We start from the raw sequence: 144,179 nt of genomic DNA on the forward strand, positions 1-144,179 counted from the left end.
CTGTGATGTCATCATGGCAGAGTGGAAGAGGACTCCAGTGGCAAGCTATGAAGCTCTGGTTAACTCCATGCCCAAGAGGGTTAAGGCAATGCTGGAAAATAATGGTGGCCACACAAAATATTGACACTTTGGGCTCAATTTGGACATTTTCACTTGGGGTGTACTCACTTTTGTTGCCAGTTTAGACATTAATGGCTGTGTGTTGAGTTATTTTGAGGGGACAGCAAATTTACTCTGTAAGGCTTCATGCACACGAGACGCAGATGCAAACGCTGCTGGACACATGTTGAAACCGGCATTTAGAAACGCGCGTTTTGCCGCGATTTTTACCGCGATTTAGCGGCGTTTTACCGCGTTTGCGTCTAGAAGCGTTTAGTTAAGCTAACATTATAGACCCTCCCCAGCTCAAAAATTAACTATTTCAGCAATTTTGTGAGACCAGAGTGAGTAGCAGCAGCTGTGAGAGCTGCAGTGTACTTGTATTTAGCGTGTCACTTGCCACGGCACCTGCCACAAGTTGTGGATTGCCCACTTGCCACGTGACTTGCCACATCACCTGCCACGTCACTTGCCATGTCATCTGCCACAAGTTGTGGATTGTCCAACTGCCACGTCACCTGCCACAAGTTGTGGATTGTCCACTTGCCACGTGACTTGCCACATCACCTGCCACGTCACTTGCCACGTCACCTGCCACAAGTTTTGGATTGTCCACTTGCCACGTCACTTGCCACGTCACTTGCCACGTCACTTGCCACGTCACTTGCCACAAGTTGGGGATTGTCCACTTGCCACATCACCTGCCACGTCACCTGTCACAAGTTGTGGATTGTCCACTTGCCACCTGCCATGTCACTTGCCACAAGCTGTGGATTGTCCACTTGCCACGTCACTTGCCACGTCACCTGCCACGTCACTTGCCACGTCACCTGCCACAAGTTTTGGATTGTCCACTTGCCACATCACTTGCCACGTCAGCTGCCACGTCACTTGCCACAAGATGTGGATTGTCCACTTGTCACATCACCTGCCACATCACTTGCCACATCACCTGCCACGTCACCTGCCACAAGTTGTGGATTGTCCACTTGCCACGTCACTTGCCACATCACCTGCCACGTCACTTGCCACGAGATGTGGATTGTCCACTTGCCACATCACTTGCCACGTCACCTGCCACGTCACTTGCCACGTCACCTGCCACAAGTTTTGGATTGTCCACTTGCCACGTCACTTGCCACGTCAGCTGCCACGTCACTTGCCACAAGATGTGGATTGTCCACTTGTCACATCACCTGCCACATCACCTGCCACGTCACCTGCCACAAGTTGTGGATTGTCCACTTGCCACGTCACTTGCCACATCACCTGCCACTTCACTTGCCACGAGATGTGGATTGTCCACTTGCCACGTCACCTGCCACGTCACTTGCCACGTCACCTGCCACACGTCACCTGCCACAAGTTTTGGATTGTCCACTTGCCACGTCACTTGCCACGTCAGCTGCCACGTCACTTGCCACAAGATGTGGATTGTCCACTTGTCACATCACCTGCCACATCACTTGCCACATCACCTGCCACGTCACCTGCCACAAGTTGTGGATTATCCACTTGCCACGTCACTTGCCACATCACCTGCCACGTCACTTGCCACGAGATGTGGATTGTCCACTTGCCACGTCACTTGCCACGTCACCTGCCACATCACTTGCCACGTCACCTGCCACAAGTTTTGGATTGTCCACTTGCCACGTCACTTGCCACGTCAGCTGCCACGTCACTTGCCACAAGATGTAGATTGTCCACTTGTCACATCACCTGCCACATCACTTGCCACATCACCTGCCACGTCACCTGCCACAAGTTGTGGATTGTCCACTTGCCACGTCACTTGCCACATCACCTGCCACGTCACTTGCCACAAGATGTGGATTGTCCACTTTCCACGTCACCTGCCATGCCACCTGCCACAAGTTGTGGATTGTCCACTTGCCACGTCACCAGCCACATCACCTGCCACAAGTTGTGGATTGTCCACTTGCCACACCACTTTCCACGTCACCTGCCACGTCACCTGCCACAAGATGTGGATTGTCCACTTGCCACGTCACCAGCCACATCACCTGCCACAAGTTGTGGATTGTCCACTTGCCACATCACTTTCCACGTCACCTGCCACGTCACCTGCCACAAGTTGTGGATTGTCCACTTGCCACGTCCCCTGCCACGTCACCTGCCACAAGTGGATTGTCCACTTGCCACATCACTTGCCACATCACCTGCCACAAGTTGTGGATTGTCCACTTGCCACGTCACCTGACACAAGTTGTGGATTGTCCACTCGCCACGTCACTTGCCACATCCCCTGCCACAAGTGGATTGTCCACTTGCCACGTCACTTGCCACGTCCCCTGCCACAAGTGGATTGTCCACTTGCCACGTCACCTGCCACGTCACCTGCCACAAGTTATGAATTGTCCACTTGCCACGTCACATGCCAGTCACCTGCCACAAGTTGTTGATTTTCCACTTGCCACGTCACCTGCCAGGTCACTTGCCGCGTCACCTGCCAGGTCACATGCCACATCACCTGCCACAAGTTGTGGATTGTCCACTTTCCACGTCACTTGCCACTTCACCTGCCACGTCACTTGCCACAAGTTGTGGATTGTCCACTTGCCACATCACTTGCCACCTGCCATGTCACTTGCCACAAGTTGTGGATTGTCCACTTGCCACGTCACTTGCCACAAGTTGTGGATTGTCCACTTGCAATTGCAATTGTTTAAAATATTTTTCTAATGGTTTTTCATCATTTGCAATCATTTTTGAGATTTTTAATGTAAAAAAAAAGGTCACCTTTAAAAATGCATATAAACGCAAACGCGGCTAAACGCGGTAGCAGCGTTTTGCGTCTGAAACGTGGAAATTTTTGCTTCTGAACGCATTTTTTTGCTTCTGGAAAAACGAGACTAAACGCAACTGCATAAAAACGGGAAAAAACCGAGACTGTGTGCATGGACACATAGGATAACATTGAATGAGTTCAGGGGCAGTTGAAAAAACTGTCCAACTGCATCTGAACGCGCGTTTAACTGCGTCTCGTGTGCATGAGGCCTTATACAAGCTGTACACTCACTACTTTACATTGTAGCAAAGTGTCATCACATGAAAAGATGTAATAAAATATTTACAAAAATGTGAGGGGTGTACTCACTTTTGTGAGACACTGTATGTGTCCATGCACACATGAACATTTTTGGATGTTTATCAGCGGTGGAGTTTATGGGCTATTTTCTGAACGCCATAAAATCGCATTCAGGAGTAATTTTTCTGACCACAAAAAACGCCAAACACTCATAAACGCTCACAAACGTGGCTCACCAGCATTTTTGAACGCTTTTGATCCATTGAAAAAAAAAAAATGCTAAAAATGCTAAAAAATACTAACGCAGATAAAAGCTAAAAAACGCTATTGCAAAAATGTTAAAAATGTTGAAAGACTCACTGTAAATCTATTGGCCTTTTTATAACGGTATTTTAACGTCCAGTGTGCATGGAGCCTAAAGTACACTGGAGCTCATAAACTGACGTTTTTTGGAGTTTGGGTGTTTTTTTTTAACAGCCCATAAACTCCCCTCTATGTTATTCTATGTGTCCATACACACATGGATGTTTTTTAGTGCTCATGCACACGGACGTTTTAAAAAACTGGCTGCAAAGCTAGCTCCGATGCCTGGAAAAATTGTTGTTAAAAACGTGATTTTTACCGCGTTTTGCATTGGCGTTTTTGCACGTTTTTTAGCGTTAGCGTTAAGTAGCGTTTTTTAAGAAACACATCTCTTGGCTATAGCACTCAGAAAACAAAGAAAATATGTGCGCGTTTATGTGCGTTTTTGCGCGTTTTCCCACGATTCGCGTTTTTACAGCTCTAGCTCCACGCCACGGAAGGCACTGGTCCTGGGTTTTTTTTACAGCTTAAAAACGCCTATGCCATTTGCAGCTCAAAAACGCCTAGGTGGGCATGAAGCCATAGACTAACATGGACAGCCGTTTTTAGGCCTCATGCACACGGACGTTTTTACAGCCACTTTTTTGAGCTTTTTTTGCAGCTTAAAAACGGCTGTCCATGTTAGTCTATGGCTTCATGCCCACCTAGGCGTTTTTGAGCTGCAAATGGCATAGGCGTTTTTAAGCTGTAAAAAAAACCCAGGACCAGTGCCTTCCGTGGCGTGGAGCTAGAGCTGTAAAAACGCGAATCGCGGTAAAACGCGCAAAAACGCGCATAAACGGGCAACATATTTTCTTTGTTTTCTGAGTGCTATAGCCAAGAGATGTGTTTCTTAAAAAACGCTACTTAACGCTAACGCTAAAAAACGCGCAAAAACGCGCAAAAACGCCAATGCAAAACGCGGTAAAAATCACGTTTTTAACAACAATTTTTCCAGGCATCGGAGCTAGCTTTGCAGCCAGTTTTTTAAAACGTCCGTGTGCATGAGCACTTAAGCTGCAAAAAAAGCTCAAAAAAGTGGCTGTAAAAACGTCTGTGTGCATGAGGCCTTAGCTTTTATCAGCAGTGGAGTTTATGGGCTGTTCTCTGAACGCCATAAAATTGCATTCAATGTGCTATTTTTCTTACCACAAAAAACGCCAAAAAATTACGATAAACGCGCATAAGCAGCGTTCTATTTTTTCAATGCATTGTGGGAGTTTGGGAATGCGTTGTGGGATTTTTGGAGTGTTCTCTGTGTATTTTTATTAAAAACTCTAAAAACGTGCATAAACGCTAGTACAAAAAGCTGCTAAAAGCGCGTTTTTCAACCAGCTTTTTTTGCCAGCAATCTGGCGTCCAGAAAAAGCTTCTTTTTTTTTTTTTAGATCCAGTGGGCATGGAGCCTTATACTTTACCAAAAAATTGGGTATATTATTGATTGCACTAAAATCCATTTTGATAAATAACTGTGCAAATATCTTGCGATGCAAAAATTGCAACAACCACTGTTTTATTCTCCAGGGTCTCTGCTTTTAGAAAATGGATACTTTTGAAAGTTTACATTAATTTGTAGCAAAAAAATAAAAAAATATATAAAATTGCAGATTTTTAACTCCTGTGCAAAATAAATAAAGCCATTTCCCCAGACAGTATGTGAAATCCGAGGCAGTGATTGGCTCCCCCAGTTCCCGCTGTGTGGGGTGGATTTGGCTGTGTTTGGGTAACTATGGGACCGGGGACCCGCTCCTTTCACCCGCTCAGGGTGGCGGCAATGGAAGCGCCTCGGACAACGGCAGCGTCTTCCCGTTACATGTCACAACATCAACGATAGCGTGACGTCACCGTATACACAGCATGGAACGCGAGGAAATCCTCAGCCCGGACAGCCAATCACAAACAGGAGGGCGGGGTCTTCCCGCCGCACCAGGCGCCCCTTTCCATGTGCAAGAACAACGCAGCCTGATGAGAGGGATTCCCTCTAGTGACGTCACCGATCCAACCTTTCCTCCGCCAATCAGGGCGCGGGACAGGTGATTCCCGCTGCTGCAGCCGCTTGCTCTCCACCTTTATATAGAAGAATGGGACCCAAGGGAGCATCGCAGGGATCGGACAAAGACAAATCTACATCCAGCATAGGGAGAGAAGAAGGATGGAGTGGAAGCTGGAGAGGTTGTCTGTCCCTAAAGTCAGGAGAGAGGAACAGGTGATGTGGGTAAGTGTGATCTATGGACCTACCTGGGATGGTCCTCATCCTTCTGATCAATAATCAATACTATGACGTCATCTCTCCTATAGGAAAGTATTCGGAAAACTTTTGGAAAAGATTACAAGAGGAGAAGAAAATCGGATTTACAGAGGATAAGTAAGGTAAGTGATTCTATTTATTTATTATATTATTCCTGTATAATAATAATAATAATAATAATAATAATAATAATAATAATTTGGGAGTTTATGGAAGTGATCACTGGGATTGATTGGGTGAAATGGATGTTTATATTTATAGATCAACTTTTCTACTTTAGTATTACCAGGGGGTTCAAAAAATACCGTATGTCAGATCTGTCATATGTGTTCTTCTAGTTCCTAATTTTATATATATATATATATATATATATATATATATATATATATATATATATATATATATATATATATATATATAGATATAGATATATATATCTATATATATATAGATATATAGTACTTTTTTTTTAACGTTCGATCTTTATTCAGTTTTTTACATTTAGGACAAACCATACAATACTGTACAAAAAGATATGTAATAACAAAGGAAAAAATGAAAGAGTAGACTGTATATATACACTTTTATCTTTGCTCTTCTACCTTACATCACTTTTCTCAATTATATTGTTTATCTAATTAACCCTTCTATACAATATTTAGAACCCACCATCCCCACCTCATCCAAACAATAAACAATACATAAAAAAATGTAATATAACGCAGCTCACCACATGAGATGTCTGCATTCATTTTCTTTTTTAGGCTTTTTTCACCTTTATTTTCTCCTGGCGATCCAGCCAAGTAACACATTTCCTGCATTAGGGTGGCTCCACTCTGGACAGCAGCAATATAAATCTAGAGAGAAGGAAGTTTTATATTTAATAGAAGATTAAAGCTGGCTATACACTCGTAGGATTTCATTTGGCATTTTTAATTTTAACATTCATTCTGTTTTCCAACCATTAGTGGGTCAAATTGATGTTCATTTGCATCACAGGATGCAAACTGTTTCTCGAATGATCACATTTCTAAGACCCCTTTCACACTGAGGCATTTTTCAGGCGCTTTATGGCTAGAAATCGCTTGTAAAGTGCCTGAAAACTGCCCCCCCCCCATTCCGGCTAAATGTGAGAGCCGAGTGCTTCCTTTACACTGGAGCCGTGCGTTTTCGGAATGTTAGAAAAAGTCCTGCAAGCAGCATCTTTGGGGCGGTTTAGGAGCGCTCCCAAAATATCCTGGCCATTGAAATGAATGGCCAGCCTGAAAATCGCTTCGGAAGCACTGCGACACGGGTGGTTTTAAGCCCTTCGGCCGCTAGCAGGGGTTAAAAGTGCCCCACTAGCAGCCGAAAAGCACCACTTAAACAGCGCACGGGCGGCCCCAATGTTGAAAGGGGTCTTACAGTGAATGTTGTCCTTCAGGAAATTACATTCATGCCAAAATAGAACCGTTCATGTCGACTGTACACAAATATGCGTTCTCGGCTTGAAGGGGTTGTACCGAGGTGATGCCTGCAGCTGTAGTCATCAAACCAGTATTGTTTTTTAGAAACCACCCGCCCGAGCGACCAGCAAACATGTCCGCCGGCCGGCCGGCCTAAGACACGAATAAAGCCAGAATCAGTCTCGGCTCTATTAGCCACGCAGCGATGTCATGACATCACTTCTGGTTTACTCACCTGCCAATGGTGCTGATTTAAAAAAAAATTCCTAGTACTCTATACGCAGATTTGGGCGTTTTGAATACTTTTAAGTGCAAAGGAGGGATTTGAGGTCCCCAGATCCCTCCACAAAGAGTACCTGTCACTGACGATTACTGTTACACGGGATGTTTAAATTCCTTGTGACAGCAATAAAAATGATCAGATTTACTTTTTTTTAAAGAGGCCGTGTAAAAAATAAATAAAATAAAATGAATAACAAAAAAAATAATTTCAAGCGCCCCGTCCCTCTGTGCTTGCGTGTAGAAGCGAACGCATATGTAAGTCGGGCCCGAAAATGTAAACGGTGTCATACCACACATGTGAGGCATCGCTGCGATCGTTAGAGCGAGAGCGATAATTCTAGCACAGGAACTCCTCTGTAACTCTAAACTGGTAACTTGCAGAACATTTTAAAGCATTGCCTATGGAGATTTTTAAGTACCTTCGTTTGTCACCCTTCCACGAGCACATGCAGTTTCAAAGCATGACATATTAGGTATCTATTTACTTGGCATAACATAATCTTTCATATTATATTAAAAAAAAAAATTGGGCTAACTTAACAGTTTTATTTTTTTATTTTTTATTAAAGTGTCTTTTATAAAAAAAAATGCATTTGAAAGACCACTCCGCCAATACCGCGTGACATAAAATATTGCAACAATCGTCATTTTATTTTCTAGGGTCTCTGCTAAAAAATATATACTTAATGTTTGGGGGTTCTAAGTACGGTAATTTTCTAGCAAAAAATATGGATTTTAACTTGTAAGCAACAAATGTCAGAAAAAGGCTTAGGCATGAAAGGGTTAAAATCAAACAACATTTACCCAGCCTTCAAATGTACAATGTATTTCTGTTTGAACATTCATTCATTGAACTCATTTGACTAACAAATTAAAAGCTGAACTCTGGCTAAAGCCTGATACACACAAGGTTTTTTTGTTTTTTTTCAACCGAGAGGGCTGAATGAAGAAAAAACTGATAGAGTGCCGCACCAACACAAGAAGTGTTAGTGCGGCAATCACCCCCCAGCTGTTCTTCTGTATTGTGACACGGAGACTCCCCCCATCAGAACACACTGATTATTATTATTATATATCTGGCCAGATCACCAGGTAAAAATAAGAGAAGAAAAATTCTATAAAAAAAAAAAAGAAAAAAAAAAAGAAAACAAATGCAACCACCACATCTAAGAATCAGTAAGCCGCAATATATTACATTTTTGTATTTAGGTTTAATACCATTTAAGCTCACCAGAGCAGTTCTGTAAAAATGGTTTCTAAAATGAACAATGACATAAAATGTTTTGACGAAGGGGAAGATTCATTACAAATTCTGTACCCAAGAAAAGTCTTTAGTATGGTATACTTGTGAGTTGGGATGCTGCATGATGGACCAGTGAGGCAGTGCTTTGCTAGCTGGCTGTTGTAAGCTTAGAACTGACAGTTGCTAGATGCACTCCACACTGTTCTACTTCCAAGCTGCAATTGAAGGAGCTCTTGCGCCATCTTGTGGAATGTGTTATATTTGCAACAAATGCAACAGTGGTGCTTCATATTGTCACCATGTAAACTACTGCTAAATATACTTTCATGAAGAAATATGTGCCCACCGAGATCCACTTTCAGGTAGGCAGTGTATTTTAGCTGGCTGCTTGTTATTTAGTACAGCAGTCGCTGATACCTTGCCATCTGCATTTGAGAAGTGACGTCGCTGAACAGCTTACAGTACACCGGAGTACAGTATGTGAGAAGAAGGCAGTGTAATGTTAGCTGGTCGGTAGATAAAATACACCAGTTAACTCGCATTTGCCATCTTTCTGCATGCACTTTCATCGAATACATCCGATTCTCCTAAATACTTGTTTAGAATTTATCAGTTTTCCTATATATAGTATCTCACTAAAGTAAGTAAATATTTTATTATATCTTTTCATGTGACAACACTGAAGAAATGACACTTTTCTACAATGTAAAGTAATGAGTGTACAGCTTGTATAACAGTGTAAATTTGCTGTCCCCTCAAAATAACTCAACACACAGTCATTAATCTCTAAACCGCTGGCAACAAAAGTGAGTACACCCCTAAGTGAAAATGTCCAAACTGGTCCCAAAGTCTCAATATTTTGTGTGGCCACCATTATTTTCCAGCACTGCCTTAACCCTCTTGGGTATGGAGTTCACCGGAACTTCACAGGTTGTCACTGGAGTCCTCTTCCACTCCTCCATGATGACATCACAGAGCTGGTGGATGTTAGAGACCTCGCGCTCCCCCACTTTCTGTTTGAGGATGCCCCACAATCGGGTTTAGGTCTGGAGACATGCTTGGACAGTCCATCACCTTTACCCTCTGCTTCTTTAGCAAGGCAGCGGTCATCTTGGAGGTGTGTTCTTGGTCTCATCAGACCACAGGACATGGTTCCAGTAATCCATGTCCTTAGTCTGCTTGTCTTCAGCAAACTGCAGGCTTTCTTGTGCATCATCTTTAGAAAAGTCTTCCTTCTGGGACAACAGCCATGCAGACCATTTTGATGCAGTGTGCGGCGTATGGTCTGAGGACTGACAGGCTAACACAACTTCTCCCCATTCACATCTGAGACCTTGTAACACTAACGAGTCACATGATACCGCAGAGGAAAAAGGCTAATTGGGCCCAATTTGGAAAATTGGGCCCAATTGCACTCACTTTTATTTCTAGTGGTTTAGACATTAATGGCTGTATTGAATTATTTTGAGGAGACAGCAAATGTACACTGTTATACAAGGTGTACAGCTCCACAATGAAGGAGATTTTCTGGCTAGAACTCCAAAAATGGGACCTTTTACATATCACTACTGGACATTCTCATTTTATTTTACCAACAGCTATGTGGTGCCCACCTTAATGTTCCATTCAATTTACATATCCAATCAGATAGTCCATCTCATCACATATGTGTCAATATATATATATATATATATATATATATATATATATATATATATATATATATATATGTGTGTGTACACACACACTATATTACCAAAAGTATTGGGGCACCTGTGTTTAAATGCACATGAACTTTAATGGCATCCCAGTCTTAGTCTGTAGGGTTCAATATTGAGTTGGCCCACCTTCAGCTTCAACTCTTCTGTGAAGGCTATCCACAAGGTTTAGGAGTGTGTCTATGGGAATGTTTGATCGTTCTTCTAGAAGCGCATTTGTGAGGTTAGGCACTGATGTTGGACAAGAAGGCCTGGCTCGCAGTCTCCACCCAAATTCCTCCCAAAGGTGTTCTATCGGGTTGAGTTCAGGACTCTGTGCAGGCCCATCATGTTCCTTCATCCCAAACTCGCTCATCCATGTCTTTATGGACTTAATGCAGTGGTGCAGTCATGTTGGAACAGGAAGGGGCCATCCCCAAACTGTTCCCACAAAGTTAGGAGCATGAAATTGAAGTTCCCTTCACTGGAACTAAGGGGCCAAGCCCAACCCCTGAAATACAACCCCACACCACAATCCCCCCTCCATCAAATGATTTGGACCAATGCACAATATTGAACCCTATGGACTGATAATATATTGTATATGACAATACAATCAGATTGCATTGTGTATGGCCAGCTTTATTCATTGGGGCCACTGCTGAGACTACTTTTGCCTAATCCAGCATTTGTAAGCAAATTCAGACTCTTAGCACTGCAACCCAAAGCCCTCCCAGAGCAATCATTACAGGTCTTCCTCCCTTAGTTCTAGAGCATATTATTAAATGAAAAGTGGTTGGTTGCTAGGGGCAGCATAAGTGTTTGTTTTTGTCAGACACTTACAGTTGTGTGGTCTTCTATTGCATGAAAATATCACGTTTGAGTTTTTCTTTTTTAACCTCTTACTTATAATATTAGTTTACAGTATATTATGTTATATCTGAAGTCAGTGCTTTCTGCGTGCTGTCACTGTGATTGTTAATTCTTTGGGACTTGATCAGTAAAGCAGTGCAAAAAAAATAAAATAAAGTGATAGTGATGTGCAGAGTGTAGTGACAAGTGGTATTCATTTTTAATTTCATTTTCTGTAGTAATACTTGTCAAGCATTGATTTCTCATTCATTGCCGTTGGTTATTGCATTCTGCACATCGGCGCTGCATTATTTGGGTTGATTTACTAAAGGCAAATAGGGTATTCATTGTTCAAGGGAAGCTGCGCTTTGCAAAGGAATTTTCTCCAGAGCTTAATGAATGTGATGACATTTCACTTTGCAAAGATTACCCAATCACGTGCAAGGGAAAAAAAAAACAGTATTTGGCTTGCACATGATTGGGAGATGGAAGTCAGCACAGCTCCACTTCATTTACTAAGCTCTAAGGGAAAAGTCCTTTGCAAAATGAGCTGTTTGCCTTTAGTAAATCCACCCTAATGAATCAAGTCTTGTAACTTCACACACAGCCAAGGAAGCACTGTATAGTTTACCATGTGTGGTGATTAGGCAGTGTATTGTTAGTTAGCTGTGGTATGAAAGTCAGCTACTACATACACTACCACATCAGCACACGTTATGTCTTCTGGAGATAGGGGCATAGATACGATTAAAAAGAATTGTGATGTTGTCATTGACTAGTCATTTTTAAAAACTGTCATAACTATTACAGAAGAGTTTTAAAGAAGTACAATGGATAAGCTGATTTATGCATAATTACGTTTGTTCACTTTTATATAAACCGGAATTTTGTTTCTTCACAAAATAACAGGCTCAACTGCAAGGATATGCACATTTGTAATTGTTTCTGAAAATATCTGAAATAAGAACTGTCTGTGTTACTCCAGTAATCACTAATTTCCTAGTAATCTATGTCTAGCCGTGCTGCAGGCTGAACAAGAGAACTCAATTAATAGTGGTCGTTAAGCCACTCTAACCTGTATACACCATCAGCACCGCCTCCTATTGCAGTGCCCCCCTGTGTGTATGATTTATAAATATAAATGCTGCAAATACCTCATTTCACAGCTGAGGTTGCGATCACATGACCAGCCAGCTAAAATGACGGTTGTTGCAATACTTTCTGTCACACCATATTTGCGCAGCGGTCTTACAATCGCATAATTTTTTTTTTAAATACACTTTCATGAATTCAAAAATATGACAACAGTAAAGTTAGCCCAATCTTCTTTTATATTGTGAAAGATAATGTTACGCCGAGTAAATTGATACCCAACATACCGATCACATTGATACCTCACATGTATGATTTGAACACCGTTTTCATATGTGGGTGCTACTCACGTATGCGTTCACTTCTGCACGCGAGTTCAGCGGGATGGGGCGTGTTTTATTTTTTTCTTATTTATTTTACCTTTTATTTTTACACAGTTTTTTATTTTTTAAATGATTTCACTTTTATACCTATTACAAGGAATGTAAACATCCCTTGTAATAGAAAAAAACATGACCTCCTATATATGAGATCTGGGGTCAAAAAGACCTCAGATCTCATATTTACACAAAAATGCAATAAAAAAAAAAGAAATTGTCATTTAAAAAAAGAATTTAAAGAAAAAATCATCCTTTAAGAGCTAAGGGTGGAAGTGAGGTTTTGACGTTGCCTCCACCCTGCAATGTCATGGAGACGGGTGGGGGCCATCTTCTCCTCACTCATCTCCATGCCCAGCTAGTGAAAGCATCCGTATGTCCACTTGGATGGTGGGGCTTGAACCTGGACTCAGTGCGCAGGTTTTTCATCTTTGGAGACTTTCGGAGTCCCCTTTTCCTCCGTACTGCGCAATCGCTGCATATGCGCAATACGGGGCGGCCACTATCCAATAGGGGGACATTTGGCAAAACACACTGGTCGAACAAGAGGATACCGGGGGTTATGGCAGCTAGCTGCTGCCATAACAACAACATCCTCCTTTAAAGTCAGGACGTATATCGGCGTGCGGCGGTCTGGAAGTGGTTAACAGATGTGGTAAAGAAGTACCGGAATTTTTTGAACTTTGTGCATTTTTTTTTGCCTTACATTTTGTTGCTTTTTCTGCGTCTTTTTTGCCAGTGGACTTGCAGACTAAAATAAAACAGTCTTTTTAACAGTCCTATTTAACTTAAAAATTAATTTTGACTAGAGTTATATTTAAAGTCTTTAGCCAAACTGTTTTTATTTTTTTTATTTGACAGAGGTTAAATTACTACTGTTCTATCTACTATGGTAAACAAAAAAAATTAGACATGTGCAGAACAGGAAAATGTGTTTAGTTTCAAATAGATTCATTATGTTACTAATTTCATTATGGAATTAGTTTAGTTTTCGTAAAATTGTGTTTCATTTATTAATTTTCCAATTTATTAAAATTCCAACTTTTCAGAACGATTAGAATTCGGGTCGGTCAATCGTTGTAGTAATTGAGCAGCAATTGCACTGAGCGAGCAACCTCTGGTGGCAGGGGGAAAGCCACTAAGCAGGACCTAACGTGATTGCACCAATGTAGTAGCACCAAATACTACAGTGATTTTCAGCTATAAAATATGCAAAGTTACATTAGTTCAGCTTGGACCAATGTACCTATGTATACACTATTCCTGGCTGATGGGAAAACCCTGAAGTAGACACCGCTACTCCAGTGATCTCTACTTGCTTCTAGGTCCTGTGCTGAGCATCTAGCCTGCTGCATTCTGAACACAGGAGGTCCACTGCTCAGCACCGGCACCATTCAATTCTGAATGAATGCAAAGTGTTCTCTGATTGGACCGGGTGGAGAGGCAGGGCGGTGACATCACACTCTCCACCCCATCCAATCACAGAAGTTGCCACCCATTCTCTGAATAGCGCTCAGTGGCCGACCTCCTGTGCTCAGAATGCAGCAAGGCAGGTGCACAGCACGGGACACAGAAGCAAGCGAAAATCACTGGAGTAGTGGGGTCTACTTCAGTGATTTCCAGCTTCGCCCAGATGTGGCGTTTGCATATTTATATTGGTCCAAGCTGGATCAATGTCACTATAAAATATCCATACCTGAAATTCCTCTATAAGGATATACCAGGGGTAGGCAACCTTTTGAGCGCATTGTGATGAAAATAGTTTTCAAAGAAATTGAGTGTGCCGATTTTATAACAAAAAAATAAATAAAAAATTTCACACTCTCAGTCACGAAAATTATTTTTTATAAAGTAAATGCTGTAAACTACTTTAGTAGTGAGAAATTAACATCCTGCACTCTCACGCCTCAGATCAGCCCCAATTCCTGCACCTTAACACCTCAGATCACTGTCCCCCCTGCTCATCTGCCCCACCACTGTACCCCCCTGCTCATCTGCCCCACCACTGTTCCCACCTGCTCATATGCCCCACCACTGTTCCCCCCCTGCTCATCTGCACCACCACTGTACCCCCCTGCTCATCTTGCCCACCATTGTACCCCCCTACTCATCTGCCCCACCTCTGTACTACCCTACACATCTTCCCCACCACTGTAGTATGGTGCACATCTGCCCCACCACTGTACTACCCTGCACATCTGCCCCACCACTGTACCCTCTTCTCACCTGTCCCACCACTCAACCCCCTTCTCATCTGCCCCAACACTAAACCCCCCTGCCCAACACTGTACTCCCCTGCTCAACTGCTCGAACATTGAACTCCCCTGCTCATCTGGCCCAACACTGAACCCCCCTGCTCTTCTGTCCCACTGCTGAACCCCCTTTCCACCACTGTACCTCCCTGCTCATCTGTCCCTCCTCTGAACCCCTCCTGCTCATTTTCCCCACCGCTGTACCCTCCTGTTCATCTACTCCACCGCTGTACCCTCTTCTCATCTATGATATGTGTGATATACAGCGTTGTAAAGGAAAGAAGAGATGAGACACATCTACCTGTCCTGGCACACTCATCCCTGTTGATCCACCTCGCACATTCAGCCCACGTGCTTGTATGGGATGTATGGGATGTCACATACAAGCATCTGGAATGGATGCACAATAATGAGCTCAGGTCAGTTGGCATTTTCTGAAAGCAGTGGGCCTGTGCGCAGGATCATAAGTTGGGCCCCCGCAGCTGAGAAAAAGTGCAGACGCTCTGCTCCACAGGAAAAGTTTGGTGTGATTTTCATTGTGGTCAATCCTGGCTGTGGCTTAAAGGGACACAGAGTGCAGACGGGTTCTGTAGTAAGTGACGCTTTTTTTCGCTCAGCCCTGCTGGGTTGAATGAAAAAAAAAAAAAAATAGTACTGTGTACTAGGCTTATCTCAACAATTGTTAAACAGATGACAGCGTGGTTCCATTAAGTCAATGAATGCTCCACCCCATGGCTAACCTACAAATCCTTATATTCAATCCAATACCCAAGTTATTGTAGAACAAGCACTGACATATAAACCCCATATCTATGATCAATGAAAATGAAATATACAGTACTTTTCATTTAACTATTTTATGATTTTATTGTGAAATTTGGCAGAAAGAAGGAATTAATGAGATAGGTCACCTTTTCAGAAAAAATGAAAAGATGAACAAATGCCCTACACCCTCCCCACCCACCTGTTCCCCACAGTACTTACCTCTGTGGATGATCAGTTGTCAGTTCCCACACTGCCTATGCAGCAGTCCAGAGATTAGAATCCTTGTTCTTCTCTCTTTTCTTTCTGTGGGGCTTCTGGGATAGATCAGAGTGATGTTTTGTGCCGGTTCTGACCAATCAGAATCACTCTGATCTGTCCTGGAAGCCCTGCAGAAAAAAAGGGGGAGAAGAACAGAGATTTCAATTGCCTGGACTGCTGCACCGACTGTGTAGCCACTGACAGGCCATCATCCATGTAGGCAAGTACAACAGGGATGGGATGTGGGGAGGGCGGGGTCTGTGGGCCATTAGTTCACCTTTTTAATTTTTTTTTCTAAAAAGGTGAATTTACACTTTAATGTTTTTAAAAGAGAATCATCAGTTTGCCAGACAACAGTAATGATGGCAATTCTTTACAGTTCCTGGCTTGACCTCTTCAGTAATTGTGCACTATAGGGCAGTAAGTGGTGGGTGACTTTTGGAATCCATCCTCTTCTTGCGGATTGTCATTACAAAGTGAGTTTTTGTAAATGGAAAGAGTTCTCCTGTATACAACATCACAGATTCCCCCTTCACAGTCCACACTGCTCATAAATTCAAAGGTCCTCCCTTTTCTTCTTGATAATTTCTCTGACCATTGCGACCACATCTCCCTTTATACTGTCAAAATGCTCCTCCGGTCTCCAGGTTTTTACTACTTGACCCTGAGGATTAACCAGGTACTTCCAAAAATTCCATCGTGGCTCTTTCTTTGTAGAATCTAAATTGAAAAGTAATAATAGCGGGTTATACATTCATCAGCTACAATTTATAAGTCAGGAATATAATAAGTGAAAACAAACTGATATTATAAACCATGTAACTAATTTCCTCTGGTCTAGTGCTCTTTCTTCCAACCCAGACCTATATTGGAAGAATATAAAAGAAGTAAATCTGTCTATACACAGCTAGAATTCTCCCATTCAGCAGATTGATTGAAAGAAATAAAATCAGTTGATTTCCCCATCCGTACTAAACAGGCTGGATGAAGGAATCTCCATGGCCAGCTTTTGTGTTTAGGAAGTTGTTCCAATAATCACCTAGCTCAGTGAATTTTTAAATCGACTTTTGTTAAGCTGGGTGGTACTTGAAGAGCCATCTGTGTCTCAGATTTCTTTACTTTAGACCACTGATGGCTCAAATTTCTTAACTTTAGAAAATTGATATAAACAATATACAAAAAATTGTAACTTTTTAAAGAAGTCCACTTTTTCATATATAGCAGCGCTTATACACTTTTAAAAGATTTTTTATATATAAAGTGAGTTCATTGAAATTTTGATCCGTGTCCAGGATAGAAGGTGCTTATTTTATCTGTTCACTGTTGTGATTAAATTGTAGCTTCCACCATAAAATTCACCACTTGTGGGGCACACACGATCCCCCTTTGGGGATGCACTCACCGAACAGCAAGATCAAAAACGCCTTTAAACTGCCAATCAACAATGCTTCTTATGGCCACTAGATGTCTCTCTTGTTGGAATCCAGTTTTCTCATATAAAAAAGCAAAGATGCCCAAACATAGTGTGATATTGTTTAACACTATTTATTTAGACAAAACGAAACCCAACATATATATGCGTACCAAATAAACAAAGTATTTAAGCATTGAAAAAGTACTGTGCCTTATCCCATTGGTTCAGCTATGATCGAGGAGGAACGAACGTTTTCGCTGTCTCGTGCCTTACTACCGCTCGCTGAAACGCAGGGATTGAGGCGCACTCGTCACTTCCGGTATAGTTACGCCCTGACGCGTTTCGTCATATCCGACTTCATCGAAAATGTTCGTTCCTCCTCGATGATAGCTGAACCAATGGGATAAGGCACAGTACTTTTTCAATGCTTAAATACTTTGTTTATTTGGTACGCATATATATGTTGCGTTTCGTTTTGTCTAAATAAATAGTGTTAAACAATATCACACTATGTTTGGGCATCTTTGCTTTTTTATATGAGAAAACTGGATTCCAACAAGAGAGACATCTAGTGGCCATAAGAAGCATTGTTGATTGGCAGTTTAAAGGCGTTTTTGATCTTGCTGTTCGGTGAGTGCATCCCCAAAGGGGGATCGTGTGTGCCCCACAAGTGGTGAATTTTATGGTGTAAGCTACAATTTAATCACAACAGTGAACAGATAAAATAAGCACCTTCTATCCTGGACACGGATCAAAATTTCAATGAACTCACTTTATATATAAAAAATCTTTTAAAAGTGTATAAGCGCTGCTATATATGAAAAAGTGGACTTCTTTAAAAAGTTACAATTTTTTGTATATTGTTTATATTTCTGTGTTTTAAAGCAGCAGCTAAAGAAAGGAGATTTTACGCCAATAGAGTATATTTTTAAAGGAGTATTTTAAAAAAAGTATTTTTTTAAAAAAAAAATTACAATCTGTATATCATTTTATTCTTTTATCTTGCATATTGGTTTCCTAAAGCGCAGTGTGGTGTACTAATTAGGCAGGCATTTATAGGAATTTTTTAGTACACTCTTGTATATTGTTTTAGAAAATTGATAGCTTCAGTTTAATCCGATTCCTGCTAAATTGGCTGAAATTCAAGTCATGGTCTAAAGTAGCGGTAACCTTAAAGATGTGGAGATCTATCTGAACAACATGGGAGAAGTCAAAGATCACCGGGCACAGTGTGGCCTTCTCACACTTGATTTAAACTATCAATTGCTGTACTGCAGTGCTGCAATCGCATGCATTGCACGGTAATTATTAGGTGGTGAGGACGAAGGCAACATATCGCTGGAATAAGAGGTGGAGCTGGTATCACTCTGCATGGGACAGGAGCCAGCACTACAGAGAAGGCATCAGCTTATGGGACTCTTGCTCCATACCGCAGCTCCAACTTTAGGCCTCACGCACACTGGGTGCTTTTGGACATTTTTCCAGCAGCTGTTTTTGGCTTCAGATGTTTTATTCTATGGTCAATAAACTCTCCATCATAGCACCCTTTGAAAAAGTTACGTTCTGTAACGCAACGCGTCAGGGAAGGAATTTGGTGTCGGACCCATCACTTCCGGTTTTCGGCCGAAACCGGAAGTCCGCGTCTGCTGCACACTCTGCTGTTATCTTAAATGTAAGTGTGGATTTTACTGTTGTTTTCAATAAAATAGCGAAGTTACTGCACATGAGAGCCCTCTGTGTTCTTTTACCCTTTATGGTCTGGATACCCTGGAGCTATTGGGAGGGCAAGTAATATATAGCCTCACAGTGAAAACTTAATCAGCGGTGAAGCAGTGTGAACGAAATAGAAGCCAGCAGTTACCCTTTTATACAGTGCCTGTATACCAGTTATTGGAGGTGAGAGGCTGGGGGAAATAGTTGGTGCACCCATTAAGCACTGAAGTTTGCAGTGATTTGTCACTTGTGGGAATCGTCTGATCACATCTTTTTGCATGAACTTTATCCATTTATTTTGCAATGGCATCAGTCACTAATGCACTTTAATCATGGACTAATTATTTATTAATTTTTCACGTTTATCTCACTATTGTTTTTTATATTTTCATATGGATATTCTATTATGTTTGTTTGCATCTGGATTGTCTATGTGGATTATTTAGGTGTCTGAATATTTTTTTACGGATTTCTATTCACTATCTTTGCACATTTATTGCATTCACGTATATTTGTTGAATTTTGAATTTAATCCATTACCTATTGCATTTATATTTAGTGGATAATATTTTATTCACATTTATTTTGAGATTATTACACACGGATTTTATTTAGAAATGTTTTGGTAGCGCCGCATTTTTACTAATTCAAACTCTCCATCATGTTATCCTATTTGTCCATGCACATATATGCTGTTATCAGCAGTTTTTGGCTGGCGCATTTTTTGGTTTTAAAAGAAACCCCAAAACAAGTGGGTTCTGAGAGGAGTTTTTCAGCTCTTTTCAGCTGTAAAAAAGCTCTGACGTCAAAAAATGCTGATAAAAGCCAATAAATGCTAAAAAAAACATGGCTCACCAGCGTTTGACATTTTTTAGCCATTGAAAAAAAATATATATATATACATATATATTTAAAAAACAAACAAAATGCTAATAAGCGCTATTGCAAAAAGGTTGAAAAACTCACTGCAAATGTACTGGCGTTTTTATAACGTTATTTTAACGTCCAGTATTCCCTCTGCATTGCACTCTGTTTGATGGTCTGGAATGGTGGGTCAGCAAGCCCATGCCGTGATCTACCAGTCAGCTGGTTGCGATCTACTGGTAGATCACGATCTACGGGTTGATGACCCCTGGTATAAAGCCATCCATTAGTCTAAAGTAAACCTGTCCTTTAACTTAGCAGTTGGATGCCAGTGTGTTCACCTACATAAGGATATTATTGGTCTCACTCCTGAAGGATGGACCTTTCTTTGTTACAGGAGCCTGTAAACAGTCTAAACTTTACATATAAATACAAAGGTAAGTAGAAATATATTAAACAACTCAGCACATCAGAAAAGGAGGATAGCATTTGGCAATGGTTATCCATGTAGTCTGAGAAAATCAAGCCCCTTATAATAAAGTGAAACTAAATCAGCGTGAAGCACAGAAATGGTTTTCTAGCTAATACAAGTAATAGCAGACATCTTCAAGTATCCTCTGTTAGATAAGACATTTATTATTATACAGGATTTATATATAGCCAACAGTTTGCGCATCGCTTTACAACATTGCTTTACAACATTGGGGAAGACAGTACAATTACAATACAATTCAATACAGGAGGGATTAGAACATGTGTCTTGCTGTCTGTGCCCCCAGTGGGGACATTCAACCTTTCTATTTATCCTGTTTAGCGTTATTACCAAATGTGAAAGTAAAAGAAAATCCCTAAATGATCAGTGCCCCGATTACATACTTAGATGTCCCCCTATGAGGAGATGCTACTGATCGGCTCTCCTCTCCTCACACTCTGTCAGTGTGAGGTGAGGAGCGCCTATTGCCGACATCTCCGTGTTTACATGTGACAGGCTGTGATTGGACAAAGCCAAATATGAATGGTTAAAGAGCCGCGGCTATTCACAGAGATCTGGGCCGCGATCGCCACACTGTGCGCCCCCACAGGCGTGCAAGAGTGGTCGTTCGGGGAGACGGTGGGCAGGCAGCAAGTGGTTAAAGTGGTTCTAAAGACTGACGTTTTTTTTACCTTCATGCAGTGTATGCATGAAGGTAAAAAACCTTATCTATGCAGCAACCCCCCCCCCCATACTCACCGGAGCCCGATCATCCTCCAGCACCGTGCATGAGAGCCTCGGCTCTCTGGGGACTCTCCCTCTTCATTGGCTGAGACAGCAGTGCAAACCATTGGCCAGTGAGCAAATGAGAAGATAGGGGAGTGGCTTCATCACAGCTCTGTGTGCGAATGAAAATGCAGAGCAGCAGCTCGGAAGCAAGCTTGCCTGGGTGCCCCCATATATATATATATATATATATATATATATATATATATATATATATATATATACAGAAATGTTGTAATATTTTATGGTGAATGGAAACATGAAACAAATATAAAGCAGTGTTATCCCGATTTGTGTGCAAAATAAAAATAAGAAGAAAATATACTTTAAATTAAAATATTACTGTATAAAATAGCTTTTAATAGCAAACAAATTCACTTCTCTTCTGATAATCTGAAACTCATATGTACTCACCCATGACTGTTGTTGAAACCTCTTTCCTAAACGAATTTATCATTTTAAAAGCCCTCTAAATTACAATGAGTGAGAGGCTCATTCACTTACCCACAAGGAAGCGGAAGGCAGGTTCAGCTTCACTCCCTAGAATCTTGATTTTGCTGAATATTGGGAATGACACTCCATAGTTCAATTTGGCAAAGGCTTCTATTTCCCGGTTTGAGTCGGGCTCAGATTCTCCGAATTGGTTGCAGGGGAAGGCCAGGACAGTGAAGTGGGAAGGCCCAAACTCTCTGTGCAGATCCTGCAGAGCTCTGTAGTTTGCATCTGTGTGCTGGCAGCCACTCGCCACGTTTACAACAAGAGACGCCTGCAGAGCAAAGACAACCAAAAGTAGTTTGTTTAACCCTCTGCGACATATTGATGATGGTGCTACAGTGCAAGGACTGCACACTTCTCAGTGATTTCTACAAATGTTTGGCTGTTACAGAATTTTGGCCAACAGGATTCTAATGAATTCTAGTGTTCACATGTCTGTGCATGGCCTGGAATTGTCACTTGTAAATGCCCCAGGCCACCTAGCTATGAACTCACAAATTCTTAGTACTCACTGCAGCTTTGAAAAACCTGAGATCAGTCAGTATGATAAGAAGGGTCAAAGATTTCTTATAGGATCTAGTTTGTAATGCATCATTATTATTACAAGTCCTAGCAAGCAATACATAGTGGGTGTGAATGTGATCATATCCCTCCTTTACCTGGTACGTACACCCACCAACCATCACTAACCCATATATTCATAAAGGACACATTAAGTGTTGAGAAACACATAAACGTAATATCAGAACTCTGTACTTTTACACACTGGATATAAAGTCAATTATATAGTATATGGAATTAAAGCGTAGATATAATGATGATGAGTATTATATAGGGTTTATATAACACCAACAGTTTGTGCAATGCTTTACAAAATAATGGCAGACAGTACAGCTCATGAGTACCAATACTTTTTTTTTTAGTACTCGCCGATACCAATTACCGATACCTATACCACAACTGTTTTGCTTTCACTTCAGCTGTCAGAAATGGTTCAAAGCATTGAAAAGTTATTTAAAAATAAAATAAATAGATTTTTGTTTTTCATTTTGCGCTTTTTCAATGTGAAATGTGTAAATATATGTTAATATATATGTGCAAAAATATTCACTAACAAAGCAGACAAAAAAAAAGTTTTAAGTGTTCATCGTTTAGAAAATATATGTGAAAAAAAATGCAGGAAAATAATAATTAAATGGAGGAGAATAGGCAGTTAATTAAGGCCGATTAGAGTAAATTAAGGGTTAATAAGGGGTTAAACAGAGGAACATTTGTTCATCCCAGTTGTTGATCTGCAGATGAAGAAACAGAAAGATACAAAAAGAAATAATGTTTCTTTTTATTTTAGTGTTTCAGTGGTTGAGCAATGTTGTAAATAAACATTGCTAGCTGCTTTTTTTTTCCACAGCTCCAATTACCAGACTTCTTTAACACTTTAGCTGTCGACAGGGGAGACCCACTGACAGCTCAAAGAACCGAGCCTGCAAGTATCAGTTTCAGGTATCGGTGCATTTGCATGAGTACTGATACTTGTGCAAATACTCGGTATCAGCACCGATACTGATACTGGTATCGGGGCAACCCTACTATGCACAGCTACACCAGATTTGGCAATTTCCATTTTTATTAAATCAATATATATACTTTTTTTTTACATATATGTTATATGACTTACTTATCAACCATTACTCCCTGTGAGGATATTTCTATTTATTATGGATTATCAGCAGAGATGGATGTGAGGTACAACCTTCCACCTGTTGGATCCCTTGCAATTCTCACACTGGTCTCCCAATTTTATTTATTACAGGTATTTATATAGTGCCAACCATTTACATACTGTACCCCATATCAGTTACTGACCTCAAGAGCTTAAAATATAAGGTCCCTATATCACATGCACACATACAAGGGCTAATTTAAACAGCTACTAATGAACCTATCAGCATGTTTTTGAAGTGTAGGAGGGAACTGGAGATACCCAGGGAAAACCTATGCATGAAAATCCATGCAGATAGTACCTTGACCAGGGCTCGAACCAGGACCCCCAGTGCAGCAAAGCACTATCCACAAAGGGCCGGTTCACACTGCGACGCGAGGCGAGGCGACACGGCTCGCCTCGCCTCGCTCCCGCAAGTCGCCCCCATTCAATGCTATGGAACCGTTCTGAGAGGAGCGACTCGAGTCGCTCCGACTCAGAAAAAAGGTTCCTGTACTACTTCGGGGCGACTTCGGGGGCGACTTGCATTGACTTCTATGCAGAAGTCCTCTGCAAGTCGCCGCTGAGGTCCGTGCAGGTCGCGGCGAGGCAAGTCGGAGACGCCTCGCCGCGCATCGCTGTGTGAACCGGCCCTAAGCCATTGTTCTAATTCCCAATCTATAAATATTATCTTTCACAATCCATGCATACTTCCATAATCACACAACTACACCTTAACCTCCCTGGGGTAGGATTCGTTCTGGTTTTAGGTGCTGAAAGCGGTACAATTATTTTGCATGGAAATTTGGCGTTTTATATTGTAGTCCTGTAATTCTTAGGAATAACTCTCTTAAATCTGTTCAAACCAGAGTCTAGCAGACATCCCTGGTATGATAAAGTTTATAATATAATAAATAATAATAAAAATTATTCAATAATGTAATCAAATCCCAAAACACTGAAAAATGGACACTTTCTGGTTGCTATGGACAATCTCCAAATTCCAGCCATAAAAAAACTGTATTTATAATATAAAAGTGCATGCAGGGCATTGCGCAGACCACTAGGGACAAAGGGGGTGTGTATTTTTTTATACAGTACTGTAATCTGTAAGATTACAGTACTGTGTGTGTTTTGTGTACTTTTACTTTTTTGAATTTGGCGCCGATCTCCGCTCCCGTGCGCCGTAACATCGCAGGTAACGGAGCTTGGCGGCATTTGGGCACTATGTGAATCGAGCGGAGGACATCGCTGGATCCAGGGGACAAGGTAAGTAACTTCTCCGTGTCCTCCCTGTATCCAGCGATGCGATCCCGAGTCTGGCTCGGGGTTACCGCTTGTGGAACTAAAATCCCAACCCGAGCCAGACTCGGGATCACCGCTAGGGAGGTTAAACATTGATGCTATGGGACAATCTCAGCCCACATATGGCTAACTAGCACTAGGTGGTCAGTGGCTGTTCTGGATGTGAGTTGTAGTTCATACCACATCTGACTTATCTGCTTCAACACTAAAAAAAACGCATGTCACACACATAGGAACGTTTTGCGTATATATGGCTGAATATTTTGATGGCTGTGTATGAAAATTGTAAAGTGTATGGAGGTTATTTACTAAAACCAAAGCATGCAAAATCTGGTACAACTCTACATAGAAACCAATCAGCTTCCAGGTTTTATTGTCAAATCTTAATTGAACAAGCTGAAGTTAGAAGCTGATTGGCTACCATGAGCAGCTGCACTAGATTCTGAGTGCACAGCTTTAGTAAATCCACCCAACGTGTCATGTATAAAAATATGATCTCTGTTGTCAAATTCCCATCCAGGCCCATGTTGTAAGGAGCCGACAAGCCTGCACAATAATTGTTTGTTACTTGTATAAAATATGCAATGACAATGTCTCTGACCAGAAGACAAAAACTATAAAAACATCAACACAAGAAGGCCATTGGGCCCATCTTTCCTCCTGCACTGCTGGCAAATAGTCACTTCTCTTTGTTCTGTAACAGTGATCCACATTCATCACAACATTTTCCTTATCAGAAAACAGAATACATAGAAAATATTACATCATACTGGGGAAGATTTATCATACAAACAAGCAAGATCACTTGCCGCACATACATACAACAGCAAACTACAGCCTCAGTTACATTGATAGCACATTATCTCAATTAAATATATCTGTCCCAAAGAGCTTGCAATCTGCAATCTTCTGATGAGAAAGAAGCTGCTTCTTTCAGTTTGTTCAGCTGCTCAGTAAAAACATGCAGGCTCTTGTAATGTACTTACTTTTCCTCTGTACTTGTTCAGAGCAACCGGTCTTCCCTTGGAATCGTTCACTTCAAAGGAATAGAAGTCTTTTAGCCTGGGTTTAAAAAACTTTAACTGCAGAATAAATAAGGCCGCTGTACATAGTACCATAGAAAAGAACACGAGGAAGACTTTAGCTTTTGGTGAGGAGGACTTCAAGGGGAAAGGAGAAGGCAGAGTCTCCATTTTGGAGATTTTGCAGGGAAGTTTGTGGAATGTAGCAGGGGAGGAGCAGAAGACGTAACTGGAAGCCAGATGCTTTCACAGCAAGACACAGCAAGAAAGATCTAAGGATTCGTCACCAGTCAGCTGGAGCTTCATTGTATTATGGGAGATAAAGAGGAATGGAGAAAAGGTGGGGCATTGCATGTGTCCATTCACCCTACACATTAAAGACAACAAGAGTACTCTATACATCCAATTGTGAATTATTATTATGTAACTACATAGTTAGTCAGGTTGAAAAAACACACAAGTCCGTCTAGTTCAACCAAAAAAAAAAATACAATCCTATATACACAACCCTTCACCCACAATTGATCTAAAGGAAGGAAAAAAACCCCAGCAAAGCATAATCCAATTTGCTACATCAGGGGAAAAAAATTCCTTCCTGATCCCCCGAGAGGCAATCGGATTTTCCCCGGATCAACTTTTTTTTTTTAAATCAGAAAAGTTTTTATTAGAAAACAGAATATTACAAGTCACCCGTAACACTGAAAGTGCAGCGCACTGAGTTACATAGCATTGAACCCGTATATCGTATAGAGTCTCCACAGCGATAACATAACATAGGGGTACATTTATCGTGACAATGTAAAGCAAATGCAGTAGTAACGCGAAAAAAAGAAATTAGCTATCCAAACAGGAAAACCTAACAGAAAAAAAAAAAAAAGAGGGGGGGGGGGGGGGGGTAAAAAGAATCAGAAACCCCTGACAGTTATAGAGTGCAGAGATAAAAGTTAACACAATAGTAGTGACCGTCACCACTCCCCAAGCAATGGTTTACATAAACTCTAAATAGGTACTTTACACACTATGGTGTTGGTCAGGGTGGGTCAACCTTGTAGCAGCCTATGTTGGATCAACAGGTGCGGCACTAGGCCTGGGACTTCAAGCCAATCCTGCCAGAGATTATAACATTTTTGGGGAGCATTTCTGTGTTGGTATGTCAGCTTCTCACGTATCAGCATTTTGTTAACCTGATCAATCCACTGTTGCCTGCTGGATACCCTGGGCATGATCCACAATTGCGCTATCAACTTCCGGCTACATAGAGCAGCCAGAGTATCGCTGTGTGCACGGCTGGGGTTAGGGTTTCTTCGTCCAGGGCCCCCAGCAGGCAGATCACAGGATTTTTGGGAATGGTAACTCTGAATACCTGAGTAATAGTCTCCAGAATCCCAGTCCAGTACCTAACCAGTTTGGGGCACCTCCAGAACATATGGAGAAGGTCTCCATGGTCTCTTTTAAATTTAGGGCACAGGGGTGAGTCACGCAGGCCCCAACCATAGAGCCTGGCTGGCGTTCTGTAAGCTCTATGTAGCAAATAAAGATGTGATAGTTTTTGGGAGGCCGACACTGAGACCAAGGGGGCAGAGGCGAGGCAAAGATTCCAAGTCTCTCCATCCATCGGTCCCAGATCTTCCTCCCATTTGCGCCTACTTGGCAACGTGGTCAAATCCTGAAGTACACCAAGAATAATGCCATACCCCTTTGAGATCATACCCTTCTTACCATCTGCCATTATTATCGATTGGTCGACGGTATGGTCGGTCAGGCAAAGCCGTGTGGTTCTGGATTGTACCTGTGGAGCGTGCCTCAATTGAAGGTACCTAAAGAAGTAATTTCGTGGTATTTCAAACTCCCCCTGTAACTCTAAAAAAGACTTGAGAACCGGACCATTGTATAGTTGAGACAAATATTCAATGCCCTTCACTTTCCAGCCGTTAAAACCCTTGAGCTTCATTAGCTGGTGGTAATGAGCATTATCCCAAATAGAAGTAAGAGAGAGAAAACCCCTCACCTTCAACAACCGTTTAACGTATGTCCAATGTGTGTTCAGCATGGCTACGGTTGGTGCACCCCTATGTAGGTGAGGGAAACCTGCTTCCAAGTTTGAGAATGCTATACGGTGGTGAACCGGGGAGCCTAACAATCTCCGTATGGGGTCCAGTAAATCCTCCAGACCCCAGCCACCGAGATGCTGCAATTGTGAGGCTAAAAAATAGGCCCTGGCATTTGGAACTGCCAGGCCCCCCTCCTCCTTATTATATTGCAGTGTGCTCAAACCAATTATGGCAGTCTTTTTATGCCAAATTAATTCTCTGTACTGGGAGTCTATTTTGTCAAACCATCGCTTAGGGATCCATACCGGGGAATTATGGCAGATGTATAGCAGCTGGGGAGCCAACACCTTTTTTATAAGATTAGTCCGTCCCACCACAGATAGTGGTAGTTTGCACCAAGCCTTGCACTTCTCCCTAAATTTAGCCAGCAGAGGCACCAGGTTAAGGGGGATATATTGGGAAACCTCCCGGGAGTCCTGTATCCCCAAATATCTAAAAGTGGACACTATCTGAATCATGGCTGCACAGTCAGGTAGGGGGGCCGGTAAGGGATCCAGGGGCAGTAATACCGATTTGTTCCAGTTTATAGAAAAACCAAACAGCACTCCAAAGTCATCAATTAAGTTCATGGTTGTCGTCAAAGAGCCCTTCGTGTCACCTAGGTACAGTAAAGTGTCATCCGCGTATAGCGACACCACGTCCACTCCCGTAGACCGGTTAAAGCCCACGATGTGGTCATCCCCTCTTATCCTGGCTGCAAGAGGCTCCATTGCTAGAGCAAACAGTAAGGGAGACAATGGGCAGCCCCCCGGATCAACTTTACCTATAAGGCTGTATTCACACCTGGTCAATATTCCTACCGCACACGTTCCTGGCAAATCTGTCTCATAAAATAGTGGGTTACCAGTGGGGTCCTGGAAACATCAAGCAAGTGTACATATTTGCTAGCACACCATGGATCGACAACATCCGTCCAAAGGTTTTAACGAAGGAGATCACATCACAGGGATAAGTGCAACGTTTCAGAGCCACGCAGGGCCCCTTTGTCAGGCACGTGATAAAGTGCAACAGTATCAAATCAGAATATAAATACATTAGCCACCAATCAGAACATGTCAAAAATGAAAAAAAAAATTGTAACAGCCCCACCCTGTGATGTCAATATGATGTCAGAATCCCGCCAGAAAATATTAAAAACGAACAGGCATCAAAGTAACCTAAAACAGGCAGGTCAAAAAGTCACCAATGAAAAAAGCAGAAAATGCCTGTAATCTGCCAAAAAGGAATCTCCTGTACTTTTTTGAACATCATACATTTTGCTTCAGATGACAAAACACTCAGATGTGAACAGGGGCCATTGAAATTAATGGGATTTGACTTGGAGTGCCCCCTTGTCCTCTGTGATGACCTTAAAGTGAATAACTCAACAACAAGTTTACTATATGGACCCCTTATGTATTTGTACACGTGTTGACCATATCCCCCCTTAATCTCCTCTTCTAAAGAGAGAATAAATTCAGTCCCTCTAATCTTTCCTCATAGCTGAGCTCCTCCATGCCCTTTGGTCGAAGGTCAAAATAAGCTTTGTAATAGGCAAGTAGGGAACACAGGCAAATTGCATTCTGTTGGACCACAAAGATCACTCCACATTGTGCATAGAAATTTATTAAAGTGGTGTTCCGCTCAAAAAAAAAAAAATGAAAAGCCAGCAGCTACACATACTGCAGCTGCTGGCTGTTAACACCGAAAGGTGCCAATTGTGGCACCGACGGGGGAGAGGAGACAAATGAGTGGAATTTCCACTTTTGGGTGTAACTCTGCTTTAACTTTATTTACATAATTTGTAAATACCAATACTAAAACCATTTTTAATTCTGTAATATGTCACTCCATAGTATTAGCCTTCACCACTTCCTTGGCAGCTACATAAAAGGTTGTGTAAGGAGATCAAGTTGGGCAGAGGATATACAAGGAGGGGGGGGGGGGGGGCTGTGCTAGGGAATAAACTTTTCCTGGAGTAGTCAAATTTTAAATAAAGGTCAAAGCCACTTAGCAAATGAAAAAAATATATATATATATAAAAAAGGAAAACTATGCAAGTGAGCATGTGAAATACTTGATATGTATGTGCTTTTACTTGTCGTTTCTAAGCCTGTGATGCACATGTAACGCATGGGGGCAGATTTACTAAAACTAGTTCACTCAGAATCTGGTGCAGTTGTGCATGGTAGCCAATCAGCTTCTAACTTCAGCTTGTTCAGTTAAGCTTTGCAATAAAACCTGAAAGCTGATTGGATTATATGCAGAGTTGCAACAGATTTCACTTCCGTTTTTATAAATTACCCCCATGGTGTGACAAAATGGTCATACAATGCATATGTGATTAAAATTTGCATTTGCTAACTTGTTTTTGAATGTTTTCCTACTTTTTTTCTTACTTTCAGACACCAGACTTTGGAAAAATTTCATACTCTAAATTCAAAAGGAGCATCCTAAGGCGACGTACATGTAAAGTTCCAGTTGCAAGTAGCCCAGTTACCACTAGATGGCACAGCCATCAAACGCAAAACCTAGACAGCACATTTTGCCATGGCTCTACTGAATTCTCTTTAAGTTCCTTCAAGGACCATTGTGTAACACCAGAGCAGTTGGCGTTATTACCATGTGAGTGTCTTCAGAAACCACAACAGAAATTAACTGTTTTTGAAGCTTAATGCTTATGAAACTATTCATAAACAATTTACTAGAAACTGTTGTTGAGTCACTGAGATTTACTAATTTCATTCCATTTCAATTAAGAATGTTCACACTATAAATTGTGTTACAAAAATTCACATACATTACCTAATCATGTGGGAATAAAATCCATGTTTATTTCTTCATCTGCAGCAATAACAAAACTATTTTGTGCATTTAATTCCTCTTCTTTTATAATGTTAAAATGGGAGAAAAGACTAACTATAACTATTCTTAACCACTTGCCGTCTAGTTCACGTCTTGGAAAATAAGTGGTTAAGCCAGGATCATGGAAAACAGTTGCACATGAAAAATTTACTTTATAGGCACACCCATACAGATTATTAAAAATACAATATCTTTTTATTTAAACATTGTTAAAACAGCATGTACTGTATATACATATAGCTAAAAACACTCTAGTAGTTGACCTAAATAGCACTCATACCACCAATTATAACAATTGTTACCAATTATGTAAAAAGTGAAAAATATTGATATTATATTTTTACATATTTTACATAATTGGTCCATTTTGCATGTCCAACAATTCTCCAATATAAGTTAGGATGTTGGCACACAGCTACTTGTGTATCCACAGTGCCATCCTGTGGTGATACAACATAATTGTTATACCAGGATTATGTTTGCAGCTCTAGCCATGATCCTGTTATTAGACATGTGCATGCGTTTTCGTACAAATGCATTTTCGTCCGAATTTCGGGTATTTTCGTTATCGTTTTACAAACGATATCGAATGTGCAAAATCCAAAAACCGAAAGATCCGACATAAAAAAAATGCTTTATTTTAATTTTTGTTGTGACAACAGTTCGATATAGATAGGAGATTCGACATGACGCTGACAATAGCAATCTGTGTCCATCGAACTTGTGGTCGAATATGCCTAACCTTAACTCTTCGATCAAGATTATTATACATAGAGAGAAAAGCTTCGACACAGAGAGAAAAGATTCAACATAGAGAGAAAAGATTTGACATTATAGAGACAATAGCAAAAAAGGTTGAATGTGCCTAACCTAACCTTACTAGTCCAAGATTATTCGACATAGAGAGAAAAGATTCGACATGAAGATTCGATGAAGCAGTCGCTGCGAGCGGACATTTATGGTCAAATGCTCCGCCCATAGGCTATAGAAGAATTCTAATGGTGGTTGATTAGTAATAATAATTAATAAATGTAATTATTACTAGAGTCATACAACAAAATGAGAATTCTACTATAGCTTGTAGGCGGAACATTCGACTGGAAATGTACGATTGCCGCATCATACAGTTTCGCTGCTCCGTCTAATCTTCTTGGAACATTCGACAGGCACCATGAGCCTTTAATGACAGTTTCGACCTTAATTATTTCAGATTTTTGGACGAATGCATTTTTTAACGAAACTAAATAAATAAAAATGAATTTCGGGAGTAACTAAATAAATGTATTTTTCGGACGAAAACAAAATTCCGAAACAAAATATTTCAGTGTGCACATGTCTACCTGGTATCAAAATGTTCAGCCAGCAATGGGCTTTCATGTAAACATGATCCAAGCAGCTATACAGCCTTCCTATGATTTTTTCAGAGCTAGGAATGGACCCCCCAATGCTGCCCACTAGCGTTCCCAGGCTTTCCCGTTGCACCGGGAAGCCTAGGACCACTACAGACTAGCAGGCTGGTTGTCGACACAAGAGAAAAAGGAACATTTGTTCCTCCCCCTCCTCTGTGACAAATGAAGTTGGACACAAATGGTCCCAAAAATGTGTCAAAAATGTCCGATGTGTCCACCATAATGTCGCAGTCACAATAAAAATCACTGATTGCCGCCATTACTAGTAAAAAAAAAATATTAATAAATATGCCATAAAACTATCCCCTATTTTGTAAATGCTATAAATTTTGCGCAAACCAATCAATAATCGCTTATTGCGTTTTTTTTACCAAAAATATGTAGAAGAATATGTATCGGCCTAAACTGAGGAAAAAACATGTTTTTTTTATATATTTTGGGGGATATTTATTATAGCAAAAAGTAAAAAATAATGCGTTTTTTTCAAAATTATCGCTCTTTTTTTGTTTATAGTTCAAAAAATAAAAACCGCAGGGGTGATCAAATACCACCAAAAGAAAGCTCTGTTTGTGGGAAAAAAAGGACGGCAATTTTGTTTGGGAGCCACGTCGCACGACCGCGCAATTATCAGTCAAAGTGACTCAGTGGCGAATATGCAAAAAGTGGTCTGGTCTTAAGTCAGCAAAATGGTCCGAGGCTTAAGTGGTTAACATTCGCTAATGTCTTCCTGTTTCTCCTCTCGGCCAATCAGAAAGCAGATACTGAGACCCAATTGGCCGGGAGTCCTAAGACCCGATTGGCTGCAAGTCCAAAGTCCCGATTGGCCAGGAGGAGAAGCGACTGCCGGGACTTGGGAGGAGACACAGGGGGGTGATGGGGTAAGTGTAGGGCTGGCGGGGGGCCTGGTAGGCGAAGGGCAGGAATCGGCAATCGGTTGATCTAGCACCGGGGGTGGGAGGGTGGTTGGCTGGCTGGGTGTCAGTCTCCCCAAGACTTTACAAACACTTTTATGCAGAGAATGCATTAGGGTAAAAAAAAAAAAAAAAACTTCTGCCTTTATAACCATTTTAAGTCAAAGTCACGTACTTACACTACTTGCATTTACAACATATATTTAATGATGTATTAATAATACAACACTGCATTCATTTGTGTCTTTTATATCTATCTGGAGTTTGGCTTTAGCCAATAATATTTGGTATTTGTTCTATTTGTGAAACGTTACTGTCTGTTATAATCTCTAAACATGTTTCAGACCCGACAGATGTGTCCAGCACTAGTGACTCCAAATCATCTACATCAGACGATGCTCCTACTCAGTCCCTCACCAAAAAATCCATACGAAAGTGTCTGCATCAAAGCAAGCTCACATTTGTCCATCCCCAGGTATGAAAATAATCTAATATAAATTAACAATATACAATTAATGAATCAAATGGTTAAAGGATGCCAACCATAAACTTCTGACAAATATAAAGCCTGTTTCTACCCAAAGTAAAGAATAACGCTTAACTAAAGAAAACTTTTTTTTTTTAAATCTTGGATAAAGTGGATAGAAATTAAAACACCTTTCAGGTTTTTATTGCTGTCTGTGTCCTGTAAAGCCCCGTACACACTATCAGATTTTCTGCTGATTTTTTCCTTCAGATTTACCAAAACCATATAATATGAGGTCAAACCTTAGGAGTTTCAATTTGTATGCAATCAGGCCGGCCCTTGCACTACATGGTTTTGGTAAATCTGAAGACAAAAATCAGCAGAAAATCTAATAATGTATATGGGGCTTTAGGGAGATTCGCCCTCTTTATTTGTCCCTTTGACAGTTATCACTGAGAGTAAAAACGAACAAGAAGTCTGGTGACTCTGGTGACAACTCACTCACTTCCTGTTATGACTATAGGTCAGGAAGTGAACGGAAATCTCGCTGTTAAAACACAGATGAAAACAAACAGATGGGGTTTTACTGTCCCATACGCCAGACTTTTTCAATCAGGATGCCTTGGCAAAATGCTTTAAAATTTATCATAAATTGTATACAAGCTGGCGTGTGGATAAAGCTGCCTTTTTGGTTACACAAAGCCACAGGTTTTCAGTGGGCACCATTATAACCTTCTTGAGGGCACTTTAGATGAGAGATGGAGAAAAACTGAAGCAGAAGAGAAACATTGGAATACTAATCTGTACCAGTTTGCAAAAGTGTATTTGCTCTGGGAGAATACATCTTCTTTAATGTTGGATGTCCTATATGTGTGGATACTGCTGTTTTAAGCAGCACTATTAGAATAGTTTTTACATTTTAGAATGGGGTGCCTCAAGACTGTCCATCATTTTTAAAGGGTACCTCAAGACTTTTGAAAAATTTTAAAGGGTGCATTGACTAAAAATAGGTTGCGAAACACTGACTTTCACTATGCAAGATGAAAAACAAAAAATGTGGCTTACTTTAACTGTTTGCAGACGCTATACTGTATATATACAGCGGCAAGGTGACTCTGCTGTGCAGGATCACATGCCTGAACTTCCGGGTCTGGGGCACATGCGCACGCCACTGGTATTTGTTTTAGCACTGATCACTCTATTAGTGTAAATGGTCCCCGAAAAGGGTTAAAAGTATCAGTTAGTGTCCCAACTGTCTGCTGCAATATCACAGTCTCGTAATAAGGTCGTGATCACTGCCATTACTAGTCAAAAAAAATAATATATATATATATATATATCCCATAGGTTGTAAAGAAAAAAAATATTTAGCAGAATACATATTGGCCTAAATTTATGAAGAAATTTTATTTTTAACATTTTTTGTCTATTGGATATGTTTTGTAGCAGAAAGTAAAAAAAATATAGTTTTTTTTCAGAGTTGTCTGTCTTTTTTTGTTTATAGTGCAGAAAATAAAGCATAGGCCTTTTGGCTTAGTTCGCCCTCTCTCATGTGATCTCCCTTCGGGGGAGTCCCACTGAGTACTTGGGTGGGTCTGTTTCAGACCCACCAGAGAAAGGGGGTCCGCCTGGTTTTGATGGAGCCCAGTGACGTACCTCAGTCCCCGTCTGGAGCCTAACGCCCAGGGGGATCAGGGTAAGGTCCTTCCTGTGGAGGACTAGGGTAACATCACCGGGTGGAGTTTTTGGGTGTGTTTCACACGCCACAGTCTTTTAAAAAAAAATCTCCCCCGCTGAGCTATTGTGTTCTGACAGGGGGACGGCCCCTCCGCCAGAACACTCCAATCAGCGCTCTTTGGAGGAGAACGCTGATCAGGAGTCGGTTGGTTGCTGGTTTTCCAGCATACTCATCTGACAGAAGCCAGCTTCTGTCTGATAGACTGACGTACACACAGGCCGAATGTCGAGCATTTTTTTTTTAACCCGGCAAATGTCTCCCGACATTCAGCCCGTGTGTACCGGGTTTAACTATTTTTTAGGAAAGAGTGTTCAAATCTAGATTACAGCTGATAATGAAGAACTTGCGAACACAGTACAGACAGAGTTAATTATGTTAAACATTATTACACAGCCCCCTCCTACACATTACAAAGTAGGGAGAGCATGTAAGGATATTTAAGCAATAAAAAGTACCTAAAAAGGTAACCAGCCTTTTTTTCAGGTATGCTATGTTAATGTGAGCATGTAACAAATAAAAACTAGGTGTTACCCCAATTTGGCTGCAAAAGTGGAAATAGACTTTAAGCTTTTTTACCGTTTTTTTTATCGCATGAAACCCCAGACAGACATCCCCACAGTAGTTACAAAAAAGCCACAACAAACGGTACAGTGTTTTGAAATGAAAAAGGGAAATAAAACTAAAACTCAATGGTTACCAAGAGCAGCACAGACAATTTTAACATTTTTACTGTAAGGCAGGCCATACATGGGTCGAATTTCAAAATAATTTTCTTTTGAAAACCTTATCTAAGAATTTTCGTTCGTATTTCGCACCATTATTGGGGTGCAGCAAAAGGCCATTTTTCCTGTGGCAATCAAATTTGAGTAATCGGACATGTTGGAAATTTTTTGATAAACTAACGATTTTCTAAGCAATGATGGGAGAATCGTGCGAGAAATGTAATTGAAAAAGAAATGCGTATGTGCAAGAAAAGAAAATTCCCGGAAAGAAAAGAAGATTCCCAGGCACAAAAATTCTTTTCTGTAGCAACATGAAGTGAAATTGAAGGCTTGGTTGGCCGAATTTTGAAATCAATGGTGGCACCATCGGATCACAAAACGCACAAATGTTCTGATTTTCAAAAGAAAATTCCTTTGAAATTCGACCATGTATGGCCATCCTAAGTTTAGTGTAAGTTCTTGCTTATGATTTACATTTTAACAATGTAAGTTGTGTTACATAAAAATCTCCATACTGTAACTATTCCTATTTCAGGCATTGCTTGGATCTATTGAAGAACATAAGCGTGGATTACCAAAACAAGACCCCAATATTGAAATATGTGAGGGACACACATGTACAATCAGAGGTATTTCTTTCAATCCTTGTTTATTGGGGGTACTGCCTAAGTCAAGTACTATGGCTATTTGTGGTTACCAAGAAAAACGTATTTATCTGCTAAGACTGGTGGACTAAGACAGTGCTCCCTCAACCTTTCATTGATTACTTTTCAAATGAATAAAGAGTAATCTATAGAGTGCAGGATTCAGAAGTGCGCTATGTACAGAGTACAGGGTCTTGCAGTGCACTGCGTACAGAGTGCAGGGTTGTGGAGTACACTACATACAGAATGTAGGGATCAGGAGTGCGCTATGTACAGAGTACAGGGTTCAGGAGTGCACTATGTATAGAGTGCAGGGTTTAGGAGTATGCTACGTACAGACTGCAGGGTTCAGGAGTGCACTACGTAAAGCGTGCAGGTTTAAGGAGTGCGCTATGCACAGAGTGGTGTAATCTGGGGTAAACTATGTACAGAGTGCTGGGTTCTTGAGTGCACTGCTTACAGAGTGCAGGAATCAATAGTGTGTTATCTACAGAGTGCAGGTTTCTGTAGTGCACTATGTACAGTAGAGACTACAAGGTTCAGAAGTGCACTAGGCACCGAGTACAGGGTTCATAAGTGTGCTATGTACATAGTACAGGGTTCAGGTGTACGCTGTGTACAAAATGCATGGTTCAGGAGTGCATGACATATAAATTGCAGTTCACAAGAAAGAGTTAACAGTGGACAGTTTAGTCTCTACCATGTCTGTTAATTTGGAGAAAAGAGGAGGGAGGAGCAGTGGAGTGCCTTGCCATCCTAGGCTATGGAGCTGTGTGCTTCTATTGATTCACTCAGTGTAGACAGGCAACACTCTGCTGCAATAGAAAAATACAACCCTGAAACAGGAAACCTGGGGCAGCAGTCGTGGCACCAAGCTTAAGCTGGAACGCAGACACGGATTAAAAGATAAAGAAGCTGCATACTTAGTATGTGATTAAACCATCTGCTGATTCTACATTTAAAAAACTGGGAGTTTAATATAATTTTTATTTGCTTATTTTACCAGTGACAGTCGTTAAACCAAGCTCAGGTGAAAGCCTTCAGAAAAGTTTTCTAATTTCTATGTGCCTCTGTCACACAAGCAGTTTGATGCCTAACTTTTCTCATTTGGGGGAAGAATATACCAAGCTTTCATGGGATATAAAGGACTTGGAGCTGCCCATGTTCCTTGCATCAAGGTCAATGTTCATCTAAGGACAGTGAGTGTACTTGTCATTTTGAATAGACCTGGGAAGGTTTTTTTTATTACTTTCTGTGTCTCTGCTGGGGAGATCGTACCTAACTTTTTGTCTTGGTGAACATTGTATGTTAACGGGAAGATAAAGTGATGGGTTGTCACTAGAACAGGAGTAGAGGTGATAATGTCCAATTGGGAAACCTATACTGGTGACAATGATCAAAAAGTGGGATACTTCTGACCAGTAATACAGGTTCTTTGCCCACTCAATGCCCACTCATTCCAAAATTGATAAAGAAATTTACACTTTAATTATCCTTGAGATTGATTTAGTTTGTTAAAAAAAAAAGAACTTAGTTTACCACAGCAGTTTTATTGCCACATAACATGTCTGGGTATTATTATAGGAAATCTATGGTCATAGCATACACTTTCACTTTATAACATCAGCGTTGGAATAACAATGCAAACAATAGTTATTTTTGAAAAAATCTCCTTTCGTGTTATGAGTTCCTCATGTCAGCTGGTCATTAACCAGTTCTAACCATAACATGAACTTTACATTATTCAGCGGTAATAAACATAAATAACGACATTTGGATTATTTTTTTTTTTAACTTACTTTTTCATGCCTGTTGCTATGTGGTCCCTTGTAATCTGCCCCTTCCTCTCCGCGGCACCCAACGACATTTCCCTCAGCACCTGTGCTTGTTATTGCTCCTATGAGATGTGAGTCATCATTTCTCAGGAGTCATTGGGCAGCGCCGAGGGCTAGAATTGCTATATTTGATAGGCTTATCATGGTTGCCATCGCAATGGGGCAGGCACTTCCGATGCCGCCACCCATTGTGATGACAACATCGGACGTTCCCTGCGCCGCTTTCCGTGCTTACTGCCCATGTGTGAGAACAGACGGTGCATGCTGGTAATACAGCAGCACCATATCCCAGAAGTGTGTGCTTGTGGGCTTTGCCTGCCCACAAGTAAGATGGAAATTCACTAACAGGAAAAATCTAAGGTAATTTTTCTTCTAATATATGTAAAAAAGCGGCACTAATAACGAGACTATCCATTAGCAATTATACATTGGATGCTATTAAGAGATATATATATATATTCCCAAATCATGCAGATGGGTGGAACTCCACCTTAATTCTACTTTATGGCTGTCAGTAGATCGGCCTCTACAAATTCAGCAGTACCTAAAAATGGAGAGCAACTGAGCATGTGCATAGCAGGGTGAGACAGTATTACTGGGTTTTAAACAGTATAGAAACTTATTTGTACCTGCAAAGGGGGCCAGCCTGAAGTGATCTAGCAGGACTTCATTTTTTGACCAAACTTCCACTTTAAAGTGGAGTTCCACCTAAAAAGTGGAACTTCCACTCATTTGTTTTCTCCCCTCTCCTTTGCTACATTTGGCACCTATCGGGGAGGGCATACGTGTCTTTGACAGGTATCCTGTCCCCACTTCCAGGAGTCCAGGTCATGTCAAATTACGTCACAGCTCGGCTCCCTCCTCCTTCCCCCGCCGCCGGGCCAGTAGGAGAACACAGCGGTCCCTTGCGCATGCGCAGTAGTGCTTTCGGCGTGAAGCTGTAATGCTACACTGCCTTACCCACAATCGCAGCGGCAGCACCCAACAGCTGATGGAAACATCAGCTTCGGTGCTGACATCGCTGGACTCCAGGATAGGTAAGTGTCCTATTAATAAAAGTCATCAGTTGCAGTATGTGTAGCTGCTAATTTTTCATTTTTGCAGAGGTGGGCGGAACACAGCTTTAAGCTTGACAGCTCATTCATAGAAATTCACAGTTACACGATCGATCTTATCTACAGTTATCAGTTGGTAAAACTTGGCTTGGTGTTTTGCAGGAAGATATAACAGTAAACGAACATACGCCTACAGCACTGCGGTCTGCTCTGTTTGTGTAACTGCCTGGGTAACCAGTCTTTGACCCATGAGTCTTGTATAATTATCTCAGATTCTAATTGCTTAAAGACAAACTCCAGACAAGACAAACTAAAAATCAATACAGTTCTGTATTCATTACAAAATAATGAAATGCGATATAAATGTAGTTCGTGCAAGTAGCTGAATTTGACTTGACTTTAGCCTGGTTTTCTATTTTCTATTGTTCTGCAGCATTCAGACTGGGAGAGGGAGGGCCAGCACTAGGAGGCAATCTGATGTGCTGCATGAACATGTACTGACAGGGAACACGCTGATAAGAAGAGAGAGCAGAGTGAGTAGAGAGATGATCTGCTGCTCCTTCACTGTCCAATTACAAGCTGGGGCAGGAAAGTCACCATTTTGTGCAATGAAGAAAAAATGAAGTCAGGATACCAACCAGGCTGTAAAGTCTGGCAAAGCTGTGTAAATTTAAATAGTACCATTCTACAGTACTAATTAAGTTTGAAATATACTTGGAACATTTATGAGAGCGTGAACAGTACCAGCAGCATAGTCAGCCTACAATATATAGAGCTGTGTAAATGTCTCAGGACCAGAAATACTAATCATTTAGCAGGTGAAGCAGTTTATATACAGTACAAACATATACACGTATACATATATATATATATATATATATATATATATATATATATATATATATATATATATATATATCTATATCTATCCCTGAACCGAGACAGACACAGAACCACATAAAGATGCCACAAGACTCACAAGGAAAACACAGACCTGAGGACCTGAGGTGTGCCCTGGTCAGCTGGTCGGTACACCAAAATGGGGGCATACCCAATGATAAGTAATGAATCATTTTGTAAGAGTGATGTGCAAGGAAAGTGCCCTGAAAAGGGGAATGGGTAGGAGGGTATCATGTCGTTTTGCATAAACAACATGAAAGCATGGACCCATCTTGCCTTGTATCAACAGTTCAGGCTGGTGGTGGTGTTATGGTGTGAGGGATATTTTCTTGGCACACTTGGCCCCTTAGTACCAATTGAGCATTGTTTGGCCCCTTAGTACCAATTGAGCATTGTTTAAATGCCACGGGCTACCTGAGTATTGTTGCTGCCCATGTCCATCTCTTTATGACTACAGTGTCCCCATCTTCTGATGGCTACTTCCAGCAGGATAATGCACCGTGTAACAAAGCTCAAATCATCTCACCACTGTTTTTTTCAACATGAAAATGAGTTCAGTGTACTTCAATGGCCTCCACATTTACCACATCTCAATCCAATAGAGCACCTTTGGGTTGTGGTGGAACAAGACATTCGCATCATGGATGTGCAGCTGACAAATCTGCAACAACTGCATGATGTTATCATGTCACTATGAACCAAAATCTATGAGAATGTTTCCAACACCTTGTTGAATCTATGCCACGAAGAATTAAGGCAGTTCTGAAAGCAAAAGGGAGTCCAACCTGGTACTAACAAGGTGTACCTAATAAAGTTGCCGGTTAGTGTATATACGTCCAGTAGTCTTGTATTACATTATCCACCGCAGTAACTGACCAAAGTTTCCAAGCTTTTACCAAGTTGTTTACACCGTCTGACAGCCTGCAGACTTTTGTAATTTGGCTGCAAAGCCCTGTACGCTCAAAAATCTATAGATCAATAGAACAACAATAAGAGTGTCTTAAGCCTCATACACACGGTATAAAAATCAGAAGGGGATTGTCGTTTGACAGGCTGTTGTTTCGAAATTCTGACCATTAGTACGTTCCTTTAGACAAATGTTTTCCAATTTTCAGACAACAAATTTTGGATGACAGGCTAGTACATTTTTGGCAAACGACGGCTCCATGTCTGATATTCGAATGGTCAGCTCACAAAAGTCGAAAGTACAAACACACGTGCACGGAAGCAAGGAATGACTGGGAATAGTTTGGTCTTGTAAACTACCGTTCGTAATCTAGAATTAACATTTGTGATGTGGCAATTGATGAAATGTCAAAATTCTCATCTTCTTTAATGGGATAATAATGAAGCTGCTTTGCATGTAGTTAGGCCAAACATATTTTAAAAGGCATTTTTTTTGTAAGATCTGAAAATCAACGCTCACCAAACTTCTACTAACACAAAATTAGCAGAAGGGGCCCAAAGGTTGGCGCTTAAGAAATTAACTTCCTCGTTATACCCTCATAGTACGTCACTATGTTCGTGTTTGACAAACGACAATTTGTGTACAGTTAGTATGCAAAACAAGATCCTGGCACACGCCCTTTTGACAAAAATCAGAAACTCGGTTGTCCAACTATCAGACTGTGTGTACGAGGCTTTAAGACTCATAATACCATTTCCATGTTTAGTATTTGATTAGCAGCAAAGCTGCTGGGCCCAATTTGTCAATCTCCATAGGTAGCTTTGGTTTACTGCTCTCTCTCTCTCTATATATATATATATAGTTGCATGCTTACAACCAAACTTCAGGATAAATGTACCCCCTCCCATCCCCACCACCCATCTCCCTCTATCTGATCCCTGGGTTAACAAAAAAAAATTTCTCTAAACACCTATTAACATCTTCCATGGTCACAGCACAATATAGCACCAGGATCTTCTCACAGTTTACTTCCTGGAGGTGTTCTTCTTCCTTACTCCCACTGGCTAGCCAAGTGAAGGGGTCCTCTTATTGAATGGTACCGTACCACGAGGGTTAAGTAGCATCACTGGATTAGGAGTCTCCACAGGAGGAAATGGTGTGAGCAAGAAACCTGGATAGGGGAACTCAGGTGAGTATAACTGGCTTCGCCAAGTAAGGAAAACTGTGCAAAATGTGTGGGAGGTAGGTAAAGGAAAAAAATATATATCATTTTGGGTTCAGTTAGGCTTTAAGCTTGGCACCCATGGCCAAGTTACATACCTAATTGAAACCAAAAAGTGGTAAGCAACTACTGCAGGAAACAATGTATTAAAAACAAGTATTTGCAAATGTTAATGCAAAGTTACTATTTACTTTGCTGAGCCAAAAAGACCATTCCCTGCTGTTTCCTGCAGCTGTTGTTTAGTACTTCTCATTTATAAAAATTACAAAATATGTCATTTGGGCAGGGGTGCCTAATCTTTAGCATGCAGCTGTACAAGCTGCTGTGTACATTGTTACATAAAACAGGGGGGGGGGGGGGGGCATCCTTTGGCCTTGACTTAATGATGTTGTTCAGTATGGGTACAATGTATAGTATTGAAGCTCATAGACGGTTTCAGCCCATTTCAGTGATTATACTAATTTACGATAAAATATTTCTATTCTCATTATCAGTGTATACACACATCAGATTGTGGCTTGATGTAATAGGAAAGTTACACTTGCAGCTTTTATATCAGCTCTTTATATCAGAATTTTCCATAATGATTAAGATATTCGTTGAACAGCCTTTCTTCAACATTTACACAGATAATCATTTTCATTAATCATTTTTTTTTCTTTATACATTTGTTTGGACTGTGGAAAGCCTAATTTACTTAATGTATGTGTTTTCCTTCTTTAAGACTTATAAAAATCAGAATTATGAACTATGGGTGGACATGAGACTATTTAAACCCAACTAATAATTACCTCTGGGGTTCCACCTTTTTGACCATGTTTCACGTTAGACTCATGCAATAACATGCAACATGTTGACAGTATGCAGCCCTCTTACCATCCTCTCCACCTACAGAATCTGGGGTCTTTGCAAGCTCTTGTCATTTTCTGAATGCTGATCTGTATAGTTAAACTCATGCAGTTGCATTTTCAATTTGCAGTTCCATAAATAGAGAGACTTCAAATCCCATCTGCAACCATGGCAGTGGGACCTCAATCTCAATCGAGCACAAGTACAGTGATATCACTAAACTTGTAGTTCATTTATACTTCAATACCTCTGTACAGACCTGTGGTTAAAGGAATAATCCACTGGAGCCTATGCATTGCATACATGATCCACTAATTGCATGTGCAGGCTTCAATGCAAAAAAAAATTTATAATGCACATTTTTTTAAAATCAATATGGGTGCATTTACTATTTGTTTTGCAATATGATTGAATATGCCTTTAATTGTAGAGGCCAACAAAAAAAGAGAAAGGAGGGAGGGCTTCATGTTTATTTAGCTATAATGAATCCTCTTAATGTTACCACGTCTTGCAGATACTCCCTCCTATAGTTCATTTGCCAAATTTTAACACGGAGGCGGTCAGAGGAGGGTAACAAAATAAGAAAAAGTAATTGAAGTTTGTAACTTGCCCCCTTTACCCTACTTCCCTAGGCACTGGCATATAGTTGCAATTTTAGTATATACAGCCCTGCAAAGCACTTAGGACTGGTACTCATATTGTAATTTTTGTAAAAAAATAATAAAAATTTTAATAAATGCATTGCATTTCAATATTCTGTCTCTCTTTAGGCTGTCAAAACAAGAAAAAAATATGTGACCATTTTTCTGACGTAAATATCCAGCCAGAGATAAAACTGCATGTCACAGGGCTACGAAACGATTATTGTAAGTCCCTAAGTTGAATTTCATCATTGTTTTATTTAATGTTTTTATTTGTGTTCTTATTCCATTAGATAAATCAGCATAAAATTACATTGACTATATTTTATTAAAGTGTCAGATGCAGTTAACTAAAGGGACATTGGGTGCACTTGGGTACACGTTCAATATCTAGCAATGAGAAGGAGAAGCTTCTCTTTCTTTTTTCTTTTTTTTTTTATCAGATTCCGCTATGTGTGAATAGATGTGACTGAAAGTAAGCACAGGCACATTTTGGCTCACTTTACCATTCCCACTTTAGTAAATTAGCCAATTGTTTCTTATTTGATTTTCTAATTTAATTACATTTTTTTTCAAGAGATAAATAGCAAATACATACAATTAGCAGATTTAGTATTTTGCACCCTAATTGTGATGTGTGGATGTATAAATACATACAAATAATTACATACAATTACATTTTACTAAAAATTTACTAACCAGACCTCTCCACAAACTCTTAAAGTAATACTAAAGTATCATTTTTTTTCTACCTGCTCTGTGTAGTGGCTTTGCACAGAGCAGCTTGCATCCTCCTCTTCTCGAGTCCGTCTCTGGATTTCCTGGCCCCTCCTTCCTGTTGAGTGCCCCCACAGCAAGCAGCTTGCTATAGGGAAACCGAACCGAGCCGCAGCTCCGTGTATCCATTCAGACACAGAGCCGTGGTTCGATCCCATCCCCTCTCTCTCCTGATTGGCTGACTGACTTTGATTGACAGCAGTGGGAGTCAGTGGCAGTGCTGCTGTGTCTCAGCCAATCAGGAGGGAGAGTCCTGGATGGCCGAGGCACTCATGCACCTAGCCGGATAGAGAAAGGCTCAGGTAAGTATTAGGGGGGCTGAGGCAGCTGCTGCACACAGAAGGTTTTTTTATGTTAATGCATAGAATGTATTAAGATAAAAAACTTTCTGCCTTTACAACCTCTTTAAAGTGGTTGTTAAGCCACTGTCCTATCTACATATAATCCTCTTTTCCTAATGCTACGTGTCACAGTGTCTGTGTTTTATAAAAAAAAAAAATCCGTCTATACCTGATTTCAGAGCCCCCCTCAGTGCTCATGTGACCAACTGGCTCTCTCCTCTCTCGATCTGACAGCTGCAGTGGGCCGGGCCGAGGATCCCCCACCGACATCAGTCGGGACTAGGGGAGGAGGGAGCCGGCCGGTCATGTGATTGCCGAGCGACGCTCTAAAATCAGGTACTTTTTTTTATAAAACACAGACACTGTGACACATAGCATTAGCATATGATTATATTTGGAATCAAAAGTAATTTCAGAAGCAGGAGGGGAGAAAGGCAGGCACTGGTACGAGCTGACAGGCAGGGAGGGAGGGGGAAGAGGAGGACAGGTAAGAGAACAAAGGTGAGCTGCGGATGATGGAGGCACATAAACTGATCACCGTGTCAGGGCTCAGCAGCCATGATATATCATGGTCAGTTTACAGGAGGGGAGGGAAGAGCCAGGCAGGATCAGCCAGGTATTTCAGGTGATACAGTGGGCCAAATTACACAGCACGAGCACTGTGCTGTATAACATGCTTTAAAGGAACAGGATTTTTTTTTTTAGGGTAACAAATACTTTAAGTTCCAGATTGTACAGGGAAACAGATTGCATGATGACCATATACATGAGAAGATTCAGCGCCCATGTCACTGGATTTTAATTAGGAGGATATCTGCTTTTAAATGCATATGAGTACCTTTTAAATTAATGTTGTAAATAACTCTGCCTTTAATACAGTTTAAATATGATACATACATGCTTTTATCTACAGATCTGAATTTGCTGGATTGGAGTTCAGAAAATCTTGTTGCCATAGGCTTAAAATCTGTGACATATATCTGGAATGGAGAAAGAAATAGTGTGGCACAATCATTACATTTAGATTCACCGTCCACATATGTTTCTTCAGTATCATGGATGAGTGGTGGCACATGTCTGGCCATTGGGACAAGCGATGGGGAAGTTCAGGTACAGTTTTATACATTGGCCTTACTTATAAGAATTCCTAGTTGTCAAGTAAATCAATAACTATCTTATTCTTTTATAGTTGTGGGATATAGAGACCCAGAAAAGGCTCAGAAACATGCTGGGACATATGTCTGTAGTCGGAGCTCTGAGCTGGAATCAGCATATCCTCAGCAGGTGAGAAATAAAAGAAAATCGCATACTGCATACCTCCCAACATTTTGAGATGGGAATGAGGGACACCTACTAGCAAACGTATGTAGGCATAGGACACGCCCCCTGTTACACCCCTTATAGGAGAATTAACCAAAAAAAAAAGGTTCATTAAATCCACAAGGGCTTTTTTTTTTACCACTAATATTCCTTTGTATTGGCTTTTAAAATTTATAAATGCAGCAATTTAGAATTTGGATGGAATGTTTAGCACCGTTAAAAGATAAAAAGTGCATTTTATATACAACTTTATAGATCAGATCAAAATGAGGGACAAATGAGGGGGAAAGAGGGACAAAGGTTCCAAATCAGAGACAGGCCCTCAAACTCAGGGACAGTTGGGAGCTATGCATACTGTCCTAGCAAATATTTTATGTTTTTACACATCTGTCTCAGATAATGATCAGTGTGGGAACCTATTAGTCTTGAAGTACATTACAAGCACAGAACAGAGTTTGCATGCTAGAGATTTACTATGAAATTAGAGTAGGGTTTATACCTTCCCTTCTGTATTTAAAAGAAAAACAAAAAAAAAAGGTACCTTCATAATAAAATTTCACTCTGTTTATGTACAGTATGTATTTCAAAGGGGTTTTCCAGTCTAATGCCGCGTACACATGATCAGAATTCTCGTCGGAAAAAGCTCTGATGGTTTTCCTGACGGAATTACGATGGAACTCCGCTCAAGCTGTCTTGCCTACACATGGTCACACCAAATTCCGATCGTTTAGAACGCGGTGACGTACAACACGTATGACGGGACTAGAAAAAGGAAGTTCAATAGCCAGTAGCCAATAGCTTCTCTCTCGTAGTTGAAGAATCTGAGCATACGTGAATTTTGGCATGTCTGAATTGCATACAAACGATTGGAATTTCCAATAGAAAGTTTTTCCATCGGGAAAATTGAGAACATGCTATAAATTTTTGGCTGGCGGAAATTCAGACAGCTAAATTCTGATGGAGCATACAGGGTCGCATTTTCCGATGAAAAGCTCTCATCTGTCTTTTTCTGGCCGGAATTCCGATTGTGTGTACATGGCACTAGAGAGAAAATAGGAAACCTTTCCATATCTCATGCTGGTGATCAGCAGGGCCTCTCTTCCCAATATCCATGTAATCGGTTTTTGAATTGCACTGTGGAGCCCTAAGGCTACCAAAGGTTGGAGTGTCTTGTCCTCATAAGCTCTTACTGCCAGGAAACTAGCATTTTGAGAAGGAAGTAATCAAAGCCAGCCTCTATAGTAGTTCCTTTATGACAGATTTCCTGTTAATATGTAATTATGTCTAGGCATATAAAATGAGAATTATAAAGATGTTCAGATGATCAGTTGAAAACATGCTATTTGTGCTTTATTGTTAATTATAATCCAGTGGCTCCAGGCTTGGGCATATACACCACCATGATGTTCGTGTGGCACAACATAAAATGGGAACACTGCGTCACCAGCAAGGCATTTGCAGTTTAAAGTGGTCACCATCAGAAATGCACCTGGCCAGTGGATCAAGCGATGGTCACCTGAATATCTGGCCATATGATCCAGGATCAATCAAGCTAAACACTCCTCTACAGAACATCCTGCACCCCACTGCGGTAAAGGTGAGATTGAGATACATTTGCATACCTCTCAACTTTTTGAGATGGGAATGAGGGACACCTATCAGCAAAAGTTTGTAGTCATAGGACACACCCCTTGCCACACCCCCTTAAAAGAGAATTGTACAAAAAACAAGATTGGTTAAACTCACAAGTGCTTTTTTTTTACCACTACGATTCCTTTATATTGGCGTTTGGGATTTACAAATGCAGCAATTTAGAAATCAGATGAAAGGTTTAGTGCTGGAAAACACTTTGATAGATAAAAAGTGCATTTTATATACATCTATACAGATCAGACCAAAATGAGGGACAAATGAGGAGGAATGAGGGACATCGCTCCAAATCAGGGACAGTCCCTCAAAATCAGGGACAGTTGAGAGCTATGACATTTGTGTTATCAGTTCACCAAGTAGGCCATAATAAAGGACTATGATCTAGGACTGGATTAAGACCATAAAATAAAGATAAAAAAAAAAAATCCCAGATAGTGCAATATGATTTATGAACACCCCCTTTGCTGTAACAATACTAAAGGTGGGGCAGCTATAATCTCAGGATTTTTAGACCAAAAGGATGTCGGTAAGAGACATTTCAGAGACAAATGTAAAAAAAACACAGATTTTTACATACTGTCCCTGGTTTTACTGAGGCTGGCAACCCTGATGGGGCCCCCTAGTGGCTCGGGGCGCTTGGGCAGTGCCAGAGTGGCCCAATGGTCAGTCCGCCCCTGCTGCCCACTATGATGTGTGCCATAACTATCTAGGTGGCATCATGCTTAACAATAAAAACTTTGGGAGACCTATAAGAAAAAAATATACTTTTCTCAGGAATATTTATTTTTTATGAATTTTATAGATCATTACATTCTTTGTAGCCTTCTGTTTCTTTTTCTTATGGACTGTCTGCAAAAGTGTGAACAGGTAGTCCCTCTCATCTTTAAAACACAACAGATATGCAAGGTTGATTGAGTTTAGTTCTGCTTTAAAATGCATTTCCCGGTTCTGCCTGTCCAGTACTGCACAATCTTTCCTCAAAATCTTTCTAGCTGTACAACAAAGTTCCCTGTCCTGAACTCCATTTACTTTCGTGTTCAAATCTTTTATTGGCATAGAAGAGTCAGAGAGGTAACATACAGATAATGGAAACAATGCGAGACATGAAAGAACATGTAACAGTACATGGTACAGGGTACATTTGGTGTGTGATCTGGGGGTGTAACAGATGACACAAATGGTGTGCACCCCATAATGTTAGAAGTAAACAGGCAAGAGCTAGGGGAACTGTTGCTAAAGCCCCTAAACGTGACCGGGTGTCCAAAGATCACTAAGTTATTAGGTAATTAGGTGTCCAGGGTTAAGAGAGACCGAGCAGCAAAATATACAGAGGTACCTCTTAGGCCGCGTACACACGGGCGGATTGTCTGCCCAACTTAGTCCGCTGAACCGTGTTTCAGCGGACAATCCGCTCGTGTGTGGGCTTCAGCGGACTTTTTCAGCGGACAGTCTGACGGACTTTGTCTTTCGGAATTTCCGCTCGTGTGTAGGCAAGTTGGACGGACTAAGTATGGCGCATGCTCAGAAAGGATTTACACGGCCGAAGGTTGCATTGCAGTGTATTGGACATTTTTCTAGTCCCGTCGTACGTGCTGTACACGTCATCGCGCAAGTTTTCAGCGGACTGTTTGTTCATCGTGTGTGGTCAAGTCCGTTCATTCAAAATTTGGACGGACTGTCTGTCGGATTGTCTGACGAACTTAGTTGGGCAGACAATCCGCCCGTGTGTACGCGGCCTTAGAAGTAGAGTGGACGAGTCTACACCCAGTAGTTGCATGTCCCTTAACAACCTATCCATGATAGCAGTAGGACAGAAAAAGCAGAAAAGGCAGAGAGAGTGGAATAGAGTGAGGGTATCAGGAAGAGAGGAGGGAAGGAGAAAGCCTGGAGTGCCAGCCCGTGGGCATTTCTGTAGGCAGGCCAGATTGCGCGGGAGGGAAAAGCACTAGGAAAGGTCACGGAACTCAATTTACTTTACTTTTAAGTCTGCCTGCAATTCCATAAACTGCTCAATGTTGAAACCAGTATTATCTTCGTCAGGCAATGAATTGGTGTCCTTGGCTCTCAGACACTCTTGCTGTTGGAGGTGGAATGCAGGATGGACAGATACGCATCTGGGACACAAGTAGTGGGAAAAACATAAATTCAATACATACAAATTCACAGGTAAGCCAGGAAATTTTTCAGATTGTATAAATCAATGGATATATTGCACCCTGTTGGGGCCCCCACATAAAAACCCAAATCCCTCCAAAAAGAGCACGCTACCATTGTTTGTTTGCTGAGATAAGAAAAAAAAGGAAGCAAAACAATTGTCTATTCGAAAAAAATAGATGAGGACAAGAAAAAAGCTAAAGAAATGTATTTTACCAGACAATGCTTGGGTTCCAAACCACATAAATAGGCCAGAAGGCCAACATAACGCCTTAGGCTGGCATTACCCAGGGCAATCTGCATAGAAAAGTATGGAACACCCTCTCCTCCAGAATAACACAGTCTCATCAAGGCCTTTTAATATTGACCTGATTCCTCCCAAGAGCCAACCCACTGCTTGCACCAGTGTTAACCTTATTGTAAAGTCTTGTTTTTTTGTTTTTTTTTACTAACAAACATGCCATAGTTACCTGATCTGTTACAGTGGATTTGCACAGAGCAGCCCAGATCCTCCACTTCTGGGGTCCCTCTTTGGTGCTTGTGGTCCCTCCCTCCCGTTGAGTGCCCCCACAGCAAGCAGCTTGAAATGGGGGCACCCGAGCCGAGCTACAGCTCTGTGTATCCATTCAGACTCGGAGCCATTACCCGGCTCTGTCCCCTCTCTCTCCTGATAGGTTGAATGGTTTTGACAGTAGTGGGAGCCAATCGCACTGCAGTGCTGTCTTAGACAATGAGGAGGCAGCTGAGACACTCCTGCCACTCCAGGTAAGTATAAGGGGGGTGAGGGGGGCTGCTGCACACAGAAGTTTTTTTTATCTTAATGCAGTTCCCATCAGTGCCCAGCAGTGCCATATATTAGTGCCACCCATAAGTACCACCCAGTGGCACCTATCAATGCCCATCAGCGCTGCATATCAGTGCCCATAGTCAGTTCCTATCAGTGCCACCTCATCAGTGTCACCTCATCGGTGCCGCCTCATCGGTGCTGCCTCATTGGTGCCCATCAGTGCAGCTTATCAGTGCCCATCAGTGAAGGAGAAAACATACTTATTTACCAAATTTTATAACAAAACCAAAGAAAAACTTATTTTTTTCAAAATTTTCAGTCTTTTTATATTCGTTCAGCAAAGAATAAAAACCTTGGAGGTGATCAAATACCACCAAAAGAAAGCTCTATTTGTGGGAACAAAATGATAAAAAAATTTAGTTTGGGTACAATGTAGCATGGCTATGAAATTGTCATTTAAAAAGTGACAGCGCTGAAGGCTAAAAATCGCCTGGGCAGGAAGAGGGAAAGTGCCCTGTATTGAAGTGGTTAAAGAGGGATTCCGCCAAAAAAAAAAAAAATTAAAAGCCAGCAGCTATAAATACTACAGCTGCTGACTTTTAATAAATGGACACTCACCTGTCCCGGGTTCCAGCGATGCCGGCAGCCGAGGCCGATCGACCGCTCGGGCCTCGGCTGCTGCCGCCGCCATTCTAGGTGAGGGAATCAGGAAGTGAAGCGAATCGGCTTCACTTCCCGGTTCCCTACTGCGCATGCGCGAGCCGCGCCGCGCAATGGGAAATCTCCGCGCTGTCACTGGGACCCGTGTGTGTCCCAGCAGACAGCGCGGCAGGGCAGGAAATGGTGTAGACTCCCGTGGGAGTCTATGCCCGGAAGTGGGTAAAAATACCTGTCTTTGACAGGTATCTCCACCCCCCTCCCCCCTGAAAGGTGTCAATTGTGACACCGGAGGGGGGGGGGTTTCCGATCAGTGGAGGTTCCACTTTAGGGTGGAATCCCGCTTTAAGCTTGGTCTCAGAAGCAAATCTAGTGCAGTGTGCTTTCAGGTGGCTCTACATTTCTTTTAATCACTTCTGAGTTGCTTAATTTTTCCCTTGAATTCCTCAGGCACTTGTTGGGAGTTGTTTCTGAGGTATTAGGAGCTGTTTTGAGTTTTTAGTAGCTGCTTCTGGGTTATTTCAATTTGCCTCAAATTGATTGCACATTCATATGTAGCACTACCCCCGCAGGGAATGCTGGTATCTGGTTCCCCTAAACTTGCACAGCCAGGCAACATGCATTCTCTGCTTTCATCCAGACACAAGGAGTCAGTCCCTTGGCTTAGGTTTTGGTATTTTATTAGGGGTAACAACTTGCATGGGGTGAAGGGATTTATTGGCTGTCCAACTTGATGCAAAGAACAACAAAAAGAGGACAATTTTCCTCTTCTGTACACAAAGATGCTGAACTTCTTTTTTCCCTTCCTCACACAGACCTTAGTAGATTAATAGTAAAAGTCCATTACAGACTAGGAGCTCTCAGCCCCTCTTGGAAATAGCAACAAAAAGATGAAGCAAACTGCTTGCAGGAGTGTATCCTCTCCTAATGTACAACTGCTCCCAGCTACACTTGCTTGCGGGCACTACCAACCCTCCTGGCTGCTCTGAAAACCTCCCAGGGCAAGGATTAAAGGCTTAAAGTGGAAGTAAACCCATTGATTTAAAGAGTTTCAAAAAATGGCATCCCGGGAATGCTAACTGCACATTGGCTGTGCTCTCCACCAAACTTTCAAACCACCCAATGGCTGGTGTCATAACGGATCACGTGGCAGCTGAAGATTAAACAGAGGCAAAGATGGCAGCTTCCGTGGATAAAAACGATAGGGGAGTTTACTTCCACTTTAAGTACAATGTTGTCCTTTAGAAAGCTTTCTACATGTGGCCGTCTTTCCCCTTGAAAATCTCTGGGTTTGCTGATGTACTCACTTTGTTCTCCTTGCTCCCACTGCTCTCAGGCAAGGTTCCAAATCAAACCGCTCTGCTGAATGGATCCTCCTGAGCCAACTCAAGCCCAGCTTGGGACAGAGGTCTCCCCTAAACCTAGTAAACCCTTCCTAGGCCATCGACAGTCTCTTCAGCACTCCATCTTCCACCTGACTCCCCTGCTAGCCTGACTCATCCATATTTAAGGGATTACCTAGCCAACCTGCCAGGACAGTACACCTGGGGATTGGCTAGATTCCCCTAAATATACAGATCATGCCTGGTGCTCTCCGCCCACTAACTTCTAGACATTTCTCCAAAATTCTAGAATCAGGGGGAGGCTCCAGAGACCTGCCTGTATGAGTCATGCAGCCTGACCTGTAATAAACCCTGACCCAGACTCCACACTTAAGGCCCGTACACATGATTGGACTTTTTGACAACAAACATGCAAATTAGCTGTTTTGAGGCAACATCCGACCGTGTGTATGCTCCATCGGACAAACTTTTTCGGTTTTCATCTGACTTTTGTTGGCTGTGCGAACGGACAAACTTTTTGACAACATAAGTCCGATGGAGCAAAGTCCAACACAAAACCATCAGACTTTTGTTCAAAGTACAAACATGCATGCTCAGAACCAATGCAAAAGATCAGACAACAATACAGAAGTGGACCAAAGGTGGCGCTGGAGTAATTGAACATCCTCTTTTGAAGTGTCGTCAGTATGTTGAAACGTCACTATGCTCATGTTTGTTGCCTAAAAAGTCTGATCGTGTGTATGCAATACAAACTTACGGCCAACGTCCTTTGTACAAAAATCCAAAGGGAACGTTTGTACAAGGTCCGATCGTGTGTATCAGGCTTTACACGTACCATGAGTCAAACAAGTCAAATTCATTTGCCTGTACACTGCTAGCATTCTAGAGGGTGCTACACTTAATATCTGGTATGCAGAAAAAAGGGTATTGAATGCCCATGTACATGACCCCTAAATATTACCTAGTGCTTCTTTTTGTAGGTCAGTTGTAAAGTTAGTAGTAACATATGAAAATATCATTACATACATATTTTAAAAATGTTTTGACTTTTCTTTCATAAGATCTGTTCCATTCTTTGGCTGCCTAAAACAAGAGAGTTGGCCACCAGTCATGGGACGCCGAGAAACCAGGTGACTGTCTGGAAGTATCCATCTTTACTAAAAAGGACAGCTATATATGGTGAGTCTTTATTCTTTAGTAAATTGCATGAATGTAAGGAAAGTATTTTTAAAATAAATGCATTTTTTTAATTTAACATGTCTTTATTGATATTTTATTACACATTACAGTTTTGTAAATGTTTTAAATGTATACTGTATATATTTTTTACTGACACTAATGTTAGTAGGATAAAGCCTTTAAAGTGTTATTAACCCATAACAGTAAAATCAATCTGTATATGCAGTAAAGCATGTTTTATTCTCACTGTGGAACCTAAGAGGTTAATTCTATGCAATGTGTAAAAAGATTGTTTGATCCTGTCTTCTCTGATGCTCCCCTTCTTCTACTGTCCCCAATCCATCTCCAGAAAGTACAGAGCCTTTGGAGATACTCTGCACATGCTCAATTTGCAATGTATTGCTAAAGAGTTTTTTTCTCTTCTTGGGAGGGTGAATGTGATAGGCACAGGGCCAATCAGCACCTCATAGGACAGTCAGAGGAGAACAAAAACTCCTCCCACAAGCTTTAACCAGACACTAAAAGAAGTCTCAAGACTGCTATATACTTCTGATGAGAAAGGGTATTCAGCAGTTTATATTTACTAAAATAATTGCATTTCTGTGTACGGTGGGAGACCAGATATAGTGAATGCAGGGTCCTGGGTTTAGTATCACTAAGGGCAACACCATTCCCTAGCTTCATTTAATTTTAGAATGAGCAATATTGTTTAACATACACTATATTGTCAAAAATACATTCCCATATACACACTCCTAAAACATGTGGGCAGCCTTCCCAGAAGAGTTGAAGTTGTTATAGCTGCAAAGGGTGGGCCAACTCAATACTGAGCTCTACGAACTTAGACTGGGATGCCATTAAAGTCCATGTGTATTTAAAGGCACTCATGATATGTAAGATTTGTGATAAAGCAATAGTGGAAAAGACATCAGAGTAAAGACAATGTAGTTCAGTAAAGGTAAATGTGTTAAAAACATATATTAAGAAGTACTATAAATGTATCTTCTAACATCTGGTTCACTTGGCAATATAACTCTGTTTCCTATTTTAATAGATGGAACCTAGAAAGAGGGATCACTGCATAGTCGCATTACACTGGGAGGAGGTTTGCTCTGCAAAACACTTAATAGAAAAGCACATGGAAGTACTATATGGGCGGAGGTACTTTTATGGGAGGAGGTAGAGGTGGGGGGGGGGATGATGTCAAAAGAGGGGTTCATCTTGAATAGATGGGCAAAAATTACATAATTGCAACCTTATTATGACAGTTCCATCACAACAGTCCATAGGAGCTGTTACAAAGTTTAGGATAAAGAATTGGTGCCTCATACATCAAGAATGTTGTTTGAATAGCAATATTGTAAATCATACGGTGCAAGTCATGATAGGAGTGGAGAAGTTGCTATTGATGTCTTGCTTTGAGGGTGCATATTGTAGAACTTGTACCTTTTCAGCACAATTTCATGAAACACTGACTTGCAACAAGTGCATAGTGCAAGTGCATCAGTTGTCAGGAGATAAATATGTGTATATGACTCCCATATTCCTATCCTGAGAAGTTCCTTTAAAGTGTTAGATCACCATTACAATAAAAATGTAAAGGTGAATTAACACAAGACAACCTCCGCACCCCACCGGTCCCTGTTCTTCTTACGTCCCGGGTTGCCGAACTGTCAGCACCCCCACAGCCACTCCAACAATCCAGGGATTTCCCCTTCTCAACCTCAGGGCTTCCAGGACAAACCAGATGGATAACAAATTAGAATTTTTCTTGGCTGTCCTGGAAGCACTGATAGAGAACTAACACTTTAAAGCAGAACTCCAGCTTGGCACAATGTAATTATTAATATCTTATATCTGGAGGGTTGTTGAGGTTACTGAAACCCACTGTAGTAGCCCATGCTACATACAATCATTGCCTTCTCCTCTACACACTGAACACAGGGGGATGCTTGTGCGACACCACCGCCATTTACGAGTGTTTTGTGTTTTCTTAATCCAGTGAATATAAGGCATTCTCTGATTGGATAGAGGTAGTTTGCAATGTCATCTTTTTCCCCTTCACCTCATCCAATCAGAGAACGTCTTGTATTCACTGAAAAAAATAGAAGCCAATCTCCAAATGGCAGCGGAGCTGAGCGAGCAACCCCTGTGTTCTTTGTGCAGAGGAAAAAAACATTTGTGCAGAACCCAGTAGATCACCGCTATCACTGTATGTGGCACACGCTGCTACAGTGGTTTTCAGTATCCCCAATGACCTCCCAGATATAAAATATGGATAACTGCATCACACCAAGTTGGACCAATATAGATTGGCAACAAAGCTTTACATAAGATTGGCCTTATGTCATGATAGGAACCCCTGCTTTGCACTTATGGCTGTCTGCTAGGTATTTTGTTTGCTGCAGTTTTGAAGAATTAGAAAAACACAAGGCTCAGCATGTGTAGATGTGTGCTTTATATTTCTTCATCATAGATTTGATCTGGATCATCTGATGTGTTTTTTTTTTTTATTTTCACCCCTACAGATCACAAAGGAAGAGTGTTATACCTCGAATTAAGTCCAGATCAGAAGCGGATCTTTTCTGCAGCTGCAAATGGAACTGCAGTTATATGGAAATACCAAGAATAAAAATAATCATAAAACCAGAATTCCTGTAACAAAAATGATTATAGTATGATAACATAGTATTGCCTTTCATGCTGACTGAAGAAGCAGTTTGTTTGGTGATAATGATACATGTGAGTGTAACAGATAGTATTTTAAGATAGTTCCTGCTAGTGCCGTACTTCTAACTGGCACGATTGCCAGGGCTATTTTGGTCTGCACAAACTGTCTAACCCAGAGGGGTATAAACCTGCCTGAACTGAGTATCCTTTTGTATTTTCACAGTTCTGGGACATATTTTATTTTATCTTCAGCTGTCATCTGCAGTGGCGGCTGGTGCTTAAAATTTTTTTTTTTGGGGGGGGGGGGGGGGGGGGTTTAGGCGGCACAAACTAACAACACCGCCTGCAGGAGACGGACAACCCCCACCCTGATCACCCAACAAGCCCCCCACGAGAGACGGGTGGTGGCAAGTCACTGTGAATGTGCCATGAGAATGATGCCTAACCTTATGCAAGTGGGGGAAGGAAGAGCCGGGGCCACTCTGACTGAATCTCCGGCGAGCACAAACAGAGACATTCTTCTCCCAGCCACACAGGAACAGGAAGTGTGTCCTGAGACACGATTGACCAGGGAGTCCAAAGACTCCCTGGTCAATAGGAGCTTCCTGATTGGCCGGGAGAATGAGGAAGACAATATATCATAAGAATAGTCATGGCTCTGCGCCCCGAGCACCACCCTTTTTAGAAGCCTGTTAGAGCCTCTGGCCCTAATCACGTGCTTCAAGAAAAAAAAAAAGGACCCCATTGGAATGCATGCGTCTGTTGCCCTGCATGTAGATTAGGGGGCCAGACGTATAGACGGGGGCAGGTGGTGCCCCTGCGCCCCTTATGGATCGGCCGACACTGGTCATTAGTCTGAGGCAGGGCTTTTTTTCTCAGAGAATATGTGCAAGAACTCCCCCATTCTGAGTCACACTTCATTTCTGCTCTCTACTCACCTCTGAGCAGTCCCTTAGTTGTACCTGTTACCCACCTCCCTGTACCGCCCCTTTTAGAGAATACAGAACCAAGTATCATTTTGTGCTAATAAGCGATTTGCACTGAATTTTTTAATGATAACAAAAAAGACTGAAAAATAGATCCCCTGCAGTGAGAAACAATAAATCCCATCCCAGCAACAGGATATCAACCGAGCAACAATAGATCCTCCAAACAACAATAGATGCCCCCCCCCCAGCAACAATGAACTCTGGCAACAAAATACTACCCCAGAAGCAACAACAGATCTCCCAGCCACCAGCATCAATAGACCCTCCCAGGAGCCAGCAACATAAGACCCTTCACCAACAACAATAGACCTCCACGCAAAAATAGATCCCTGCCAGTTACAATAGATCCAATAGCAGCAAGCATCAATAGACCTTCCAGCACACCCCAGCACTCCTTGTTATTACATACATTCATTGCTGGAGGTGCCAGAACTGTATTCTCCCACGTTCCTGCTGAAAAAAAGCCCTGGTCTGAGAACTTCTGATCATTCCACCAGAATAGATCGCTGTTCAAGTAAACTTCATTCATTTGACATACTTCACTGCCGAATGGGAATACTCATGGATTTGATTTGCCAATATTACTCATATTACAATTGGAATAGTCTGCTAATTTCCCACCCTGGTAGATTAGTACTATGGAAGTCAGCGCAAGTTTTTTGTAATTGTAAATTAAGTTTTTTGTAATTGTAAATTGTCACAGCCATTTGAATCATGCAAGTTTGTATTGTATATAGGTAGCATTGGATCAAGTGTGTCAAACTAACATGATCAGTGGAATAATTCTTACAGTGACCACATTAAGTCAATTTATGTCCATCCCTACCTAATTTTACAAGAGATTATAGCACTTGGTTGATTATTGTATAGCCATACTGTAATTAACATTTACAACATATAAAATTCCTGTGATACTGAGCTGTTAAATTATGTAAGGAAGTCTTTTATTAACCACTTGCCGACCAGTGCATGACTATATACGTTGGCACAATGGCACGGCTGCGCAAATCGGCATACAGGTACATCCCCTGTAAGATGCAGCATTGTGGGCACACCTGCCACGTGCTCCGTGGCCATGCCCGCAGGACCCGCAGACTTGATGTCCGCCAGCGTCCTGTAATTGTGTCACAGAGCAGCAGAATGGGGAGATGCCTATGTAAACAAGGCATTTCCCCGTTCTGCCTTGTGCCATGACAGAGATCTACTGTTCCCTGTCATCGGGAGCAGTGATCTCTGTCATGTCCTAGGCAGCCCATCCCCCCTACAGTTAGAATCACTCCCTGGGACACACTTATTCCCTTGATTGCCCCCTAGTGGTTAACTCCTTCCCTGCCAGTGTCATTTATACAGTAATCAGTGCATTTTTATAGCACTGATCGCTGTGTAAATGACAACGGTCCCAAAATAGTGTCAAAAGTATCCGATGTATCTGCCATAATGTTGCAGTCATGATAAAAATTGCAGATCACCGCCATTACTAATAAAAAATAAAAAATTATAATATAAATGCCATAACTCTATCCCCTATTTTGTAGATGCTATAACTTTTGCGCAAACCAATCAATATAGACTTGCAATTTTTTTTTTGTTAAAACTTGTTAAAAGATACTAAATCAGTATCTCTAAAGCAATTGAGTCTGTGATCACCCATAGGTTTCAATGGCCCATCCCCTGAAGCTGTGTTGGCTAAATACAGGGGAGCCAATCACGTGACCAGAGCTGCATGAAAATAGGTAAGGCTGGATTCACACCTATGCATGTTTAGTGCTTTTTGCATTTTGTAAGAATATATATATAGCAGTATGAGTAATAAATTAATGTTTTAATAGTTTTTTTCTTGTTAAAAAACATACTTTACTATTCCCTGTGAGCCCACTGCCATCTTGAGTGTGGGCATCTGAAGCCCACTCGTTGCTTCTTCTTGGATACAGTGCTTGCGCATGCGCATGTCGTAGAAAGCGCATGTATATAACCTCATATAAAGTTCCCAAGGGGCGATACTTCTGTTTTTATTGTACTATAAGGGATGGAGGTGTGTCACTTATAGTGACACCAGACCTTTATTTTATTTTATTTATTTAATTATTTATTTATATTGTAGAGAACACATCAAACTCTTTCTACTCCCCTGAAAATTAATCTTTAGATATTTATTGTTGTGAGGACAGTAAGCTTACTAATTTATAATGTATTCTAATGTATTTATTTGTGTGCTTAAGTTTTGTCTCTGTTCGTATTTTATCAATGTATACTATAACCATACTGTCAGTAAAGCGTGTATGTATATATATATATATATATATATATATATATATATATATATGCACAGGATTTTTTGGTGTGATGTATTTGTTGTAGTCAGCAGTGTTAATTTAGTCAACTAAAATATTTTCGCCAACTAAGTAATACTATTTTAGCCGAGATGACTTAAATATGACTAAAACTAAAATGGCAATTTAGTCAAAAGACTAAAACTAAATTGAAATTTGACGTCAAAATGAAGACTGAACTACCACATAGGAATATGTAAGGGGCTTCCACTAAGCTGCTAAAGAAAACAAATTAGGAAAAAGGCTTTTCGTTTTTTTTTTCTCTTAATATTATATTTATTATATTATATTATATAAATTATTTATATTTTAAGGTAATATGTGCAATGGCATTACAGCCAATAGAGTTTACAGTTTTTTGGGTTTTTTATATGTTCAAGTACTTCTGCTTGTTAAAAAGCAATATTTTTGTTTGTTTATGAATCTTGTTTTTTTATTATAAAGACGTAATATATATCACAATGGCTAAATCTGTGTCTGTAGTGCATGTTCAAACCATAAATAATAACATATTATTCAATTTTTACTACAGGAGTATATATACTGTTTGGTAATTATAAAGAAATAATGCATTAAAATGTAACTAAACCCATTTGATTTTAGTAGACTAAAATGTAATAGAGATTTTGGTCAACTAAAAAATGACTAAAAATAATTCAGATGACTATAATACGACTAAAACTAAAATGGCTTTTTAGTCAAAAGACTGTAACTAAGACTAAACCAAAATTTGACTTCAAAATTTACACTGCAGTCAGACCTTCTCAGAACATTTATGTATGGCTGCACTAGAAAGTTTATGGTGACATAGTAATTAAAAATTTGCTTTATAATGAGAAGCATACTATAAAAGTATACTATTTTTTTTCCTGTCACTTATTCTGTCTCAAATTTCTCTGGTTACTGCCATCTTCATTTTCTAACAGCTCTGAATCAAAGGCTGACTATATACACTGTAAGAGGGGCCAGACAAGAGAAATTGATCAATTCACCCTTCTGCGCTAAACAACATTAATGTATGAATCGTCCCTGTCAGCTATTGTATTCTAAAAGCTAAAAACCTGCTGCTGTCAGAATCAGAACTGCCATTAGAAATTATGGGGCTCCCCATACAGCTTACCCTTGGTATCCAAAGGAGGAGAAATATGGCATTGTGCAATGAGCGCACGGCAGTGAATTGTTAATGTGGCAAGACAGTGCGCTAACAGTGAGAGGCACTTAAAATATACAGAGAGCAGAGGGTCAGGAGTATGTAATGTACAGGGTGCAGGATCAGGTGTGTGTAATGTACATAGTGCAAGGGTCAGGAATGTGTAATGCACAGAGTGCAGGGATTAGGTGTGTTTAACCACTTACGGACCGCCCGCCGCAGTTTTACATTGGCTGTTTGAAGGAGGATATCGTTGTTATGGCAGCAGCTAGCTGCCATAACCCCGGTATCCCCTTCTTCAGCGGGCGGTCCGCTACAAGATAAAAGTGGTCTCTGCGGCGGCTTCGCCCCAAGATCACTTTTATTGGTGACGTGAGAGGGCCCCCCTCCCACCGCAATCCGGTGCCCTCCTCCGCTTACCGGTGCCGTCGGCAGCAGTGGAGGCGATCGTGTCTTGTCTCCTGCTTGGTATGAAGACGAGTGAGGGGAAGATGGCCCCCATCCATCTCCATACAATTGCTGGGCGTCACTTCCACCCATAGCTCTTAAAGGGCCATTTTTTTAAATGATTTTTTAAAATTACAAATAAATATATATGAGATCTGAAGACTTTTTGACTGCAGATCTCATATTTAAGAGGACTGTCATGCTTTTTTTCTATCACAAGGTTTACATTCCTTGTAATAGGAATAAAAGTGACATTTTTTTTTTTTAAACAGCATAAAAATAAAAAATAAAAGGTAAAATAAATAATAATAATATATTCTTTTTTTAAACGCGCCCAGTCCTGTCGAGCTTGCACGCAGAAGCGAACGCATAGGTGAGTAACGTCCGCATATGAAAACGGTGTTCAAACCACACATACGAGGTATCAGCTCTGTAACGCAAAACATGCAACCTGTAGAATTTTTTAAACGTCGCCTAAGGAGATTTTTAAGGGTAAAAGTTTGTTGCCATTCCACGAGCAGGCGCAATTTTGAAGCGTGACATGTTGGGTATCAATTTACTCGGCATAACATTATCTTTCACAATATAAAAAAAATGGCTAATTGTACTCTTGTCTTATTTTTTTATTAAAAAAAGTGCGCTTGTAAGGCCGCTGCGCAAATACGGTGTGAAAAAATGCAATGACTGCCATTTTATTCTCTAGGGTGTTAGAAAAAATATAAATATAATGTTTGGGGGTTCTAAGTAATTTTCTAGCAAAAAAACAGTTTTAAACATGTAAACACCAAAATCTCAAAACGATGCTGGTCCTTAAGTGGTTAATGTACATAGTGTAGAGCTGCAGAGCAGGTGCCTGGTGCTAGTGAGGCTCTGGGGGGATATGGATCCCCCTACCTCTTCCCGGCATCTATGCCCCAGCCAACCTGGCTAACTATATATACTGTAAATCCTATATACAGTATATCTATGTGTCTGTGAGCTATAACTTTTAGCAGTGGCCACCCCCCAATCCATGTGCCCGGCCCCTAATCTACATGCAGGGTGCCAGGCGCATGGATTCCAAGTTTTTTTTTTTTTTTTAGAAAGTACATGATTAGAGCCTGGGGCTCTAATTGGCCTAAAAAAAGGGTGGGCTCGGGTTATTTGCCAAAGCCCCCCCCCCCCCAAAAAAAATATACCGCCAGCCCCCACTGCCTTTCAGGGACGAGGACAACAGATGAGAGCTAGCAACAGGATTTTTTTTTTTTTTGTAAATTCTTTTTATTGAGTTTAAGAAAAAGTAAGGTATACAAAACAAAGCCTATTAGGCATTCCCATGTTATTAACAACAGACTTCCAGAAGTCTAAAGTAGGGGCCTGAGGAGATTTCCATTCAAGGATTATAGACTTAAGAGCATTAAGTAATAACAGGCCTATCAAAATTCTCAAGGCCCTGGAGGTAGCTAGTAAATGGACCAGACCTAATATACATACGTCAATGGACACAAGTACCGAGATGGTAGTAACTGAACAAATGCACCGAGACTATTCAGTCCAAAAAAATCGAATACCTGGACAGTTCTAAAACACATGTAAGAATGTGTCATTGGTTTCTGAACAGCACCAGCATGTAGATAAGTGTGAGGAAAACATTTTATGTAATCTTTGGGGAGTGAGGTGGACTCTGTAAAGAATTTTCAATTGTATTAACCTATCCCTGGCCGAAACCAGGAGTTGCATGGAATATTCCCTAACATCCTCCCAATCCAGCTTCAGGACCTCCGTGTGCCAACAGGACAAAAGCTTTTCAAGACCATCATGTATAGTGGGCTGAAGGGCCTTGTAAATGGTTGAGAGAGTTTTCTCTAAAGTTTCCTCTCGCAATAGGGACTCAATCCCTGATAGTATAAGGGATACCTGTTGATTGCAAAATTGTAACTGAAATGAATGGCGCAATTGGACATAACTGAACAGGTACGGATTAAGGAGAAAGTAAGTCAATTTAAAGCGGAGTTCCACCCATATAAAAGTCAGCAGCTACAAAAAGTATAGCTGCTGACTTTTATTAATCGGACACTCACCTGTCCCACGGTCCAGCAATGCGGGCCGCTCCTCTGCCCCTCCTCTCTGCAGCGCTGGCATTGTCACTGTGGGCATCCGGTATGGCTTCACAGCTGGGCACACCCTGCGTATGCCTGAGCCGCGCTCCACACTGTGACTGGCCGGGAAATCATCTGGGACCTGTGACGTGTCCCAGATGATTGCTGAGAGGGAGGGGGGGAGAGATTAACTTCTTCCTGGTGCCACGGTTCCCCAGGAGGAAGTGGGAACTGGATCCCTCTAAAAAGAGAGTATCGCCTCCCCCCCAAAAAAATGACATGCCAAATGCTCCATGTCAGGGGGTCACCTGCACTTACAGCGGAAATTCCATTTTTTGGTGGAACTCCGCTTTAAGGGAATCAAAAGTCTGGAGAACAACCACTGTACAAATTTAGCTATGATATTTTTATCCCTCGATCAATGGGTAAAATGAGAGACTTGTCCAATTGACATTTAAACCTGTTAAAGGGGACTAGGAGGAAATCGGAACCAAAGCCTCCTTAAGGATAATGCCTGGGTCGTTCAAAAAAAGAATCATGACATTGGGGTATAACACCACTTTTTCAATAATAGGACCAACCGGTATACCTTTAATATGTGGAGAGATACGTATGGCTTGGGAAGTTGGTCCCATCATCGAAGCAAATAATGCTGGGGACAGCGGTCAACCTTGCCTGGTCCCCCTGCCAATAGCAAATGATTCAGATAACTCACCTCCCAATTTAATCTGCACTAAGGGAGCTTTATAAAGTATTTTACTCCAATTACAGAAACGTGGCCCAAAATCCAGCACCTCCAACACGGCAGACATGTTGACCCAATCAACGGAGTCAAATGCTTTGGCTACATCTAGCATAACCAGAACATGGAAAGCTGACTCGTTTGAGGGGAGCTGCAAGCGTGTCAGAACCCTGCGCAGGTTCATATCAGTTGATTTACCTGGGATAAAACCAGTTTGGTCAATACTAACTAAGGAGGAGGATAAAAGTTTTGTCAGTCTCATAGCTAAGACCTTAATCAGAATCATTAAATCATAATTCCTAAGGGAAATACGTTTATAAGACTCACATAATTTGGGGTCTTTCCCTGGCTTAGGTAATAGTATAATGTGTGCTTGGTACATTGGAGGGTGGGGGGGGGGGGGGGGGTAAGGACTGTGATTCATAACTCTCTGTAAATACTTTGCAGTGCCTTGGGCTAGGTCTTTTACATGTAGTTTATACCATTCCCTGGTAACCCATCAGGCCTGGGAGTTTTGTTGGGGGAAAATGAGTTAATAGCCCCCTCTATTTCAGAGTTGCAAATTTATTGATCTAGGCACTCAGCATCCTCATAAGATGAGGATGATAGAGAGAGACTTTTCAGACTGGCCAAAACAACATGATTAAGGGATACATAGATCAAGAAATGGGAGGCAATTCAGACATAGGGGCACCTGGTTCTCCATGGGCTCTATGAGAAGAAGAGAAGCTCAAGGCAGGGCAGAGAGGCCAACACACACAGCAGAGAGAGTTGAATAGACAGTATCTGCCCCAGTCTCCGCTTCCAATCAGCTGCAGGTGGGCTGGACTCAGATTTTAACATTCCCCTGCAGAGTATGGCCAGAAAGGAAAGTTTCCTGCAGGTTCCCTGTGGCAGTCATAGAAAATGATGAGGCAAGGGCCCTTTATGCCTGGGTCTTGATGCTGTCTGTCCCCCCTGTCAGTAGCACTGGTCAGAATACCTGAACAATGCCTGCATTTGCTTGGATGCAGCTGTGGTTCGGCCAACAATTTTCCACCCAGCTCCTTTAATTTTCAGTTTGAAGGATTCCGGGAGCGAGAATACCAACAGGTCCAGCCAGGGCTCGCAATTCGTTCTGTTAATGGCCAGGTTTAGCCAGTGAAAATTGAGGTCAGTGTGTTCTCTGATTATTACACTACCCTTTCTCTGAGCCTCACCCACACACAATCTATACTGAGTATGGTTATCATTTACATCTGCCTGAATTTTCCATCAAATGCAGATTCACTGTGCAAATTAATTTACTATTACAAGCAATATTATCCACAAATTATATACTTCCCCAGAAAATCCAACAGTGTTCTATAGGGATCCAATTCTGTTCAATCGTTTCTGTGCCACAATCTTCTTTTTTGTCACCATCAGGCAGCCAGCCTTTGTGTGTTATTGGGGCAAGAAAAACACAAGACAGATACAGCCGGTGATGTGTTGAATAGTGTCCCCAATTAGATAGTGTTCGCCCTGTACTGTGCTTGGACATTCTGAAAGTCTCCGAAGATGAACGGCGCCTGCGCTGTGAGTCCAGGTTCAAGCCCCACCATCCAAGTGGACATAGAGTTAGAATAAAAAATAGCCGAGCGAAGCAAGGCTGTGCCCGAAGTGTAGCGAGCGAAGCGTGGCGAGCCTGCGAGGGGCCCTGTAACTATGTTCTACCGTATGTCCACTTGGATGGTGGGGCTTGCACCTGGACTCAGTGCGCAGGCGCCATTCTTCTCCGGAGACTTTCGGAGTCTCCTACTCCTCCGTACTGCGCAAGCTCTGCACCTGCGCAGTACAGGGTGGACACTATCCGATGGTCGGACAGTTTTTGACAGAAAACCGGCCCCCTGATGATGCACCGTGGTGCATGAGCTTTAAGGGAACCTTGAGGACTCCTGTGTGAAGTGAGGCTGCAGGCAACTGAATACATAATTCTTGCCTAGGTAAGAATAGAGGAAGTGCTGGGATGTGTTTACTAAAAGGTATTCGAATTTTTAAGTCTGATTGTGTGAGAGGAGGTGGGTAGGAGTGAGATGACAGAAAATGGGTGGGAAGGATGAAGGTCCACTTCAATATTCCACATTTCTTTCACTAAAAGTTTTGTCTTCTTGGTACCCAGAGCAAAACTTTTCTAGATATAGTGTACATACAGAAAACGTTATAACCCACCACCCGGTCCCATCACCACAAATAAAAAATGTTTTATGTTTGTGTAACAGTTGTGCTATTTGTTCACTGTAAAATTGTGAACTAATAAAATACTGAATGTATATTTCGAACAGTATGTACAAAGTATATGCAAAATGTTTTGAACATGGTAATAGCAAAATAAAGGTGGTCGATGTGAATCTCTACAAAAACTTTATTAACAATGAACACTCTCACATGAGCAGCATCACAGTGAAGGTTTTTTTTATCAATAAAACAACATGATTTTATTAATTGTGCTGGAAATGTCGGCTAAAGCATTCTAAGTTTCTGTGTAACATAGCATTTATTAATAAATCAAAAATACAAGCATATTGGTAAATGTAAAGGCCACGTGTAAGAGGAGAAACAAGGAGGCTACCTTTGCTAACTTTCTTCTGAAAATGGGAGTCTGAGGTGGCTGGGTTGGGTTTGGGGTGGGTTTGGCTGTGGGGGGTTGTAGAATCAGGACAATGGTGACATTGGAGTTGATTTACTAAAGGCAAATATACTCCACAGCTTAGTAAATGAGGTAAAGCTTCACTTTGCAAAGAATACTCAATCAAATGCATGGAAAATAAAAAACAGCATTTTTGCTTGTAGCTGATTGGATGATAGAGATCGTTGGAGCTTCCTCTCATTTCAGAGCTTCTCCTTAGATCTAGAGCAAATACACTTGAAGAGCACAGTATATTTGCCTTTAGTAAATCAACCTGATTACTGTATACTAACTATAGGTGCTGATTTTGCTGTTCTTTGTTTTATCTACATTTAGGCTTTAAAAAGACCCTGTTGTCAGACCAATAATCTTCTCATGATATTATATATGCTTTTATGCATTTTGTGTAGCTATCCAAAGGGCCGGAGGCGACTGCTGCATTTAGAATGTGATGTCAGCAGCTACAGCAGACTCAGAGCGGTCATTCAAATGACAACTTATAGTTATAGTATTCCTCCTCTCTTCTCCCTAGCAGCTCCAAAAAAGTTTACATAAATAGGTGACAGGAAGGGCATAGGAGCTGGGCCAGCACAGACAGTAATTAGACACCCCCAAAAGAGGAAAAAGGTATGATGTGGCAAGAGGGAGGGGGGTGGGGGGCTTTGGCTGTGCTAGATAATTGATTGGAGTGGTTGCATTCTCCAGCAAGTTTAAAGCCACCATGCAAGTGAATAAAAAATAGGAAAGGAAACATGCTACAAGTAAATATTTAAAATACTTGACAGATTCTCGTTGATGAATCCAAAAAAAGGAAAAGGAAGAAATATAGATTCTTCCATAAAGACTTTGTTTGATTGATAAAGCATTTGAAAAATGGTAGTATAATGATTATATGAATTTAAAGCAAGTTTGGTACTATTTGTTGATCACGCTATGTATCCAGTCGATGTATTCCTGGGTTAGGCGGGTAAAGACGGAGGCCTCATTAGGTTGTCCACATTGTCTTGGCCCAAATGATGTCAATCCTGAGAAAACTCCATTGCAGATTAAGGGACCACCTGAATCCCCCTGAAAAAATGTTTTTTTAACAGATTTTTATTTCATTTATCTGCAGATTACTATGATTTTGTAGACATTTCTTTCCTGAATACATGCAGTACATATTTTACTTTTATTACAGGGATTGATATAGCAGTAAGAATTTATACAGCACCTTACATACTGTACTTTTCCATCTGTCCCTACCCTCAAGACAGTTACAATTTAAGCTCCCTATCTGATATGCATACATACTGTACATGCACAAACATAATAGAACCAATTTACCTACCACTACCAGCATGTCTTTGGAGTGTGGGAAAAACCCACACAAGCATGGAAAGACATGCAAACTCCATGCAGATAGTGTCCTGGCTGGGATACAAACTGAGGACCCCATTGCTGTAATGCAGAAGTGCCAAACGCTAAGTAACTGTGCTGTATCATTTTTAATGTACAATATGAGCTCATTTTTTCTGGAGAAAATATACTCGTTCTCTATTAACCACTTTCCATCCCACCCATTATCATATGACGTCTGCAGGAGGGATCTCTCATCCTGGGCGGGCCTCATATGACGTCCTGGGCTTCCCGGCCATCTGGGGGATGCACGCCCCAAGTCACTCAGGAGCCGGTGCGTGTGCCCAGTGGCCGCGGTGTCTGCCGGGCACCCGCAATTGCCCGTTGACAGAGCAGAACTGTGGATCTGTGTGTGTAAACGCACAGATCCACGTCCTGTCAGGTGAGAGGAGACAGATCATGTGTTCCCAGTACAGAGGAACACCGATCGGACTCCTCCCCTTGTGAGTCTCCTCCCCCTACAGTTAGAATCACTCCCTAGGTAACACAATTAACCTCTTGATCGCCCCCTAGTGTCAACCCCTTCCCTGTCAGTGACATTTATACAGTTCAGTAATCAATGCATTTGTATAGCACTGATCGCTGTATAAATGTGAATGGTCCCAAAATGGTGTCAAAAGTGTTATCCGATATGTCCGCCGCAAACTTCGCAGTCATGATATAAATTGCAGATCGCCACCATTACTAGTAAAAAAAAAATAATAATAAAAATGCAATAAAACTATCCCCTATTTTGTAGACACTATAACTTTTGCGTAAACCAAACAATATACGCTTATTGCGATTTTGTTTTACCAAAAATATGTAGAAGAATACATATCGGCCTAAACTGAGGAAAACATTAGTATTTTATAAAAAAAAAATTGGGATATTTATTATAGCAAAAAGTAAAAAATATTGTGTTTTTTTTCAAACTTGTCTCTCTTCTTTTGTTTATAGCGCAAAAAAAAACAAAAAATGCAGAGATGATCAAATACCACCAAAAGAAAGCTCTATTTGTGGGAAAAAAATTATAAACATTTAATTTGGGTACAGTGTTGCATGACCGCGCAATTGTCAATCAAATTGCGACAGTGCTGAAAGTAACAGCTTATGAGAGATACAAGATTTATCCTTCAAATCCGTGTTCTCCAAACTATGGCCAAGATGCAGCCCTTTGCTTGCCTTTATCTGTCCTAGGAAAAATTTTCTCCAACTAACACCAATGATGGGCACCATTCCTCCTAATGACACCATGATTGGGGCATTATTCCTCCCACTCATACCAACAGTGAGGCACTATTTCTCCTGCTAAAACCAATAATGGTGCATTTTCTTCTCCCATTGGCCACAACTCGGCCCTCCTCTAAGCCTGTAGGACAGTAAACTTGGAAAGAAAGTTCGGAGACCCCTTGTTTAAATTGTCCAGATTTGGGGGGTGGAAATAGTGCTGGGACAAGGTCATCCCACACCAAGGGAAAAGATGCCAAATTGCACCCCCCCCTTCCCTTGAGTTAGGATTAGGACATACTCAACCTTGTAATAAACCATTGTGCCCAGGGCAGCCGCTTCTTCTGCCCACCCCTTTTCCTGACCCTGGGTGTGAATAACAAAGGGCTGCAGTTTGGTAATAGTGCACATTCATTCATTCTGTAGAGCACACATTACTGGCTGAGAAATAGACAGTATACTTACACTACAGGTATCCTGTCCTCGAGGTCCCACCTTAGTACACATCATATTTTCTGTTATTTCATATTCTTTACGTATATAGTGTTCAGCGCAACTTCTTCTGTTTAGGACTGTGACATTAACTTGCAGCAGATATTCTGAATCGTCATCTATCTCTGTCTTTCCCCATCCCGCTGCTTCACATACCGTCCCCTCCGTTAGGTCATCAAATGTTTCTGGCAGAGGTAGAAGTTGAACAGCTTTTCCCAGCTTAGCTGCAGGAGATAACTGTAATATACAAAACAGAGTTTAACCAATAAAATGAAGAGAAAAGCTTTCAGTAGTTAAGAAAATACAACTGCAAGGACATTGAGTCCACGAGTTCCCGTGGCCATGTTGACTGAGCTTGCAGCCAGCACGCGCGTATGGTGGGAAATTTAAAGTAACGTACGGGTACATTACTTTGCCCAGTCGTGCCATTCTGCTGACGTTTTTATACAGGCGATGGTCTGAAAGCGGTTAAAGTGGTTGTAAACCCTTACATATGCTCAGTGAAGTGACTAGCCTCAGGTGATATACAGAGATGAAACACATCCTTCTACATACTGTAATTGTACTCCAGATCTGTTCAAAGTATACAGAGCAAAGGCTATTTCTCAGATCCAGAAGGCAAGGGGCAGGAATCTGACCTCACACACTGCACAGCTAGAGCACAGAGCTTCAGTGTAATTTGAGACCTGAGTGGAGGGAATGGACACACCCCTTTCTACACAGTCATGCAGATAGCGAAGGGAAGAGACAGCAGAAATAAATGCTTTGAATTGAGGCATATCAGGGATATGGTTTGTTAATTTTTCATGTTCGAGGTTTACAAAAACTTTAAGGGTCATGTTCTGCCAAATTCTCCAACCCGTTAAAAACTCCAACCATGGAATTTTGTGAGGTGAGTGTATGGTGAGAGGAGGCTGAGCTTTGATTGAGACATTCACAGGAAGGACTACAGGTCCCAGCATGTCAGCTGCTTTCTGAGAAGATTGGATCTGTCAAGTGTGTGGGCTCTGGGGCATCCTACAGGAGATCTGAGAGAAGGATCGGGCACCTAGGGGTGTCTGGCAGTAAAGAGAACCTGTCATCATCCATTCAGATCAAAGTAAAAGTAATTAAGAGTGGCCGGCATAGAGTGAACCGGGAAAGAAGATGTCTGTAATGTCATTCCACTGACTTTACAATTATACGCAAGGTCTTATCTCTTCTCTGGTAAGGGTTTTACCAAGAGGGGGTTCCTTTCCACACACCCCCTCATTTCTCTTTGCACGCGTGAAGGTGTTTTCTTTCGGTGACAGTATTTTAATTTTAAACGGACTAAAAAGGACAAGTTTATCCCAGCAACATTTGATTTCAAATCCCATCTAGATTTATATTGTAAAGCGCTGCGTAAATTGTTGCCGCTATATAAATCCTATATAATAATAATAATGTTTTTTTTCTATATCCATTCACACTGTGTATGGACTATACAGAATGGACATATTTTGAATTGATTGCTCAAGGTATAATCATATATAAGCGCTGCTTGTTAATTTTTCATGTTCGAGGTTTACAAAAACTTTAAAGGTCATGTTCTGACAAATTCTCCAAACCGTCAAAAACCCCAACCACGTAATTTCTGGTTTCTTTAAACCATCAGTAATTGGAGATTTTGGTGAATCGTTGTAAGGACACAAGCCGGCAACCAAATACAGTCGGGTACAGGAAGATTTAGCTGTTTTGACAGCACAGCAGCTAACTAGGACACAGTTGTCACTGCCATTTTGTTGGCTAATATCGGAGCCGAGTACCAATCTCTTCTCATAATATTATGCGCCAGACTGTATTCGGTTGCCAGTGTTGTGTCCAAATAGCAATTTGTCGAAATCTCCAATTACTGATGGTTTAAAAAACATGAAAATGACGTGGTTGGAGTTTTTGACGGGTTGGAGAATTTGACAGAACACGGCAGAACATGCTGGGGGTCACAAGAGACAGTTAACCACACACCATAAGCAGGTCTTCAACACCTGCTTGCACTGGATTGCATGGTACTTTTGTATTATACCATCCAGTTACAGTGCATTGACTACTTTGATGTATTGTGATTTGATTCAAAATGAATGAAATCACAGAATCGCATGTGAATGCGGGATTCATTCGTGGCCATGGTTTGGCCATGGTGTGGCCATGGTGTGGCCATGGTGTGGACCAGCCCTTAATATGTTAATACTGCTACTGTAATCTGAAATCTAAAATTTACGGAGCTTGAAAAAAGATTAATATCCTTCAAGTTCTGCCTTTTCAAAAATTCTCTTATTTTGGTTTTCAGGAAGGGAAGACAAAACCTCTGCTCCCTTGAAAACTATTGGCAACTGTGGGTATAATAAGTCATATCATTAATGGCTCCCTCCTTCGTTACAGTTGGCGACAGTACTTTTTTGAACATGTTCTGGTGTCAGTTATCCTTTGTCTTATGTCTTATAGCTAGTTTTTTTTACCCATTTGCAAAACCTCCATCCCTATTCCTGGAGTGATAACTGGCCATACATGGCATATGTCAGCAATATGTGGGGTAGTAGTGGGGCTCAGTAAACACAATGATTGTTAAGAATTGTATGAATTTCTATGAATGATTGCTTTCCCACTTGCTCAGTAATCCGTTTTAGTGCTATTCAGAAGTGTAGCTTGAAGCTTGTGGGCCCCGATGCAAAATTTGACCTGAAACCCCCCCCCCCCCCCACTACCACCCACCACTTCCACCCCATGTACAGATACACCCACCGCACGCCAAGATACTCAAAGTGGCTTAAGAGTTTTGAGTATCCAGAGTTCCTCCTTACATTAGAGGACAGGGATCGCTCCTGGAGAATCAGAGGTCAGGGAATCAGAGAATCCCAGCTAGTGCCTAGAAGACACTGACGGTGTCATACCTCACCAGAGACATCGATCCCATCATGGCTACAAGACGGAAATGGCTCACAGCTTCTCCCCAGCCAATGAGAACAGAGGGGTGTGGACTGTGGAAGGCAAAGTAGAAGCCCAGTACTGGAGCATGGCTTTGGGGCCCACTGGACTTTGTGGAGGATATGATAATATGACAGGGAGGCTGCATGGTCCCCCTGCAGCTAGGGGCGGGTTGCGATTGTGACCCCTGCAACCCCTTATGCTACACCCATGGTGCTATTACCCATACACTTTCTCTGGTCCACTGAGATTTGGGCGAATAAGTAATTTCATGCAGGGCTTTTTTTCTCAGAGAATAGGTGCAGGAACTCCCTCTTTCTGAGCCAACCTTAGTCTCTACCCCTACCCAACTTTGAGCACTGTTTCTTGGCTCCACTCCCTACCCACCACCTAGTACCGCCCCTTTAAGAGAATACAGTATCATTTTGTGCTACTAAGCAATTTGTATGGAATTTGATAGACCCCACCACAGCAACAATAGATCCCCCACACAACAGACCCCCCCAAGCAACAATGGACTCCCGTAACAAAATACCACCCCAGCAACAATAGCCTACTACAAAAACAGACCCCACCACAGCAACAATAGATATAGCCCACAAGGCAACAGACTCCCTCCCAGCAACAATGGATCCCCCAGCCAACAACAATAGACCTACCCAGCAACAATAGACTCCCACAAAAAATAGATCTCTACCAGTGACAATAGATTCCCCAGCAGTCAGCATCAATTGACCCTCCAGCACACCATGCCATAAAATACATTCAGTGTTGGAGGTGCCGGAACTGCGTTCCCCCACGTTCTCGCTCAAAAAAAAAGCCCTGCTTTTATGTATTTGTAAGACTTCTTCTAGCTCTGCAGTTTTTCATATTTTTCTTGCAGCTGAAATTTGGTATCATGGGCTAACTGCCAGTTATCCATGGTAGTTATATTGATGCTTGATACTTTGCTGTGGAAAAGAGCACTGGGGTGAAGTTAAAGTAGAACTGAAGGCAAAACGTTTTTTTTTAAATTTTGGATAGAGTAAGGGAGGGTTATAACCCCGGTCAGATTTCGTTTGCCATCTGTGTCCCATGGGGGAGATTTCCGTTCACTTCCTGTCCCATAGCCAAACAGGAAGTTAGAGGAAATCCCCATAAACTAAGGGAATTCTTTGGGGTCCCCCAGGTCACCAGAACTTTTGTACCCATTGGTAGATTTCCTCTCTATATCTTTTCTGGGGACAACCCAAAAAAGTTTCAATGATAATGTTTAACAGGACAAATAGAGAGGGTGACTCTCCTTAGTGGGATCACAGACAGCAATTAAACATGACAAGCATTCTAATCCATCTCTACTCTATCCAAAACAAACAAAAAGGTTTTGCCTTAAGTTATACTTTAAAACTACTCTACAGTACTGTTTTTATTCTGTCACATCTAAATTATTCATTTGATGGACAGTTCTATAAATATATAAATATTACAAATATTTAGGGGAACTTGAACTTGGAAAGAGTTGTCCTAAAACTCTGTTCAATATTGTATTGCGATGTTATAAAATGATTGTATTTGTTAAATTCAAGAATATATTGCAAAAGATTTGAGACATATAATGCAGAGCGTGGCACCACATCCAATAATAATTGAGCAAAAACAGAAAATAAAAAGAAAATGGACTTTAAAGGTTGCCACTATAATCCCAATTAGGAAAGAGAAATGGTTTCAAATTATAGTAAAAATATTAAATCTATTGAAAAAAAAAACATTAAAAAACACATGATAAGCCATTTGTAAACAAAAAAAAAAAAAAACACATGAAAAATACATGAGGACAGATCAAGATGCTAAACAAGGAAAACGGCATGGATGGCCTAAGGCAGGGATATGCAATTAGCGGACCTCCAGCTATTGCAAAACTACAAGTCCCATCATGCTTCTGGCTCTGGGTTTCATGATTGTGGCTGTCAGAGTTGCTAGGCCTCATGGGACTTGTAGTTCTGCAACAGCTGGAGGTCCGCTAATTGCATATCCCTGGCCTAAGGGATGGTAACAAAGTAGTCCAAGAAGATCCCTTCTGGCTGGAGGCCAGGCACAGTGTCAGTGCCAATAGATCTCTATGCGTTTCGCCGATAGCTTATTCAGGGGATCCTATTGGCACATAACTAGAAAGGGCATCAACAAAGCACAGGAAACTCAGTCCATGAAGCAGTGCACCATCATCGTGGGAAGGAACAGTGCAGAAGAAAAGAAGAAAAGAATAGAATGGACGGAGCCAGAAGCCGGCTCCAGAAAATGTAAGGACAGGCTATTATGAGGAGCCTGAATCCATGGCAGCTCATAGAAATAAACTTAATAAGTATCACCAATAGGTGAGTATAGATCAGTGATTCTCAACCAGGGTTTCTCCAGAGGTTGCTAGGGGTTCCTTCAGCATTGGGCCATTTCTGCCTCTCGAATAAGTTCCCACCGACACCATTGATCTTTTATAGCTATCTGTAAGGAGGTAATTCTCAATGACCACAAGTGTAAGGACCATTCTTCCCACTGACCATCACACTAATGTATCATGAGTTGTAGATTTCTAATTTTCAGCAGGGATTCCCTGAGACTGGGGAACTATTTCAAGGGTTCCTCTGTGTTGAAAAGGTTGAGAAAGGCTGGTATAGATGGTAGTCAAAGAACATTGCTGGACCCTAAAGCCATAATATTTGCAATAATATTTTAATGAAAAAATTATGTATCCAGTATTCTTACCCTATATAGTTTAAGATCATTAAAATAACGGGTGTTGTTATATAGAGGATGGGTATAACTCCTGGGATAACGAAACACTTGCTGCTGCTTCTCCTTTTTGTCCTTGGCATGAGCACCGAGAACAACAGTTGTAACACTTCCAGGCCTAAAAGACAGAGATAACCAATATGGCGGTCATTATATTATGCACATCACATTATATTAGTTATTTTTTTTCATACTTGGATGACTTGTACATAAACAGTACGATGTTTTGTCATGTAATCCTGCTCTACCTAATAGGAATGAGCTTATGGTTCGGTCTGAACCATAAGACCACATGGGGGCTTCCATATTCCTATAAACTCCCTGCCCGTATACCCCCAAAACCATCAGGCCAGGATTTTAAAAAAATATTTTCAGCAACTCTGTCACTTTTCCAAGTTAATTGTCTATCAGGACAATTTAATGCACACAAGCCATTTACAGATAAATGACTGTGTTTAATCTCTGAATGTAACCTATTAAAGAGACCTGCCCCCCCCACTCCTCAAAAGTGCCCATCGTGCAAGAGGAGTGGGGAACGAGTCCTTAATGCGGAACTACCCCTTTTGGGGAACCTGCAATATAGCAGACAGAATCTACAAAACAGATTTTTTATTTATAGCTTTGACTAGACTTTGCATATGCTTTAGATAAAAACTTTAGATTTAGCCAAAAATGCATTATACATGACTGTACTGTTTATATGTATATTTACAACATGGTCATGTAAAATCCCTTTTTTTGCTAGATAAAATTTCTTATCTAAAGCAAAACTCCAGCTTATAAACCATATTGCCAAAAGTATTGGTACACTTGCTTTTACATGCACATATATTTTAATGGCGTCCCTGTCTTCGTCTATAGCGTTCAATATTGAGTTGGCCCACCCTTTGCAGCTATAACAGCTTCAACCCTTCTGGGAAAACTGTCCACAAGGTTTAGCAGTGTGTCTATGGGATTGTTTGACCATTCTCCCAAAAGTGCATTTGTGAGGTCAGGCACTGATGTTGGTGAGAAGGCCTGGTTCGCATTCTCAGCTCTAATTCATCCCAAAGGTTTCCTATCACATTGAGGTCAGGCCAGTCAAGTTCCTCCACCGCAAAATCGCTCATTCACACTATATTGCCAAATTATTGAGCCCCCCTTCAAATAATTTGGTGGAGGGGGATTATGATGTGGAGTTGTTTTTCAGGGGTTGGGCTTGGCCTCTTAGTTCCAGTGAAGAGAACTCTTAAGGCGACAGCATATCAAGGCATTTTGGACAATTTCATGCTCCCAACCTTGTGGGAACAGTTTGGAGATGGCCCCTTCCTGTTCCAACATGACTGCGGACGAGTACACAAGGCAAGGTCCATAAAGACATGAAAGACACCCAGTGTCATTCAACCTGGAAGACTGATGAAGTCCTGTGAGTGCAGGGTATCATAGACCTGCCTCCTATGGCTACGACGTATCACCATATCACCATGAGGAATAGTGTTGCAGAGAGCTGGGCTAACTCCTCTGCACTGCCAGAGAAGATCCAAAGCAGAAGAGGAGTCTGTGAGTTACTAACTAGTCTTAGGTCATTTGTAAAAGGCAGGTATAAAAAAAAAGAAAAATATATAAAATGTAGCCGGTGTTCTATCGAGAAGTGCGTGTTCTCCAGAAGTGCCCGGGTTGAACGGCACATTCGCCGCACATGCGCCATATGGAACAGCAGAACAGCTGAGTTTATACTCAGCTGTTGTGTCAGCGAAACAGCGCCTGCGCACAATAGCCGACGGAAGGAATGTTTCTGTCAGATTGTGCCTTGCCATGGCGAGGCGTATTCATGGTTGTGAGGGGCGGATTAGTACATGATGGGGGAGGATTACTCAATGATGGCCAATTCTGCAAAACACATATTTTTCTGCTATTCTTCCTGGACACTTGCAGGGCATGTTTAGTTAACTGAACGGTGGATTTTTCTAACTGAAAAAAATGTGTTTTGTAGCACTGGCCTTCATTTAAATATCTGTCCCCATCTTGTACCAATCCGCCCATCACCAACATGAACACGCCTCGCCAATGCAAAGCACAATCTGATAGAAAAATTTCTTTAGTCTGCTATTGTGCGCAGGCGCCGGTTCGCCGTCACAACAGCTGATCGTAAAATCAACTGTTGTGCTGTTCCATACTGCGCATGCGCAGTACATCCCGGGCACTTCTCAATAGCGGGCACTATCTGACAGAACACTGGGAGGAATGTAACCAACGAGGGGCAACATGGGGCTTTGATGCTTTGAGTGTTCATATCAGGATAGGGAGTAGTAATACTTCTGGAGGGATAAGTGTATGCCCCTGTACACACGGTCGGACATTCTGACAACCAAATCCGTTGGATTTTGTCAGACAGATTTTGTCTGAAACTGTTGCATATACACGGTCGGACAAAGTTGTCGGAAAATCCGATTGTACATAACGTGATGACGTTATTTCATTACGACGGGACTACGTTCAGGCTAGTAGCCAATAGCTTTGGTCTAGGAATTTGATCTGAGCATGCGTGGCACTTTGTCCGTCGGAGTAGGCTACACATGATCAGAGTATTTCCGATCGGAGCATTTTCTCAGAAAATTTTACGGACAAATTGGAAAACTTGGTCCGTCGGATACTCCGACGGAAACAGTCCGATGGAGACCACACATTGTCGGATTATGTGACAAAACGGTCTGATAGGACACATTCCGTCGGATTCTCTGACCGTGTGTACAAGGGCTTTAAGTTCAGATTGTTGCTTGTCAGGAAAGATTGGGCTGCAAGCTTAAAGGGAAAACAAAATCAACATACACACATACACACATTCATACAATTTTACTACAAGCATGGCTGGAAAAAAAAAAAAACATTCCTTTAATTTTGTAACATTTTAGGATGTGCTGAATACTATGCTATGAATGTACTTACTTGCTACAGTGACCAGCAGTCAGCACCCATCTGGGGTGTATTAAACTTCCTCCACATAGCGTTTCTTCATACTTTGTCTCAAACTTTATCAGAGCCATGTATGGTCTGGAATGTGGTTTAGCTACGTCTCCATTTATGATTTTTATGCTGGCGCCTGTGTGAATGAACATAGAAGCCTCATACCAAAAAACACCAAATCATGAAACACATCAAATATTTACCAGAATATTAGAATGCAAGCCATATATGGGAAGTTCAAATCCAAGTGAACAAAGCAATATTTCCTTTTCTAAATGCAATTATGGAAGAAAACTCCTGAAAGCAACCAGCTTCTCTCCTCAATCCCAAATGAGAAAAAGCCTATAATGTAGACACAGTACAGATTCTGCTTTCAAAAACTTTCTAAATGGCGGTCATAAAACTTTCCTGTATTATCCATTTACATCATAAATTTACTAAGAATGAGCAATAGAAGCTGTGCCCAAACAGGTGGAGGTTGAGGGAAAAGGTCACTATCAAATCGTGGGCAGATTCAAAATGCTGTACTGTGAATGCAGCCTAACACCAGTGTTAATTTTGGCAGCACATTTTGATTTTGATTTAGTTTTAGTCTAAGGCCGCGTACACACGGGCGGACTGTCTGACGGACTTGGTCCGCTGAAATGTGTTTCAGCGGACAATCCGCTCGTGTGTGGGCTTCAGCGGACTTTTTCAGCGGACAGTCTGGCGGACTAAGTCTTTCGGAATTTCCGTAATATTGTCCGTCCAACTTTGGTTTCAGCGGACAGTCCGCTCGTGAGTAGGCAAGTTGGACGGACTAAGTATGGCGCATGCTCAGAAAGGATTTACACGGCCGAAGGTTGCATTGCAGTGTATTGGACGTCGTATTTCTAGTCCCGTCGTACGTGCTGTACACGTCATCGCGCAAGCTTTCGGCGGACTGTCTGTTCATCGTGTGTGGTCAAGTCCGTTCATTCAAAAGTAGGACGGACTGTCTGTCGGATTGTCTGACGGACTTAGTTGGACGGACAGTCTGCCCGTGTGTACGCGGCCTTAGTCTTAGGACTAAAATGGCATTTTAGTTTTAGATCCATTTTAGCCTTCTGCAATTGTTTTAGTTTTAGTCGTATTTAGTCGACTAAATCTCCAGTACATTTTAGTTGACTAAAATGCCCTACATTTTAGTCTATTAAAACCTCCAGTACATTTTAAAACTCATTTTAGTTGTCTAAAATCTAATAGGTGTAATTAGTTTGTAATGTATTAGTTAAACATTTCTCTACAATTTCCAAACTCATGCTGGAGTGAAAAATCGAATATGTTATTTATTATGACATTGAGGTATGAACATGCACTACAGACCAATGTTCATTTTTAAGTCAAATTTCTATTTTAGTTTCAGTCCCATTTTAGTCTTTTGACTAAAATGCCATTTAAGTTTTAGTCGTATTTTAGTCGTCTCAGTTATTTTATTTTTAGTCGTATTTTAGTTGACTAAAATAATATTAATTTAGTCGACTAAAATGTATTAGTAATTTTAGTAGACAAAATTAACACTGCCTAACACCACACTTTTTTTTGTCTTTTTTTGTCTTTCACTATTCTTTTTCTCATTCCTGTCTCTTATTATTGTTTGTTTTGTTTTGCTTTTTGGCAGATCTTTGCCCAAGTAAAAAAAACGGTTACCTAAGTATAGATGTATTTGTTGAACAGGTGCTAAGGCATACTTATATTGATTTTCAAAATATTAGAAAGGATTGTCTTTCTCAAGCTCCACTAATGTTGTGGTAAATGGGATCAAGGTGATCCAGACTATGGGCTTTTTTAATGTAACTTTCCAAACTATTCAATAAAAATTAAAAACATTTAATAAAATAAAAAACACTGCACGTGAGGAGCAGTTTTTGTAAGAGGGACATAGATAGTAATAAACCAATGGTCAAAGTGATGGCGGTGGGATTTTTTTTTTTACATTTTATTTTTTTGCCTGTAGACATATTTTTATCCCAAGCTTCTTTAAATCTGATTACTGCTGATTGGCTAATTTGTTGATACCCTTTCCTGGTTTTTAGTTTTTATTCCTGCAATACAAATCTGACCCTTCCTAACGCTAAAAAAGAAAAGAAAACGTTTTGTCTGAAAGTTCACTTTAATGATAAAATGTAATGAAGCATAATTTATTATCTGCAGTGGATATACAAAAAAAAAAACATGGTCAAGAAAGCAATCCAAAAAATAGGCATTTTTTTATGAAGATGGAGACAACTTGACATGATCACAAATAATCAAAATGAATACATTCCCTTTAAGAGAAATCTCAAAAAAGTGCTTGTAGAAAAAACTGCTCAGTGTGCCCAGAAAAAAAAAAACAAATTGGGAAACATGCAGCATTTGTGTATTGACTTTAGCACCAAATGAGAAAGCCTAACACATTTTAGTAGTTTGATATATTATTAGAATATGTAGACTGTGAGTAAACATATCAGAAAAAGGCCTCTCAACCCGGGCTCCCCCTGGGATTGCTACGTATTTCATGAGCAGTAAGCCATGCAGGGCCGTCTTTAAGGCAGGGCAAAAGGGGCAGCTGCCCTGGGCCCTGTCATTGTTGTGGGACCCAAAGCAGCTGCCTCATACTTGCCAACTATCCCAGTTTAAATTCCCTTGTCCCTTGAAGTTTTAGTCCTGTGCTATGTCCCGATATCTCAGTGCGAAGTGCTGGTATTAATGCTGTCCAGCTCTGCCCTGTTGTTGTGTACAGATGACTCACCTGCAGACTCTGTGTTTACATGTAAATAACCAGTATTCATATGTAAATAGCTGCAGTATTACTAAGTAAATAGCTGCGGCCGGCAGCATTGATATGTAAATAAAGGCAGCATTTATATGTATATCATGCTACCCTGCAGTGAGCCGTAATGTGTGCTGTAACCTCTAGCAACAGTCTGTAAGCAGTAATGATATGCTGTAACTGCTGGCAACCAATCACAATTTCTGCCTGATCTGATACAGTAGACTGATTTTAAGTCTAGCTGCTATTTATTGTATGTCTCAGAGCAGGCAGAGAGTGAAATTGCATGGAGGGGCCCCAAGAAATTTTTTGCTCAGGGTCCAATCAGTATTAAAGACGGCCCTGAAGCCATGATAAATGTAAATGCTCCCTACATTAACAAAAAATGGAAGGGGCAATGACCACTAATGTCAGGAGACATCATCACTTTTCTGTTATTATGATTAATTTTGTTTTAGTATTAGTATTACTAAAAATGTTGTATAGAGCAGATTATTTGCCCAGGGCGTCAGATATGCTAGGTAAGCAATATTATTTATCCATATATATATATATATATATAAAACATTCTACATTTTGGTGATCATGCTAATGTACAGAGAATTGTGGGTACATTTATTTTCACAGGGGTTCCCAGAGACCTGAAAATATATTTTAAGGGTCCTTCTCGGGTAACAAGGTTGAAAAAGGCTGTCAATAACAGAACTAGAAATAACCTAAACTTTCTGAGATAAGAAAAAGCCTCAACTTTTAATAAAAAAAGTATGTTGGCAAAGGGCTTAATGAACACACCACAAGATACATGGAGCTTGAGAAATAAAATACACAAAAAAGGTCTTACCATCAGAGCAGAGCAGGTGAAGTGCAAAGAGAGTCAAAATAAGTTGCAGTCTCATGGTTGAGAGTCAGACATCACCAGTGTGAATGGTATGGACTGGGAATGTTTATATGCCCCAAGAAATCTTATCATAACAATCTTATACTACATGCTGATAAAGCTTTATCACTCCTAGAGCAAAAACAATACACCGCAGAAAAGTTCTTATCTGCCATCACCATCACTAGTTCTCAAAGTTAACCTCTTTAAAAATTCCATACCAGACTTGGCTATAATTTTAAAAAGGCTACCTGTTTTGACTGATATATTTATTGGCTGTCATTGTTGATCTGCTTTTGACATTTTTAATTAAATGGCTAGCTCTGACTTTAAAGGCTTTCCCACTTTTGGGACCACTCATAACATGAAACACATTCTCATTGCCTCACCCTCAAACTTTCTCCAATATTAAACCCCCCAAATTAGGGATGAGCCGAACACCCCCCGGTTCGGTTCGCACCAGAACTTTCGAACGGACCCCAAATTTGTATGAACTTTAGAACCCCATTGAAGTCAATGGGACTCGAACGTTCCAAATTAAAAGTGCTAATTTTAACGGCTAATATGCAAGATGCTGTCCTAAAAAGGGTTTAGGGACCTGGCTCCTGCCCCAGGGGACATGGGTCAATGCCTAAAATGTTTTTAAAAATGGCCGTTTTGGCGGGAGCACTGATTTTAATGACGATTAAAGTGAAAAAAAAAGGGAAATATTCCTTTAAATATCGTGCCTGGGGGGTGTCTGTAGTAGGCCTGTTAAGTGCCACGTGTTTCCCGTGTTTAGAACAGTCCCTGCACAAAATGACATTTAACGGAAATAACATCATTTAAAACTGCTTGCGGTTTTAATGTTATATCTGGTTCCTGCAATATGGTTGAAAATCATTGAGAAAAATGGCATGGGTAGCCCTCCCTGCCCATTACCAGCCCCTTTGGGTCTTGTACGGATATTAAGGGGAACCCCGTACCCATATTAAAATAAGGAAATACGTTTGGCCCCCAGGCCCTATATACTCAGAACAGCAGTATACAGGCGGTGCAAACAAGACAGGGACTGTGTAGGTTTGTTGTGTTAAGTTGAATCTGTTTGTAATTTTCAACTGGTACATTTTTAAAGTGTAGCTCCAGTCAAAAAAACTATTTTTAAGCTTTTTGGAAAACATAGGGAAGGGTTATCACCCCTGTATAATTTGTTTTGTCATCCATCTTTTTTCATCTCACTTGCTGTTGACTCCTTCCGTTTGCAAGTAGAAGATGTTTGTAAGTTGGATGTTTGAAAGTAGGGGCCTGCCCTATATGCTCTGCAGAAATGGTGGAACAAGGTGTTGGTTTTGTCACAACAATGTAAGCCCTCAAAGTGACTCTTGGTGGGCACTGGAGCGCCCTGCTGTGAACGATTATATCAAGAATTGTAATTACATGCCATTGTTGAACAGTGGTAGAAAAATTGACCTTTGGTGGTTGTGATGCTGGTGCCACAACACTATAAGTCCTCACAGTTACTCTGGGTGGGCACAGGAACGGGCCCTCCTGTGAAATATTATATCAAGAATTGTAATTACATGTCCCTGTTAAACAGGGGCAGAAAAATTGGGCCTTAGGCACTGGTGCTGGTGCCACGACACTGCAACCTCTCCCATATACTCTAGTTTTAGTGCAGGAATTAGCCCTGCTGCAAAGCATTGCATCAAAAATTGTAATTAAACGCCCCTGTTAAACAGGGGCAGAAAAATTGGGCTGATGGTGCTGGTGCCACGACACTGCAATCTCTCCCATATACTCTAGTTTTAGTGCAGGAATTAGCCCTGCTGCAAAGCATTGCATCAAAAATTGTAATTAAATGCCTACAGGTGCAGGGCCAGGGGTCAAGTCCTGGGGAAAAAAGTGTGGGAACTCCCACCCAAGATCCACTCCCCCACCAAAAAAAAAAAAAAAAATGATACGCTCATATGCACGAACGCTTCAAAAGTGTTTTTTTTCATCCAATTTTCGTATTGTGTGTAAGAAGCTTAACTGTTAGTAAATAAAAAAAAGCAATCCTCAATAAACATAAATACAGTAATTCTCTGAATAATCAGCATTTATTCAATTGTGCTTTGATGCAAATGTGAACATTATGTTCTGATCTATTGGGGAGTTTTATTTTGTATATAGAATGTTTATGTGGTGAGTTTACACTTTTCATTGGAGAGATTGGATAACACAGGGTTAAACGAAAAGGTCATAAATTAACTGCACATTATCTGGACAGAATGCTTGGGGAGATAGTAATGTGTTCCTGCTTAGGAGATATATGTTAGCTTGGGGGGCTGCAAACTCTGCAGGGCTCCAACACACACTCACTGCTATTCCAACCCTTCACATATTTCCACATAAACTTCCCTCCTGGCATTAAACTTTGCCAGGTATTGTGCTCAGCTTACCACCCCAAACTGATGTTCCCTATTCTGCTCACCTCTCTCCCTGCATGTCCTGTGAGCAGAATAGCTGTGATCATCCTCTGGGTTCTCTCATCATATGGCACTGAAGATAGAGGAGGGGGGGAATCAGCAGGACACACAGAACAAGTATGCAGGAGACTGGGGGGGGGGGAGGAGATGAGGAGACAGAAAATCAGGAGGGGCCGGCGGGGAGGAGCACATAACAAAGGGGTCTGACTAAATACAATCTCTTAGTAGCAGGGACCTGATATACCTGTCAGCTAGCTGTGATTGACAGGTAGATCGAAGTGGAAGCTGTCATGGGGCCCCCTACTGGCAATGCCTGAATGGTCAGGTGTGCGGCACTTACTATTGCAAGCTGTGTCGGCGGCTGCTGGTGTAGCACCTGCCACACAGCTCGCATACTTCAAAGTCTTGCAGGACACGGCTGCTAACGGGAACTGAGTCCCTGTTGTGGAAAAAGTACAGGAACTCAGTTCCCATGCATTCCCGCAGGACTTGAGTCCTGTGCAGGGCACAGTTATCTCCCTGTCTGCTCTCCAGAGCTCAGCTTTGTGGGCCTTTTTCAACACATGTGCTGTATACCATAGTAATTTGCAATCTTTGCCTAAAGCGTATCAATGTGGCAATACCATTGGTCTAGGGTACCATGTCTATGAAATGACAAATGACTTCTCACCAAGCAGCTTGTTGGGAGCAACACCTGAACACATCGGTCTCCACCGCTCCTTCTGTGACTGAACGAAGACTCAGCAACACATTGTCCAGGACCAGGCGTTTGTAACCTCCCAGTCTCTGGGAACGTGTTGCACAGACCTTTCTGCAAGGCCTCCCGGAAATGTCTCATCCTCTACTCCCTCTGTGACGGCAAGATAAGGTCCGCAACCTTACACTTGTACCGTGGATCAAGGAGAGTTGCCAGCCAGTAATGATCCCTCTCCTTGATCCGCTGAATACGAGGATCCTTTCGCAGGCTATGCAGGATCAGAGAGGCCATGCACCGTAGGTTAGCTGAGGCATTCAGTCCGGAGTCCTCTGGGTCACTAAGGACAACATGATCCGCAGCTACCTCCTTCCAGCCACGTACAAGTCCACGGGTTTCTTGGGACTGTAAATCATCCCTACAAGACTGCTGCTGCTGATGCTGAGTGCCAGGCTCCATCTCAATGCTGACAAAATCCTCCTCCTACTCGTCCTCTTCCTGTGTGATCAGCGGGACAGCAGGAACACTGTCTGGATAAAGGAGGCCTTGAGAGGCAAGGAAGTCCTCCTCTTTCTGCCTCTGTTCTGCTTCAAGTGCCCTGTCCGTTATTTCATGCAGCGTATGCTCCAACAGGTGGATAAGAGGTACAGTGTCACTGATGCATGCTCTGTCACTGCTCACTAGGCTTGCAACGGATCAAAAAACTCACGGATCAGATCGTTCCTCAGATCAGAGTCACGGATCGGATCATTTTTCGGATCAGCAAATAATAATTGAATTTGCCAAAACCTGTGAAAATTCCACCACTATATAGTCCCCACTGTAATATCCACAATCTCTCCCACTGTAATATTGGCTGAGCATGGCTGGGAACGGCTAAGCATGGCTAGGTACAGCTGGGTATGGCTGGGTATGGCAGAGTATTACAGAGTATGGCTGGGTATGGCAGAGTATGGCTGGGTATGGCTGGGTATGGCGGGTTGTGGCAGAGTATTGGTGGGTTGTGGCAGAGTATTGGCGGGTTGTGGCAGAGTATTGGCGGGTTGTGGCAGAGTATTGTCAGGCTGTGGCAGAGTATTGGCGGGTTGTGGCAGGGTATTGGCGGGTTGTGGCAGGGTATTGGCGGGTTATGGCAGGATATTGGCTGGGTTATGGCAGAGTATTGGCAGGTTGTGGCAGAGTATTGGCGGGTTGTGGCAGAGTATTGGCGGGTTGTGGCAGGGTATTGGCAGGGTATGGCAGAGTATTGGCAGGGTATTGAGGGATGGCTGCGACTGCAATTGTCACAGAGCAGCGCTGTGGGCCCTACAGATGCAGCCCACAGCACTGCTTCCATCCGATCTCTGTACAAATCTATAAAGGGAGGGGAGAGAGGAACTGCCGTCATGACGATGCCGGTTTGTTTACAAGTGATCGCTCTGTCATTTGACGGAGCGATCACATTGGGTGTGGAAAGATGCCCAAAGCTGTGGCCTTTCCTAAGGCCGAGACCGCGGAGCGCTCTGCGGAGCGCTCTGCAGAGCACGGCGTGTGCCGATCCGAGCGGGGTGACCCTTTTTGTTCACGGATAAGTAACGATTCGTTGCACCCCTACTGCTCACCATCCTCGTGGCCTCCTCGAATGGTGACAGGACAGTGCATGCATCCCTGATCATGCCCCACTGGCATGGTGAAAAAAACTGAGCTCCCCTGACCCTGACCTGGTCCTGTAGTTGCACAGGTACTCATTGATGGCTCTCTGCTGTGTGTGCAGCCACTGCAGCATGGCCAACGTTGAGTTCCACCTGGTGGGCATGTCACATATAAGGCGGTTTTTGGGCAGGTTCAACTTCTTTTGGAGCTCAGCCAGCAGAGCACTGGCATTATATAATTGGCGGAAATGCACACAGACTTTCCTAGCCTGCCTCAGGACATCCTGCAAGCGCGGGTACCTGCCCAAGAACTGCTGCACCACCAGGTTAAGGACGTTAGCCACACAGGGCACATGGGTCAGTTGTCCCTGTCGGAGGGCAGAGAGGAGGTTGGTGCCATTGTCGCAAACCACCATTCCTGGCTTAAGCTGGCATGGCGTCAAGCACCTCTTGGCCTGCCCCTGCAGAGCTGACAAAATATCTGCCCCAGTGTGGCTCCTGTCCCCCAAATACAGGCGCAAGCACGGCATGGCATATTTTTGCCTGCGTACTTGCATAGCCCCTTGAACGCCTACGGAGCACTGCTGGTTCCGCAAAGGAAGAGGCCATGGAGGAAGAAGAAGAGGAGGGGGGGAGGAGAGAGGTGTGTCACAACCAATAGTAGCATTTTGGAGGTGTGGTGGCGGAACAACCTCCAACATTACTGCACCTTGTCCTGCATCCTTACCAGCTGGCAGAAGAGTGACCCAATGCGCCATGAAAGATAGGTAACGTCCCTGTCCATGCCTGCTGGACCATGAGTCAGCGGTAATATGCACCTTACCACTGACGGCCCAGTCCAGCGAGGCATAGACATTGCCTTCCACATGCCGGTAGAGAGCCGGAATCGCCTTCTGTGAGAAAAAGTGGCGTTTGGGAACCTGCCACTGAGGAACCGCACATTGCACAAACTCACGGAAGGGGGCAGAGTCTACCAACTGAAAAGGCAGCAGTTGAAGTGCTAGCAATTTAGCCAAACTAGCATTCAACCGCTGGGCATGTGGATGGCTGGGAGTGAACTTCTTTCAACTGTCCAGCAGCTGGGGCAGGGAAATTTGCCTGCTACAATCGGACGTGGGTGTACTGCTAGCAGAGTGCCTGCAAGTACTTGGCTGTGACACACCTAATTCTACACCTTCATTCCTCTCAGGGCAGGTTTCACAGAGGACTGAATGTATAGTGGGGTTGGAGATCCCAGCTGATGAGGAGCAAGGAGAGGTCCACTTTGTTCTTTGGTGTGGGTCTTTAAGGCACGCTTGCCAATGAGCTGCATGGCAGGTCAACATATGTCTGGTCAAGCATGTGGTGCCCAAGTGGCTGTTTTGGCCATGCGAGATATGCTTGAGACATATGTTGCAAATAGCAGCGGTGCGATCTGATGCACTCGTCTCAAAGGCCCACACCAAAGAACTTTTGGAATAACGCGCAGAGGCAGCGCCCTGCACAGGTGGAGTTCTGCGGTGTGATTCAGTCCGTGTGCTGCCCTTAAGCTGGCCCCCGGAGGGCATCCTGCCTCATTGGAGATGTGCCTCCTTCTCTCAGGCACCCACGTGGAGTCAGTGACCTCATCATCCCCTCCCTCTTCATCACTGAAGCAAACCTGGCAGTATGCTGCAGCTGGTGGAACATGACTGCCAGATTGCTGTCCTTCTTGAGTATCCCCTCTCTCTGGGCTCACCCTACTGCCTTCCTCTAGCTGGGTATCATCATCAGAGCCTTCAAAACACTGGGCATCCTCCTGGAGCATGTACCCAACACTGTGGTCAAACAGTTCAGGAGACTCCTCAGAAGGACATGGTGGGTCTAGGGAAGGAGTGACTGATGGCATTGAGACGAGGGAAGACGATGCATTGGCATCTGCTTTGCCAGTACCCTGAGCCTGGGTGAGAGAGGATGAGGAAGGCTTGGTCATCCACTCTACCAAGTCTTTGGCATGTTGCCGCTCAACACGTCCAGCTGCCGAAAATAAGGGACAAGCGTGACCCATGGCCATATGCTGATGACAATGCACCGTGTCCATGACCAGCACTGTTGTCTCTAGACACAGAGCCTGCTTGCCCTCTTTTAATGGCTCGGGACTGTCTGCCTCTCCTTGTTTGCCTTCCAGACTTACTAATAGCCTGCAGGGAGATGGGAAAACCAGCAATTGGTGCGCACTGAGCAGATGACACAGTACACACGACTGTAATTACTGCAGCTGCCTGCCTGTGGTATAGGATCTGAAGAACACCAGCAATTGGGGTAGCTTCAGGTGTATACTGAGCAGATGGCACAATACACCAACTGTAACTGCTGCAGCTGCCTGTGGTATAGAAACAGAACAACGCCAGAAATTGGAGGTAGCTTCAGGTGTATACTGAGAACACCAGCAATTGGGGGTAGCTTCAGGTGTATACTGTGCAGGAGGCACAATACACCCACTGTAACTGCTGCAGATGCCTGTGTTATAGAAACAGAACAACACCAGCAATAAGGGGTAGCTTCAGGTGTATACTGTGCAGGAGGCACAATACACCCACTGTAACTGCACTAGGTTCACAAGCAAAGATTACACTGTCGGCCCACAAAGTTCTGGATTTGCCGAACGGGCGAACAGCTGGTGTTCGAGTCGAACATGCTCGAAAACCGAGCTCATCCCTAGTTACCACAGAGGTTGGAGACATGCAGTGAATGATCTTACAGTGGGAGTGTTCAGTCGCATTGCTTTGTGACTTTGCTAAAGCAGGCAAATGATGCGTCTCACTTAAATCACGATTGCATAGACGTTACGCTGCCCATAGACAGCTGTGTCCGGTCCCCCCCTTCCCCCATGCACGCACGCGGCCTGGTATGGCTCAGGAGGGGGGGTGCTCGCTCGTCCCCACCCCCTTTCCTGGCCGGCCGTATAGCGTGCTCGGATAAGGGTCTGATATGGACCTAGGGGGGGACCCCCACACCGTTTTTTCGGCGAAGGGATTCCCCTTTAAGTCCATACCAGGTGACGGGGCCAGCGATGCCTCCTTCTCTGGTTCTGGCTACCTGGAGCCGTGCTCAAAATTAATGGACTTTCCTCCGTGTGTGTGTGGGCGAGTCCGTTCATTTCAAAAGTACGGCGGATAGTCTTAATCCGCTGGACCGTGTGTGGGCAGGTAGCTCGTTCGGAAAGTCTGGCGGTTTGTCCGCCAGACTAAGTCCGCTGAATAGTCTGATACGTGTGTACGTGGCATCGCAGTGGCCAGCAGTTAACACCCATCTTTCGCTTATTAAACTTCCTCCACAGATTATTTCTTCATCTTCTCTTTCAAGCCTTATGAAAACCATGTAAGGTCTGGAGAAATGAGCAGCTTCACGTCCATTTATTATTTTCATCCTGGCCCCTGTGAATTAAGACATGGATTTCTTCAATCATATAGAGTATATACAGAAGTACCTTTATGAAATTCTAAACTTGCCCACAGCATGAAGAGAACATTTGACAGATTAGGCTAGTTATAATTGGCAATGATATTATGTTGGTAGGCCTTGTCCAAGTGCAAACAATGTTAATTTGCGGAGTTGGATATTCCTGGACAATAGTTATCACTGTTTATGCCCAGTGGAGGCTGGTGCTAAACTTTTGTGGGGGGGCGGCAAACAAACCCTGCCCCCCAGGTCCGCACTCACCCCTTCAAGATCACAGTGCCATGGCTTACCTGGTGTCCTATCACATTGTGTCCCCCATCAGATAGTGCAGTACACAGGACACACAGATTCCGAAAATAGCCGAAGATGAACGGCGCCTGTGCCCTGAGTCCAGGTTCTAGCCCCACCATCCAAGTGGACATAGAGTTGGAATAAAAAGAGCTGAGCACAGCGAGGCCGTGCCTGAAGCGTGTCGAGCAAAGCGAGCCCGCAAGGGGCCCTCTAATATTTCCAGCTTTATGTCCGCTTGGATGGTGGGGCTAGCAACTCCACTCACGGCACAGGCACCGTGAATCTTCAAAGATTTCCGAATCTCCTTCTGCCCCGTACTGCGCAAGCGCTGCGCCTGCGCAGTACGGGGCAGGCACTATCTGATAGATGGACTCTATATGGCAGAACACCGACTTTTCCTCCTGGCTAAAAACTGCAGCTGCAGCCATCACCCCGGTACAGCCACTTAGAGTCAAATGACATACCAGGTAAGGCAAGTGGTTAACATGTTAAGGTGATTTTAAAAGGTGTTTTTAATATTTCTAAAGCCCAGCTGAACCCTTATATTTTATTAGTCTAATGCAGTCCGGCTGGAGATATATTGCTTGGGATTGAGACCAATACTCCCAAACGGACACAACACACCCACATGCAGTGCTCCAATCAGTAACATGCACGCTCTCTCACAAGCTCCTTCCTTCAGCAGCGTTGTTAATTGGAGCGGGGGGGGGGGGGCATGTTAGAGGGCTGTAAATTGCCAGTGCTGCACTCTGTGTGATAGCAGAGGTCCAGATCTCTAGTGTGCTGCCAGCACAGGACAGCTTGATATAGGGCTGCACTAATAATATTTAATAATATGAAAAATTACCTACCCATATGTTACTTTCTAGCTTGCCTGTCTGCATTAGACTACTAAAAGTTAAGTGTTCAACTAGACTAAATCTTTGGCTTTCACAAAATATACCTGGTTATCCTATTATTAATATCCTTGCTCAATTACTTTTTGCTATAGGCTAAAAATCCTCTATATTCTTGTTTTCCAGTTGTGCTCCTGCATTGTTACCCTGTCCCATTGGCCATACCTCCCAGCTTTTGAATTTGAGAATGCGGGACATTTCAGGGAGACGGTGACCTGAGTGCCCCAGCAAAAAGTGGGTGTGGCAAAACATGATAGTGGGAGGGGCATAAGTCTGTGGTTAAAGACAACCTGGACTGCATTGTACTTATAACATGGCTTCCTTGCAGTGGCGGAATTATAGGGGCCGCTGAGATTGCCATGGCGACTGGGACCCTTGCTGTACTCTTCAATAGGAGGAACGGCAGGGGCTGCTGTGAGGAGCTCCCCGATCATCAGCTGATTCTGAACTGTAATGCGGGGAGCTGTCACAATAACCTAAAGTGAAAGCAAAGTGTGTGCTGTGCTCTTTGTCTCCCCCTACAGTGCAGTACCCGGCAGGAAGCGCTAAGGAAAAGGACTGCTGTTTTTTTTAAGAGACTATCTATCTAGTGTGTGTGTGTGTTTGTGTGTGTGTGTGTGTGTGCATGCAGGTATGTATGTGTGTGCATGTATGTATGCATATGTATGTATGTGAGTTTGCATGTGTTTATCAGTGGTGGTGCGTCCATAAGGAAGCAGAGGCGCCATCCCCCTCTCTCCAGCCACCCAATCTATGACCAATGGAGAGATTTATGCACAGCATGAATCTATCCATGACCACCGTTGCCACCCCCATGATTTACAGCGACAGGGTGTTTTTGAAGCACCTGATTAGAGCCAAAGGCTCTAATAGGCTTCAAAATAGGTGAACTGCGAGCGCCATTCTTGACGTTCACAGTCCACCTAGGTGTGTTAGAAAAGTAAATTAATATTCACTTTCCTAACACTGAACAGCCTCTCCACCAATCAGGTTTGTGGGTCTGTTGCCCATCACCTGAATGGCTGAAACGATAGATGCGGTTATTGGACACCTATCAGGAGGAGATGACGGGAGATAAGGACAGCAGCAGATGTATGGAGGGCCCCGCTCGTGGCCATCACCTGCTTCCCCACCAAGACAGGGTGAGTGCCAGGCAGACGGCAAGAGGACAGGGGGGATTCACAGTGGCAGCATTCGATGGCACAGTTGCAGCATTTGATGGGCACAGTGGCGGCACTTGATGGTACAGTGGCGGCATTTGATGGCAGAGTTTGATGGGCATAGTGGTGGCATTTGATAGGCACAGTGGCGTCACTTAGGGGTGTACTTCAAGGGTGCCCTGACTGGAAAAAGATTGAGAAACACCGACATAGAGGAACCGATCTCTCCATTTTCCTCCTGCAGCCACTGAGTGCCTGTGGGAGGGAGAGGAGTAGAAGCAGGGGGAAATGGAGAAATTGGCTCCTTTATATGCAGCCACCCACTTGTGACCAGGCCCTGGTGTTCCGCCACTGGCCTTGGAGAAAAGGGCCCTGACCGGGGGTCAGGGGGGCTCTCCATGGTTTCTTGCATAGGGGCCTGAGGGTTCTAGTTACGCCACTGCTTCCTTGTACCTATAAAGTATGCTTTGATTGCTGTGCCACAAGCTGGCGTCTTAGGGATACAAATAAACCTCAGTACAATCATTTAAAATAAAACTTCCAATACATCCTGTTTTGTATACACTGAAAATAGACAGAGAGCTTAAAATAGAGGATTAGAAGGACCTGAGGAACCCTGGGATGGAGCCAAAGAATAAGTACTGCAGTAAGTGTAGCACATAGTAGCAAATGATGGTCAGTGGTCAAGCTGTGCCTAACAGTAAGAGTGGCTTAAGGTGGGATGATTAAACAGAAGCTGAGCCTAGTGGCTGTATACAGTGCGGCATTGCTTGAACAAATGAACATCAGAAGGAAATCGTATCTCAAATGTCAGACATATGCAACATAACACTTAAGGCTCATTCACACTAGTGGTTGTAGGAGTGGTAAAACCATGGCTTAACCACAGGATTTTACCACCTCGCCAAGTGCTCCCCCTTTACCTGCAGAGGCAGCAGCTGGTGGTGTACATATTCTGCAGCCATTATGCTTTGCTTCATGGCTGTGGCAGGAGTTATATCCCCTGATGCATTGGCGGCCACTACTGTCCACCAGTCATGACTTATTCAAGTGAATGGGGACGCTCTCCAAAGCACTACTATTTCAAATCGTACCACACCAAACTGCATAGTACTGCTGTACCATGTGGTTTGGTGGCCGCAAACATGCTGCCATTAACAATTAACGGCACCCACGTGCATCTCACAAGGGCAGCATGGTGTATACAGTACAGGAAATGCACAAGGAATGGGCCTTTCCTGCACTTGTTACAGTGTGAACCAACTTTTAGGGAGAAAGATGAGAGAGAGAGAGAAAGAGAGAATCACTATGGTGCATGGAAAGCAGGAAGAAAGGATCACTATGGTATATGTAAGAAAGGAGGTATCACTATGGTACATGGAAGGCAGGAAGAATCACTATGGCACGTTGGGCAGGAAGGATCACTATGGCACCTGGGAGGATCATTATGGTGCATGGAAGGCAGGAAGGATCACTATGGCATATAGAAGGCAGGAAGAAGGGATCACTATGGCACATAAAAGGCAGAAAGGAAAGATCACTATGGCACATGAAAAGCAGGAAAGAAGGATCATCATGGCACATGGATGGCATGAAGGGTCACTATGGAACATGGCAGGCAGGAAGGGAGGATCACCATGAGCCATGGAGGGTCACTATGACACATGAAAAGCAGGAAAGAAGGATCATCATGGTACATGGAAGGCATGAAGGGTCACTATGGAACATGGAATGGAAGATGGATCACTATGGCATGTTAGGCAGGAAGGATCACTATGGCACCTTGAAGGCAGGAAGAAGGGATCACTATGGCACATGGAAGGGAGGATCACTATGGAACTTGGAAAGCAGGAAGGAAGGATCACTATGGCACAAGGAAGGCAGGAAGGGTCACTATGGCACATGGAAGGCAGGAAGAAAGGATCACAATGGCACAGAGAAAGGCAGGAAGGAAGGTTCACTATAGAAATCGGAAGGCAGAAATGAAGGATCACTATGGCACATGGAAGGCAGGAGGCACCGCTGTGGTATATGGAAGGCAGGAAGGATCACTGTGGCATATGGAAGACAGGAGGAATCACTATGGCACATGGAAGGTAGGAAAGATCACTATGGCACATGGAAAGGCAGGAAGGATCACTATGGCACATGGAAGGAAGGATCACTATGGCACATGGACGGATCACTATGACACCTGGAAGGACCACTATGGCACCTGGAAGGCAAGTAGGCTTACTATGGCACATGGAAGGCAGGAAAGATCCCTATGGCACATGGAAGGCAGGAAGAAGGGATCACTATGACACATTGAAGGCAGGGAGGAAGGATCACTATGGCACATGGACGGCATGAAGGGTCACTATGACACATAGAAGGCAGGAAGGATCACCATGGAACTTGGAAGGCAGGAAGGAGGGATCACTATGGCACATGGAAGTCATGAAGAGTCACTATGACACATAGAAGGCAGGAAGGATCACTATGGAACTTGGAAGGGAGGATCACTATTGCATATGGAAGGTAAGAAGGATCATTGTGGTATATGGAAGGCAGGAAGTATCACTATGGCATATTCAAGACAGGAAGGATCACTATGGCACATGTTAGGCAGGAAGGATCACTATGGCACATGTTAGGCAGGAAGGATCACTATGGCACATGTTAGGCAGGAAGGATCACTATGGCACATGTTAGGCAGGAAGGATCATTATGGCACCTGGAAGGCAGGAAGAAGGGATCACTATGGCACATTGAAAGTAGGAAGGAAGGATCGCTATGGCACATGAAAGGCAAGAAAGATCACTGTGGTATATGCAAGGCAGTAAGGATCACTATGGCACATGGCAGGCAGGAAGGATCACTGTGACACCTAGAAGGCAGGAAGGATCACTATGGCACATGGAAGGCAGGAAGGATCACTATGGCACATGGAAGGCAGGAAGGATCACTATGGTATATAGAAGAAAGGAAGGAGGGGTCACTATGGTACATTGAAGAAAGAAAGGAAGGATCACTATTGCACATGGAAAGCAGGAAGGGTCACTATGGCACATGGAAGGCAGGAATAAGGGATCATTCTGGCACATGGAAAACAGGAAGGAGGGATCAATATGGCACATAGAAGGAAGGCTGGCTGGTCCCCAAAATCTTGGGCAGTGATATCAGGATCACTGCTTTAAAATTCCCGCCTATAGAACCCCTTCAAAGCCACAGAATTGGCTGCATGCCTAGGGTTGCGAGCAGGCACAGGGGGACATAGGGAGGAGGTAGAGCAGACTTAGCCCACCTTCTCTCCCATTCTGCAGCCTGTACGGTGGTGAACAAGCTAGCGGGCGGGCAGGGGAGGTGGGGTCTGTGCTGGCTGGGCAGTGCACGCCGCAATGCGCACCTGACTGGGGGATTAGTGGAGTTGAGTGCCAAAACATGTTTTCCGGCACTGGCCTCCTCTGTGGGACTCAGCCCAAATTCTCGCTACACTGGGATTTACTTGAAATTGCAGGATGGTCGGGAGGTATGCACAGGCATCTGGTGGCGCTACAACAGGTAATTTCAACACAGATTTTGCAGACATGAGTCACTGTTATCAGTATCAGGGAACTTTCCCTGAAAAATGACATGCAGCTATTACTTGGAATGCATGTACAGTAGACAAGAAATGGCTGCAAAGAGGCCGCAGCCTATGTATTTATTTACATTTATTTGAACAGGTACCAGGAAGAGTTTTAACAATCAATATTGTAGCTGGCTGTATTTTATCAGTTCTGCCACTAGATGGCATGTTGTGAAATAAAATAGATTGTATTCGTTACGCACATCCCTTTTGTATTGCTACATTTTATTTCTACATTTGTTGAATTTTTTTTTGTTAATGTGTTATTAAACCCAAAAGCAAACATTCATTATATTGCAGCTGGCCAAATCATAGACGCGATAGCTGTATTCGTTTTATTTTCATCTGTTAATCCAGCAAGTAAAGTCTATTTTTTCAAGATCTCCTTCAGATGTACCAGATAGAGTGCTGAGACAAATCATCTACCACTGACAGGGTTCCTTACAATGATCAGCTTCTATTTATGCATGTAAAACCTTTTATTCCAAAAGAAAAAATGGTTGCTGTAATTGCTTATGTACTTGCAGTGTGAGCTGGAGTTTGGCTTCCGTTTGTTAGTGTATCTAAATCTGCTTTTGTGCGGGGCTTAGTGCGCCCATGGGGGGACCCGGAGAAAGTGCTCACTAGTGCCCCCAAAGGCTGGCTGAGGCTGCCAATTAATGCAAGGCTGGCATTAAACTTAAATGATAAGGATAAAGAATACATGCACTTTTTTTTTGCAGGTAAAAAAAATTTGCATTTATTATTTTTTGTTTCTGGAGCCTCTAAAGCAGGGGTCCTCAAACTACGGCCCGCCGAGGACATTTATCCGGCCCACCCCATCCAGGGCCAGATTCCTGACAAGCCAGGCCTCGGGGCGGGCTGGTTGTAACACAGCAGGAGATTGCTGTGTCACAGAGCTCACTGTTAAAATTTTGAGCGCGCTGTGGTAAAAGTCCCGCCCTCCTCCTAGACCAGCTCGTGTGATAGAGGCAGTGTTCTGTCTATCACACGAGCTGGTCTAGGAGGAGGGCGGGACTTTTATCACAGTGAGCCCGAACTTTTCACAGTGAGCCCGAACTTTTCACAGTGAGCCGTGACACAGCAGCAGGAGATGCCCGATGTGCACACACACTGATTGGTGAAACATTGTTTGGCACAGTAAGGCTGTGAGGGGGGCTTGCAATGATGGTGAGGGGGGGCTTGCAATGATGGTGAGGGGGGGTTAAAATGATGGTGAGAGGGGCTTGCAATGATGGTGAGGGGGGGCTTGAAATGATGGTGAGGGGGGCTTGCAATGATGGTGAGGGGGGCTTGCAATGATGATGAGGGGGCTTGAAATGATGGTGAGGGGGGGGGCTTGCAATGATGGTGAGGAGGGGGGCTTGAAATGATGGTGATAGGGGCTTGAAATGATGGTGAGGGGGGGCTTGCAATGATGGTGAGGGGGGGGGCTTGAAATGATGGTGTGGGCGTCTTGCAATGATGGTGAGGGGGGCTTGAAATGATGGTGAGGGGGGGCTTGCAATGATGGTGAGGGGGGCTTGCAATGATGGTGAGGGGGCTTGAAATGATGGTGGGGGGGGCTTGCAATGATGGTGAGGAGGGGGGCTTGAAATGATGGTGAGGGGGGGCTTGAAATAATGGTGAGGGGGGGCTTAAAATTATGGTGAGGGGGCTTGTAATGATGGCGAGGGGGGGGCTTGAAATGATGGTGAGGGGGGCTTGCAATGATGGTGAGGGGGGGTTGAAATGATGGTGAGAGGGGCTTGCAATGATGGTGAGAGGGGCTTGCAATGATGGTGGGGGGGTTAAAATGATGGTGAGAGGGGCTTGTGATGATGGTGAGGGGGGGGGGGCTTGAAATGATGGTGAGGGGGGCTTGCAATGATGGTGAGAGGGGCTTGCAATGATGGTGAGGGGGGGCTTGAAATGATGGTGAGGGGGGCTTGCAATGATGGGGAGGGGGGGCTTGAAATGATAGTGAGGTGGGCTTGCAATGATGGTGAGGGGGGCTTGAAATTATGGTGAGGGGGCTTGAAATGATGGCGAGGGGGGGCTTGAAATGATGGTGAGGGGGGCTTGCAATGATGGTGAGGGGGGGTTGAAATGATGGTGAGAGGGGCTTGCAATGATGGTGAGAGGTGCTTGCAATGATGGTGGGGGGGGGGAGTTAAAATGATGGTGAGAGGGGCTTGCAATGATGGTGAGGGGGGGGGCTTGAAATTATGGTGAGGGGGGCTTGAAATTATGGACACTTGCACACTTGTTATGACTAGCAGTGGCAAATATGGAATCGGACATTGACCATCTCATTAGCCAAAAGCAGGCCCATAATTCCCATTGAAATACTAGTAAATTTGTTGATTTAACTTTACTTGTTCTTCATTTTAAATATTGTATGTGTTCCCATTTTGTTTTTTCACTTTAAAATAAGATATGTGCAGTGTGCATAGGAATTTGTTCATAGTTTTTTTTTTTTTTTAACTAGTCTGGCCCTCTAACGGTCTGAGGGACAGTTAACTGGCCCCCTGTTTAAAAAGTTTGAAGAGCCCTGCTCTAAAGCATGACACCATCGATCAGCAGATTGCTAGGGCCGTGCAGGTCTCCTGTAGACTGTCAGTGTATCTATGTTCCTGTACATCCTGTACAGGCAAGCAGATACAATCTGACAGGAAGAGCACTATGGAGCTCCACAGCGCTATGGTAGTTCATTGAAAATTACAAGCCAACAACCTTGAAGGCTGCTGGACCTTGTAGTTTTTCCTTTCACAGAAAACTGTGAATGAGTGACTCGGCTAGGTGGGTAGAGCTCAGCTTGGGCACTTTTTTAAATTTAAATAGCTGTCAGATCTGGATGTCGGGGGGTGCAGAGGCTGGTCCGGTCCCTGAATATGGGTGTAACATGCAAAAGGTGAACTTATCCTTTAAAAGCAATGCTTCTTCGAAAAGTACGCAGTAATCTGTGGCACAGTTTTTAAATGCATTACAATATGTACACTTCATAACTCTTCTATCTGTATTGTGCAGCATTTCTGAGCTGGCTCTGCTGAGCCTATACCAGACTCCATCAGCCCAGTAACCCATCACCTCGTTCCCAATGACATTGATTCGTATGTTTCACTTGAATACTAGTAAGCTGAACTCTTGTACATATCTCATGATTATTCTTCCCTCGAGGCCTCACACCATCTTCTGTTACTACCAGGCTGGTTCCCTAGGACACCCCCTGCTGTAAGTTGGACCCAGTACTGGCATTCCAAGTTGCTAGGAAAGTATCCTAATGCCATGTACACACGATCAGAATTCTTGTCAGAAAAAACTATGATGGTTTTTCCATCAGAATTCCGCTCAAACTTGGCTTGCATATGTTGCGGGGACATAATTGTGTATTAATGTAGTTATGTTCATATCAATGTTAAATCTGTGGACATTGCGATGGCTCAGTGTTTGGAGCCACCTACTGATACATTCTAGTAATGCACAGATATGGTGATATTAAAATACAAAGACTTTCATAGGAAGTCATGTTTGTTTTGGTAAGAGGTTTGACCTTTGTTACCCAGGAGTCTGTGTGACCTACCCATGAACACTCTGATATGCAGTGCATGCTGGGTAGGGTATAAAAGGGACTGCAGCGGCCATATTTGGTCTCTTGGGACCACGCTGCCTGCCTGTGCAGAGCTGTGTTGAAGGTTCTCGGGCACATTGGCAGACAGTCATCGCGGAGTGCAAATAGGACCATTTGCGAGGTGACTTGACAGAGCCTGAGAGCTGGTAATCGGATTGACGAGGGTCGGAGACGCTTGTCGGAGTAGCGGAGGACTAGATCCAGTCGTTGGAGCGACACAGAGCATCTGGCCCAGCCTGAGCGGAAGCAAGCTGCAGTTATCGGACCAAAGCCATCACCCCGAACTCTGATCCAGTTGGTGAGCGGGTTACGGCCCATCATTTAATACTATTGCACCCAGTTAGACTTACTCACAGGCCTTGCTGGAACCTGTTGTTCCATGGAAGTGAAACTGAGCAACTGACATTTAGTAGGCTTGAGGCCCGGTTCACTTTAGCGCCCAAGTGCGATTCCAAGTTCTTGGAGTTATACCTGGAGTATTCTGAGTTAACTTTCTACACTTACCCCTTTGGATTACAATTACCTGAGGAACCATTTAAGCTAGCGAAGAAAGAAGATAAAGGAGGGAAATACTATAAGTGAGGCCTCACATAGACTTTAAGTAAGGGGAGCTCCCAGATCTAGATAATAACGTACTTGCATATTGTTTATTGTATCTGACTGTTGATTCATGCTGTACTGACGTTCTACGTTGGGACGACAGTGCAATACCTGTAATCACTTATTTGTTATACTTTCAGTAAAAAGTATTTCTGGTTAAGAGTACAAGTGTGTGTGGTCTACTGTCTTTCCCCACCAGGTGGAGCCAGAGGATCCTGAGGGATCGCTACAGGTACCTTATACTGTTTATATTGTACTGTATTATTATTGCACCACAGCTGTGCCAAGGGGACAGAGTTACATCAGTGTCACGTGTCATCAGTGACACTTAGTGCCATCTGTCATCAGTGCCACATCAGTGTCACGCGTCATCAGTGCCACATCAGTGTCATATGTCGTTGTCCTGGGGCTCCAGGGCCTTCAAAAATGTAGGTAGATAGGTAGTCAAGAAGTTAGATGTGTAATTTATGCTCCTAGAACATGTGACGGTGCTCCCTGCATGTTGGGCCTCTCTATGTGGCCAGGCCGTGCAAAAGTCCCACACATGTGGTATTGTAATACTCAGGAGGAGTAGCAGAATGTGTTTTGGGGTGTCATTTGTGGTATACACATGCCATGTGAGAGAAATAACCTATTGCAATCTATTTGTGGAAAAAAATCTACATTTTGCAAAGAATTGTGGGACAAAATGACATCATAACCCTCTCCATGCATCTTACTAAATACCTTGGAATGTCTACTTTCAAAAAAGGGGTAATTTGGGGGGTATTTGTACTTTCTTGGCTTGCTAGGGTCCCAAGAAATGAGATGGGTCACCAGTACATCAGGTGTGATAACTCTCTACGGCCTCTTTCACATGACCGATCCGTTCAGGTCCACCTGTCAGTTTTTTAGGCGGACCTGAACTGATGCTCCATAGACCTCTATCTGACATCCGACCTGCTCTGATCCTTTTCCATCCGTCATCGGATCGGGTGACGACGGACTCTGTGGTCCGTCGTCATCCGATCTCCCATAGGGGAGAGCGGCGCTCTGACAGGTCCATCCCTGCGCAGTGGGCAGAGACAGACCTGTCATCTTCCTTCTCAGCGGGGATTGATGGAGTGATCCCCGCTGAGCAAGTGGATGTCCACGGAGCCCTAACTTTCACAAAGACCAAATGATATCCACTAATTTGGGTTATTTTTACCAAAGATATGTAGCAGTATAAATTGTGGCCAAAATTTATGAAGAAAAAATTATAATTTGCAAAATTTTATCACAGAAACTGAGAAATTTGTATTTTTATTTTTAATTTTTTTTTTTAATTTATAGCGCAAAAAAAACAACAACCCAGAGGTAATCAAATACCACCAAAAGAAATCTCTATTTGTATGAAAAAAAGGACAAAAAATCATTTGGGTACGGTATTACATGACCTTGAAAGTGTGAGAGCACCGAAAGCTGAAAATTGGTCTGGTCACGAGGGCGATTTAAGTGCCCAGTTGTCAAGTGGTTAAGGTGTCTACATCAGAAAAATATTGTCACTCAATTGTGACTGTCTGATCAGAAGACTGCCATTATTTTAGATAACTAATTAGGTTATATATAGAGATTACAAATGTCAATAGAATCCAAACCTAAAAGTTGTGATTATTACATGTTTTAAAAAAATACAAATTATGCGTAGGATGGCAAATAAAAAAAACTTGATGCAGTTTGGCTTGCAAAAAAAAAGTCAACTCTTCTAGATCTGTAGAACAGAAAGTTGTAAAGTATTTATTTGTTATTTTTTTTATTGGATTTTGTTTTATTTTTGCTAGAGAAACCTAGTGAAAACCTATTACTACATATTATAACATATAGACAACAATGTAAAAATCAAGTAATATATACAATAGTTTTTCTATGCTGTTAAAGCTTTGATTCAATGAGAATTTACTAGATATTTTCATAAGAATATAAGAATATGCTTGTGCTGTAAAAGGGGTCTCTAGCTATAATGTGACAGTTGTAGAAAAAAAAATACGTAACCTGTCTTCAGTTTTCCAATTTTTCCTTTCAAAATGGAAAATTGTATCAAATACTTACCGTAATTTTCCTTTCCTGATGCCAAACCATGGCAGCATACTAGTGATAGAGCTCCACCTCTTGACCACTCCCTCAGGACCAGTGAATACCATAAATGAAGGCATGGTTAGCCGCCACCCCATTCTTTGTAACAAGCCACATACCGGAAGGGACATGGGTGGGTTCATATGCTGCCACGGTTTGGCGTCAGGAAAGGAAAATTACGGTAAGTATTTGATACAATTTTCCGTTTTCCTGTCGCCAACATGGCAGCATACTAGTGATAAATAACAAGCTGATATGGTGGGATCTACTTGTCAAACCAATCTTGTAATGAGACAGAGGACTGAATAGTCCTTCCTACAAAGTCCTCTGATGACAACGCCCCCGGGTCTATTCCGTCAAATTTGAGTAGGAATGTTGGAGTGATAGTGATAACCCTGTACAGATGGGCACCATAGATTCTTTTGAATGTGTTGCCTAAGAGGCTTTAACCGCTCTGGTAGAGTGCTCTGCCGCCGCTGACAGAGGCTTGCAACCTCTAGTCCTGTACAGAACCAAGCCTGCTAGGATCCAGGCAGTAACTTCTTTCCCTTGATTCCCAACTGGAATGGGAAAAGGTTTATTTAGATGACCTGAAAGGGACAATTGTGGAGAGATGCTCCTTTAAAGTTCTGAAAATGAAGAGTACGTGTGACTTTCCTGTGTGAAGTTCTGGAAAGTTAGGCAATGTCCAGCTGTCTGCTAAAGAGGGATTCCACTGTTCCACTGGAATTTTTTTTTTAAAAGCCAGCAGCTATATATATACTACAGCTGCTGACTTTTAATAAATGGACACTCACCTGTCCCAGGGTCCAGTGTAGTCGGCAGCCGAGGCCAATCGATCGCTCGGCTCTCGGCTGCTGCGTCGCCATTCTCGGTGAGGGAATCAGGAAGTGAAGCATTGCGGCTTCACTTCCCGGAGTAGTGCAGTGCAATGGAATGGTCCGCGCTGTCTCTGGGACCCGTGTGTGTCCCAGCAGACAGCGTGGCGGGACAGGAAACAGCATAGACTCCCCATGCAGAATGATCTACAAGATCCAACTCTACTCTTTCTGGAAAGAAAGGAATACATTATATATATATTTTTTCTTTCTTACTTTGAAGCTCCAAGAGCTTGAATCTCTGATAACCTTCTGCTTAAGGTTCTTTCAATTGATACTGCCTTGTAAGTGATGGCTTGAACCGAACATTGCTCTGTTGGAACAAAGGGTTAAACTGATATGAGATCCAGCAACTGCAATAGATCTTGCTTCCTTGGTGACTGACTCCTCACGACTGCCCTCAAAAGTTGTGCAAACTGAAGGATTCTTGGTCCTTTTCAAATGTGTTATTGCCAATATAGCCCACACTCATGAGCTATGCGAGGATAGGTTAAGGCCTGGAGGAAGAAAATAAAAGCTGACACTGGAAGGACAGTAGGATCAACGTCTGGTCCTACCAAGAAAAAGCAAACTTGTTCCCGAATTAGACCTAGATGTTGTAAGTAAAATGTCTTCTCGCACACAACAAAAGTAGAGATCACTCTGGAGTGACCTGGATCAACCGGAGGTGCCCATCCTCCCTCTTTAGCGCCCCAGCTTGCAGTCCCAGTCTGCATATGTTATAGAGGGGAAATGTCTTCTGTATACTGAAATGAATGACCAGGAAAAACAGAGGGCCTCCTGGTCAATATGGAGGACTGGCTATGACAACTATGTTCTCCCTTGACAGCCTCAAGGGGAATCCCATTTACGGGAAATATTGAGGAAAATATATAGGTTAGATTTCAGTCCCAGGGAGAGACCAGAGCATCTGCCCCTTGTGCCTTGGGGTACAGACAAAATCATACCAAAGTTTGTGATTACTGTGGGAAACAAGGCGGTCTGTCTGTGGTAGGCCCCACTTGTGGACCAGCTCAGAGAAGACCTGGGTCATAGACCCACTCGTTGTGCTCTGGAAGCTTGTACCTGGTCAAAAGCAACTGCTGGGAGGTAAACTGTTTCAGAAATTTTGCTGGTGATCTTCCACCCCAGGCATTATGGGTTTCACCTCTCTCAATAGCATATTGCTGCGAGTTTCATCCTGGAGCTGAATATAGGCGACTGCTGCCCTGTTGCTAAACTGCAAGGAGATTGGCCTTACTACACATAGTCAAGGAGGACCAAAGTGCTAAAAGGGCTGTTTGAACCCCAGCACGTTCAAGATTGCCCTCCTTGGCTGGGAATGTCTGCTTGCCTTGACCGAAAGTCCTTCGCAGTACATCTTCCCAGCTGTCTTTCAGACATGATTCGTAGCCCTTCTCCAGTCTAAATGTCCTAATGGACCAAAACTTCCTCAAGGTCTTTCCATCACCGTGGACCGCTACTCATACTGAGTAACATTTATTAACTGTGTTCTATCCTGTTTCCTCCCTTGCACTAAGATTTCTAGTTGAAATTTGCGCAGGTGCCCCTGCACCCCAGGAATCATCTATATGCATGATGACATTGTGCCCAGATGACTGAGGCAATGAGAAGCCATCAAACAAGCAGTATTCGTCCTCATAAATCTGTTCCTGACTGTCACTACTTCCTCTGATGGAAATAAAACAGAGGAAATAGCAGAGCACCCCCGGGTATACCAACCAATGAGATGGAGAAAGGTTGGCTTTACTTTCCTTCTAAAGCATGAGGATAGGGTAGGCATCCTGACGATCCAGCAACCGCTTCCAGTTATGTGGTTATACTGTTTCATGGACTCCATCTTAACCCCCCTAGCGGTAATCCCAAGTCTGGCTCGGGGTAGGAATATACTGATAGGAGCGGTAACCCCGAGCCAGACTCGGGATGGCTTATCTCGATGCAGGGGAGGACACAGGGAGAGTTACTTACCTTGTCCCCTGGATCCAGCGATGTCCGCCGCGCTGTGTGATCGAGCTGTCCTCCGCTCGATTCACAGTGCCGAATGCCGCCGAGCTCCGTTCCCTGCGGCGTTACGGCGCACGGGAGCGGAGAACAGCGGCAAATTCAAAAAAGTAAAAACACACAAAACACACACAGCACTGTAATCTTACAGATTACAGTGCTGTATTAAGAAATACACACCCCCTTTGTCCCTAGTGGTCTGTGCAATGCCCTGCATGCACTTTTATATTATAAATACTGTTTTTTACTGCCTGGAATTTGGAGATTGTCCATAGCAACCAAAAAGTGTAAATTTTTCAGTGTTTTTGGATTTGATTACATTATTGAATAATTTCTATTATTCTTTATTATATTATAAACTTTATCATACCCGGGATGTCTGCTAGACTCTGGTTTGAACAGATTTAAGAGCGTTATTCCTAAGAATTACAGGACTACAAAATAAAAGGCGATTCAGTTCGCATTGTGCGCTATATAAGTATTTCATTCATTCATTCATTCAAAAGCCAGATTTCCGTGCAAAATAATTGTACCGCTTTCAGCACCTAATTCCAGACTGAATCATACCGCCAGGGAGGTTAAAGTTCTCAAAAAGAGGGCCCAAAAGGGTTCGTCCTCTTCCGATCTGCAACTGGACACTAACCAACCTCCCCTGCGAACTCCAAACAGGATTGCCATCCTCACTAACGGAAACAGGCAGTGGAGCCTTGCGGCTTCACTGCCCGTTTCCTATTGCGCATGCATGAGTTGTGCTGCGCTTTGTGAATGGGACGTGCTGAGTTAAGGAACACACAGTTCCCAGAACACAGCACGCCCCATTACCCAGAAGACAAAGCAGAGGAAGGGAGAAGACGAAGATCACTGAGGAGCAGGAAGAAGGCAGATTAGGAAGACTGCCTAGCAACAGGGATTTCTGGCCAGGTAAAAAAAATATTATTTTTCAAATGTTTTTTTCAAAAAATTTTAAGAATATTAATGCTTTTTTTTCTTTCTTTTTCTTTGCTTTTTCTTTCTCGGCTAATTAAAGAAAGAAATTAATAATTAATTTTAATCATAACTGAAAATGAATGTAACAATTTTAATCTAACTCAAGTATTAGAGTTGAGAATTTTTTTTTTTATTAATGTTTCATGTTCATGTTAATGCTATGGGAGGGGAAAATAAAGAGATGAGCTGAATTGTAGTTGCATATATATTAACTTATGAATCTACAGGTCCCATTTTGATGTAGCTGATGAAGGGTGGAGAAAGATAGTCACCAGTTCCTAAATTAAATTAAACTTTATGTTATAAAAAACTTATTTTTTATAACATTGTTCTAAACAAGAAGAGGATAATAACATGTGGGACCAAAACTTATGCTAATAGAGAGGTTAAGGATTATAATATATATAATGGAATAAAGTTGAATAGATAACTAAAATAGTCAATAGGGGGTTATTTGATGAGAGGGGGTATCTTTGTGCCAAAAATAAAAATAAATAATTAAAAATTAACGATTAATGATTAGCTATTAATGCTAAGAGGTTCTGTAGGATATGTTATAACATCGGAACATAAAGAATAGCCTGTTAAATAGGCCATACATGGGTATGACACAAATATTCTGTGTCAAAACTTAAAGTGGTTGTAAACCCTTACAGACCACTTTGACCTACAGGTAAGCCTAGATTAAGGCTTACCTGTAGGCCCAAGAAATATCTCCTAAACCTACACGGTTTAGGAGATATTTGCAAGAAGACAGGCACTGCTGTCTACAGCACGCAGGCGCACTGAGCATGCCGCTGCTAATGGCGATATGCTGTTACGGTCGGTCATCGCAGCTCCGGCAAATCACAGCACCGGAGCCACGATGCCCAGAAAGAAGATAGATGCTCAGTGGAAGAGGGGACATCGGTGACATCGCTGGCTCCTGTGTCAGGTAAGTGACACATAATGGGCTACTATGCGATGCATAGTAGCCCATTATGCTTTACCTTTGCAGGGAACCAAAGAGGAAGTAAACCCATCAGGGTTTACTTCCTCTTTAAAATGTGTGAGGAGAGGACTGTGGGGCCCAGATGAGGTCTAGGTGTGTGGAGTCAGGAATTCCTCTAATACGGATGTTAGAGGGTCTGGCCCCATTCTCATAATCCTCTAATCGGAATTGAAGTGTTAAATTCTCTTCTTTGAGGTTATATATTTCTTTCATAGTATCTTGTACTGAAAGTTAGATTTATTCAAATTTTTGTTTTCCAGGATAGCTGTACGCGTACCCAATTCTATAATTTCCTTTGTGAGGCTGCTTGTAATGTGTTCTGATGTTTGTTTTAGTGCCTTTTGTAACATTTTCTCAAATTGTTTCAAAAGCACAGGCGGAGCAGATACATTCTTAGAAGAATCTTGTGAGGGTAAAAGTTCCACATCAGAATCATCTGGAGAAGTTATTTGTACAAAAGGCTGCTTTTATATTGTGTGAGCGTGCTGAGGTGCTCTGTGAGGTATTCTGTGAGGCAGGAGCTGGCGCCATTCTGACTGCAGTTCGCGGCCATGACTCCTTAATGGAGGATGTTTTAAACTTCTGTTGCCTCCTAGCACCATTTTTTTTGGTAACAATTTGGTCTCCGGATTTGTGGGAGTAAGCCTAAGGTGATGGCAGATTTAGGCTGTATGACAGATTTTTCCTCAGTCATGGAGCGGAGCTCTACATTACTACTCAGCTACACTCCGCAAAAACGCCCCTCCAGTTTTTCACCTTTTAAAGCTTTAGGAGTACTTGGAGCACCTCTGCCTTTTGCAGCACAGTAAATGTCCTGTGTAAGGAATATATTAAAAGTAGGAGGTCACCCAAGAAAAGGCAGAGTGGTTCCAATTATTTTAGCAGTTGGTCATGACTGCAGGGCAATCAGAGGGGTTTCCTGACTCATAGGTGAGGTGAATTTTGTTGAACATCAAGATTAAAGTTAAAACCATACAATAAAATGTAATAACAAAAGGATAATATCATCCAAACAATCTACTGTACATAACAAAATGACTCAAATATTAAAAGACAATAAAAAATACATAAAAGGGAATCCAAGTCCTTAAAAATAAAATGCATATAAAGAAAAGCATTTGAAAGGTTAAAATTACATTACAAGTGTATTCCACAGATAAGTCCCAAGTGGATTTTGCTTCTTTATTACCCTTGTGCTTTTTTGTCCCCTAAAAAATAACTATACATTTCTAAAAAAAGTAATTTTAATTGAAATTGTTAACATCATGTTTAAATAATAAAATATTTCAAACTTTCCAGATGGCATATTTTAAACAATTATTAACCACTTTCAGACCGGACCATTTTGCTGGTCAATGACCAGAGGTCTTTTTACAATTTGGCACTGCGCTGCTTTAACTGGTAATTGCGCAGTCATGCAATGTTGTACCCAAACAAAATTTGCGTCCTTTTTTTCCCGCAAATAGAGCTTTCTTTTAAAGGTATTTGACTGACTCTGCGATTTTTATTTTTTGCGATATAAACGTAAAAAGACCGCAAATTTTGAAAAAAAATGATATTTTCTACTTTTTGTTATTAGAAAAATCCAATAAACTCAATTTTAGTCATACATTTAGGCCAAAATGTATTCAGCCACATGTCTTTGGTAAAAAAAAAGTCAATAACTGTATATTTATTGGTTTGCGCAAAAGTTGTCACATCTACAAACTAAGGTAAGTTTTCTGGAATTTACGCAGCTTTTAGTTTATGACTGCCTATCTCATTTCTTGAGGTGCTAAAATGGCAGGGCAGTACAAAACCCCCCCAAATGACCCCATTTTGGAAAGTAGACACCCTAAGGAAATTGATAAGAGGCATGTTGAGCCCATTGAATATTTTATTTTTTTGCCTCAAGCGATTGAATAATGACAAAAAAATATATATATATTTTTTTTTATACAAAGTTGTCACTAAATGATATATTGCTCACACATGCCATGGTTATATGTGGAATTGTACCCCAAAATACATTCTGCTGCTTCTCCTGAGTACGGGATACCACATGTGGTCGACTTTTTGGAAGCGTAGCCGCGTACGGGGCCCCGAAAACCAAGCACCGCCTTCAGGATTTCTAAGGGCATACATTTGTAATTTCACTCCTCACTACCTATCACAGTTTTGAAGGCCATAAAATGCCAAGATGGCACAAAACCCCCACAAATGACCCCATTTTAGAAAGTAGACACCCCAAGCTATTTGCTGAGAGGCATGTTGAGTCCATGGAATATTTTATATTTTGCCACAAGTTGCGGGAAAATTATAAACTTTTTTTTTTTTTTCACAAAGTTGTCACTAAATGATATATTGCTCACACATGCTATGGGCATATGTGAAATGACACCCCAAAATAAATTTTGCTGCTTCTCCTGAGTACGGGGATACCACATGTGTGGGATTTTTTGTGAGCCTAGCCGTGTACGGGGCCCCGAAAGCCAAGAACCGCCTTCAGGCTTTCTAAGGGCGTAAATTTTTGACTTCACTCCTCACTTCCTATTACAGTTTTGAAGGCCATAAAATGCCAAGATGGCACAAAACCCCCACAAATGACCCCATATTAGAAAGTAGACACCCCAAGCTATTTGCTGAGAGGCATGTTGAGTCCATGGAATATTTTATATTTTGCCACAAGTTGCGGGAATATTACAAACTTTTTTTTTTTTTTTTCACAAAGTTGTCACTAAATGATATATTGCTCACACATGCCATGGGCATATGTGAAATGACACCCCAAAATAAATTCTGCTGCTTCTCCTGAGTACGGGGATACCACATGTGTGGGATTTTTTGGGAGCCTAGCCGCGTACGTGGCCCCGAAAACCAAGCACTGCCTTCAGGATTTCTAAGGGTGTAAATTTTTGATTTTACTCCTCACTACCTATCGCAGTTTTGAAGGCCATAAAATGCCAAGATGGCACAAACCCCCCCCAAATGACCCCATTTTGGAAAGTAGACACCCCTAAATTTAGGGGTACACTAGTGAGACTCACAGGTAAAAAAGCACCTAGGCTGTCAGCGACTGTATCAAAACGCTACAAAAAAAACTGTTAGCGATCGCAGGGATCAGGCCTGACTCTGCGAACGCTGCAGTTATGTGTGTTGTGGGGGCTAAACGCAGGTGCTAGCAGGTATCTGGGCTGATCCCGCTAACAATGCGTTTTGGGAAACCTAAACTGCTGGCGACGCTAATATAGATCTGATCAGATACTATATTACTAAGGGAGGTGTATGCTTTGTGCGTGGGTGTTAGCGGTACTGGCACTAACCTGACGCTGCCTGGGGCGACGCAGACCTTATCTGACCCTCAAACTTATATCACCCACCGGGTGATCAGGGGGTTAAACCTTTATTAGGTAATAAATGGCGGGTGCCCTGAAACTATAAAAAAATAACTAACCAACCAGCGTCACCTGTAACAGTTATATGGTGATCACTGGTGAAAGGGTTAACTAGGGGGCAATCAGGGGGCTTTATGCGGTAGTATATGGGGGTCCCTGGCGCTATAAAAAGCTGCGGCGAACCTAAATACCTACCTGCCTAAATAGCGTCACCTGGGACACTAATACAGCGATCAGAAAAACGATCGCTTATTAGGCTGGGTTCACACTGGAGCGATGCGGGAACGCCACGAATCTGCGGCGGGTTCCCGCATCACACTGCCCTATGCGAACTGCTGGGAGTGTCAGTGAAATGTTAATGACACCCCCAGATCAGTTCGCATATCGCAGTGCGATCTGCAAACTCGGACAGGAATCGGATCGCATGGTGTGAACACCCATGCGATCTGATTCTGCTGCGGACCAAAAAAAGGGTCCCGTGCGAGTTTGCGGCGGGTGTGCGGTGGGTGCGACGCGAATTCAGCCATACTATCTGTATGGCTGAACTCGAATCGCACAGAGATCGGATGTGATTTGCACTGCAGTGCGGTGCGAATCACATCCGTTCTCATAAACCGCTGCAATGTAAACCCAGCCTTAGTGACACTGGCGACGGGGGGTGATCACGGGGTTAAACCTTTATTGGGGGGGTTAGGGGGGTACCTTAGAACTAAAGGGGGCTAACCCTAACTGCCCTAACAGTTATTACAGTCACAAATGACACCAATGCAAAAAAAATAAAATGCAATTGGTGTCACTGTGACTGGGGGTGCAGGGGTGATTGGGGGGGTGATCGGGGGGTGAAGGGGGGGTGAGAGTGTGCCTGGCATGTTCTACTGTGTAGTGTAGTGTTGGTGCAACTCACCGATCCTCTCTCCTCGGTGCCGGAACGAAAAATACCGACACGGAGGAGAGATTGCATCACTTCCTCTGCCTATGTTTACATTACAGGAGAGGAAGTGATGTCATGCTGCACTTCCATTCGTCAGGAGCGATCGCGAGGGGGTGGCCATGAATGAATGGCCACCCCCTCATCCCGGATCGCTCCTGAACGGATTCCGACCGCCGCTGGCACCGGGGTGGGGCCCAAACGGGCCCCCCACCCGCGGGAAGGCAGGTAAGCCCATATGCCTGCCCGTGCCATTCTGTCGACGTACATCGTCGTGCGGCGGTCGGCAACTGGTTAATCATCCAGCATCATTTTTGCTGGTTAGCAGTCAGATTGGTAAAACGGTCATCAAAAATATACCGTACTCACAATTAAAATCGTTAAGGTCACAGATCCCTTTCTATAATGGATACACTGTTTTCTAAACTTCCTGTGCATGGGTGCAATTCCAAAATAAGTGCGCCACAGTTTTGTCATTGCAAAAACTTTATCTGGGACACATATAGACGACTCCTTCATGGGCCTGGAAACCCCTGCTACTGATAAACCAGTCAAGAAAGGCAAGCATTTTAGACTTGTTCAATTTTATTTACAGGGAGATTTACTAAAACTGGAGCGTGCAAAATCTGGTGCAGCTCTACAAAGAAACCAATCAGCTGTTTTTTTTTGTCAAAGCTTAATTAAACAAGCTAAAGTGGAACCTGATTGGCTACCATGCACAGATGCGCCAGATTTTGCACTCTCCACTTTGAGTAAATCGACCCCCATGTGATTGGTTGCAAGGCTTTATTGCACCTTTTTGTTTGGCCTAATTTACAATGATAAACATTTTCTCAGCATGTTTTCTTTATTTCAAATGTTGTAATTTTTCTTACCTTCACAGAGAAGGAAGCACATTCCTGAAAGAAGCAGGAGGAGCAGCTTCATTTTTTCATCAGTACAGATACTTCACTTTTTCAAAATTTTGGGAAGGTAAGGTTTATATAGCCCACGTCTCCACTGCAATACAATCTCAACAAACATCTGTAACACACAGATACGAGTGATTTCCACTACTGAAAAAACTACTCAACTCCCTCAACACAAATTTTTCAGTGCTCATTAGTTACAGTATCTGATGACATTTGCACTCAACAATCTGAGAACTGATGAATACATTGGAGAGAATCAAATCAAACATGTTAGATTGATGAAACCCACAGACATATGTTTATGAAGGTTTTTTTCTTTTTTTACAGATCATGGTGGAGAATAGTGACTTTCAACTGGACTTGTCCTGTAACCAGGGGCGTTGTTAGGTGTCAAAAAGACCAGGGGCCTCAGCCCAAAGGCCGATAGTGGCACCGCGGGGGGGGGGTGGACCCGGGGTGGTCGTGTCGCGGGTGTCTTTGGCAGAGAGAAGGGGTTGTGTGGCGGGGGTAAGCTAACTTGCTGGTTGCTGCCCGGCTTACTAGTGCTGCCCATCAATGATGCATCAATGTATGACTCACCTACCTGACACACACTGACCTCACCTACCTGACATACATACATTGACGGACAGTACAGACATACATACACTGACCTCACCTTACTGACTACCTGACATACATACACTACACTGACCTGGCTAACTGACATACACTGAGCTCACCTACGACGAGTATTATATATACCTATGTTTAAGTCAGTATTAATCATATGCAGGGAGAAAAAATAGAATATATGCATTGGCATTGCGCACACATATTCCCTTTGTGCAATGCACACACCAAAACACATTGGCAGAAGAGTAAACTTAGACTCAATTAAAAAAATATGCATACAAAATTTCTTAATAAGTTGTATTTTTATTATACTTAAAACAAAGTCATCAACATCCAATACAAACAGATGCAGCAGGTTATACACATCAATTCACTACTTAAAAGTGCAATGTACTCACTGATGTGAAATACACATCTGTTTAAATATAAACTTCCAACCAAAACTACCCATAAAATGCAGCTTACACACATCAATTCACTGCCTAGAAGGGCTACTACAGGTAATCAACAACAAAGCTAGCTTAATCAGTTTGTGTATAGACCATACACCTTTAGGCCTGATTCACACCTATGCATTTTTAGTGTTTTTTGCATTTTGCAGATTTGCACTACATTCCATTTACCATGGTTTCCTATGTTCCACGTTCTGTAGCGCAAATCTGCAAAATGCAAAAAACACTAAAAATGCCATAGGTGTGAACCAGGCCCAAGGGTCATAGAGGTAGCCTGGAAGGAGAAAATACCCTAAACATAGCATGGCACATGCCATGTTTAGGTTATTCTCTCATTCCAGTCTACCTCAATGAACCCATGCCTTATGGGTGTATTAGACAATATTTAAGAGACGTGTTATACAACACTCATTTCACACATAACGGGTTTATTCAATAAAAGCCAAACTATAGCAAAGAGCAAAATGCCGGTAAAAATAGCTAATATGTAGACATTATCAAACTCGCCTTGTACTTGTAGTCATGCCATGGCTTAGCAATTTTAGCTTCATCTTTGCCTTTTTGATTCTGGTTCACTATAATTTGGAGTTTAGTGAAAAAAAAAAAAAAAAGAAGTACAAGGTACTCACTGATGTGAAAAAAACATCAGTTTAAAATATTAAAGTCCAAAACTATCCATAAGAGGCAGCTTACAAACATCACTTCACTAATAAAAGGGATATACTATAGGTAAGAGACAACAAAATTAGCTTAATCCATTTGTGTATAGACCACCCATACACCTTTAGTTTCTCAGCCAATTAGGAGTTGAATGAATCACTTTTGTTTCTGTCCATGGAATGGATGCAGGCAGCCCCAGTTACCCCTCCCCTGTATGGCAGAGAACTGAGCATTGATACATAATGCAGGATTGCAGGGGCATGATTAATACACTAAAAATGGTTCATTAAGCTAAAGTTATTTTGGTGCCTACAGTATATCTTTAAAGAGTGTAGATAGAAATATCCCACTTTTAGGGTCAGACCCAGAGGTATACTGGAAGGAGAGAATACCCTAAACATGGCATGGGTTTATATTAGTCAATATTTAAGACACTTGTTATAACACTCATTTAACACATAACAGTGGTTTATTCAATAAACTCCAAACGATAGCAAAGATCAATATTAAAAATGGAGTTACAAATAACCAATTTGGAGAAATTCTCCAACTTGACTGTAGTACTAGTAGTCATAGCTTGGTCTTTGCCATTTCTATTTTGGTTCACTACAATTTGGAGTTTCTGGAAAAAAAAAAAAAAGTGCAAGGTGCTTCATGAGTTGAAAATACACCAGTTTAAAACTTAATAAAAGTGCAAACAATTTTTTGTAGTAAAACTACAATTACAACTCGTTAACCATATAGAAAACTGTACTGTAAAGTGCCATCATTTTTAAACTGTAGTATAGTATTACAATATTCCATTTTCAGTAACTAATTTTTAATGTCTGAGCAAGACAGAGTAGAGATTGTCTACAAAACTGACACGCCATAGAATCTTTTTTGAAGATTCTGTTATTGGATCTGCACTTAGAACATTTCCTGGGATTTTGTGAACTGAAAGATTTGAAAGCACTTGTGTCAGGTTGAACATTGCTTGCACAGATACGAAGTTGCTGCCTTCTTTTTATCCCTTCCTTGCTTTGTCTGCTACTACTGCATACATTCTCGATTAAATTCACTAACAATTGTACTTGTTCAGACATTGTTTTACTGTAGGAAATAATTTTGCAATAAAGGGGTACATATAGCATCTCACAAAAGTAAGTTCACCCCCTCACATTTTAGAAAATATTTTATTCAATCTTTTCATCTGACAACACTGAAGAAATGTCACTTTGCTACAATTTGGGTGTGTACAGCTTGTATAACAGTGTAAATTTGCTGTCCCCTCAAAATAACTCAAACACACAGCCATTAAAGTCCAAACCACTGTCAAGAGTACCCCCCGAGTGAAAATGTCCGAATTGGGCCCAATTTGCCACCCCCCCTCCCCCATTTTCACGTGATTTGTTAGTCGTTAGTGTTATAACAACGTCTCAGGTTTAGAACCTATTATGTTATCGCTCTCATACAGGAAGATCTAAATACATTCTACGGTGGCACCTCATGGGAAATTACTGAGGATCTCTATAAAGATTGCCTCCTTGGCTCCAAGATTGCCAATAACCTGAAACTGAGCCGAAGCACGGTGGGCAAGACCATACAGTGTTTTAGCAGGACAGGTTTTCCACTCAGATCAGGCCTCACCAATGGTCGGCCAAAGAAGTTACAAAGAAGTAAGACTTTGGACCCAATGTTGACAATTGCACTAAGTTAGGGGTAAAGTCATTTTTGTCGCCAGCAGTTTAGACATTAATGGCTGCCTGTATGTTGAGTTATTTTGAGGTGACAGCAAATGCACACCGTTATACAAGCTGTACACTCACTACTTTTACTTTACATTGTAGCCAAGTGAAATTTCTTCAGTGTTGTCACCTGAAAAGCATGTATGGGTACTTATTTTGTGAGATACTGTACATAGCATCTAGAAAAGCCAACCAATAACTGTTATTCTTGAACTACCCTCCTATAGGTATAATTTAGAATCTTACAGTTTCAGGAGCAAATTAAATTTATGGAGGCAGCTGAAGTGCTTGTAATGGTTAATCTCTTGAGAGAACCAAGGTATGCCTTCGTGATTGTTTGTTACCATAATGATCAATTACATATTCATCAGACACAGATTCCAAACCACCTTTTTCAATTGAAAGAACTGCAAGATGATGAAGCCTTGATTGCCCCATTGTACCACTGAGCCATGTATGAAGACGTCTCAAAGCACTAAATGATCTTTCGCAAGAGCAGCTGCTCACAGGAATTGTTAGGACAACTTGCATGATTTTAACCGTTGGAAACATTAAAGGATCCAAAAGTTTGCAAATGTGCTGTACTGTTAGTACCGCACCTTCCTGTTTTTGCATTCAAAGAAGTTTTTTTAGCAACAACTACTTCTTCATAGTGCAGATCAATTTTGTAATGTTCTGCAAGTGCCTTTATGTCTTCTGACAGAAAAGATGAAGAAAGTGAGTTGCATGCCTCAATGCCCTTGACCAAATTTTCTTTAATGCTAGAGAAACGATGGTCAAGTGGCATGGCAGATTTCTCCTCTTTAAGACACTGCACAACAGCTGGAAAGTTGCGTATTAGGGCATTAATGGAACGTATCTTGCAAGACTAACGTGTCTCTGAGAGCTGTACTAGTTCTGTTTCTTTTAGTCCAAGTTGCACCTGAACATCAATGAACTTTTGGTGTTGTGTAAAAGATACACTAAAAAAAGTATACAGGTTTTCTAGTGTTTGAAAAAAATCAGAAGCCTCTGGGATTGCTTTACAGGTATAGCAGAGTACAAGGTTTAGTTCATGGGCATAACAGTGAACATAAATAGCTTCAGGATGTTTTTTCTGAAACTTTGCTTGCACACCACCAATTACGCCACTCATAACTGCAGCTCCATCGTACGTTTGAGCAACACAGAGGACATTGGCTAAACCATTAACTGTGAGGCAATCTTCTAAAGATTCTGTTATTGAATTTGCACTTAAATCTTTCAGTTCAGAAAAACCCAGGAAATGTTCTTTTACAGCACTTGTGTCAGGTTCAACGTAGCGTACACAGATAGCAAGTTGCTCTTTTCTTTTATCCCTTGCTTCGTCTGCCATTATGGCATACATTCCAGATTTCTTTAACTCGCTAACAATTGTACTTGTTACTTCTTCTGAACAGCACTGTATGAGATCATTTTGTGATGAAGGTGAAGTATAGGTAGCATTGCCTGGAGGCTTGTACTTTAGAAGGAAAGGATCAAATTTATCTAAATAATTTAAGCACTCTTTGAAATTGCCTCTATTTAGGCTTCCTTCTCCTTCTAAATGACCTCGAAATGATATGCCCTGCTTGGCAAGAAGCACTGTGGTTGCAACTATTCGTTTTAGATACTCTCGCCTTTCTCGAATTTGGAGTTCAGTAGCTTTTTCTATTTGTTCTACAACATTTCCATGCAGTTTAGAATCTTTACAAGCTGCCCATGCCAACATGCTAGACCTGTGAAGAGCACTTCTTTCATGCTCCTTAAAGGAATCTAAAGCACGTTTCCAATTTTTAAAACCTTGTGTGGTTAATAATGTGTCCAGATTGTGCCTTTTGCCTTATGGGGCAAAATTTCTACAAGCAAAACAAAATGCAGTATTTTTGTTACATGAATATTCTAGCCAAGTATATTTCTCAAACCACTGAAATTGGAATAATCGCTTTTGTGAACCAAACATTTCATAGGGATATTGTTTTAGTTTAGGCTGCATACAACCACTATCCACATCTCCTAGATCAGTAACATCACAAACTGCAGTCATATCAATGGATCCATCACCCACTTCTGTATCTGTTGTGGTACTAGAAGTGCCTTCCTCTGCAAGTAAAATACTGTCATCACATTCTGATATTTGATCCGTGCTCACGGCTTCATCATGAGACTCAGGCTCAGTTTCTTCTGCTGCGCTAGACCCTTTTTTGCTGAAAAAATGTCTGATATCCATATCCTATGAAGAAATTATTTTGAATTTAGAGTTTGCTTTCCTGAACTTGGTATATATTTTTTTATCCATGTTTAAATCGTCTTTTTTTACCTTCATATGTGTATTTATTGTTAGTGAGATTAGTTTCTTCTTGTATATAAAAAGTATACCCCCACTATTCACTACAGGCTGCAGCAGTGGTTGCAAGAGTGCGCTGCCAACATCCCAATAGAAACTTGAAAATTGCTTGGCCCGCACTGTTTCAGGTCTTTGAGCGCTCTATAAATTTTGTGATATGTAGGCATTCATTCTTTAAGGCCCAATTCAAACCTTTCCAAATGCTTATTTTATTTTATTTAGGCACATTCATGATATTTTTTTAACGGTGTTACATCACTTTAAATGGATTGTAGTGTGCTTTAGCAAACACAACCAAAAAATGCATAGACGATGTAGGAAAATCTATTTTTTTGGTTAAATTTAATGTCTACTTACCTGTTGTTGTAGGGGGTTTTTGACTCTTTGGTATGTCTCTTTCATTCAGGCTCAGTCTCATCAGTGACCAGCAACTCAGACTGATCAACATCTGATAAAAGGAAAGCAGAAAGCTGTCAACAGCTGCATTGTGTTTGGACAAAAACATTATGCAATATACAAACCACACACAGACAGGGTTGGAGTTTTTTTAATTGAGAAGGACAGACAGGGAAGAAGGAGAAGGAGAGAGAGGAGAAAGAATGATTTATTTGTACCTGTTTTGTTGTTGCATATTCGTATGCATATTTGACTTGCGTTTCGCTGCCATTCCAAAAAAACACTTTGATGTTGATTGTATTATGTTGAACATAAAATACTATTAAAAAAAGACAAACGCAATAAAAAAAATATATTTTATGGTTGTCAGCATTTCCAAGTGTTAAATTGTGATTAATACATACAAAACAATGTTGCATGCCAAGTTGTCCCCATTCCCTTTGGGTAATTATGTATTTAAGTATATATTAAATGGGTAAGGTAAGTAAGGGTACCGTATGACTGTAATCAAGGTATGTAATGTTCTAATTTATTTCAGACTATAAAGACTTAGATTAAAACCAACATTCTATTTTACAAAATGATTTTAATAAACACAGTCTGAGATTTAAAATTTGACTATAGCATAGGATTTTGTTTTAACATAAATTTAATCAGACATCAGCATTTTCTCCATGCATGCTTTTTCATGGGCTTCATAATAAACAGGGTGAATACATAAGCACATGCCAATTATCTGAAAAATACTTTTATGTATATATTTTTATAATTTTACTTCACCAATTTACATCTGATCCATCACATATAATTCAGATTAAAAAAAATATTGAACTAAAGGCTGTAATGTAACAACATAGGTAAAAAGCCAAGGGGGTGAATACTTTTGCAAGACACTGTATACCCTACCCCAAAAACACAGAAAACACTTTCATGGATATCACAAATCAAACAATTATCAAAATCAAACAAATAAAACAATAGAACATTATCAATATGTAAAGTTATGCTGGCTATTTCCCTCCTTTAAAAAAAATGGACCTACAGTATATTAATGACAAGTCACACTGCTTAGTTTAATACACTATATTACCAAAAGTATTGGGACACATGCCTTTATACATACATGCACTTTAATGGCATCCCAGTGTTCGCTCATAGGGTTCAATATTGAGTTAGCCCACCCTTTGCAGATATAACGGCTTCAACTCTTCTGGGAAGGCTGTCCACAGTGTGTCTAAGTAAATGTTTGACCATTCTTCCAGAAGTGCATTTGTGAGATCAGGCACTGATGTTGGACGAGAAGGCCTGGCCTGCAGTCTCTGCTATAATTCATCCCAAAGGTGTTCTATTGGGTTGTGTTCAGAACTCTGTGCAGGCCAGTCAAGTTCCTCCACCCCAAACTCGCTCATCGAGTTAAGGGAACGCTTAAGGCATCAGCATACTGATACATTTTGGACAATTTCATGTTTCCAGCTTTGTGGGAACAGTTTAGGTTGGCCCCTTCCTGTTCCAACATGACTGCACAACAGTGCACAAAGCAAGGTCCACAAAGACATGGATGAGTGAGTTTGGCATGGAGGAACTGCGAGCCAGGCCTTCAAGTCCAACATCAGTGCCTGACCTCACAAATGTGCTTCTGATAGAATGGTCAAATATTCCTATAGACACACTCCTAATCCTTGTGGACAGCCTTCATAGAACAGTTGAAGCTGTTATGCTGTGGGATTGTTGCGACTGTCAGGATTTAGACAATTTATTTTTCAGGGATTTTTTGGTGGTGGGTCATGTCAATGGGATAAAAATATACAGGAAAAAATGTAAATATATATATATTTTTTTTTACTATTTTTGACCACACAGGGTGCACCGAGCCCAGCTGCTGCAAGCTGAGGCAGAGGGGGCGCCAAAGCTCAAGTGGTACCAGTGGCGTACCAACAGGGGGGAAAGTGGTTCAGCAGTTGGGGCAGGGGGTGGAAACTAACCAGCTGGCCATGACTGTAAAGGGGAAAGAGCTGCAATAGATCCCATCGCCTGATTCTGCCTGCCAGACCAGAAAGAAAGTGAGTGCCTGTGCAGCCTCCCTTTGTGCTTGGATAGGAGGAGCAGTGGGGGTAGTTGCTAATATAAGAATTGATTTTTCCATATTCCTCCTGCAGCCTCTAAATGCCTGATTCTCCTCCTCTCCCCCCTGCGGGCATTAAGCGGCTGCTGGAGGAATATAGAAAAATCAATTCCCCTATATGCAGATACCCCCGCTGCTCCTCCTATTCAACTTATTTTGCTGCTGTCCCCATTCTTTTTAGCCCCCCAGTGCTCTTCAGCTCTTCCCCCAGTGCTCTCCAGCCTCCCCCCAGTTCACTCCAGCCTCCCCCCAGTTCTCTTTAGTTTCCTTGCAGTGCTCTTCAGATCTCCCCTCCAGTGCTCTTCAGCTCCCCCGTGTTCTCTGGCTCTCCCAGTGCTCTCTGCCCCCCGTATTCTCCGGTTCCCCCAGTGCTCTCTGCCCCTCCTGTGCTCCCTGGCTCCCCCCAGTGCTTTCTGGCCCCCCCAGTGCTGTCCACACCCACCATGCTCTCCAGCCCCCCAGTGCTCTCTGGCTCCCCCAGTTATCTTTGGCTACCCCAGTGCTCTCCACCCCTGGTTCTCCCTGGCCCCCTCCCCCCAGTGCTCTAAACCCCCGTGCTCTCAAACCCCCCATGCTCTCTGATCCCCCCAATGCGCTCTGGCCCCCCAGTGCTCTTTGCCCCGCCAACTGCTCTCCAGCTCCCCCAGTGCCCATCAGCTCCTCCAGTGCTCTCTGCTCCCCCTGTGCTCTCTGCCCCCCCCCAGTGCTCTCCGGCTCCCCTAGGGCTCTTCTATCATGTCTGCAGTCTCTGACTATGTCTTGTGTCATGTCTGCAGTCTCTGACCATCTCTTGTATCATGTCTGCAGTCTCTGACCATCTCTTGTATAACGTCCGCAGTCTCTGACCATCTCTTGTATCATGTCCGCAGTCTATGACCATGTCTTGTATCATGTCCACAGTCTTTGACCATCTCCTGTAGTATGTCTGCAGTCTCTGACCATCTCCTGTACTATCCCCCGTACACACAATCGGACTATCTGGCGGACTTAGTCCGGCGGACCAGTCTGCCGGACAATCCGCCCATGTGTGGTGCTCCGGTGAACTTATTTTCCCTAAAAGTCCGGCGGACTTAAAAAGAAGTTTTGACTCAAAATTGTCCACCGGACTCCCACGCCGTTTTTTCCGCATAGGACTTCCGCTTTAAGTCCATACCAGGTGACAGGGCCAGCAAGGTGTCAATCTCGCTGCCGAAGGCTGCGACATTGACTTCCTTCGCTAGTCCCGTCTACCTGGAGCCGCCTTCAAAATGAACGTGTGTGGGCAAGTCCCTTCATTTCAAAAGTCCGGTGGTTTGTCCGCCGCACCTAGTCCACCGAAAAAGTCCCAGTCCCCAGATTACGGGCCCCCTACCCTATGAGAATGAGTATGGGCCAACGCTAGTAAAAGAGCTGTAAGAAGATAGCAGAGGCCCGGCAGAAGAAGCAAAGAGTGGGACAAGACCCCTGAAGTCGGAAGAAGACCCCCGAAGTCGGAAGAAGACCCCGGATGGTGGCGGCGATGAAGGAGAAAGCCGGGCTCCTCTGCTAGTAAAAGAGTTAGCGGTAAAAGAGCAGAATATAGCAGAGGAGCCTGGCGAGAAGACCCCCAAAGTCGGAAGAAGACCCCCGAAGCTGTCTAATAAAGTACTTTAAAAACATGTGTTGTGTTCTTTTTATTAACACTTTATTAACACTTTTTCCCCAGCTGAATGGGTAGGGGGACATCGTACCCCATACTCATTCACATAGGGTAGGGGGCCGGAATCTGGGGGCCCCCTTATTAAAGGGGGCTCCTGGATTCTGATAAGCCCCCCCGCCCACAAACCCCGACAACCAACAGCCAGGGTTGTCGAGAAGAGGCCCTTGTCCTCATCAACATAGGGACAAGGTGCTTTGGGGTGGGGGGGGCCGCACCCCAAAGCACCATAAGATGACCAACACTGCTTTTTTAGGGGGTATTGGGGCATCCCAGTTGGATGTTTCACAAATCAAGTCTCTAAGTAGGGTTTTACCTTGAATTGTAACAGGTGCCGCAAATCCTAATGGGTGGCATAGGCTATTAATTGTGGACAAGACGCCTCTACGAGTGAAGGGCTTTTCTTCTTCATTTATTTGGAAGGTAAAGAAATCAGATTTCAAGTGCCAAAGTAGACCTAGACTGCGCTGTACAGGTAAAGAGTCTAAACCCAGATCTAAGTCTCTTAGATCGTTAGAATGGTCTTGAGCAGGGAAAGATTCCATTGCCTCTTTGCTGTTGGAAGCAAACTTGTGAAGCCTGAGATTAGAACAAGCAAGCATTTCCTATGCTCTCTTAAGAAGACAGATTGAAATCCTTACCTTACAGTGAGTCTGCAAACAGTCATCCACATAAAAGTCTTTCTCTATGAATTGTTTCGTATCTGAGCCATACTCAAGTTCACCTTCTTGGGCGGAATGTCTAAGTCCTTAGATAGCGACTATCTATTGCCAAAGATGTGTACCCTCATGCGATACTCTGAGATGCCTTTGGAAGGGTCATTTTCTCTGAACCAAAGGAACCTTAGGAAGTTTCTGTCTTCCTCTCTGACCAGGAAGCAATGGAACATCTGTTGGATGTAAGCTATGTAAGTGTAAAAGCACTTCCAGGAGTTTGTTGTTGAGATCTGGGCCTGTCAAGGGGACATTGTTCAAGGAGACACCCTTGAATTTGACACTAGAGTCAAACACTACTCTGATTTGACCTGGCTTTTTAGGATGGTACACCCTGACTATAGGGAGGTACCAACACTCTTCAGAGTCTTTGAGGGTGGGAGCTATCTCCGCGTGACCGTTCTCAAAGATCTTCCCCATGAAAGAAAAGAAATGTTCTCTCATCTCTGGCTTTCTTTGTAAATTTCGTCTAAGGGAAGTGAAACGCTGTAGCACTTGTTCTCTGTTATTGGGTAAGCGTTGTCTCTGTGGTCTGAAGGGAATAGGTGCGACCCAGCTGTTTGTGCTATCTTTGATTAGTTCTTGCTCCATTTCGTCTAAGAAGAGTTTTTCCTCAATAGACATTGCCACACGATTGTCATCTTCAGTTCTTTGAAAGACTGTGCACCCTAAATGGTCTCGGTCACTGTCGTGGGCAAAGTTGTCACTAGTGGGGCTTGTGAAGGGACAAGACATGTGGGTGGTGTAGGGTAATTCCTTAACAAGGAAGTAGTTGTGGCATGGTTGGAAAAGAGAGGGACGCCCATTCTCTAGGGTATTTGTGAGCATGCTACTAATGCAGTTAGGTTTGTGCATGCTTCCTAGACAGACAACTCCTATGATGACCCATCCAAGGTCTAACCTCTGAGCATAAGGAGCGTTGTTGGGACCATTCATTTGAGTTCTTGATCTGTTGACTTGTAATATATCTCTCCCAAGGAGTAGGATAATCTGAGCCTGAGGATCAAGTTCTGGTATCAGATGTGCTATGCGTTTCAAGTGTGGGTAATGAGCAGAAACATCTGGGGTAGGAATTTCAGTTCTATGGTCAGGGATCTGGTTGCATTCGATAACAGTTGGCAAAGACAAGCATAATTGTCAGTCAATGGACCCAACTTGGTAGCCGGATGCTCTCCTCCCCCCCGCCGTCTCCTCTATTCCTGCACAAGTTTTTAAAGAGTAGGGGATGCTGGGGCCTTTAATGCCAAAGAAGGTTGAGCTGGCTAATGACTTGTTACTTTGGTCATCCAGAATTGTGTAAAGCTTAATAGCTTTGTCTTTTTGGCCTGCTAGGTAGACTCTGACTAGGCAGATTTTGGAGCAGGACCTGCCACCTATGACTCCTTTGCAGACCTCTGTACATTTTGAAGTGATCTCTGGTGTAGTTGTAATGGTGTACTCTCCTTCCCCGCCATGCTCACTAGTGCTGAAAGAGTGTTGTAAAGTCCATGGAGCTGACCCAGGATGTAAACCTGTGTTGTGATCTGAGCTGTCACATTCTGTGCATTTTAAACTGACCTTACAGTCCTTGGCGAAATGAGATGAGGATGAAATGAGAGTTGAAGAGCAGCACCTGTAGCAGATGCGTTTCTCCTTGAGGAAGGCCTTGCAGTCCTGCAGGGATTTCTCTCTGAAGGCTCTGCATTTTAGGAGAGGATGTGGCTTCCGATGCAAGGGACACTGCTTACCAGGACCTTTGACCTTTGTCTCTGAGTTTGAGAAGCTGGCAGACTTGTAAAAAGAATCTAGAGGAGTCACGTAAGTTTTGTGTACTGTTACTGGAGGTTTGCGAGGGTTAAGTCCTGAAGGAGCAGCACATGACAGTGTAAAATCAAAACTTGGATCATTTCTTGTTTTAGCTTGCTGACACACATAGTTACATAGTTAGTAAGGTTGAATAAAGACACCAGTCCATCCTGAGTGTCTACAATTGTCCCTATCCCTGTACATTGCAAACTCAGTCCCTACCTTCAAGGAGTCCACAATCCAATGTCCCCATTCATAAACTATGGCCAATTTTGGACAGAAGCCAATTAACCTACCTGCATGTCTTTGGAGTGTGGGAGGAAACCCACGCAGGCACAGAGAGAACATGCAAACTCCAGGCAGGTAGTGTTGTGGTTGGGATTAAAACCAGTGACCCTTTTTACTGCTAGGCGAGAGTGCTAACCATTACACCACTGTGCCGCCCAAAGTCCACAAAAACAGAAAAAGAAGGGAATGGAACATCATGCTGTCTTTTAAATTGGGATCCATGTGTAATCCACTGCTCTTGCAAGTTATAGGGTAACTTTTGTACAATGGGGTTGATACCTCTGGCTGTGTCAAGGAATGCAAGTCCTTGTAAGTCCCCCTCGGATTTAGCTACTTGAAGTTCCATTAGCAAGTCACTTAGCTCCCTAGGCTTCTGGTAGGCTTTGTTAGGTATTTTGGGGAAGTTATCAAGTCTTTTGAATAGTGCGCTTTCTACGGCTTCTGCTGAACCATAACACGCATCAAGTCTATCCCAAATCATTTTAAGACCAGTGTCTGGGTGGTTTATATTTATTGTCCTGATTCGTCTGGCGTGCTCGGCAGACTCATTTCCAAGCCATTTGATCAGGAGGTCTATCTCTTCACTGCAAGGCAAATCTAAGTCTCTGATGGCATTTTGAAAGGGTGACTGCCAGGCTCTGTAGCTTTCAGGGCAGTCATTAAACGTTTCAAGTCCTTTGGTGACGAACTCACGTTATGCAAAGAACCTTGCAATGTCTATGGTCATTTGGTTAGCCTGCTGTGTGTTGCCATGGTGAGATGGCTGTGTGTAGTCATACCTTTTGAGGATGTCAAGTCTACCTCTGTCCAACTGTTCTGATTTGGATGTTGGTTCCGGAGGATGATTAGAAGGCTTATCTCACGTTTAGGGAGTCTTTCGTAGGAGGCATTACTTTGCATGGATTTCTCCTGTTTGCAGGCTTGAGACTTGTCACTGACTTACGGCGGTACCGTGTAGTGTCTTTGGCTTGTCTCTTTGACGTCATCTTTGTCACTGCTTGGCTTAAAATGTTGATTGATATAATCTGAAGTTCGTTGTAGAGAATCTTGAGTTTTAGCTTCTGGGTCAAGAATATTGCTGCGTCTTGTTGTGGAAATTTGATTGTATAACATTTATGTGAACATTTTATTCTAGGATGTGTGTTTTATAGATTGTCATCTGTCTCCCTGTGTCTGGTTTAATCGAGGACACTTGGGTTAAATAGAGACTAGTGGTAAAAATGGTCAGTATGAAAACCTTCTCATGGGATTTGAGACATGTTCTCTGTGTCTGTGGATGTTTGTTGGTTTGTAGGTACCAAGCGCAATGTGCTGAGCTTCTTGCCTTCAAATGACTATGCGCATTAGAGAAGCGAAGTCCACATAACGAGATAAACATATTATTTTATCTCTGTGTGGCTACGTTATCCCTTTTGGATACACATCTGCTTTAATAAGAGGACATTGGTATCTGTCTTGTTAATATACTCGTACCGTATATTGACAACACCAGTAGAAATGTCCCCGCAGATTGTCTCAAGCCTGTAAGAACCAGTAGAATGAGCTTACAAGATACTGTTTACTTTGAAACACTATTGCCTGGGCTGCATGCTGACTAAAAGGGGGTGTGTGCACTCCCTCTTGTGAGTGCCCTCCCCTTTAATGTATGTAATTTCCTGTGATGTCATTTACCATGTAAGAAGTGATTGGCTAGAATCCGCACTTCCTGTTTGTGAAAGCTTTTGTGATAATAAAAGGCCATGCTGGCTGGTGTGAAGGCAGTCAGGCCGATGGAACTGAGAATGTAAGAAGGATGGTCATGTCTGTTCATTGGGATGAATGGGTTGGAAGGTAAGCTGAAGTATTATATCATTAAGACGGAAATGTTATTATTATGGGAAACAGGAGATTTGGCTGTGTGCTCATTGAGTGTAAGTAACTGAATGAGAAATGGATGAATTTTGTTTTTTACCTATGAATGGGACAAGTATATTGCATGAGCCTTGGGGGAGGGGCAGCCAGGGTAGCTATCCCGTGGTTGTGGACAATAGGAAAATGTTTTGTGTTGACACACCCACACTGTGGGAAGGGAACTTATGTTCTGAGCAATCACTGAATGTCTCGATGGCTTGTTATGGAAGCTGATGCCAGAATTGAACTTTGTTTGAGAAAAGAGGTTATGTCTGAGCTGTGTTATATTGTGGTTTATGTGGCGTTTTTGCTTCATTGGATAACATATGTTACTAAGTGTGCATTCTCAATTGTGTGGTAAGATTACATACTTTTCAGTGGAACTGTTCCTAAACTGTGTGTCTGTTTAAGTGTGTATTTTCAAATGTGTAAGTTTGTGGGGAGAAATTTTGGTTTTGGCGGGAACAATCGCCATTTTGTCGTAGCCTAGCTTTTGTTGTCTGCCATATGACCAGGTTCAGTAGCCATTTTGAGGATCTGTGAGTCTTCATATAAGGGAAGGTGCAGACACCATTCCCTTGTGTATGAAACCATGTGACATGAGCCACCATCTTGTTTCTAGGCATCATTTAATGTAAGCTATTATAGGTTAGCTGTTTGTACTTTTTATCAATTTTTTCAGTATAAGAGTGGCGATTTTTGTATTTAGTTTTGGTTTTGGCGGGAAAATCTCAATTTTGTCGCAGTCTAGCTTTTGTTGTCTGCCATGTGACCAGGGTCGGTGGCCATTTTGAGGATCTCTGAATCTTCCTATAGGGGAAGGTGCAGGCACCATTCCCTTGTGTGTGAAACCATGTAACATGAGCCGCCATCTTGTTCCTACACCAGGTCTGGGCCGTCACCTTCTCTCTAGGTGCCATTTTCTTTTAAGCCAATTCTTTTTTAGTACTTTTTACATGATTTTTCAGTTAAGCTATTGCATTTTTCTGTATTGAATTTTGGTTTTCATTGAAATCTCTGCTTTGTACTGAGTTTCAGTGGACAGTGAAACTAGTTTTAACTATGGCAAATGTATGGGAGTTTCTTGGAGGGCAATTCATTGTTTTTTTAGGCTTGTATTGCATTATGCCTAGTACTGCATATGGGGCTAGGCTCCCCTCCCCCTCCCTTTCCCTGTAACATTGATATGTAAATGAACCAATTTGATGGGTTCATACTGCAACATTTTGATGTATCCACGGGAAGTTGGTGGGAGGAGCCGGGGGTCTTCTGATTTATGTTTGGAAGGACAATGGGAAAACACTGACGTTTGAAAGAGTGTTTTAAATTTTCAGTTTTATACTGTAATACAGTTTTGGGTAGAGAGCAAACAGGAGGCATCCATGTTGTTTGTTGTAATATCTAGGCACAGGGAGAAGCCACATTGTTCTGTAGAGTAAGTGGGCATAATTGTGTTTTCTGTGCGGCTTAATCTGGCGACACAGTGTATGGGCGTACAAAGGAAACACTTGTGTATGCATACACTGTGAGGGGTAGAGACCTAATTCGGAGGGTGATAACACCTCAGATGGAGTTTCTAGTTGGGGGACTAGCTGTAGTCCATCAATCCACCACAGAAGATGCCACCTGGCGGTGATCCCCAAAGTAGGTGCAACGGTATCCCTGGACGCAGGGGTAAGACAATAAGCCGATTTGAATCGCCATGGGCACTAGAAGGTCCATGCAAGGGAAGGATTGGAGGCTTCCCACAGTCAGACTGCTGCACAGTACATAAAGAGCCTAGTTTTGGGGCTAAGGCCATTAGACCACTTTAAAGATTGACATAGGTGGCCCGAGGATACTATTTTGGGTATCCCTCTGGAGTTGATGTAGCGCGACTGCGGCTTCAGAAATCTGTAATGGTGCTTGCGTTGATGGATGTGTAGTACTTGCTTTTGTGATTCTCAGAGGAGGAACTGTGGTTAAAATTCTCATGCCCATTTTAGAACTTTGTGTGGCTGGTCCATACAATATTCTGAGATGCTCTCGTGTATTTCCCATTGTATGTATTTTATTTTTTTCTATCGCTAAGAGTGAAGGCAGCATTCCATTAGGTTGATTTAATTTTTCATTTTTGATTGGAAACTATGAAATATCTCCCCCACATTTTGTATCTAAGTGTTTGTTTCAGGTTTTAGTATTCTCATTGTTTGTATTTGGTAACAAGAAGATGTCTGAACCCACTGTGGCAGCCCTCTTACATGTCGCGGGTGTTTTACTTTAGTAAGAACGTAAAAGTAAGGGTTACAGAGGGTTTCGTTATTATCGGTTTTGAGGAATGTCAATGACAATTTACCAATGTACACAAATGTTGTATTGTTTATGAAGGACAGAGTAATAATTATTGTTTATAAGTATCTTTTCAGGTCCAAGGAGTTTCTGAAAGTGTATAAGAAGGTAAAAGTATCATAGGCTATTTCACAGTTTTTTTCTGCTCCATTCTAAACCCTGTGTGTCTTCCTCCAGTTTCTAATGAGGAGGAAAAAAAGTGTGTGGGGGGGGGGGGGGGGGGGTGGGAGTGGTGAGATTGACAATTTTTCAAACGAATGATACTAAATAGTCTAGCAAAGTTTTGACAGGCGTTGTAAAGAAGATTGCAGAACGAGACAAGAATGAGAGCATCTTTTTATTTATATTTTTAAAGTGTATTTTTCAACTAGCTAAGAAAGCGAACGGGACACATGGTTGGGTCTACTCTGAGTCTTCTCTGAGCTCTAAGTGCCCCAGCAATGGCAGCGGTGTATGATATATAGGCATATTGGTGTGAGGAGTTTTGACAAACTAGTAAAATCCAAACAGACACTTGTCAATAGAATTTAGCAATACATTTCTAGAGGGTAAAATTAATTATAATTTTAAAAATCGATCTGGTTCTTGCCAGTTTTGGTATCAGGATAATTAGGTAGCCCACAAGCGTGTTCCAACTTTAGTTTGGTATTAATGTGGATCTACAGATCTATCTGATGGCGCGAGAGAAGGTAAGAATGGCAGGGACAGCTGGAAGGGAATTGCTTGTACACGGTGGGGGCTTGAGCTTATGAAACGATTGAACAATTTCTCATCCATTGAGGATGGGATGTTTTCATGTAACTGTTGAAGCTACGAGGAAGTTCCCACAATCCAAGGGTGGTTCCTGGGATTTCATAAGTAAAGATTACTACACCTGGATCGGGGATACTGGTGAAAAAGTTCAGGCCCATATGGATAAGGCTAAGAAATCTAAAAGGCAAAGCCAGAGCTATAGCTGGGAATCTGGGGGCATTTAATTTTTATTTTTGCAGCGGATCATAGTTGAAGCAAGTAGAGGTATATTTATACATGTTGTTTTTTGTTTCTTTTCCTTCTATATGCCGTGATGAGGTGCTACTGTTGCCTGATTGGACGCATGACCAGAGCCGGAGCAGATGAGCACATCTTCCTCAATGAGACTCCCAAGAAGCCCGACCCAGGAACAAGACACAGAGGATCCCAGACCGACCAGCGACTACTACAGCTCACCATGGCATCTCTCCTGAGGAAAAGAGTCTACATGTAAGCCATGTTTTCCTTTTTATGGACTCATATGGACTGTAAGGACTGATTCATTTCCAGGTGTAAGAAGAAGATCAAGATTCATCGAGGGACACATGGGAACATATGACAAAAAAGGAAGGACTGTTGTGGAAATTTGATTGTATAACATTTATGTGAACATTTTATTCTAGGATGTGTGTTTTATAGATTGTCATCTGTCTCCCTGTGTCTGGTTTATTCGAGGAGTGCTCTAGCAGAGCGCACTTGGGTTAAATTGAGACCAGTGGTAAAAACGGTCAGTATGAAAACCGTCTCATGGGATTTGAGATGTGTTCTCTGTGTCTGTGGATGTTTGTTGGTTTGTAGGCACTAAGCGCAATGCGCTGGGCTTCTTGCCTTCAAATGACTATGCGCATTAGAGAAGTGAAGTCCACATAACGAGATAAACATATTATTTTATCTCTGTGTGGCTACATTATCCCTTTTTGGATACATATCTGCTTTAATAAGAGGACATTGGTATCTGCCTTGTTAATATACTCGTACCGTATATTGACAACACCAGTAGCAATGTCCCCGCAGATTGTCTCAAGCCTGTAAGAACCAGTAGAATGAGCTTACTACATACTGTTTACTTTGAAACACTGTTGTCTGGGCTGCATGCTGACTAAAACAGGGTGTGTGCACTTCCTCTTGTGAGTGCCCTCCCCTTTAATGTATGTCATTTCCTGTGATGTCATTTACCATGTAAGAAGTGATTGGCTAGAATCCGCACTTCCTGTTTGTGAAAGCTTTTGTGATAATAAAAGGCCATGCTGGCTGGTGTGAAGGCAGTCAGGCTGATGGAACGTAAGAAGGATGGTCATGTCTGTTCATTGGGATGAATGGGTTGAAAGGTAAGCTAAAGTATTATATCATTAAGATGGAAATGTTATTATGGGAAACAAGAGATTTGGCTGTGTGCTCTGCGTACGGCCAAAATTTCCAGAACAGTCTGCTGCATTCACTTCTCGGGTATACAGCTAATTAAAAGGCCTCTGCTTCGGCTATGGCAGCTGCTGCTTCCTTCTCTACAGTGAGTTTCTCTAGGGGTACTTCTAGGAGGGCTTCCTCGGCATCTAACTGTTGCTGCACGTTCTCGGCCTTTAGCATCACTTTATCCTTTTTAATCTGCATTTCTTGCTCAGAAAAGGCTTGGGCCTTTGCAGCTTCAGTTTTGGACATGCGATAGCAAGTGCATTGCTTGCGGAGGAGGATCTAGAGGCGCCAAAAACTTGGGACCTTGTCTTGTGTGAGGATGCCTGGCTATGTGACATGTTGCTTGCAGGAATGCTTGACTGTGTAGAGACTGCTGTTTTGCTGTATGCAGTTTACTGTGCTGACAGGGTAGCAGGCCTCTGTGAAGTCACTATCCTAAATCCCACTTGCTGAATAGCCGCTGTTTCACTGTTCTGTTCTCACTACACGTTTGCCCCTGGTGTGTATGTAGCTCAACATACATTTTAAACCTTGAATCCTACAATAACCAGACTGTCTGTAACTTTAGATCTTTATTATGAACAGGTGGTTGTCATATAAGGTTAGGATGCGTTTATATGATATGAGCGAGCCAAGAGTCAGAGTGAAGAGCATAGTCCTGAGGGTATGGAGATCCACATGTGAGTGCTTGTATGGCGCTAAGGATTCTGAGAGCCACAGACAGCATCCAAGTCATTGACAATGCCTATATGGACTCTCACCTCATTGAGGTATGCCTGGGTAACTATGCTATTTTAGTCAGAGTTGGGAGCAGAAGGTTCATGTTGTATTGCCATGGAAGTTTTCTACAGTAAAAGTTATCTTAAGCGTTATGAGCCTGGTCGGAAGTTATTCAAAGGGCTACATGGTGGTTCTGGCATATTCCAAAGTACCAGGGTCTATAATTGCACTATGGGGTATGAGTAACACCACTACAAAAAGGTTAACTTGGCATAACAAGGAAGAGGATTGTAGTTGCTATGGGTAACCAAGTAAAGGAATTAGCTACAGCAACAAGTTGTTAAGCATTGTACCTGGTATGGTGACAGGTCATGTGGTATAGGAAGGACAGAGATAACTGAGAGCATTCATGAGCAGTGGCGGCTGGTGAAGTTTTAGGATGGGGGGGCGCAAGACCCCACCCCTCCACCGTTGGCCCCTCCCACTTCTCATAAGCCACACCCCTTATAGAATCCACATCATATACCAGGCTGCACATTATATACCGGGCTCTGCACATCATATACCAGACTGCACATTATACACAGAGCTCTGCACATCATATACCAGACTGCACATTATACACAGAGCTCTGCACTTCATATACCAGGCTGCACATTATATACCGGGCTCTGCACATCATATACTAGGCTGCACATTATATACCGGGCTCTGCACATTATAAACCGGGCTCTGCACATCATATACCAGGCTGCACATTATACACAGAGCTCTGCACATCATATACCAGACTGCACATTATACACAGCTCTGCACATCATATACCAGGCTGCACATTATATACCGGGCTCTGCACATCATGTACTAGGCTGCACATTATATACCGGGCTCTGCACATTATAAACCGGGCTCTGCACATCATATACCAGGCTGCACATTATACACAGAGCTCTGCACATCATATACCAGGCTGCACATTATACACAGAGCTCTGCACATCATATACACCGGGCTCTGCACATCACATAACAGGCTGCACATTATACACCGGGCTCTGCACATCACATACCAGGCTGCACATTATACACCAGGCTCTGCACATCATATAACAGGCTGCACATTATACAACAATGGCAGCCCAGTAATTCTCTCAGAGGAGATTTCCATTCATTGCAGTAGAAAAATACCCAGTACTAACAGTCCTCCATTGAGAAGAACCTGTACCTACTTTCCTTTCAATGTGCAGTATTTTACTTAAAGCGGGGTTCCACCCTAAAGTGGAACTTCCGCTCATCGGAACCCTCCCCCCCTCCGGTGTCACAGTTGGCACCTTACAGGGGGGAGGGGGGTGCAGATACCTGTCTAAGACATGGGATGCTGCCGTCTCAGAAAAAACAAACAAACACATGTAGCTGAGAAGGGAAGGGGGGGGGGGGGTTGTGCTGTGCTGCCGTCCAAACTAATGAACAAATGTAGCTGAGAAGGGGGGGGGGGGGAATTGGGGGAGCCGCCGTGCATCCAAACTAAGAAAAAAATAGTATAGCTGAGAAGGAGGGGGGGGGGGGGGGGTTGGGGTGGTGTGCTGCCGTCAAATCGAATGAATAAATGTAGCTGAGAAGTCTGCCGTCCAGAGTCAGAAAACAAGGATGATTAAAGGGGGGGTGGCAGCAGCCCCATCTAACCCATCGGTGCTGCCGAAACATCAACAGACAGCAGGAGCTACCGCTTACCTGCTTATCTGACGCTGGGACTGAGCAGGTGATGACTGCCAGCGTCACTTCCTTGAGTGACGTCAGTAGCACTGCTCAGTCCAGCGCCCGGCCAGTCTACCGCGAGGTTTTTTCCAGCAAATGAAGCGCCTCATCTGCAATCTTGTGATTGCATAGGCGTGGCGCTTCACATATTGCACTGCGCCCGGCGGGACACAGTGCAAATAAAGACGTTTAAAAAAAAATAAAAAATTTAAAGGGACATGTTTAAATAAACTTTTCTTTTTTTTACTTTTTTTTTGAACTGCCTGGCGGGGGGGGGGGGTGGGGGGGGCGGCGCCCGGGCGCCCCCCTATGGGCGGGCCGCCACTGTTCATGAGGTCCATGCTATGTGCTTGGTGGGACCCCATTCTGTTATTGCAAGTGAGGTAACAGATATGCTGGACTGGTGGAGTGGGCACAGGCTCATCAAGTCCCTCCTAATGCAAACATACAGTACAGTGCATATTGACATGAGACAAGTTACTTTTTAGAGGAACTCTGCACTTTATTACTACACACAGTGATATATGGTCTGGGATTAAAAGTACCATTTCAGTCTTTGCAAATGACATCAAACTATGCAGTAGAATAACGTCCTTACAGGATGACTCTGTGGCAGATGAGGTTTAATGTACAAAAATGTAAAGTTATGCACTTGGGGGTTAAGAATATACAGTGCCTTGCCAAAGTATTCGGCCCCCTTGAACTTTTCAACCTTTTGCCACATTTCAGGCTTCAAACATAAAGATATAACATTTTAATTTTTTGTGAAGAATCACCAACAAATGGGACACAATTGTGAAGTGGAACGAAATCTATTGGATTTTTGAAACTTTTTTAACTAATAAAAAAATGAAAAGTGGGGCGTGCTAAATTTTTCGGCCCCCTTGCGTTAATACTTTGTAGAGCCACCTTTTGCTGCGATTACAGCTGCAAGTCGCTTGGGGTATGTCTCTATCAGTTTTGCACGTCGAGAGACTGAAATTCTTGCCTATTCTTCCTTGCAAAACAGTTTGAGCTCAGTGAGGTTGGATGGAGAGCATTTGTGAACAGCAGTTTTCAGCTCTTTCCACAGATTCTCAATTGGATTCAGGTCTGGACTTTGACTTGGCCATTCTAACACCTGGATATGTTTATTTGTGAACCATTCCTTTGTAGATTTTGCTGTATGTTTGGGATCATTGTCTTGTTGGAGAATAAAACTCCGTTCCAGTTTCAGGTCTTTTGCAGACTCCAACAGGTTTTCATCCAGAATGGTCCTGTATTTGGCTGCATCCATCTTCCCCTCAATTTTAACCATCTTCCCTGTCCCTGCTGAAGAAAAGCAGGCCCAAACCATGATGCTGCCACCACCATGTTTGACAGTGGGGATGGTGTGTCGAGGGTGATGAGCTGTGTTGCTTTTACGCCAAACATATCGTTTTGCATTATGGGCAAAAAGTTCAATTTTGGTTTCATCTGACCAGAGCACCTTCTTCCACATGTTTGGTGTGTCTCCCAGGTGGCTTGTGGCAAACTTTAGACGAGATTTTTTATGGATATCTTTGAGAAATGGCTTTCTTCTTGCCACTCTTCCATAAAGGCCAGATTTGTGCAGTGTACGACTGATTGTTGTCCTATGGACAGACTCTCCCACCTCAGCTGTAGTTCTCTGCAGTTCATCCAGAGTGATCATGGGCCTTTTGGCTGTATCTCTGATCAGTCTTCTCCTTGTCTGAGCTGAAAGTTTAGAGGGACGGCTAGGTCTTGGTAGATTTGCAGTGGTCTGATACTCCTTCCATTTCAAAATGATCGCTTGCACAGTGCTCCTTGGGATGTTTAAAGCTTGGGAAATCTTTTTGTATACAAATCCGTCTTTAAACTTCTCCACAACAGTATTACGGACCTGCCTGGTGTGTTCCTTGGTCTTCATGATGCTCTCTGCGCTTTCAACAGAACCCTGAGACTATCACAGAGCAGGTGCATTTATACAGAGACTTGATTACACACAGGTGCATTCTATTTATCACCATCAGTCATTTAGGACAACACTGGATCATTCAGAGATCCTCGCTGAACTTCTGGAGTGAGTTTGCTGCACTGAAAGTAAAGGGGCCGAATAATTTTGCACGCACCACTTTTCAGTTTTTTATTTGCTAAAAAAGTTTCAAATATCCAATAGATTTCGTTCCACTTCACAATTGTGTCCCACTTGTTGGTGATTCTTCACAAAAAATAAAAATTTTATATCTTTATGTTTGAAGCCTGAAATGTGGCAAAAGGTTGAAAAGTTCAAGGGGGCCAAATACTTTCGCAAGGCACTGTACATGCATCATACATACTCTGGGGAGTACAACTGGGAGGATCTATAGTGGAGAAGAATCTGGGGGTTTTGGCAGATCATAAGCTTAATAATAACATGCAATGCCAAGCTGCTGTTTCCAAAGCGAGCAAAGTCCTTTCTTGTATTAAGAGATGTATGGACTCCAGAGAGCGAGATATCATTTTGCCTCTGTACAAATCATCTGGAAAATGCAGTTCAGTTTTGGGCACCAATTCACAAAAAAGGATATCGGGAACTGGAGAAATTGTAGAGAACGCAGCTATGAGGATAGGTTAGAGGAACTGAATTTATTCTCTCTTGAGAAGTGAAGATTAAGGGGGGATATAATTAACATGTACAAATATATAAGGGTCCATATAAGTGAACTTGGTGTTGAATTATTCACTTTATGATCAACACAGAGGACAAGGGGGCACTCTTTATGCCTAGAGGAAAAGGGATTTCATCTCCAAATATGGAAAGTTTTTTTCTCAGTAAGAGCTGTGAAAATGTGGAATAGACTCCTTCCAGAGGTAGTTCTGGCAAGCTCAATAGATTGCTTTAACTCCTTCCCGACAAGCGTACGCAGATGTGCATACTCGGCTTTCGGGGGTTATACAGGGATGATGTCCGCACCTGCAGGCGATTGGCTTTCCTGCCATAACAACCGATGCGGCTAAAACCTGCTCGGCTGTTATGCCCTAGAGCACTAGACCTCCTCTGTAACTGGTAACTGTAATTTTTTTTTAAAGCGTTGCCTATGGAGATTTTTAGGTACCGTAGTTTGTTGTCATTCCACGAGTGAGTGCAATTATAAAGCATGACATGTTTGGTATCTATTTACTCGGCGTAACATTATCTTTCACATTATGCAAAAAAATTAGGCAAATTTTACTGCTTAGTTTTTTTAAAATTCCTGAAATTATCCCCTTTCCCAAAAAGTTGCGTTTAAAACACCGCTGCAGAAATACAGTGTGACATAAAATATTGCAACAATTTCCATTTTATTCTCTAGAGTCTTTGCTAAAAAAAAAAAATATATAAATATATATATATATATATATATATATATATATATATATATATATATATATATATATATATATATATAATGTTTGGGGGTTCCAAGAAATTTTCTAGCAAAAAATATGGATTTTAACTTGTAAACACCAAATGTCAAAAATAGGCTTAGTCATGAAAGGGTTAAGAAAGGCCTGGATTATTTTCTAAATGTACATAATGTAACTGGGTACTGACATTTATAGGTAAAGTTGACCTAGGTAAAATCCGATTTGCCTCTCGGGGGTCAGGAAGGAATTTTTCCCCCTGCTGTAGCAAATTGGATCATGCTTTTGCTGGGGTTTTTCCCTTCCTCTGGTCAACTGTGGGTATAGGATTGTGTTTATCGGATTGTATGTGTAGCATCCTAGAGTTTAGGCAGAGATGCTCCTCACAAATTTACTTACCAGGAGTAGTTATCCTGGTTGATTGTTAGAGATCTATTGCTTTCTCCCTAAGTTTGGCCTTGTTGCACCTTTCTCTTCTACCAATAGGTGGCTGGGCACTTGGTGGTACTAGATATGAGAAGAGCAACTCACTGTCAGGTTATGGGTATATGGGGTATCTCAGTTAATGGGCAGGGGTTTTCTTAAATCCCTTGGCCTGCTCGGAGAGGCTATATATTCGGGTCGAGTGAAGTGATCTGTGTTCTGTGCCACCTGGACGGCTGTCTGCGTGGACATGTGTTGTGTGGCCCGGGGCTGCTAGGCTGGAGATTGGGCCTTTCCCCAGGGCATCTGGCTGCTAGGCTGTCTGAGCGCCTGTCCAGAAGCAGGAGACCAGTGCAGGGTTGGTATTGCGGCTTGCAGTCCAACCAGAAGTGATGGTTCTGTCGAACGGAGAACCTGCCAGTAGTCGGAGGTAGAAGGGAAGCTGTCGCCACTAAGAGACCAACCATCTTATTACCAGGGACCGCAGTGAGTAACTGAAGCAAGTACCGGAGAAGTATTCTCACCAAACAGGCAAGGTGGAGAATCAGAAAACTTCAGGCGGTGATCAAGTCAGGGACCGAGCCAGCGGAGGTGATGCTTGCAGAGAAGCCTCGTGCATCTAACCAGGGACTGAGTAGGCCAGTGGGGTGAAGCTTGAGAAGTGTCGGGAGTTCCAAGCTAGGAACCCAGCAGAGAGGTGGGGGTGATGCTTGAGGAAGATATCACGTGAAGATTGGAGGTACTCAAGGGATTCAGTGGCAGTGAATAAGAGGGTCTAGTGAGACATCAGGAGCCCAGTGTGTTGAAGAACTACAAGGAGATGTTGTGAGAGAACTGTTACTATTTGTGTTAGGAACTGTCAAAGACTGTTGCCATAGGAGACAGCATTCCTGCATGTGCAAATGTGGCTTCTTGCTGGAGGCCTTTCCCTGCATGGCTGGCCTTCTATTGAAGTCTTGGGGTCTTCTAATTGAACTTGCAACTACTGAAGGGCATCCTGGCCCTAACCCTCTTTCCCCCAAAAAAAGTTTGTTAGAGAAATAAACATCTCTTTTGCATTCAAGAAGTGTCTGGCGCCCAATAACTTTATCCACCTTGCATCCACTATGCTTCACAACTCACCTCATACAGAAGGATGTCAGGCTCTCATTAGACTGAAGGAGTCTGGAGACCTCGATACATTTGGCATGGTGATGGACACTGGAGTGTGGTACGTGGCAAGAGGTAAGATTGCCCTGTATACCGCTGGAGGCTATGAGGCTCTAGGACTGATCTGTGAACAATGTTGAGGCATGACCACACAGTTGAGGCCTTGGTTCGTCTGCGGATGTTGTGGGGAACAGTTGTTTGAGGTTATTGCCCCAACCCAACCTCCGCGGATACTGCAGGCAGATTGGGGAAAGAATTGAGTGCCAAGCTAGAGACCCAGCAGAGAGGCGGTGTGACGCTTGAGGAAGATACCACCATGAAGATTGGAGGAGCTCAAGGGATTCAGTGTCTGTGAATCAGAGGGTTTAGTGAGAGACCGGAAGCTCAGTGGGTTGAAGAACTACAAGGAGAAGTTGAAGTGAAGGTGAAAGAACGTTTACGCTTTGTGTTAAGAACTGTTAAAGACTGCAGATATGGCTTCTTCCTGGAGGCCTTTCCCTACACGGCTGTTCTCCTATTGAAGTCTCTGAGTCTGCTAGCAGGAGTTTGCTAATTGAACTTGCAACTACTCAAGGGTGTCCTGAACCTAACCCTCTTTCCCCAGAAAAAAAGTTTGTAAGAGAAATAAACATCTCTTTTGCATTCAAGAAGTGTCTGGCGCCCAATAACTTAATCCACCTCGCACCCACTATGCCTCACAACCCATCACATACAGAAGGATGTCAGCTATCTCTGGCCCTGGAGGAGGCCGGAGACCTTGCTACATATATTATATTTTTGTTATTTTTATGGTTGAACTAGATGGAATTGTATCTTTTTTCATCCTAACTATGTAACAGTGAGGGCTTATCTCTAAGTCAGGGAACTGCCTTACTGTTAGATTCTTAATATGCCTGCAGGGTATTGATGGGTATGAGCCCTCTTTAGCAGTCCAGGCTGCACAGGTGTTTTGTGGAGGGCTGTGCAGGTAGCACTTTCAAATCAGTGACAGGGGACCAGCTGCAAGCACCTGCATGGATCTCTGAGCGCATGCCCCACAGACTGCATCCTGATCCAGACCCGCATAGATGTACACTCTGGGATGTGCTTGGAGATCCATGCAGGTCCTTGCAGATGGCCCCCTGTCATTGATTAGAACAGGTTGTCTGTAAGCCCCTGCATAGAAGACCTGTGCAACCTGGATGACTAAAAACAGGTGTAGGGATGAGTATACCCATAAGAATGAGGCCTAAGTGGCAAAAGACCCCAATCTTCCAGTGCATGCATTGTTTAAACTTGATAACGATGTAGCTTCCTCTAAGCCCTTGTACACACGGTCGGAGATTCCATCGGAATGTTTCCTATCGGACCGTTTTGTCAGATATTCCGACTGTGTGTTGTCTGCATCGGACTGTTTCCGTCGGAATATCCGACGGACCAATTTTTCCAACTTGCCGGTAAAATTTTCCGACAAAATGCTCCTATCGGACATACTCCGATCATGTGTAGCCTACTCCGACGGACAAAGTGCCACGCATGCTCAGATCAAATTCCTACATCAAAGCTATTGGCTACTAGCCTGAACGTAGTCCCGTTGTAACGAAATAACGTCATCACGTTATGCACAATCGGATTTTCCGACAACTTAGTCTGACCGTGTGTATGCAACATCACTTCCGGACCTCTTCCGGAATTAATCCGTCGGAATTACTCCAACGGATTTGGATGTCGGAATCTCCGACCGTGTGTACAAGGACTTAGATAGGTTGCTAGGTAAATTAGGTAAAAAACAAAATGTAAAACTTGCGCTTGGTAAAAAATTAGTTGATATGAAAGAAATCAATTTAAGAGAAACAGCAGCTAAGCACAAAAAAACAGATACTAGGTCTAAATAACAGAAATGTGAAAAACAGTGCAGTGCTTGATGTGTATAGATGTAACACGTGACTGAATACAATGAAGCAATAGATCAGGAAAAAACTTCAAAGATAGTGTTTCCAAAAAATAAAACATCAATGGTAAAGAATATAAATGTGCATACTGTGCAATGAACAAAGAAGCAATAAATTAAAATTGGTTATTAAACCAAAAAGATCAAAAATTTCTTTAAAAAAGCAAATAGTTGTTTAAACTACAGCTTATTGCTATGAGGCACAAACTTATAATTAAGTGAAAAAAACAAAAAAAAACAAAAAACAAAAAAAAAACAACAAGAATGAAAAACAAATCAAAACAAGTCCCATGCCTTGGATGAGTGAAGTGATTTACAAGGCCCCATATATGTGAAGATAAAAGTTCATTAAGTGAAACGTAAGTGAATAAAACGTTAAAGTTGGTCCCAGGTAAATTCTTTCGCTGTACAACTTAAGTAAGTAGTAAAGGCTTACCAAAGCAACCATTAGTGTGCGCAGATACGAACTCCCAAACGATTAGGATCGGACAAGATCGTTCCTCCGACACTCCTCGTATAAATGGATGATTCGAATCACCTTTGGGGGCAGGAAGGTGAAAACTGACCCACACCTTCGGATGTTCAGGTTAAATTAGATGAGTTCAGTATGTGGGGAAAATCGCCAGTCCTGGAGTCTCATAAAAGTCTTCCCTTTGCAGCTTGGGACACTGGTGTGATCTTACAGGGATCCAGAGAATGCTGGGAACCAGGAGGCAGGAAACAAGAAGCAGCTGGTCGTGACTTCACAGGAACAGGAAATGTGATTATTCACAGTGGCAAGGAATGGTAATGCATTTCGAAGCTACAGCTTCTTCATCAGACCAATGAATAGGTAAATTAGGTAAATTTAGTTCTGTTTGGCTCTACTGTAATCAGTGGAGCAGTTTGCGATTGCTTTTTGCTGTTCTGGGTTCCAGTGGTTGCAAGTTTGTTTCTCTCTGCCTTCTGGAGGATTCCAGAATGTAGTGGGCTGGAAAGGAAAATCAACTTTAAAATTTAAGTTGTCTCAGCCAAACCCAGGGGGAGAGTGACCAGTAGTTGGATGGGGAGTGCATAAATTGTCAGAGAACTGAGGCAGGCCTGTTCTTGTCCAGGAGGTGATGTTCCCAGCCTGAATGGCGGCTGGCCTACTAGGCAGCCCAGCTGAAATTCTGCCTTTGTTCACAGAGGTTCCAGCTTCTGCGATTTGCTGCAGCTTTTCAAGGGATTTTGCTGAAGATCCAGTCTGGGAAGTTCACTAAGGAAATTCTGATGGATATTGGAAGGTGGCATCCAAGTATCCAGGGACACTGTGAGTACAGACCTGTGTGCCAGAGTTTTGTGACTACCATATATACTCGAGTATAGGCCGACCCGAATATAAGCCGAGGTCCCCAATTTACCCCCAAAAAACTGGAAAAAATTATTGACTCGTGTATAAGCCGAGGGTGAGACATGCCTGTCCATCCCTGTGTGTCCGTCCATCCCTGTGGGTCCATCCATCCCTGTGTGTGTCCATGCATCCGTGTGTGTGTGTGTGTGTCCATGCATCCGTGTGTGTGTGTGTGTGTCCATGCATCCGTGTGTGTGTGTGTCCATGCATCCGTGTGTGTGTGTGTGTGTGTGTGTCCATGCATCCGTGTGTGTGTGTGTGTGTGTGTGTGTCCATGCATCCGTGTGTGTGTGTGTGTGTGTGTGTGTCCATGCATCCGTGTGTGTGTGTGTGTCCATCCATCCCTGTGTGTGTGTGTGTGTGTGTGTGTGTGTGTGCATGCATCCGTGTGTGTGTGTGTGCTTTTTCCCACCTTAGTTTGATTGGTTCATTAATATATCAAAATTGCCCTAAGGAATTAGAAACAACTGTCAAATAGGCTACTAAGGAATAAACCAGTAACACCAGTAATAGAAAGGTTTTACATTGCTGTTGTTACAAAAGCACTATAATAAGCATATGTGTATGTATATTATTTGCTAAACATTGTTTGATCATCATAAACACCAGTCAGAGGAAGTAGCCATTGAAGTAATGGGTTCCATATGGTACAAACTGAAAGAAAAATGGAATAGGGCACATGCATTGATTTCTTCATTTCCAGGAGAGGCACAGTAAAGACACAGTAGAGCCTACCTGTGTCCGTCCAGCCTGTGTCCGTCCCGGCCTGCGTCCCGTCCCGGCCTGCGTCCCGTCCCGGCCTGCGTCCCGGCCCGGCCTGCGTCCCGGCCCGTCCCGGCCCGTCCCGAGCCGAGCCTCCGTCCTTCAGCTCTTCGTCGGTGGCCATTCTAGGATTCAAAAGCCGCGGCTCCGTCGGTGATAGGCGGAACACTCAATTTCCCACTGACTGCTGGGAAATTGAGTGTTCCGCCTATCGGATGTCCGTGATAGGCGGAACACTCAATTTCCCAGCAGTCAGTGGTCCGCCTATCATGGACGTCCGCTCATCTTCATACTACGGA

General features: G+C 42.6%; 3 protein-coding genes across 6 annotated transcripts; 1 reads left to right on the top strand and 2 right to left on the bottom strand.

The window, feature by feature from the left end:
- The first annotated feature begins 5,605 nt into the window (after nucleotides 1-5,605).
- Nucleotides 5,606-56,888, top strand: CDC20B (cell division cycle 20B). Its single transcript, XM_077462728.1, has 12 exons — nucleotides 5,606-5,708; nucleotides 5,792-5,863; nucleotides 30,270-30,489; nucleotides 33,394-33,524; nucleotides 36,511-36,604; nucleotides 44,158-44,253; nucleotides 46,060-46,256; nucleotides 46,336-46,430; nucleotides 47,838-48,063; nucleotides 50,157-50,282; nucleotides 54,119-54,236; nucleotides 56,765-56,888. The coding sequence occupies exons 1-12, from the start codon at nucleotides 5,646-5,648 to the stop codon at nucleotides 56,866-56,868; spliced, it is 1,542 nt and encodes a 513-aa protein (XP_077318854.1). The 5' UTR covers nucleotides 5,606-5,645; the 3' UTR covers nucleotides 56,869-56,888.
- Nucleotides 15,823-26,017, bottom strand: GPX8 (glutathione peroxidase 8 (putative)). Its single transcript, XM_077462726.1, has 3 exons — nucleotides 25,739-26,017; nucleotides 21,758-22,019; nucleotides 15,823-16,724 (listed from the first exon to the last, which is right to left on the bottom strand). The coding sequence occupies exons 1-3, from the start codon at nucleotides 25,943-25,945 to the stop codon at nucleotides 16,561-16,563; spliced, it is 633 nt and encodes a 210-aa protein (XP_077318852.1). The 5' UTR covers nucleotides 25,946-26,017; the 3' UTR covers nucleotides 15,823-16,560.
- Nucleotides 56,889-67,007: 10,119 nt separating the features above from the next.
- LOC143940909 (granzyme A-like) lies at nucleotides 67,008-119,722 on the bottom strand. 4 transcript variants are annotated; one of them, XM_077462730.1, is made up of 6 exons: nucleotides 119,620-119,722; nucleotides 119,363-119,453; nucleotides 79,020-79,173; nucleotides 76,068-76,212; nucleotides 70,362-70,625; nucleotides 67,008-68,357 (listed from the first exon to the last, which is right to left on the bottom strand). In XM_077462730.1, the coding sequence occupies exons 2-6, from the start codon at nucleotides 119,451-119,453 to the stop codon at nucleotides 68,205-68,207; spliced, it is 807 nt and encodes a 268-aa protein (XP_077318856.1). In that variant the 5' UTR covers nucleotides 119,620-119,722; the 3' UTR covers nucleotides 67,008-68,204. The 4 variants fall into 4 exon arrangements, with proteins under 4 accessions (XP_077318856.1, XP_077318858.1, XP_077318855.1 ...); XM_077462732.1 differs by lacking the exon at nucleotides 119,620-119,722 and adding an exon at nucleotides 113,172-113,319 and having other exon boundaries at nucleotides 119,363-119,470; XM_077462729.1 differs by lacking the exon at nucleotides 119,620-119,722 and having other exon boundaries at nucleotides 119,363-119,522.
- Nucleotides 119,723-144,179: the final 24,457 nt, after the last annotated feature.

The sequence above is a fragment of the Lithobates pipiens genome, unplaced genomic scaffold, assembly GCF_037356315.1.
Source record: "Lithobates pipiens isolate NorthernLeopardFrog02 unplaced genomic scaffold, aLitPip1_a1.2 Scaffold_3, whole genome shotgun sequence".
Taxonomy (NCBI): domain Eukaryota; kingdom Metazoa; phylum Chordata; class Amphibia; order Anura; family Ranidae; genus Lithobates; species Lithobates pipiens.

Coding starts and splice junctions, on each gene's coding strand:
- CDC20B (XM_077462728.1), top strand. CDS start 5,646: ATGGAGTGGAAGCTGGAGAGGTTGTCTGTCCCTAAAGTCAGGAGAGAG. Junction 30,490..33,393: donor GCAGTTGGCGTTATTACCAT/GTGAGTGTCTTC, acceptor AACATGTTTCAG/ACCCGACAGATGTGTCCAGC. Junction 46,431..47,837: donor AATCAGCATATCCTCAGCAG/GTGAGAAATAAA, acceptor ATTATAATCCAG/TGGCTCCAGGCTTGGGCATA.
- GPX8 (XM_077462726.1), bottom strand. CDS start 25,945: ATGGAGACTCTGCCTTCTCCTTTCCCCTTGAAGTCCTCCTCACCAAAA. Junction 22,020..25,738: donor TGAACAAGTACAGAGGAAAA/GTAAGTACATTA, acceptor TTTGCTCTGCAG/GCGTCTCTTGTTGTAAACGT. Junction 16,725..21,757: donor TGCCTTCCGCTTCCTTGTGG/GTAAGTGAATGA, acceptor TTTTCAATTTAG/ATTCTACAAAGAAAGAGCCA.
- LOC143940909 (XM_077462729.1), bottom strand. CDS start 119,510: ATGTTTTTGTCCAAACACAATGCAGCTGTTGACAGCTTTCTGCTTTCC. Junction 76,213..79,019: donor ACTGCTGGTCACTGTAGCAA/GTAAGTACATTC, acceptor TCTGTCTTTTAG/GCCTGGAAGTGTTACAACTG. Junction 68,358..70,361: donor GAGGACAGGATACCTGTAGT/GTAAGTATACTG, acceptor ACATTTTTTCAG/GGGGATTCAGGTGGTCCCTT.